The sequence below is a fragment of the Oryzias latipes genome, chromosome 14 (assembly GCF_053564925.1).
Source record: "Oryzias latipes strain Hd-rR chromosome 14, Olatipes_Hd-rR_3.1".
NCBI classification, from domain to species: domain Eukaryota; kingdom Metazoa; phylum Chordata; class Actinopteri; order Beloniformes; family Adrianichthyidae; genus Oryzias; species Oryzias latipes.
The window spans coordinates 732,625-876,803 of record NC_136250.1 but is presented as its reverse complement, the minus strand read 5'-3'; the positions used below and the strand labels follow the sequence as shown (position 1 = coordinate 876,803).

The 144,179-nt window shown below is 41.0% G+C and overlaps 3 protein-coding genes and 1 long non-coding RNA gene across 10 annotated transcripts; all 4 read left to right on the top strand.

Annotated features, from left to right (window-relative positions):
* Positions 1-1,857: 1,857 nt before the first annotated feature.
* vps11 (VPS11 core subunit of CORVET and HOPS complexes) lies at positions 1,858-48,852 on the top strand. Of its 4 annotated transcripts, none has more exon segments than NM_001104819.1 (16): positions 1,858-2,068; positions 2,220-2,368; positions 2,712-2,847; positions 9,164-9,324; positions 9,468-9,715; positions 15,036-15,237; positions 21,159-21,310; positions 21,466-21,652; positions 22,475-22,618; positions 25,515-25,703; positions 25,795-25,956; positions 26,290-26,423; positions 28,435-28,637; positions 30,157-30,328; positions 44,862-45,084; positions 48,297-48,852. In NM_001104819.1, coding segments are annotated over 16 exon segments (2,769 nt in total). In that variant the 5' UTR covers positions 1,858-1,926; the 3' UTR covers positions 48,462-48,852.
* Positions 48,853-64,257: 15,405 nt separating this feature from the next.
* hyou1 (hypoxia up-regulated 1) lies at positions 64,258-99,983 on the top strand. 3 transcript variants are annotated; one of them, XM_004084519.5, is made up of 25 exons: positions 64,270-64,508; positions 64,680-64,747; positions 65,164-65,239; positions 65,426-65,519; positions 65,614-65,692; positions 65,835-65,989; positions 66,491-66,567; positions 66,670-66,851; positions 67,625-67,740; positions 68,923-69,109; positions 69,486-69,620; positions 75,639-75,721; positions 75,805-75,937; positions 76,165-76,349; positions 77,080-77,218; positions 81,521-81,578; positions 81,834-81,910; positions 82,004-82,162; positions 82,267-82,421; positions 82,522-82,609; positions 84,268-84,524; positions 84,603-84,687; positions 94,273-94,531; positions 96,480-96,587; positions 97,669-99,983. In XM_004084519.5, the coding sequence occupies exons 3-25, from the start codon at positions 65,170-65,172 to the stop codon at positions 97,716-97,718; spliced, it is 2,931 nt and encodes a 976-aa protein (XP_004084567.1). In that variant the 5' UTR covers positions 64,270-64,508; positions 64,680-64,747; positions 65,164-65,169; the 3' UTR covers positions 97,719-99,983. The 3 variants fall into 3 exon arrangements, with proteins under 3 accessions (XP_011491078.1, XP_004084567.1, XP_011491077.1); XM_011492775.4 differs by having other exon boundaries at positions 64,343-64,583; XM_011492776.4 differs by lacking the exon at positions 64,680-64,747 and having other exon boundaries at positions 64,258-64,508.
* A 6,257-nt stretch (positions 99,984-106,240) lies between these two features.
* On the top strand, positions 106,241-116,636 carry LOC110013552 (uncharacterized). Its single transcript, XR_013647563.1, has 3 exons — positions 106,241-112,239; positions 112,539-114,730; positions 115,685-116,636. It is a non-coding gene; the product is annotated as an uncharacterized LOC110013552 (long non-coding RNA).
* A 5,163-nt stretch (positions 116,637-121,799) lies between these two features.
* Positions 121,800-130,748, top strand: crtam (cytotoxic and regulatory T cell molecule). Of its 2 annotated transcripts, none has more exons than XM_011492772.4 (11): positions 121,800-121,953; positions 123,070-123,210; positions 123,308-123,460; positions 123,581-123,700; positions 124,095-124,250; positions 125,815-126,015; positions 128,179-128,241; positions 129,512-129,571; positions 129,684-129,821; positions 129,964-130,065; positions 130,329-130,748. In XM_011492772.4, the coding sequence occupies exons 1-11, from the start codon at positions 121,908-121,910 to the stop codon at positions 130,493-130,495; spliced, it is 1,347 nt and encodes a 448-aa protein (XP_011491074.1). In that variant the 5' UTR covers positions 121,800-121,907; the 3' UTR covers positions 130,496-130,748. The 2 variants fall into 2 exon arrangements, with proteins under 2 accessions (XP_011491074.1, XP_078787163.1); XM_078931037.1 differs by having other exon boundaries at positions 121,802-121,953; positions 129,979-130,065.
* Positions 130,749-144,179: the final 13,431 nt, after the last annotated feature.

The following is a 144,179-nucleotide window of genomic DNA, read 5'->3' as shown; positions in this document are numbered from 1 at the left end:
CCTGACTGGGTGGTTCATTTTTCCGGCACAATTACATGAACCCCAATGAGGCTTCGTGGGGCTTCTATTCCCATCCCTACATCACAAGATGTACAACGAGGGAAGGATCAAATAAATGCATTACTTACGGGCTGAGCCTGATCCCGTTCGGTGGACCTCTTCGCCATGTTTTCCGCCCCCGTACTTTCAACTGCTGTGCTGAACAGCTCCCTCGTCAGTTTGAAAGTGAGGAGAAAGTCAAAGGGGGCATTCGATTGGCTAAAAGCGAACCCGCCTGCTTTGCTAATGAGTTTGATTGACCTCATCACCGCACCTTTTTTTCTTTTTCTAGTTTTTTTTTTTTTTGTTGAAAGTTCAGCATGTGGTGCGTGATTAAACTATAATAAACACATTAAACACGTTCATCTTTGCTGATAATTTACTCTTTCTGCTAGTCCTGTGTTCAGACTTTACTTCTTTCTTTCAGACTGTTCTCTCCTTCTCTCCCACCGCGCCTGTCACTCTCTCTCGTCGCTGCACGTGGCACGCGGCTCCCTTTACACACGGGCGCGCACTTTCAGAAGCACACATCCTCATTCTACAACAGAAGTTTTCTGTCGTGAGGAAATACAACAAATTTACTGCGTTCTAATTATTAATTTCCATTGTATTCATTTCTGTTACAAGCTGTGTGCGTTCTTAAGTGCGCGACACGGCCGCCCGCCGGAGGATTTTGTGTTGGGGGGGTTCATTTCTGTTCTCAGTCACTCTGTAACACCCAACATGAGCGCGCACTGTTAGATTTCGATGAATATCACTACATGTTTTGTTTGGGAACTATTTTGTGCAGCGCAACGTTACGTGTCTGTATAAATAAAGGCGGCAATATATAATATTTTGAGAAGATGTCTGTACCAGAGAGCACAGGTGAAGGCTCACATGCAGCTAGAGAGCGGTCCACTCCAGAAGACTCAATACGCACCCAGAACACAAGTGTGCGCGCTCCCTCCTCCCAGTCCTACACACGACCCAGCGCGCTCACACAGTCACAGTCAATCTACAACACCTATATAGTTAGTTCATTAGTTAGATAGGTAGTAGTTAGTTGTTACTGTTATTTGTTAATAAAGAATACTACGTTGTAGTATTTATTTATTATTGATGCGGCCACCGGGGGATTTTGTGTGGGTTGTTTTTTTTTTGGGAGGGGGGGGGGGGCTGCGGTTAACCGCGAGACCGCGCCCCCTGGTGGTTCATCACCGCGGTGATAAAAAAAATCCGACACGTCACAGCTCTACCCGCGAGAGCATAAAGGTTTTTAATTTCTTAAAATAAAAATTGTTGTGTATTTATTCATATTTAGGGGGAATTGGACTTGAAATTTCGGATTGAGCAACTAAACAGTAGGACTTGTTATATGGACACTGTCCATATAACCTAACCTGACAGAATCAAATGTAAAAGGATTTATGCTAAAGTAACAAGCAAACATATGTTTCTATGCAACTGTAATTGTCACTTTAAAAAGTTATAATAAATAAATAATGAGTTATTTAACATTAAGGAGTAGTTACATTTATTTTTCATTACATTTAGTTACATGTAGAAGTTATATCTGGCCCTTTGCGGACAGCCACTATGCTGATGTGGCCCTCGATTAAAATAAGTTTGACACCCCTGCACTAAAGCCACTAAAGTGAAAGCATCGTGTCATGTGGACACCGACGACCTCACCAATATGGGGTCGCGCTCCGCCACTTTTAGCCAGGCTTCCCAAGGGGCGAGTCTCCTCTAGCGATCTAACTTATTGGTTTGGAAACCCCGGTGCCGGCACTCCCTACCTGTAGATGGCGATGGTGTCAATCAAAAGAGAGACCCAAAATCCAGAAAAGAAGAAGAAGAAGAAACGTCACATGACAAGGTGCTGCTGAGGCTTAAGCTAACGTGATGGCAGCGTTCTTACAGTGGCGGAAATTTGTGTTCTTTGATAAGGAAGCTGTGTCAGATCCCCTTGACAATGGCAAAAAGTTTGTTCTTCCTAAAGGAATATCAGCAAGTGACTCCGGCCGCGGTCTTCTCGTTCTTGGAGATATCCTTTTGACTGAGCTAACAGACTTCTTACTTCCGGTGACAGAAAACGACCTAACCAAACTAGCTCTGTCTTCATACGGAGGACATGGACACTCTGTTCGTGTGTGTGATTTCATTGATAGATTTGATTGCGCTTAACCGTGAATCACATATGGAAGGCAGAATCTGGCTGGTGACCCGATCACTGCAGCTGACGTCATTTCAGGCCTACAAGCTGCGCGTGACGCACCTGTACCAGCTGAAGCAACACAGCATCCTCGTGTCAGTGGGTTTGGACGAGCACGGAATAAACCCACTCGTAAGGATGACCTATGCGTCTAAACTGTTTTATTAAATCCAGTTTATCTAGACACCAGTATTTGAAACCCAACACTGCTTAATAAACACGGGAGACTCTTCATAAACAGTAAAATTGGGTGAACATGTTGACATTTTCAAATTTAGTCATTTATCTAAAACCTTAAATTGCTTTATTTACTTTACATTTGGAAAAAAACTGCAAATGTCCCTAAAATAGTTTTACATCTGTCTGTCTGTTTGTCTGTCCGAAAAGGTAAAAAGGTTTAAGCTTTGCTGCTAGGTTCCGTGTCTGGGATGTCCGGTCTGAGACCGGGTTCAGTGAGATCTGTTCTTGTTCCTAGGTTAAGGTCTGGAACCTGGACAAGAGAGACAGTGGAAATCCGCTCTGCACCAGGATTTTTCCTGCAAATCTTGGCACCAAACCAACAGAAGTGTCCTGTCTCAGTATACATGAAAACCTTAACTTCATGGCTATTGGTAAGGCCTTAATAAATAAGCATCTTTTCACCCCTTAAATCCAGGAACAGTATATTTAACATGGTACAAAAAATAGGAACCAAACAGAAAAGTGAATTTATTTAATCAGTTCAAAAAGAACAAACTTTTTTGCATTGATTAATAACACAGACTGATACATTTAATTAGTGTCTTTTTACTTAACTTTATTATATATTCCTGTTTTTTGATTAGCCAACAAACTGCTAAGCTGCAAGAAGTGAGATTTAGAAACCAGACTAAAGACGATGGATAAAAGCTGAGGGTTCATTTCAGGACAACAGTGTAACTATAGTAATTGATGTATAGTAGGGGTCTAACGATACACGTAGTTGAACCGAACCGTTTCGGTTTGGTTCACTTCTGTACCGTTTGGGTACGTTTTTTCTTTCTTTTTTCCCGCATAAGCATTGTAACGACCCAACTGCTTTGTCACTCCTAGCGGGGAAACGAGAGCTGAGCTGCTACCTAACTAGCTGCGTTGACTGTCCTTGCCTCATACTTCACACGCCCTCAGTCTTAGAGAGAGAGTAGACAGAGAAACAGATTACTCTATCTCCTTTCTGACATTTAAACTCATTTATTAAGAACTCACACAAACAGCTTAACAACATGAGCCTCACTTCTCTTCATAGCTCTCCAGGTTATGGTAAAGAATTCAACACACAAGTTTTCACACTTCCCATGAGTCTTAGTGGTTATAGGCTGGTTATAGGCTAACCCCCAGGTCACCACTGTATTAACTTTGCGCCGAGGCGGAAGTAATGTTAGCCATGAGTTTCCTCCGAGACTCTATTAGGTGACGAACAGTAAGAGAGATGAGGACCCCCCCCCCATCTCCTTACGCTCTCCTGTGTGGGGGGAACACTTCGGGTTTGTTGTCAGCATCCATGAAAGGAAAAGACAATTGGATAAGTCAAATGCTGTGTGTCGACATTGTTCCACAAAGATAGCGTATGCCACAGTAACACATCTGATCTGATATCGCACTAAAAACGGCATCACCGACTGAAACAATCGTGTCTACAAGAAAAAAATGAACAAGTTCAAATATTTGTTTTTCAGGTCAGTGTTAGGGATCCAAAGGTTTTGGTTCTTTTTTGGTTCCTGGCAGCTAATAGTTTTTCTTATTTTATAAAGCAGATCACCTACATAGGTCAATTTTATTTATTGTCATGTAAAAGAAATAAATACATTTTGCAAGTAATTTTTTCTGCCTTTTCTGTACCAAAATAATACTGAAAATAGATAAAAATTGTATTTAATCTCCCAAGGTAGAAATTCCTGTGTCCGGCAGCAAAACGCAAACAAACACACACAATAAATAACAATAAAATAATAGTTCATAAAACAGCAGTTCATATCAGAGAGCTTTGTTAAACAGCAGTACCGAACTAAAATGTACCGAACCGAGCCCAATGAAATTCTCAATCAAACTGAATTGAGATTTTAGTGTACCGTTACGCCCCTAATGTATAGTAGCCAGGGTATCTTTGGAGATGTTTGCAGGACATCTCTGGACTGAGATGTCTGAGGTCTTATCAGGGATCTGCAGTTTGTGGGTTACTGCCCAGACTGCTCCAAATTCCACTGGGCACCATGTTATTTTTCACTTTCCAGGTTTTCTCCAGTTCTTCATAACTACCGCTCTTTCTTTTTTGCACTGCATGGTGAAGTTTTGGTGGCAGTGGACGGTGTGGGTGATTGAGTTTGAGAGTCTGGAAGAAAGTTTGTGTGGTTCAGTGATTCTTCTTTCATATTCTTTTTAAAGTTATTTATTGATTTGAGTGAGGTTTAACTGGTGAGTGTGGGGGATCAGCGGTTCGCCCGCCTCGCCGAGGTGGCGTCTCTGTCGCCGTCCTGGTCCCAAAGGCATGGGTTCCGCGTCCAGCCCGACCCGCAGGTCTCTTTGGAGATGATTCTCCTGGCTGTGGGGGACTTATGGCATATACTTATATAGCGCCTTTCTTCCTACAAGGACAAAGCGCTTTACAGTCACACACACATTCACTCACACATTCACACACTGGTGGCCGCTCCGCTGCCAAACACAGGCGCCCGCCTACCACCAGAGGCAAGGTGGGGTTCAGTGTCTTGCCCAAGGACACTTCGACTCATGGGCGAGCAAGGCGGGTATTGAACCTGCAATCTTACGATCATGGGTCGACCGCCCCGACCACGCGGCCGTGGTAGGTCATGCTAACATCACTTATGCCTCCCGAATGAATACAGGGATGACTGTTTTTCTGAAGGAGTAGCGCTTGTTGTCTGACTTGATTACAATTACCATCAGTGTAGGTGGGGGTTCCTGCAGGTGTCCCCGCTCGCGGAGCCGTCCACGCGGGTCATTGTTTCGGTTGTTCCCCCGTTTATCCCAGTGAAGCTCTGGAGAAGGAGCTGCAGCGCTACGGTGAGTTTGCCACAGTTTCCCAACTGTAGGTCTAGGGTGCAGAGGTGAGAAGCTGAAGCATGTGCTGTCCTTCTGCAGACAGGTGTTCATGTTTTCTGAGCTCTTCTGCTCAGACTCTTGACATGTCCTGTGATGGGTGGTGACAGGAACTGCACATTGCATTTTACTTTAGATAGAATCAGCACAGAACCTCCTTTTCAGTCTTCTTTATTTTTTATCCAAAATGATCTCTGACTCTTCTTTGGTTGATGTTTGCTTAATAAACCCCAAACCCGACAGAATATGTGGCATGGATTTTGATTTCTCTCCTTCAATGGTTTCTCCAGCCTGTGAGGGATGCCAAGAGGACAAGGATTCCTGAACTACTCCCCAAATGGGGAACTTTGAGATGCTTGAAAAAAAGTCTTTGTACTTTGTCAGTGGCAAAGTTTCTGAACTTGCACTCCCTGATGGTCATCCGTGTCGTGGTGAGCTGAATTTGTTTGCACAGGGTCTTCCCCGAGGGGCTGTTTGAGCTCCCTGTACACAGTTCCTGTTGAGAAACCTCCAGTGGAGGGTTGTGCATTGGATTGTAGCCACTAACAGATATCTGGTGCGCCTTAATCCTGGCACGGGGATGGGTTTTGTTTTGATACTGAATAGGCCTGCACAATATACCGCAAATTTATCGTTATCGTAATTTCAAGCTGTGCAATATGTATATCGCAAAAGACAGCAAATTTGCAATAAATTGTTACCTTAGATGTGGCCAAACAATCTTATGGCAGCTTGAAGTGTTTAATAGATTGAAAGAATCCCTTTCTGCATTTGACCAATCAGATGGACCCCTTCACGTTGTTAGCTAATCGGATGGCGCCCTATTATGTTGTATGTTCGCCTCCTATGTCAACAAGGATCATTTGTAGTATAATTTTTAAGCTGTTGTAATGGAATGGGAATGATATTTTTGGTTGTTTTACTAATTGTTTATTATAATATATATATTAATTAACGATATAATTTGTTTACCGCAAATTATATCGTTATCACAATATTAATCACTGATATCGCATATCGCGAGTTTTCTTCATATCGTGCAGCCCTAATACTGAAACTGTAGAACTTCTTTCTTTGCACTGTTGCCGTCTTTTTCCCCTTCTTCATTTCACTGTTTCAGGGGCTGGGGGAACTTTTTTCTTTCATTTGTTTGATTTATGGTCCAAAATATTTGGTCAAAAAAAAAGTACACGTTTTACTGAACATTTTTTCGGGGAGGCAAAGTTGGCAGTGTGGATGAAGAGGGAAAATATGAAGCACCTGAGGAGATGGGTTCAAAGATGTTCTGCTTCTTTTTACGACACCTTTGGTGGAAAGGTTGAGAGTGAAGTTTCGTTTTTACGAGCTCAGTTATTATTTTTATATGTATCGGCTGTCCAAAATGTGTCATGTTCTGTCAGCAGAGATACTTTAGTGCTTGATTTTTAAATTTGTTTCCTTGACTTGTTCTAGTTGGGATGTGGATGTTTGCTTTGTGAAATGATGATCATGTTTCATCCTGGATGATGGCTCCAACTCACACTAGTCCTCGGCTTCCTTCCCTGCAGTGATTTCCTGTTTTGCTCTTGTTTGCTGTGCTGTTATGACCCTGCTACTGAGCTTACATTTTCGCAGGTTGAGTTGCAAACAGCCAATGTGTCCTTATTGCTTCATTGTCTTGTTAAAAGTTAATAGTCTCATTAGCTGTCACGCACCTAGGTGTGTGAAAGTTGTTCTCCGCATTTGACCCCTCCCCTGGAGGAACGGTGAGCTGCACGCTCAGGAACCGTTGGTGGTTTAAACCCCAAATTCCAAACCCCTTCATGGTGAGTGTCAAACAGGGAGGCATTGGATCTCATTTTTAGAGCATTTTGTAAGACTTGGCCTGGATTTGAATTTATGAATTTCCAGTCACAGGGTGGACACTCCCCCACAAGGCCACTGACATTTTTCCAAACATTTTTCCAATCTTCTAATGTTATTGAACAGTCTTGGTGAGTCTTTGTGAATTGTAGCCTCAGTTTGCTGTTCTTAGCTGACAGGAGTGGCACCTGGTGTGGTCTTCTGGTCCATCTGCCTCCATAGTTGTAGATCAGCAGTTTCTGAAATGTGCAGACCAGCCCATCTGGCACCAACAACCATGCCCCATTCAAAGTCACTTCTGTCACCTTTCTTCCTTACTCTGATGCTCAGTTTGAACTAGGGGTGTATCATCAAGAGTCTGGTGATATAATACATGTTCCGATACACGTCCCACGATACCAAAACCCTTTTTCTTTTTAAGTATGACTTAGAAAAAAACTCTACTTGAATATTAATACACGTTTCATTGTAATAAAATCCTAACATTTACTGTCTTTTATGATCACAATGTTAAGCATTGCAACTGTATATCATATACAATTTGCTTTTACCCAAGCAAATCTATAGTGCTTTTATTTTGGTAACTTTAAATGTTTGTTCTTGAAAGGAACAGTCTGATTTCCAGAATAAAATATTTTTCAATATAAAAAAAATCGAATGAATGTGTCTTAATCAATAATGTTCTAAAAGTATGATTGAGTAAATAAAGGGCTGTTTAGTTTTAGTATTGCTTAATGTAACTTCTCCAGTACTTTTAAACGGTTCAGAAACCTGAATGGTGCTTCAAAATAAAGGGGAAAAAAACACCAATAAAGTTTGATGATGAGGCAGCGTGACAGGATGAAGGAGATCGCTTTGATGTGGCAAAGATGCTTTCTTTTCCATGACAGTCTGCTCTGCAGCTGCAGCTCCACTTTCTCACATGTGGAAGTAAACCTCGATTTCATCGCTCATCGCCACGACGTTGGCCTTTTTTCAGAGCGTTGTACACATCACTCTGATCCATCTGGTCTTTAAACTAGAATCAATTGCTGGAAGGTTCTGAGGAACCTTGGCCCGCTTCTGTGACAGCATTTTGACTGCTGCTCTGCTGCTGCTGCTCTGCTGCACTGCTGCTGCTCTGTTGCTGCACCGCTGCTGCACTGCTGCTGCTCTGCTGCTGCTCTGCTGCTGCATCGCTGCTGCACTGCTGCTGCTCTGCTGCTGCTCTGCTGCTGCACTGCTGCTGCACTGCTGCTGCTCTGCTGCTGCTCTGCTGCTGCACTGCTGCACCGCTGCTGCACTGCTGCACCGCTGCTGCACTGCTGCTGCACTGCTGCTGCACTGCTGCTGCACTGCTGCACCGCTGCTGCACCGCTGCTGCTCTGCTGCACCGCTGCTGCACTGCTGCACTGCTGCTGCTCTGCTGCTGCACTGCTGCTGCTCTGCTGCTGCACTGCTGCTGCTCTGCTGCTGCTCTGCTGCTGCTCTGCTCGTTCTGATGAGCCGCTACAAAGCACCACAATCATGATACGTGATACTGGCATTAACATGGCACAGAGTTTCTTGCTGCTTCAGACTCTCGAGCTTTGAACAGCTGTTTCAAGCTGGTTCTCACTTAGATCTTGTTATTTTGTGCATTTAAAGCTGCTCAAAGAGGCTCAGAGGGCGGTGCTGCCAACTAGCAGTCAGATGTTTAAGTGGAAAACAAGAGTCAGATGCTGAAGGACGCTCATAAATGATTAAACAAATATCGTCCTGACAGTATTCTAAATCTATAAAAATATGGCCAAATGTTATATCGCAGTATATTGCCGAATCGATTTTTCCCTACACAGTTTGAACTGCAGCAAATTGTCTCGACCATATCTATATGCCTAGATGCATTTATTTGCTGCCAACTGATTGCTGATTAAAAATGAGCAGTTGGAGAGATGTGCCTAATAAAGTTGCCAGTAAGTGTATATTTAAGTAGTTAACGGCATATTTCTCATTTGAAAATCATAACCAGTGTTGTGTTTTGTTTTTAAGGGTTTACAGATGGCAGCGTTGTTTTGACCAAAGGTGACATCACAAGAGATCGACACAGTAAGACTGTGACTCTACATGAGGGAAGTAGTCCAGTCACTGGCCTTGCCTTTCGTCAAGTGAAATCTACCCATTTATTTGTTGCTACTCTGGAGAAAGTCTATGTGAGTCAAGTTACCCCTAAAAAGTACTTTGGAGTTATGTAAACTTTATTTAAAAAAAAAAGAACTTACCTAAAATGAACTACATTGGTCCAGTTGTTTTAAGTACTTTTTTTCTAGTAAATTCTTTTCTTTATCCAACCTAGTGCTTCACCCTGTCCACGAAGGAGTATCCAAAAGTAGAGCTGGATTCTCATGGCTGTGCGCTGCGTTGCTCATCTTTGGCAGATCCATCTCAGGATTCCCAGTTTATTGTAGCTGGTGATGAATGCATTTATTTATACCAGCCAGATGGAAGAGGACCATGCTTTGCTTTTGATGGGCAGAAGCTTTTGGCTCACTGGCATCGTGGGTATTTGTTCTTAGTCATCAAAGATGTGAAGTCACCCAACAAGTAAGAAATAACTGAACTAGTTCAGTCTTTTTTTCTAATGACTATGCCTATTTCAACAAAACGACTTTTTAAATCATTACTTTTATAATGTGAACTCTACATCATCAGTGGCCATTTAAATTTTTGGAAACACCGGCTAGGTTTTCCAGTAGATACTGGCCAAACATATTTTTTACCGACCAAATTATTTCCATATTTTACAAAGAAAACTCGTAGCCGTTTTGCATTTGCCTGAAAATACACTGCTCAAAAAAGAAAGAGAACGCCATAAAAGCACATGCAGTGCAAATGAAGGCTTCTTTTAAAAATCTTTATTTTTTACATAGTTGCATGTGCTGACAACATAACTACACAAAAAATATTAATGGAAATTAAATGTGGAATCGTACTAATGACCAAAGTGGAAAAACACTACTGGCTAATCCAACTTGGATGTAATGTCTATGAAACAAGTCAAAATGAGGCTCAGTAGTGGGTGTGGCCTTCACGTGCCCGTATGACTTCCCTGCAACGTCTGGGTATACTTCTGACGAGGCGGCAGATGGTCTCATAAGAGATCTCCTCCAATACCGCGGCCAGGTGTTCCAGGTGTCCCAGATGTCCTGGATGACTTGTACTACCTGGGCCACTTGTGTGGGTTGTAGATGCCATCTCATGGTACCACTGGAGGGACAACACTGTTGCCATTCAAAACTCACCAGAAGATCAGCCAGAAACCATGAGGCCGGAGAAATTGTCTGTGGTCACCACTTGCAGAACCAGTCCTCCTGATCGCCTATAATTTCCACCTGTTGTCTAGTCCGTTTACACAAAAACATGTGAAATTGATTGTCAATGTTGCAATTTTATTGGAAAGATGTACTCCAAAAGATGGAGTACATTGTGTTCTTAGGTGTTCCCTTTTTTTTAGCAGTGTATGTTAAATGCAAACACAGAGGAAGTCACAACATAAGCTAATTTAAACATCAGATAAAAACAACTTTATCCTTTGTTTTTTTCTTTTTCTTTTAGAAGACATGTTTTCTAAGTAACTCCTTTATTTATTTTTCAATCAAAGTCTTTGCTCTCTCCTTGTGTCATTATATACCATCAAATAATTTTTAATACTTGTTTACATATACAGTTGGCCAAAAAAGTTTTAGTCTGCCATAGGCCTGCATAATATACCGCAAATTTATCGTTATCGCGACATCAAGCTGTGCAATATGCATACCGCAAAAGATGGCGAAAATCGCAATAAATGGTTACCTTGACCCTTGTGCTATCCTAGGCACTTTAACATTGGGAGTGGGGTCATCTAGACCCACTAAACAGTGCTCTGAACCTTTTTTCTTCAATGATTTGTGATCTTCACTGGTGTCCATGGATTACATGAAATCTTTCCACCTTTTTCCAGTTTCACACAAAACTTTCTTGCAAGTGAAAATATTAAATATTTGGTTTTCGATCATTTTTTATTCTGCTCTATTTTTTTTTTGTGCTTTCAAAAATGTTTTTGCGTTTTCAAAACACGTGTTTGCGTTCGGTGTCAAATCCTATCTTTGATTTTACTACTCTGAGCGCGATTTAGCGTGATAAAACTGCCACTATTGCCACTTCCAAAAAAAGTTTTCACATGCGTTGTGTGTCATCTTACTTTTTACAAATTTTTGGCAGAGGGTGGTAAAGTAAGGCTTTTTCAGCACTGTGTTTTACTGCTGTGCTAAAGAAAACCGCTTATTTGTCAAAGAAATAAAGCGCTTCATTGACGGTGTGAATCTGCAAACGTAGAGAGCAAACATCTCCAGCAGGGGCTGGCACTGCAAACAGCTCCGACCTACTTCCTTTGGCTGCCTGACTCCTGTGGCCGTGAATCGCAAGTTGGGACTCACAACCTTCTGACGCGATCAGACCTATGCGTTGTCATTTTTAGAACGCACAAAGGAAAAATAGGCTAAAGCTTTCCAAAACAAGTCCTGGTCCTCTTATGCTGGACACTTTCAAACAAAAACCTCTGTACGTGGCAGGGACCTTTGGATGGTAATGGGACAGTGGCGCTCTGCAGCTGAAACACGTGAAAATTGGCTACAACAATGAAAACAGAAAAAAGTGTTTTTCTCATGGTTGTGCAGGAGGGACTTGGTGAGGAAGGACAGTTTTATTCGGTAAAAGAAGAACCATTCAGACATTTATTCATTCACACATCAAACTTTCTGTCTTATTTATAATTTTAATAGAGAAGATGATTGCGGCATACGGTCAGGACCATAAATATTTGGACAGAGACGCATTTTTTCTAATTTAGTTTCTGTACACAGGGCTCGACATAGCCATTTGTCCGCTGGCCCGGTCCTGTTTTTCGAGCAGTACGGACCACAAGACTTTATTTTTTACTTGTCCGCTCGGGCCACTAAAATATCTAACAATTAATACATTTTTCACCTTTTACAATAAAGTATATTTTGCGAAAACGTGTAGATTTACCTCGTCTTTATAATTCACTTTTTCTGCTAGTCCTGTGTTCAGACTTCAAGGGCCACTAAAATATCTAACAATTAATACATTTTTCACCTTTTACAATAAAGTATATTTTGCGAAAACGTGTAGATTTACCTCGTCTTTATAATTCACTTTTTCTGCTAGTCCTGTGTTCAGACTTCAAGGGTTTCTATGGGAAACCTTTTATCACTCTTCTCCTCCTCTCCCGCCTGCGCGCGGCTGTCACTGCCGAGCACCACGCGGCACGCGCTCACTCAATTTTTTTTTCAAACTTTATTGAATGTAACAATTCAATACTAAACAATGTTAAACAGCAACAACGAAGGAACAAGCCAGTGGGTTATTATTACATTTTAGGCAGATATATTTAAACTGACACACATATCAGCGCGCCCCCTGGTGGTTTTTCACCGCGATGATCAAAAATCCAACACCGTCACTGAAGAGAGACTGAACCATGTCAGAGATGTGGAAGACATGGCAGGAATAGATAGGAATATGTTAGTAGTTATTAATTAGTAGTATGGACAGCAAGATATTTAATGAATGCATTGAAGATGAAACTGTATGCACTAAGCTTTAAGCTGAATGTCAAAGAATCAAAGGCAACTCAAAATACCTGAATCTCAGACTCAAATGGAGTATAAGGTCAAACTACTTAATTTTGTTTTTCTTTACAACACTGTAAGCAGTAAGTATTTATAGTTAGCTGAATGATCTCAGTAATTTCATTGTATTTAATTTTTCAATTATTTAATTTAATTAGGTAACTAAAGTAACTAAAAAGTAAATGTAACTTTGCAACAGTAACAAAAAGCAGAACCTTAAGGCAGTCAGGGCAAAAAAGTCAATAAAACTTCTTAACTATTGATTAGGAACAAATGTGAAATAGCAGTGATTAGAAGCAGCATGAAAACTTCTTAACTAGTGTTTCCTACTACACTGCAGCGCTCTCTTCAAAACATCTGAAACAGACTAGAGCAGATTTAAGTTTGATATGCTCTATTTTTAGTCATTGAAAAGTGTATAAATAAGTGCTAGATGTCACCAGAATGCACCAAATTGCACCATATTAAAATTTTCCGGGGGGGCATGCCCCCGGACCCCCCTAAAGTTGCAAGCACCTGCGGAGCGGCGGGTCTCGCTGTGCGCGGTGTCGGGCCAGTAACTTTCAAAAACTATTGGCCCTGTGGGCCAGTGCAAATTTCTGGGCTATGTCAACCCCTGGTACATTACCACAGTGAATTTTAAATAAAAGCACTCGGATGCCATTAAAGTGCAGACTTTCAGCTTTTATTCCATGGGTTGAACAAAAAGATTAGATAAAAATATGAAAAACCAAAGCATTTTTTAAACACAATCCCTTCAATTCATGGGCCCCTAAGTAATTGGAGAATTGACTTCCATGCTATTGCATGGGCAGGTGTGGGTAATTCCCTTATGTCATTATGAGTGAAGCAGATAAAATGCCTGGAGTTGATTAGAGGACTCGTGCTGCATTTGGAAGATTTTGCTGTGAACAGACAACATGCGGTGAAAGGAGCTCTCCATGCAGGTGAAAGGAGCCATCATTAAGCTGAGAAAACAGAAAATAACCATGAAACCAGAAATGGCTACAGTATTAGGAGTGGCAACATCAAAAGGAGAAAACCCAGCATCTGGTGATGTCCATGAGTTCAAGACTTCAGGCTGTCATTGCCAACAAAGGCTTTTCAACCAAATATAAGTAATGACCATTTTGTTTTCAGTTATTTCATTTGTCCAATTACTTAGGAGCCCATGAAATGAAGGGATTGGGTTTAGAAAATGCTTTAGTTTTTCACATTTTTATGCAATCTTTTTGTTCAACTCATGGAATAAAAGCTGAAAGTCTGCACTTCAATGACATCTGAGTTGTTTTATTTCAAATTCACTGTGGTAATGTACAAAAACTAAGTTGGAAAGAATGTGTCTCTGTCCAAATATTTATGGTCCTGACTGTGTGCCTGCAAATGAACAAAAGCTGAAACAAAAAAAGTGTAATCAAAGGAAAATTTAAAGCATTTCACTGGAAACAGAAAAAACAGCATAATTCGCTCCATCATAAAACCCGGTAATTAGACCTGCAGATATTTTCAGCAACTAAAGCCTAAATAACATCCATGACAAAAAAAGTTACTGCGTGAGAAATGGAAGACTGGAACTCTGGATCCATTTTTTGATTATTGGTTTAAATGAAATGTTATGACTCTGACTTTAAACTTCCCGGGCTTGCCTCGCTCATGGATTCCGCTCCGGGGAAGGAACACCCGCAGAGTGACAGCTCATCTGCTGGCACCCAAAGTCCATGAATCATGGCTCATAGCAGAAATCAGCACTCAGAGCTTCGTGATAATATTATGGGACAAAAACAATTCACAATGTCAAATTGCTCACCTACGCTCAGTCTATAACATAATCCTAAAATTGCATTGAAGTTTTGGTGAGCCGGCTCACAGCTGCGAGTCGCAACATATGAGATATCAATAAAGGAGTTATTTAACAAAAGTTTCTTCAGGAAAAAAAGCAAAAACAAACGTTAAATTTGTTTTTATTTGATGTTTCAATCATGTTGTGACTTTCTCTCTGTGGTACCAGACCAGCCCGTCTGGTACCAACAACCATGCCATGTTCAAAGCCACTTCAATCACCTTTCTTCCCTGTTCTAAATTCTTTCATTTTATGTTCAAAACTTAGTATGGTCTTTTGAGAAAAGTAGTTTGTTGATGTATCTGTTATGCCCATTTCTTGGAATTATTAATTGGCTAAATACTGATGCTGAAACGATTTCTACAAGAATTGACATCGTTTACTTTAATTCCAGAACAGGGTTTGGCGGAGGGGAGATCTCACCATCAGAGAAACAGCTTTTAACCGTCTATGACCTGGACAACAAATTCATTGCCTATAGTTTCTGTTTTGATGATGTTATTGATGTAGTGGCAGAATGGGGCTCCTTTTACATTTTAACTAGAAGTGGAACAATGTTTCTTCTACAAGAGAAGGACACACAAACCAAACTGGAGGTGAGTACTTATTAAACTACTCTGTAAATAATCAATTAACAGTTTGACTACGGGCTGATGTCGGGTTTGATTTCTCTCTTTTTTATTTTATTTTTTTTGTTCTAGTGGAAAAAAGAGTTTCGTTAGAAAACGGTAGCATTTACAGACAGAATTGCAAGGATGATGACATTTTTTATCCATGACTGTGTGTGTTGGTATGTATTTTAACTAGTGCTGTCATGTGATAATCCTTTGTGATTAATTAATTGGGACCTGTAATTAATTAACTTAATTAATCTATTTTTTATCGCAAATATTTTTAACCCAATAATTGCTGTAAAGTCTCATTTTGAGTTATTTTCATTTAAATTCATGATATTGTGGCACAGTAAAAGAGTTGGTAACACTTTATATTAGGATTTCTTAACAAGCTTTATTAACACATTAACAAGCATTATAATAGAATTTGTAGAATTTAAGACATCTATTAATACAATAAGTCTAATAAGGTTAATTAAATTACTTAGTTAACACATTTACAAGCATTATTGTTAGGATGCTCTTAAGATGCTAATGGTACATTTATTGGCATTATAGATGCCTAACAAATTTGTCAGTGTTAAAAAGCTTAAGATTTATAAACAACCTTTGTTAACAAATTATGAAGTATTATTATTGTTTGGGGTTCTAGTAAGACATTTATTAGCATTATAGATGTCTCACACCAGCCTAAGTGTTCATAAGCTTAATAAGTTTTATTGACTTACTTGACAAATTTAGACATTTTATTAATGTGTAAGATGCCAGTAAGATATTTATTAGCATTATAGACTTTTTGCAAATACCTAAAAGTGTAGCAGTTTATTAAATGTTTTGCAGTACCTCATCTAAAGTGTGGAATGCTTTTACCACAAACAACCACAAACATTGTAAAAAGAACTTTAAAACATTAAAACAGACTAAACATACAAAACTTTCTGTAAAAGAAATATAATTAATTCAGACAAATTTTCAAAAACAAACAAACATTGTGATCGGTGTCAGATGACGCTAGCATCAAGATCACCCCGTATTTGGTCACGCTTTAGATTGGTGGGGGCTGCAAAACACTCAAACTGTTAATAAGAACACTGTTAATATATTTATTAATCCCATACAAGCAATTTATAAATGGCTTGTGAATAGGATTAACAAATGCTAATAAATGTCTTTATAAGCAGCTTAATAGCACATTATTCATGCTCATTAATGTCTTATAAGTAGTTTATTAGGGAATATTTTAATGTATTTATAAACAGCTTATTTAAACTTGAAAGTCAGTTGTAAGAAATTTACAAATGGTAATTAATGTACTTATAAGCAGCTTACTAAAACATTACTGGTGCTCATTAATGTCTTATAAATAGTTTATAAATTAAGGACTGTTATTATAAAGCGTTACCAATCTTTGGTAACACTTCATATTAGGATTCCTTAACAAGCTTTGTTAATGCATTATAATAGAATTTTTAGGCCGTTAGTGAAACATTTATTAGTACAATAAGTCTACTATAAATTACAATAAAATTGGCTTTATGAAGTTTTCCTAATATAACAGATTTCCAACCTTTACTTTTACACTAACAAGTGTTGTTTTTTCAAAAAAAAATTTTTTTTGAAATGGTTTATTTCAAGCAATCAAGTAGGAATAATACACAAAAACAATCCACTCATCAGTTATACATTCATACAATAACTAATCAAATTAGTATAATTAGACATACTTATAAAAATATTGCTTGAAAGGGAGTGGAAGGAAGCGAACTTATATAATCCCACCCCTGTTCTACCGTAACCATTTTATTACATGATTTATCAATATCCGGTTCCTGGAAAGCGCATGACAAAGATGAATTATTTAAATTATTTTGTAAAAAATTACTTTTAGAAATCAACATGGCAATGAAGTATCCAAAATATATGCAGATTATGTTACTTATAAAAGTCATTGATATGATTTAAAAAAATTAACACTATATCAGTGAAATAGACATAACACTGTTTCAGGAATTTTCATAGAAAAATTTGATCAGGTATCAAAAGTTAACATGTACAAAATTATGTTTCATTAGGAAAAATTCATTAATCACCTTGTCAATTTTTTTGGAGCAAGTGAAGTAATATCATTAAAGTCAATCAATTTTGCCAATTTTCAATAATTGATTAATCATTTGTTTTATTATGTTTTTGTATTTTTATTTATTTTTTATTTTTATTTTTTTATGATAAAGTAATGCTATTTAGTAAAATAAAAAGTAAAAAAGGGTCCATATTTGTTGAAAGACCAAGGCTGGTATTCCTTCTTCTGCTGATAAACAGCCGTTCTTCTCGGTTTCAAACAAAGTTTATAGTTCTCTTAGCTGTTATGTCTGCAGACATTAGATTCAGGTCCATAAACTTCTTCAGCTGATATCAGCGGCGCCTAAGAGTTGAGGTCAAGTTGTCTGCATGTCAGATCTTTGTTGATAATCAGGTCATTTCAGACTTTTGGAGAATATGATGAATCCAGGCGTTATATTTCTTGAAATTATTTGGCTCTTTGGTTTATTACTGCATGTTGTTCAGACGTCCGTAATCAAGCACTTCTCTAAGTCCTTCATGGTCTTCACAACCAGAACCTTGGACCGGTACGGTGGACCGAGTGGTTTGATGTAAATCCTGCAGCCTTTAACCCAAGTGTTCTCAATCTGCTTCTGCTTTCTGAGTAGCCTGGCATGTTTGGCGATTTCAGCATTCCTTCTGGTCAGATGGTCGTTCAGATAAACAGCCGATCCATTGAGATTCCTCCTTTGATTCATCAGAGCTAGCTTGCGTTTTTGATTCACACACCTGATGAGGACCGTTGGTTAATCAGTCTCCTTTCTCCTGGGGAGTGGGTGGCAGGTCTCGATTGTATTGAGATCCAGGGAAATCCCTTTAGACGTGAGAAATGATTTCACTTGGAGATCCAGAGTCTCGCCACAGCTCTCCGTTTCAGAACTGCTAGCGATGTTAGCGCTATTAGCATTAGCAATGCTAGCTCCAGCTGCGTTTAGCTTTGCCCGGGGTTTGATCGGTAATCCAGTGAGAATGACATTATTCATCCTTACTTGTTGTTCCACATCGTCCAGTCTTTTCTTCAGAGTGTCGACCCGGTTATCTCATTGCTCATTTTTAACGCGGAGCCTTATGAATTCTTCCAATAGCACTGTAAGCGACGTTAGCTTAGCATTCACTTGCTCCATGAAGGGATACAGCGTAGCTTGGACATCATCAAGAGTCTTTTTAAGGTCTTCATATTCCTGGCTTTTCTAAGGGGCCATGGTCAGCTCTCTTTTTTGGAGAAAACCAACTTTTTTAGTCGTTTAAGTCGTTTTTGTCATGGTTTCAGTTTGTTGTGTCTTGTTTTTCGCTTTAGTTCTTGTTCTGTCTTGTTTGGTTCTGTTTCCTGTTTTATTTTGAAAGGTTTCCTGTCTTGTCATGTTTCTTGAGTTTTACTTCCTTTGGTCCCCATCTGCCCTGATCGTGTTCACCTGTGTCTTGTCTGCCCTGTCTGTATATAAGTCTTGTCTCTGCCTTCCTCCTGTGCTAGTCCATTAACTTCTGCTCATGTTGTTCACGTCTTCTTGTCTTGCGTCCATGGTCCATGTCCCTTGCCATGCCACAGTAAGTTTTTGTTTTAGTTTTGTCATCCTGCTCTGCAGCGCTTTTTGTTAGTTAAATAAACCCCCTTGCCCTGAACCCGTTTGCCTCCCGTCTCTGCGCCTGGGTCCTACCTGCTCTCGAGCCTACCCCTCCACCGTGACAGTTTTGAGTCGTTTGAAGATAGTTGTATAGCTGCAGAGAGCCACACACTCGCGTCCTGTGCTGTAACCCGGAACCGGAATATCTCAAACTATTAAGAAAAACCAAAACAAAACCGGAATATCTCAAACTATTAAGAAAAAACAAAACATCAGGTCTAGAATGCTTTCATTTAATGCATAAAACAGTAGGAACACTTTTCTGAGCAAATCAAAAAAATAAATACTGACAACAAAGTTCTTATCTATACCATAATACACGTCTACATAACTTATTCCACAATCTGATGCACGTATTCCATATATTTATAAGAAACGTGAAATGTAAGAAAAGATTAAAAAACAGCTCCACAAAGACATATATTTAAAATAACGGCGGTAATAAAATAGTAAAAAAAAAAAGAGTGAACAAAAGAAAATCTAATAAAGTCAAAGTCCTCTTAGCTGTCATACAGTGGGTGAAATTTGTTGTCAACATTTAACCCCTCCCCTGGAGAAGCAGTGAGCTGCTGACACAGACGTGCTCAGGAACCATTTGGTTAACATAAATATCAAAAATATTAAAATCCTGTCATTGCATGCAAATATGTGGCTCTTGATTAACTCTCTACGATAAAGCAAGGAGGGGGGAGCAAGGTGTGAGCAGCAGACGGAACAAACGGGATCAGTTTACTGCTCAAATCGAGTGGTTTTTGCTCAAATTGGGCGATTTTTGGTCAATCTAGCAACACTGCAGACAGATGACGTGCTTACATGGATTTAGTGAGTAAATTCTTGCTCTTCACTGTACACATTGAAGTTATCAGATACCCTGCAGGAATAATAAGATGGCCAAAGGAAGAGATACAGACCACAGATGTTAAAACATGAAAGCTCCCCACCATATATGGAGGGTTCCATCCCAAATCCAGCATCCTGAGACTGTATGCTAGCCGCAAGAAAGGAGGCCGAGGACTAGTGATCGTGGAAGCCACTATCCAGGATGAAACATCCAAGATGCATGAATACATCAAGCTCAAGGCCCCATCTGATGTGTGCTCAGTGAATGTCCCAGGCAATGAAGAGCAGAGGATACAGTGCTGGAGGACAGATCCTCATGGGAGGACAAACCCCTACATGGGATGTACCACCGGACCATAACTGAAGTGGCCGATATCAAGAAGTCCTACCAATGGCTAGAAAGGGCTGGCCTACAGGACAGCACTGAAGCACTCATCCTTGCAGCTCAGGAACAAGCCCTGAGCACCAGAGTGATAGAGGCTCAGATCTACCACACCAGACAAGACCCAAGGTGTAGATCTACCACACCAGACAAGACCCAAGGTGTAGATCTACCACACCAGACAATACCCAAGGTGTAGATCTACCACACCAGACAATACCCAAGGTGTAGATCTACCACGCCAAACAAGACCCAAGGTGTAGATCTACCACACCAGACAAGACCCAAGGTGTAGATCTACCACACCAGACAATACCCAAGGTGTAGATCTACCACACCAGACAAGACCCAAGGTGTAAATCTACCACATGTTGTGCAAGGAAGTGGCACTGCCACAGCCCTGCAAAATGACCTCCAGCAGGCCACAAATGTGCTCGTGTCTGCTCAAACAGAAACAGACTTAAAGAGGGTGGTATGAGCTCCCGACATCCACAGGTGTTAGTTGTCTTTACAGCTCAATATTGGGCAAGATGTTTGGTATAGAGCACAAGATAAGTAAATTCTCCAATGGCGCCCTGTTCTCTTCACATCAAACATTGTATTGATTTGATTTGTTTACTCTGTCACATTTATAAACAGCCATCATTTATTGTTCTGAAAGCATTCTATTTTCATGTTTTTTCATACATGCCTTAAACTTTTGTACAGTGCTGCACATTTTAGTGTTTAAACTATTTTGGATGTTTTTCTTTTTACAATGACTCGGCATGTTTTTTTTTTTAAATCAGCTTTTTTAGGGGTCTTTTATGTTTACATTTGCTTTTTGAATATAAAAATGATTAATTTGTTTACTTATTGGTATAGAATTGTATTTTATGAAAGTGTTTATAAACTTTGTCAACACTTATAACCAATATAAATAGAATAATGCAGCGGTTGTCACATTTTTGACTTTTAAGATGCTCTTCAAGAAGAACCTGTTTGTGATGGCTATAAACCTGGCTAAGAGCCAGCATCTGGACAGTGATGGACTGTCAGAGATTTTTCGACAGTATGGTGATCACCTGTACTTGAAGGGAGACCATGATGGCGCCATCCAGCAGTACATTCGGTAAACTGCATTAACACGTTTCCCATAGAATAAATATTTTCTATCAGATTCAAAATATGGGATTTGATTAACTTGTGTTTTTTTTAACTCAAATTGTTTCTCTGAACAATTCCAACATCACAGAAGTTACATGTTAAACATGTGTTTTTCCGTAGCACGATTGGCAAGTTGGAGCCTTCATATGTTATTAGAAAATTCTTGGATGCACAGCGGATCCACAACTTAACAGCTTACTTACAAGCCCTTCACAGGAAGTCACTGGCCAATGCAGATCACACCACATTGCTACTGAACTGTTACACCAAGCTAAAGGACAGCTCCAAGCTGGAAGAATTCATTAAGGTAAGTTGGGAACATGAATACAGAACAGGTAGTTGTGTATTGGGAAAAAAAAGAACTTTCTATGAAGATATACAAAGTCAAAGTCAACTTTATTGTCAATTCTTCACATGTGCATCACATACAATGAATCGAAAATCCGTTTCTTACTCTCTCGTGTCTGTTCAGGGGAAGAAAAATAAAAACAACAAAGTATACGTTTAAAATAAAATAAATAAGCAAAAAGAAAGAAAAAGATACAATTTACAGTATACAACATAGGCAATTTGCTATAAAAGTGCGAGTGCACTTAAGGCAGTGTCTCAAGGCAGCGGGGGGGGGGGGGGGGGGGGGGGGGGGGGGTCGTTTGAGCACTGTTCATGGGGGGATATGGGTGGTGGGTGAGGGGAGAGGGTGTTTAGCATCCTGATGGCCTGGTGCGTGAAACTGTTTCTGAGTCTAGTGGTCCGGGAGCAGAGGCTGTACCTCCTCCCTGAGGGCAGAAGGCTGAACAGGTTGTGTGCAGGGTGGTGTGCATCCTTGATTATTGTTAGTGTTTTGCGGGTGAGGCGGGTGGTGTATAAGTCCTGCAGGGAGAGGAGTGGTGTTCCAATGATTCTCCTGGCTGTGTTGACTATGCGCTGCAGGGCTTTCCTGTTGCTGTGTGTACAGCTGCCCCCCCATACAGTGATGCAGCTGGAGAGGATGCTCTCGATGGTTCCTCTGTAGAATGTGGTCATGATGGATATACTTTTACATTTGTATTATATTTTTGACCTCAGTAAAACCTTGGGTCATTTGTAAGTACTGACAATAATATTGTAGAATGTTTTGTTTTTCCAACAGAGCAGTGAAACTGAGGTGTGCTTTGATGTTGAGATTGCCATCAAGGTTCTTCGCCAGGCTGGCTACCATCGCCCTGCTGTGTACTTGGCTGAAAAGCACAAACATCACGAATGGTATATGAAAATCCAGTTGGAAGACCTCAAGGTAAAATATGTGGGCAGGTGTGCAGATCTTTGTAATGAGGTTGGCCATCATGACTACCTTTTAGATATTTTGCAGACTTCTAGAATTGATGCTAATTTTAGCTTCTCGCTGCTTGCTCTTCTTCATTTAACCTTATTCTTTAACCAATGATAAGCCTAAGACCCTCTAAAACAGGGGTCTCAAACTTGCGGCCCGCGGGCCAAGACAATAGTTTGCAGCCCCCGCCTTAACATGAACTTTTAATGTTAGTGCAGTTTTGTATGAATGACACTTTTATAGCATTGTGTGGGGAGCTGACGAACCAAACAATTACTCTTGGGGATGTGACACTGATCAGGCCTGACGCCGGAAAACCTTTAGGGCTGGAAACCTGACAGCCCCCTCCCCGGACCAGGAGGAGTTCCTTACTTTCCTTTTTAGAAAAGTGTCTATTTGTTCGTAATTTTCTAAATAGCCGGGGCTGAATTTTTTTCTGGGTCGAACGGACCCGGAGGAAGGTAAAGGTTATGATTACAGTTACGCACTGCGACGTAATAACATAATAATGGTTTTCCAAGCGCGGCTATGACTGCAGTTCACCACTCCCCCAGGGTCAACTGCGAAGAATAAATGTCACATGCCGAGATGCGTGACAACTAACAGGGCTTTAACATGAAATAGGTAAGAGCAACAACAAGATTTAGTCTAAGACACACTTAAAATACCTGTGGACAATGCAACCATAGGTGTGTTTGAGATAAACCAGCGGCTCGCCTGGATTGTTGGCAAGACCAGGCGGGGAAAGGCGGTGAGATGAAGGCGAACGCTGAGCTGCAGTGAGACTGAATGAGAACAGGAAGTTCTTAACTTTTAATTGAATTTAGAATTTTAATATGCCTCTCCCCCTGAGTATGATCTATGTTGTTATATCTTTTATAATTATTTTAATGTTTTGTAATGTACGTATGTATTTTTTATCAACAGGTATTTTAATCGATCACTTTAACTACAGAAACCTTCAGTACACATTTCCCACAATGCATTGTTTTGCAGTCATCAGGGCGGCTCGCAGCCAGCTCAGTACTAAATTTCCAGCTGTGTTTGCGTAGGTTGGCGCCTTGCTCTGACTTCTTTCTTGTGATATTTTTATGATGATTGACAAAAAAATGCGTCACACACCAGGTGATCTGTGCAGCATTGCGTCCACTTGGGTGATCTCAAACACACTTATTTTTGCATCTTGGCTGCACATATCACATGTCGCCAACATGAAGTTCCATCAGCTTTTGAGCCTTTCTGTGATCTTAGGTAGGTGTAATGTTTGTGCGATCTCCAGTGAACAGCGCCCGTTCTTTAACTGACCACAGTTTGAAGTCAACTATGAAAATATAGGAGTGGATGACCAGCTACTCTAAAATAACTTGTGACCAGGGTTTAAATGTACAAAAGTCATAAGAAAAAAATCCAAAAATGGTTAGTGAATTTTTTTTCTCCCTTACAGATTTGCGTTTTAAAGAGCAAACTTAAAAAATAAATTCTGCACAGATTCAAAATTGGAGCACATACATGCGCAAAAGCTCTTCTTCACCTTGAACTTTAAAAAGTCTAAGTACAAGTCCAGACTTCCTGACAGTCATCTTCAAGCCATACTGAGTGTATCGGCTGGTTCCTCTCAGCTCTACCAGAGGAAGCAGCCAAGTCTCCAGCAGTAAGAAGGAGGCAAGAAAAGCTGTGTTCAGAAGAACCATTGATTGAAGTTAAAGGACTGGGAAATTGGTCTTCTTTTGTGTTAATATTTACCAGTTCAGTTTAAATCTGAAAACAGTAGATATAGAAGACTGAATAAACAGAAATGTAATCACATCCAAATTTATCGAGCTAAGAAAAACTTGTATCAAAATTATAAATTGAACTGTTGACTGCTATAAATATCCTATTGCATTTATAATCATTTATTTTTAAAAGGAAATTTAAAATTATATTTAACTGCAAACACATGTATTTAGGCACTCATTAGTGGTATGTCGATGTATGGAATAACTGGTAAAACTCAAACGAATCCATTGACTCTACTAAAGGAGGAAATGGGAGCCAAAGATGTTCTAATTTGATACTTGTTAAAATATTGATAACAGAAATAATAATAATACATTAAATTAAAAGTGCATTTTAAGTCTCTAAAGGACAATGTGCTGCTTGATGGTTTTTGTGACTGCACTTGGGGACACTTTCAGTTTCCCCAATTTTTGGGACTGACTGACCTTCATTTCTTAAAGTAATGATGTCCACTCGTTTTTCTGTACTTAGCTGCTTTTTTCTTGCCATAATACAAATTGTAAGAGTCTATTCAGTAGGACAATCAGCTGTGTATCCACCTGATCTCTGCACAACACAACTGATGGTCCCAACCCCATTTATAAGGCAAGAAATCCCACCTATTAAACCTGACAGGCACACCTGAGGAGTGAAAAACATTTCAGGTGACTACCTCTAGAAGCTCATCAAGACAATGCCAAGAGTGTGCAAAGCAGTAATCAAAGCAAAAGGTGGCTACTATGAAGAACCTACAATATGACATATTTTCAGTTGTTACACACTTTTTTGTTATGGATATAATTCCACATGTTAATTCATAGTTTTGATGCCTTCAGTGTGAATCTACAAATTTCATAGCTATGAAAGAAAACTCTTTGAATGAGAACTTTTGGCCTGTGCTGTATATATATATACCGGTATATAATATTCTGTGAAAAGAAATGACATTTTTAATATTGAATATAATATCTTGACTTCAGGATTGAGTCATGTGTGAATGCAGAAATAATCTTCACATGAGCAGTAAGACTTTACAGATATAATCATATTTCTATGTTTTTTCTTTGCTTTGTTTTGTGTTTGTTTTTCTTTCAAAATCCAGAACTATCAGGAAGGTCTACATTACATTGGATGTCTGCCTTTTGAACAAGCTGAAAGCAACATGAAACGTTACGGAAAAACACTGATGCATCATGTACCTGAAGGTGCTACATTGCTCCTTAAAAATATATGTACCAACTACTATCCTACTGGAGAGGCTGTCAGCGTGGACCATTGTCAAGTTAACAAGGTCTGTTACCAGTTTTATTTCTATAAAGACATGCACCTTATTTCAAAGTATCCTTATTTGTTAATACTTGATTTTTTGTGCTTGTTTTAAGGCAAATTCTGAGGAATTTATTCCCATTTTTGCAAATAATCCCAGAGAGTTGAAAGCCTTCCTAGAGCATATGATCAAGGTGGACTCCTGTTCTCCCCAAGGTGTGTATGACACACTGCTGGAACTTCGGCTGCAGGACTGGGCACATGAAGAAGATCTTGAGGTTGGTATGCAAAGTATTATGTTGAAAAACCAGTATATAAGCATTTTCATGTAAGCATTATTATTAAGGTTAATCCCCAACCAACCAACCAATCAACCAACCAGGAAGAAGATTACATGCTGATCTAAGAACATTCCAGATGAATCAGTGCTATAAAATGTGTTTGTAAAACCACATATTTAACACAATGGAGATTATTTTTAGAACAGAGGAAGGAAAAATCTTTCACTTGTTTATAGCTTGTTTAGAATTTCAGAATTCTTTATGTTTTACCTATTATTATACATAACAACTTTAAGGCAAAGTCCTTATACATTTGTTTGTGTTTGACAGAAAAAAAAAATTCTTCAGGGGGAAGCTGTGTCCCTTCTGAAGAGTGACAACACTCTATTTGACAAGGCCCTGGTTCTTTGTCAAATGCACAACTTTAAAGAAGGCATCCTCTACCTTTACGAGAAAGGCAAACTGTAAGTTTTGACAAAGAAATTCCGAAAATGCTTAAAAGTACTTTTCATTGTCCGGTTTCTTAATTATGGCCTGTATGGGCTGCAAAGACCACATTGTTTTCACAGTGGAAGACATTTGGAAATTTGAGCCATGCTCGAAAAACGCAACATAATTTGCTGACACCTGATACCCAGTGAATATTAACTTGGGGCATAGTGAACACCCCACCACCACCACCAACAATGGCATCATAGCAGGCAAAATGGTTAAAAACACGAATGGACCAAAAATCGCTTATGGAGCCAAAAAAAAAAGAAACTTCAAAATCTATCTATGAAATCAAAACATGTTTGAAACAATATCAAACCAATTTGGAACCGAGGAGGCCCAGGCCACGGTCTTATTGTGCCGGTCCAAGGCCCCGATAAAGAACATGGTTTGGGGATAAAAAAGAGTTTTGAAATGCTTGACCGCCATTATTTTTGATCCCCACTCAGGACTTAATGGATTAGATTTATCTGCGCTTTTCCAGATGCTCAAAACGCTTAGTGTGTCCATTATTGATTCATTCTTGGTGATGTAACTACTGTTGTAGCCACAGCTGTCCTGGGGCAGACTGACAGAGGCGTGGCTGCCATTTCGTGGCTACGGCCCCTCTGACCATCACCGGGATCATCCATGCACATTCACACACCAGTGGAGCCACACTGGAGGCAAGTCTTGCCCAAGGACACAACGACAGTTTTGGCTGGTGGGAGCAGGGATCGAACCGCCAACCCTTCGATCATTGGATGACCTGCTCAACCGCCTGAGCCACTGTCGCCCCATAAGTTCCACCCATGACTTCCATAAGTTCTGCCTCTAGTTGCTTTGTTCCCCCCTTGTAATTCCTAACCAATAGTGAAGAGATTTGGTTTACAAGCTTTGGTTCGAATTAGGCAAGTCTGCTTGACTTCTTGACTGCTTGGCAGTCTAAATGTCGATCAAACACAAGGTTCAGGACTCGATCCGCAACAAATTAAGTGGACTGAGTTTACCCAGTCTGAATAGACCCTTATAGTTGACCTAGGGATTTTTATCTATTGTCTTCTAACTTCCCGATGCAAATTAGGAGAAAATGTTGCAATTAGAAGTTGTGGATTTTGAACGGCGTGCGTGTGGCAAGCTCATGTTTTTCACACATTTCTTAACAGAAAATTGTGAAAATGTAATGCATGGATCCCTGGCTCGGGTTAAATGAATTGATATAACACAGGATTTCAACATATTAGTAATGTGGGGCTGATTAGTAAATCTTCTCCATTGCTAAGGAAATCCAAAATGTTACTTTTGACATTCCTCCAAAACTCACAGACATCTGTTCGGTATCCCCAGGCGCCAACACATAAAATGGTTGCTATGGAGATACAACCAAAAGAAAAACCTTTTTTCTTTCTTTTTTCTTAAAGATCAACTTTATTCATTCATTCATCTTCTTCCGTTTTTACGGAGTCGGGGCTGCTGGAGCCTTTCCCGGCCACTTAGGGGTGGAGCCAGGACACCCTGGACAGGTCGCCAGTCTGTCGCAGTCAACTTTATTCAACCATTAAAAATTCTCAAATTCCTCCTGCACCTTTTTACATAGTGCCCCCTCAGCAACTAATTTACATTTTAAATTATAACAACAATCTTTGGTTAAATCATCTCATGAACGCAGGTTTACTGTAATCACAAGAAAAAAAGACATCTGATCCAAAAAGCAAATTTTAAAAACTGTTGTTTTTTTTTAAACAACCAATTGCCACATGCAGCTGTAGGCTTATAGAGGCATGAGGGGGGCAGGGGGGAATCAGGGAGATTTCTATGTTTGTCAGAGGACAGTAGTGCTTGGTGGCTGCTTAGCAAGGAAGGTCAGGTCAGGGTCAGGTCAGTGATTGGGAGGGTCGGGCTGCGGGGGCCAAACAATGCTGCTCGCAGCTTTAAGGAGCTGGTCGGTCTTCAAGTTTGGTTGTATTTCAGAACTGTTGGAAGTAATTTACATTTTCTTTACAGGTATCAACAAATCATGCACTATCACATGCAGAATGAGGAGTATGGCAAAGTAGTAGAAGTTTGCAAGCATTATGGAGACCAAGAAGGTTGCCTTTGGGAGCAGGCGCTTGGATACTTTGCCAAGAAGGAAGAGGACTGCAAGACTTTTATCAGTGAAGTCTTACACCACATTGATCAAAAAAACTTGATGCCTCCATTACTTGGTGAGTTAGTTTTTGTTTTAATTCCTACCAGATGAAAAGACTTCTGAGCCTTTGAGCGAAAATTTGACCCCCACCACATGCTAGAGAACTCACCAAAATTTGCATTCACCTTGTACCCAGTGAAAATGAATTTTGGGCATGGAGAACAAACCCATACCCCCCTCAAAAGGCACTGGCATTATGGCTGAGGAATTGAAAAAAATGAACTGCTTGTGTATGAATCGCTTATGGAGCCAGGGGGAAAAAAATCTACAAACAAAAACCAAAATCCAAAACACACATGTGGGGGATATCCAAAAGAAATGTTGATATTATCATGGGATGGTCGTAGCACCTATGGCTTGACGGCCATTTTGTGGAAAAATCTGAGAATTGGCGATTTTCACATTTTCCCACAAAATGGGACAAGGAATCTTTTACCTGAACGGTCGTCATGAAATTCCACTCAGGTGCTGCAGCTTGAGCCTACAAGCACCTCTGAAGTGTTGTCGACCTTTGACCTCGGGAAGAGGCCGTCATCTGGAATTGAAAAAAAAAAACATCTTTAGTACCAGCTACAAATTAGAACTTGTCATAGGAATTTTCATCTATCTCTTTTAACTTCTTGAGCATCATGGGAAAGCAAATTTCAGCCAAAATTTTTCACATGGTTCTCTGGCTCAACCTATAAGATATAACATACTATTTAACAATTGGTGATACTAAATGCGATGCTGGTATTCTTTGCTTTAAAAAGTTTTTTTTGTTGCTGTAAAAAAACAAACTTGATGCCTCTGCCTTTCAGAAAGCAAAACAAAAATGTTTGGAAGCAAATATTTATCATTTTTATTTGCTACTTGGAAAGTTTTGTTTGCAATGTTGTGGCAGATATATCACTTCATAACCTTTCATTCAAATATTTAGGAAAGTATCCTTAAACATTGGTGAATAACAACAATAAAACACACCAAAACTGCGTTTGGTCTAATTTTGTTGTGAAAGGTGTAAATATTAATGTGTTAAGAAACACTTCACGCTTATGTCGCACACCTGTATATTGGAAATAGTGTTTGTCATCTTTGTGTTTGCGTGCAGGAGAGAAGCAGTGTGTCTATTAAAAACACCCTGCAAGTACATAGAAAGCTTCTTTTATTTGATTCTGTCTGTTGTAGATTCTCATTCATCTATATTGATTCCATTATAGTAGTGGGTAAAAAAGCAGTGAAGTGGACTTGGTTTATCTTTATTATAAAACACATTTTCTTCTTTTCCAAAAGGTTTTGAAATTTCCCACTTGGTGCTGTTATTTTACATTTTTAGAAATATTGCAGTGTAGTTTCTGGTTCAGATGATCTTGAGCCGGATATCGCTGCCAAAATATTAAATCAGCTTGAATCACAAGTAAATTTTGTGAGGTAATTACAAAAAAAGTTTTATATAACTAGTCACTAAAATTGAAAAACTTTGCAGCTTTGGTTGATAACTTTTTGGTAAGAATTTCTCATTTTAACGGTTGTGTCTAACATTTTTGTCTCATCAGTTGTGCAGACACTGGCACACAACTCTACAGCCACTCTCTCAGTAATCAAGGAATACCTCATCAATAAGCTGAAGAGAGAGAGCCAGCAAATAGAGGCAGATGACAAAAAGATTTCCCAGTACCGCGAGGAAACGTCTGTCCTCCGTTCTGAGATAAAGGAGCTCAAAACAAGGTCAGTCATGTCTGGAGGTTAGGAGATGGAACACACGCAAGCCTGCAAAGATACTGTAGTGAACTCAGAAAAGCTGAGCACTAAAATGTGCCATGCTGTCATTCCAATCCAGACAAGAAACATGACAGCTTGATTATTTGTTAAGGAAACCACGAGATCTAAATTGACCACCTCACACCGCTGCCTTTAGCTCAAGACAATATTCAACCAGAGCACATTAAACCAGCTTGATCTTGATGAATCAGTTTTAGAAAGTCTTTTATTAAACTCAATGCTGTCTAAATTGCTTTTTCTCACATCAGAAAATAAGGACACTGTCTGTTTCATCACTACAACAGGACAGACTACATTACACTGTCTATACAGTGCACCAAAAAGGATTTCTAGGTAGACACCAATTGTGCAAATGAGAGAGGCCTGTCTGTAATTTTCCTCATAGGTATACCTTAACTATGCGACAAAATGAGAAGAAAAAAAGGTCCACAATGTCTAATTTTTCTTAGAGAATTTATTTGTAAATTATGATTGAAATAGGTATTTGGTCGACAACAAAAGTTCAACTCAATACTTTGCTATATATACTTTGTTGACGATGACAGCAGTCAAACGTTTTCTTTAACTCTTCACAAGGGTTTCACAAACTGTTGCTGGTATTTTGGTCCATTCCTCCATACAGATCTCCTCTAGAGCAGTGATGTTTTGGGGCTGTCGCTGGGCAACACAGACTTTCAACTCCCTCCAAAGATTTAGCTAGGCCACTCCAGGACCTTGAAATGCTTCTTATGAAGACACTCCTTCGTTACCCGGGCAACGTGTGTTTGGGATTGTTGTCATGCTAAAAGACCCAGCCAGACGTTTCATCTTTAATGCCCTTGCTGATGTAAGGAGGTTTTCACTCAGAATGTGACGCTACATGGCCCCATTCATTCTTTCCTTTACACGGATCAGTCGTCCTGGTCCCTTTCACGGCCCCAAACCATGATGTTTCCACCCCCATGCTTTACAGTAGGTCTGGTGATCTTTGGATGCAGCTCAGCATTCTTTCTCCTCCAAACACGACCAGTAGAGTTCTTAACAAAATGTTCTATTGTGATTTCATCTGATCATAGGACATTCTCCCAATCCTCTTCTGGATCATCCAAATGCTCTCTAGCAGACTTTAGACGGGCCTGCACATGTACTGGCTTTAGCAGGGGGACACGTCTGGCCCTGCAGGGTTTGAGTCCCTGGTGGTGTAGTGTCTCACTGATGGTAGCCTTTGTTACTTTGGCACCAGCTCTCTGCATGTCATTCACTAGGTCCCCCGTGTGGTTCTTGGATTTTTGCTCACCATTCTTGTGAAAATTTTGATGTCACAGGGTGAGATCTTGGGGGGAGCCCCAGATGGAGGGAGATAATCAGTGGTCTTGTATGTCTTCCATTTCCTAATATTTGCTCCCACAGTTGATTTCTTCACACTAAGCTGCTTACCTGTTGCAGATTCAGTCTTCCAGTCTGGTGCAGGTCAACAGTTTGGTTTCTGGTGTCCTTAGACAGATCTTTGGTCTTGGCCATAGTGGAGTTTGGAGTGTGACTGTTTGAGGTTGTGGACAGGTGTCTTTTATATAGATAACCAGTTCAAACAGGAGTCATTAATACAGGTGGAGGACAGAGGATCCTCTACAGAAGAAGCTACAGGTCTGTGAGAGACAGAAATCTTGCTTGTTTGTAGGAGACCAAAAACTTATTTTCAACCATTTACAACCATTTACCTCCGGTGCCTGGCGGGGGGTGGTGGGGGCTCCGTTGGTCGGGGGGTCGGGTCCGGCGCCTGGGTTGGGCGGGCTGGGGCGCTGCGTGGTCCTCTGGGCTTGGGTGTGGGGGTGCGTGGTGGGGGGGTGGGGTGGTGGTCTGGCTTGGCTTGGGGGGGTGGTCCCTTTGCCTGTGCTGGGGGGGGTTGGCGGGGGGCGCTGCTCGGGGGGGGGGCCAGCGGCGCTGGATGGGCTTCCCACCTACACCTGGGGCTGGGATCGGCCCTTCCCTGGCTCTGGGGCGGGACGGGACAGCCCTCTTGGGGCCCCCGGTCGCTCTGGGTGTCATCCGCTTTGGCTGCGGGGTCTGGGGGGTGGTGGGGTGGGGGGTCTTGTCGGCCCTGCCTTGTGGGGGGGCATTCTGGGGGAGGGGGGGGGGCTCTATTGGTACGGGGCAGGGGGGGTTGACGGGTCGGGGTCTCCACTGAGGCCATCGGCGGTTTCCCCGGCCGGTCGGCTGCCTCGGTCCCGTCGAGGCCTGACCAGAGCTCTTCCAGGGCCGGCGTTTGGGGGTGGGGGCCTGGGCTTGCTCCTGGGGGGGGCCGACGCTTTCTGGCTCCTCTCTCTCTGTGTGGGGGGGGGTGGTGCTGGGCCTGGGGTGTCGGCGCCTCCGGGGGTGGGGCCCCTGGGCTGGGTGGGCCTGGCCCCCTTGCTGGGGGGGGGGGGGGGGGGGCAGCTGTCTGACCACCGGGGGACAGTCTACCAGCTGTCCCCAACTTACCCCCTTCCTCATATAACCTCATAATAGGGTGAGGGGGTGGGGGGCTTAGCCTGCGATGAGCCTTGGGGGGGGGGGTTTACTAGGCAGTGGCCCCCCTCCCATGGTTGCCGTATGGAGTGGGCCCCCCCTCTTTCGGTTTTATTTGCACCTTAGACATGTAGGGCCCTTGGTAGGGGGGGTGCTTGGACATCACTGCCAGCAAGCAGCGGATGTCCTCCTGGCACCCTACCCGCCAATTTTAACCACACCTTAGACATTTAGGGTCCCTTGGTGGGGAGGGTGAGGGGACGTCACTGTGAGTAATCAGGAGATGTCCCCTCAGTGCCCTACCCGCCAATTTTAACTGCACCCCCCTTAGCACACACACCCCTCCCCCCTCAATATATACATTCCAACATAAACACACACACATGCACACACACACCCTCTCAAACACACATACACGCACACACATTTTGCAAGGAAGGTGGGACCTAGGACCATCTGTCCCCTGCCTCTTCCCTGGTGGGGGGTACGGGCCCCTTTGCAACGGCGGCCGTGTCCCCGGGGTGCCGGCTTCCTGTGCCCGGCGGTGCTCTCTCCGCGCGGCGGGGGGGTTCACATTACATCTGAGCCGGGAGTGTTCGTGTCCCTGGGGGGTGGGTTCTGGTCCTTGCTCCTGGGCGCTGGGCCCCGCCATATTTCCAACTGTGGCCGAGCCTGGTCGGGCCATATTTACAACACCCCTTGTGGGCCCTCTTTTTTTTCCCCGGGGTTCCCCCCCTCTTGGGCGGGGGCGGCGGGCCCCTGCCCCGCTCCTCCCTGGACCGGCCGCGGGCCGGGCGGATGGCTGCCTGGAGCGCGGAGCGGGTCTCCCTTGGGGGGTCCTGGCTCGTACCTGGGGTTGGGGCGGGGGGATGCCCGGAACTCCTGGGTGGTGGTGGGGTGCCCGTCTGGGGCTGTGGGCGTCCGTCTCCGGTGGGGCCCTGCGTTGGGTTCTCCCGGCGCGGCGGGGGGGCTGCTCTCCTGGTTGGGCTGGGGCGGCGCTCTCTCTCCCTCCGTGCTTCCCTGCTCTCTGGCTCTGGGGGCCTTGCGGCGGTCCTGCTGGCCCTGGCCTGGGTGGCGGGCTTGGTCGCCCGGGCGGCGGTTGTTCCCTGCCGGTTCCCGTGTGGCGTTGGGGGGATTCCGGCTGCCGCTGCTGCTGCGGTGGGGGTCTTGGGGTGGGGATGGCTGGGCACTCTCCCTCCTTCTTTCCACGTTCCACCATCCATTTTAGAAGAACATAAACACTCACCTGAGCACAGGTGTTAGCTCACCTTTGCACTTACAGTTTGCATGACTGAATGACTGAAATATTTCACACTAGTTGGTTTTAAGGCATAAGTATGCGTGTGAACACTATCTGTTTTGTATATATGTCGACAGGTGGACATTTTTTGCAGCTAGCAGGTGTGTTTATAACATTTGAGTGTGTGTGTGGACAGGCTCCGCCCTTATTGTACTACATTTGAACGTTACCATAATGATTAACAACCAGTAAACTTGTTGCTTTATGCTGCTTCATGGTCTTATCCCCCTTCCCCTCCTATTATCACCCCCTACCCCCCCTCTCTCTATCGTCCCTCTCTCTTCTTCCCCTCTTTCCTTTTCCGTCCGGTCCAACACCAAAGATTTTCAGACATGATTGAAATTAATAAAGTCTGGCCTCAATTACAAAAGGGGTTTATCCAGACATACCTTTGGTTTGTCTGAAGATTAATAACCCCTCTTGTTAAAGTAAAATCTGTCCAACACAAGAGGCCCTCAGCTCTCATCTGTCTGCCCAGCTGTTGGACAGGACAAGTTAAAAAAAAAAAAAAAAAAAAAAAAAAAAAAAAAAAAAAAAAAAAAAAAAAAAAAAGAAAAATCAGACAATGTGATTATCTTGATTTTTTTCTTCACATTTTGTCTCATAATTGAAGTAAACCTGTGATGGAAATTACAGGCTTCTCTTATCTTTTAAGAGTGACATTACGTGATATACGAAGCCCATTGAGACGACTGTTGTGAATTTGGGCTATACAAATAAAGTTGAATTGAATTGAATTTACACAATTGGTGACTGACTACCGTACCCAGTAAAACACTGGCATGTATTAAATTAGACATCCACTGCACTTATAAAAAAGTAAAGCACCTTTTTCACTGCAAAATTTTGATTAGGTTGGTGGTCATGTTATGTTACTTCATTGCCAAAAATTTATTGTACAATTGTTCCCAGTGGTCATTTTATTATCGTTATACAGTTTTTAGCCAAAATGTAAAAAGACGGGGTTGTTTTTAAGACATATCTTCTGCAGAGCAGCAGGAGTTCATCAGAAATTTGCCTCTGGCTTGTGCTTGACTGTTGTTGTGGAAGTTACACAATGCTGATATTTTTGAGGTGCCGTGTAGGACATTATTCAGAATTAGCATTCATAAACACGTATGAAATCACATTGAAAATATATTTAATAATTAGGTTGCGGGGATGTAGTCTCTGCCTTAGCCAGTCTATCATAGTTTAAAGTTGTTACTTTGGTCCGAATTGTTTTAGGCTGCCCATACACATCACCATAGCAACGCTTTTGACTGCCGTTGAATTTTGCGATAATCAGATAACTTCCGTTTCTACTCAAATGCCTTCCGTTTCTCTCGAAATTTTCAGTAATATGTGTGAGAGGATTTTCACATGTGTATGTGAGAGATTTTCACATGTGTATGTGAGAGATTTTCACATGTGTATGTGAGGATTTTCACATGTGTATGTGAGAGATTTTCACATGTGTCTGTGAAGATTTTCACATGTGTATGTGAGAGATTTTCACATGTGTATGTGAGAGATTTTGAGATATGTATGTGAGGATTTTCACATGTGTCTGTGAGGATTTTCACATGTGTATGTGAGAAATTTTCACATGTGTCTGTGAGGATTTTCACATGTGTATGTGAGAGATTTTCACATGTGTATGTGAGGATTTTCACGTGTCTGTGAAGATTTTCACATGTGTATGTGAGGATTTTCAAATGTGTATGTGAGAGATTTTGAGATATGTATGTGAGGATTTTCACATGTGTATGCGAGAGATTTTCACATGTGTATGTGAGGATTTTCACATGTGTATGTGAGAGATTTCCACATGTGTATGTGAGGATTTTCACATGTGTCTGTGAGGATTTTCACATGTGTATGTGAGAGATTTTGAGATATGTATGTGAGGATTTTCACATGTGTATGTGAGGATTTTCACATGTGTATGTGAGAGATTTTCACATGTGTATGTGAGAGATTTTCACATGTGTATGTGAGAGATTTTCACATGTGTATGTGAGTGATTTTCACATGTGTATGTGAGAGATTTTCACATGTGTATGTGAGGATTTCACATGTGTATGTGAGATATTTTCACATGTGTATGTGAGGATTTCACATGTGTATGTGAGAGATTTTCACATGTGTATGTGAGAGATTTTCACATGTGTATGTGAGTGATTTTCACATGTGTATGTGAGAGATTTTCACATGTGTATGTGAGGATTTCACATGTGTATGTGAGAGATTTTCACATGTGTATGTGAGAGATTTTCACATGTGTATGTGAGAGATTTTCACATGTGTATGAGGATTTTCACATGTGTCTGTGAGGATTTTCACATGTGTATGTGAGAGATTTTCACATGTGTATGTGAGAGATTTTCACATGTGTATGTGAGGATTTTCACATGTGTATGTGAAAGATTTTCACATGTGTATGTGAGAGATTTTGAGATATGTATGTGAGGATTTTCACATGTGTATGCGAGAGATTTTCACATGTGTATGTGAAGATTTTCACATGTGTCTGTGAGGATTTTCACATGTGTATGTGAGAGATTTTCACATGTGTATGTGAGAGATTTTCACATGTGTATGTGAGTGATTTTCACATGTGTATGTGAGGATTTTCACATGTGTATGTGAGAGATTTTCACATGTGTATGTGAGGATTTTCACATGTGTCTGTGAGGATTTTCACATGTGTATGTCAGAGATTTTGAGATATGTATGTGAGGATTTTCACATGTGTATGCGAGAGATTTTCACATGTGTATGTGAGAGATTTTCACGTGTATGTCAGATATTTCACGTGTATGTGAGAGATTTTGAGATGTGTATGTGAGAGATTTTCGCATGTGTATGTGAGGATTTTCACATGTGTATGTGAGAGATTTTCACATGTGTATGTGAGAGATTTTCACATGTGCATGTGAGGATTTTCACATGTGTATGTGAGAGATTTTCACATTTGTATGTGAGGATTTTCACATGTGTATGTGAGAGATTTTCACATGTGTGAGAGATTTTCACATGTGTATGTGAGGATTTCACATGTGTATGTGAGATATTTTCACATGTGTATGTGAGGATTTCACATGTGTATGTGAGAGATTTTCACATGTGTATGTGAGAGATTTTCACATGTGTATGTGAGTGATTTTCACATGTGTATGTGAGAGATTTTCACATGTGTATGTGAGGATTTCACATGTGTATGTGAGAGATTTTCACATGTGTATGTGAGAGATTTTCACATGTGTATGTGAGAGATTTTCACATGTGTATGAGGATTTTCACATGTGTCTGTGAGGATTTTCACATGTGTATGTGAGAGATTTTCACATGTGTATGTGAGAGATTTTCACATGTGTATGTGAAAGATTTTCACATGTGTATGTGAGAGATTTTGAGATATGTATGTGAGGATTTTCACATGTGTATGCGAGAGATTTTCACATGTGTATGTGAAGATTTTCACATGTGTCTGTGAGGATTTTCACATGTGTATGTGAGAGATTTTCACATGTGTATGTGAGAGATTTTCACATGTGTATGTGAGTGATTTTCACATGTGTATGTGAGGATTTTCACATGTGTATGTGAGAGATTTTCACATGTGTATGTGAGGATTTTCACATGTGTCTGTGAGGATTTTCACATGTGTATGTCAGAGATTTTGAGATATGTATGTGAGGATTTTCACATGTGTATGCGAGAGATTTTCACATGTGTATGTGAGAGATTTTCACGTGTATGTCAGATATTTCACGTGTATGTGAGAGATTTTGAGATGTGTATGTGAGAGATTTTCGCATGTGTATGTGAGGATTTTCACATGTGTATGTGAGAGATTTTCACATGTGTATGTGAGAGATTTTCACATGTGCATGTGAGGATTTTCACATGTGTATGTGAGAGATTTTCACATTTGTATGTGAGGATTTTCACATGTGTATGTGAGAGATTTTCACATGTGTGAGAGATTTTCACATGTGTATGTGAGGATTTCACATGTGTATGTGAGATATTTTCACATGTGTATGTGAGGATTTCACATGTGTATGTGAGAGATTTTCACATGTGTATGTGAGAGATTTTCACATGTGTATGTGAGTGATTTTCACATGTGTATGTGAGAGATTTTCACATGTGTATGTGAGGATTTCACATGTGTATGTGAGAGATTTTCACATGTGTATGTGAGAGATTTTCACATGTGTATGTGAGAGATTTTCACATGTGTATGAGGATTTTCACATGTGTCTGTGAGGATTTTCACATGTGTATGTGAGAGATTTTCACATGTGTATGTGAGAGATTTTCACATGTGTATGTGAAAGATTTTCACATGTGTATGTGAGAGATTTTGAGATATGTATGTGAGGATTTTCACATGTGTATGCGAGAGATTTTCACATGTGTATGTGAAGATTTTCACATGTGTCTGTGAGGATTTTCACATGTGTATGTGAGAGATTTTCACATGTGTATGTGAGAGATTTTCACATGTGTATGTGAGTGATTTTCACATGTGTATGTGAGGATTTTCACATGTGTATGTGAGAGATTTTCACATGTGTATGTGAGGATTTTCACATGTGTCTGTGAGGATTTTCACATGTGTATGTCAGAGATTTTGAGATATGTATGTGAGGATTTTCACATGTGTATGCGAGAGATTTTCACATGTGTATGTGAGAGATTTTCACGTGTATGTCAGATATTTCACGTGTATGTGAGAGATTTTGAGATGTGTATGTGAGAGATTTTCGCATGTGTATGTGAGGATTTTCACATGTGTATGTGAGAGATTTTCACATGTGTATGTGAGAGATTTTCACATGTGTATGTGAGGATTTTCACATGTGTATGTGAGAGATTTTCACATTTGTATGTGAGGATTTTCACATGTGTGTGTGAGAGATTTTCACATGTGTATGTGAGTGATTTTCACATGTGTATGTGAGAGATTTACACATGTGTATGTGAGAGATTTTGAGATATGTGTGAGGATTTTCACATGTGTATGTGAGTGATTTTCACATGTGTATGTGAGAGATTTTCACATGTGTATGTGAGGATTTTCACGTGTATGTGAGGATTTTCATATGTGTATGTCAGATATTTCACTTGTGTATGTGAGAGATTTTGAGATGTGTATGTGAGAGATTTTCACATGTGTATGTGAGAGATTTTCACATGTGTATGTGAGGATTTTCACATGTGTATGTGAGGATTTTCACATGTGTATGTGAGAGATTTTGAGATATGTATGTGAGGATTTTCACATGTGTATGTGAGCGATTTTCACATGTGTATGTGAGGATTTTCACATGTGTATGTGAGAGACTTTCACATGTGTATGTGAGAGATTTTGAGATATGTATGTGAGGATTTTCACATGTGTATGCGAGAGATTTTCACATGTGTATGTGAAGATTTTCACATGTGTCTGTGAGGATTTTCACATGTGTATGTGAGAGATTTTCACATGTGTATGTGAGAGATTTTCACATGTGTATGTGAGTGATTTTCACGTGTATGTGAGGATTTTCACATGTGTATGTGAGAGATTTTCACATGTGTATGTGAGGATTTTCACATGTGTCTGTGAGGATTTTCACATGTGTGAGAGATTTTCACATGTGTATGTGAGTGATTTTCACATGTGTATGTGAGAGATTTACACATGTGTATGTGAGAGATTTTGAGATATGTATGTGAGGATTTTCACATGTGTATGCGAGAGATTTTCACATGTGTATGTGAGAGATTTTCACGTGTATGTCAGATATTTCACATGTGTATGTGAGAGATTTTGAGATGTGTATGTGAGAGATTTTCGCATGTGTATGTGAGGATTTTCACATGTGTATGTGAGAGATTTTCACATGTGTATGTGAGAGATTTTCACATGTGTATATGAGGATTTTCACATGTGTATGTGAGAGATTTTCACATTTGTATGTGAGGATTTTCACATGTGTATGTGAGGGATTTTCACGTGTGAGAGATTTTCACATGTATATGTGAGTGATTTTCACATGTGTATGTGAGAGATTTACACATGTGTATGTGAGAGATTTTGAGATATGTGTGAGGATTTTCACATGTGTATGTGAGTGATTTTCACATGTGTATGTGAGAGATTTTCAAATGTGTATGTGAGGATTTTCACGTGTATGTGAGGATTTTCATATGTGTATGTCAGATATTTCACATGTGTATGTGAGAGATTTTGAGATGTGTATGTGATAGATTTTCACATGTGTATGTGAGAGATTTTCACATGTGTATGTGAGGATTTTCACATGTGTATGTGAGGATTTTCACATGTGTATGTGAGAGATTTTGAGATGTGTGTGAGGATTTTCACATGTGTATGTGAGCGATTTTCACATGTGTATGTGAGGATTTTCACATGTGTATGTGAGAGACTTTCACATGTGTATGTGAGAGATTTTCACATGTGTATGTGAGGATTTTCACATGTGTATGTGAGAGATTTTCACATATGTATGTGAGGATTTTCATATGTGTATGTGAGTGATTTTCACATGTGTATGTGAGAGATTTTCACATGTGTATGTGAGGATTTTCACATGTGTATGTGAGGATTTTCACATGTGTATGTCAGATATTTCACATGTGTATGTGAGAGATTTTGAGATGTGTATGTGAGAGATTTTCACATGTGTATGTGAGAGATTTTCACATGTGTATGTGAGGATTTTCACATGTGTATGTGAGGATTTTCACATGTGTATGTGAGGACTTTCACATGTGTATGTGAGGACTTTCACATGTGTATGGGAGAGATTTTCACATGTGTATGGGAGAGATTTTCACATGTGCATGTGAGGATTTTCACATGTGTATGTGAGAAATTTTGAGATATGTATGTGAGGATTTTCACGTGTATGCGAGAGATTTTCACATGTGTATGTGAGAGATTTTCACGTGTATGTCAGATATTTCACATGTGTATGTGAGAGATTTTGAGATGTGTATGTGAGAGATTTTCGTATGTATATGTGAGGATTTTCACATGTGTATTTGAGAGATTTTCACATGTGTATGTGAGTGATTTTCACATGTGTATGTGAGGATTTTCACACGTGTATGTGAGAGATTTTCACATGTGTATGTGAGGATTTTCACATGTGTCTGTGAGGATTTTCACATGTGTATGTGAGAGATTTTCACGTGTATGTCAGATATTTCACATGTGTATGTGAGAGATTTTGAGATGTGTATGTGAGAGATTTTCGCATGTGTATGTGAGGATTTTCACATGTGTATGTGAGAGATTTTCACATGTGTATTTGAGAGATTTTCACATGTGTATGTGAGTGATTTTCACATGTGTATGTGAGGATTTTCACATGTGTATGTGAGAGATTTTCACGTGTATGTGAGGATTTTCACATGTGTATGAGAGATTTTCACATTTGTATGTGAGGATTTTCACATGTGTATGTGAGAGATTTTCACATGTGTGAGAGATTTTCACATGTGTATGTGAGTGATTTTCACATGTGTATGTGAGAGATTTTCACATGTGTATGTGAGAGATTTTCACATGTGTATGTGAGGATTTTCACCTGTGTATGTGAAAGATTTTCACATGTGTATGTGAGAGATTTTCACATGTGTATGTGAGAGATTTTCACGTGTATGTGAGAGATTTTCACATGTGTATGTGAGGGATTTTCACATGTGTATGTGAGGATTTTCACATGTGTATGTGAGAGATTTTCACATGTGTATGTGAGGATTTTCACATGTGTATGTGAGAGATTTTCACATGTGTATGTGAGAGATTTTCACATGTGTATGTGAGAGATTTTCACATGTGTATGTGAGAGATTTTCACATGTGTATGTGAGAGATTTTCACATGAACTGGCGGTTCCGGGTTATACAGCAGGACGCGTGGCGTGCCTCTCTGCGAATACAACTATCTTCAAATTACTTAAAAAGTTGATTTTTCTCCAAAAAAGAGAGCTGACCATGCCCCCGAAGAAACCCCAGGAATACGAAGAGCTCAAAAAGTCTCTTGACATTATTCAAGAAACGCTGAAAAGTTTTATGGATCAAGTGTCTGCTAAGCTAACACCACTCTGGGATATGATGGAAGAGTTCCGAAGATTTCGGGCTCAAAACGAGCAGCGAGAAAACCGGGTCGAGATTCTGGAGAAAAGACTGGACGATGTGGAACAGCAAGTAAGGATGAATAATGTCATTTTCACTGGAGTACCAATCAAGTCTCGAGCGAAGCTGAATGCAGCTGGAGCTAGTACTGCTAATGTTAGCGCTAGCGTAGCTAGCAGTTCTAATACGGAGATGGGTGCAGCGTCGCTGGAACAGCAAATACATTCATTTCTCACATCTAAAGGGATTTCCCTGGATCTCAATACCATCGAGACCTGCCACCTGCTCCCCAGGAGAAAGGAGACGGATAAACCAGCGATCCTCATCAGGTTTGTGAATCATAAACACAAGCTAGCTCTGATGAATCAACGCAAAAATCTCAGAGGATCTGCTGTTTATCTGAACGACCATCTGATCAGAAGGAATGCTGAAATCTCAAAACATGCACGGCTTCTCAGGAAGCGTAAGCAGATTGAGAACACTTGGGTTAAAGGCTGCAGGATTTACGTCAAACCACTCGGTCCAGAGGACCGGGCCAAGGTTCTGGTCGTGAACACCATGAAGGACTTTGAGAAGTGCTTGATTACGGTTGTCTGAAACAACGTGGAGTAATAAATCAAAGAGCCAAATAATTTCAAGAAATATGACACCTGGAATCATCACTTTCTCTGTATGTCTGACGTCACCTGAATAACAGCAGAGTTCTGACCTGCAGACAACTTGACCTCAACTTTCACCGCAGCTGATATCAGCTGAAGAAGGATATGGACCTGAATCTAATGTCTGCAGACATAACATGGAAGAAAACTATTAACTGTTTAAACCAAAAAAATCGGCTGTTATCAGTAAAAGAAGAAATGCCAACCTTGGACAATTCGACAGTTTATGGACCCTTTTTATTTTTCCCCTACAGCATTACTTGATTATATAAAAACATAAAATAAAAATACAAAAAAAATATAAAAAGAGTAAAACAAATGATTAATCACTTTTGAAAATTGTTAAATTGGTTGACTTTTGATGATATTACTTCACTAGCTCCTAAAATTGATAAATTGATTCAAAAATCTTTCCTAATGTAGCATAATTTTGCACATGTTTTTAACTTTTGATACTTGATGAAATTTTGCTATGAAAATTCCTGTAACAGTGTTGTGTCTATTTTACTGATATAGTATTATGTTTTAAAGCATATGAATCACTTTTAAAAGTAACATAATTTGCATATATTTCAGATGCTGCATTTGCCATGTTGATTTCTAAAATAGTTATTTTTGACGTAGTACTTAAGTAATTCATCTTTAGCATGTGCTTTATTGATACCTTATGATTGTTAATTCTGTCTGATAAAACCTAGGAACCGGATATTGATAAATCATGTAATAAAATGGTTATAGTATAACGGGGTGGGATTATATAAGTTCGCTTCCTTCCACTCCCTTTCAAGCAATATTTATTAATTATGTCTAATTATCCTAAGTTTGATTAGTTACTGTATGAATGTATAACTGATGATTATATTGCTTTTGTGTATTATTTCTATTTGATTGCTTGAAATAAACCATTTCAAATCAAATCAAATCAAATGTGTATGTGAGTGATTTTCACATGTGTATGTGAGAGATTTTCACATGTGTATGTGAGGATTTTCACATGTGTATGTGAGGATTTTCACATGTGTATGTGAGAGATTTTGAGATGTGTATGTGAGAGATTTTCACATGTGTATGTGAGGATTTTCACATGTGTATGTGAGGATTTTCACATGTGTATGTGAGAGATTTTCACATGTGTATGTGAGAGATTTTCACATGTGTATGTGAGAGATTTTCACATGTGTATGTCAGAGATTTTCACATGTGTATGTCAGAGATTTTCACATGTGTATGTCAGAGATTTTCACATGTGTATGTGAGGATTTTCACATGTGTATGTGAGAGATTTCACTAGTGTGTGTGTGAGATTTCATACGTGTTTATGAATGCTAATTCTGAATAATGTCCTACATGGCACCTCATAATATCCCATCATCCCTTTGTTTAGACTCTCCCGCTAGCTTACAGCCCCTCACTACCCCAAGCTAACATTAGTGTAGCAACAAAATGGCGAACTATATTGGGGCTTTGCAGCCATACAGTTTAGAGCCAAATACCAGCTAAGATGGGGAAAACAAATACGTACATGGATCCATTTGTCTTCAAGTGGAAGATCAGAATGCAGCAGAGCAGAGAGATTTTTGGCCTGCCTGTGGCAGTTGCTGCTTCACAAATCTGAGCTTTTTACAAACCGTAGGTTTTTATCTGCTCCTGATCCATCACAATTTGATCAAAGAAATACTCGGAAACACAGTTTTAATCTTAAATTATTTTATTTATGTCTTCCATCGGGAAAGAAATGCTACAAGAACGTGTTACAAAGACCATTTTCATTTTGGATTGGATGTTTAAGCAAAAGATGCACATTCAATTTGAATCAAATGGGTATAAGCAGGTTCTTTTAATACAGAGTGCATAAACTACTACATTTTAAGAAATTCATATAAATGTTTCCACAGTGCAAAGATATTCCAGAAGACCAAGTGCAACATGTGCAACAGCCCTTTGGAGCTACCTTCTGTTCATTTCCTGTGCAGTCACTCTTTTCACCAACATTGCTTTGAGAGCTATGCAGAGAGTGAGGCAGAATGTCCAACCTGCACTCCAGAGAACCGAAAAGTCATGGACATGTTGCGTTCTCAGGACCAGAAGCGTGATCTTCATGACCACTTCAACCGACAGGTAAAACCTAAATTATTGAGCCAGCCTATCATTATTAGCTCTATCTTTGTTCATATACAGTGGTTGAGAAAATAGTTGGTACCCCTCAGTTAAAGAAAGAAAGTCCACAATGCTCACTGAAATGACTTGAAACGTTCAAAAGTAACAATAAATTAAACTTTATTGAAAATTAAATCATCAAAATCAGTCATTACTTTTGAGTTTTTGATAAACAGAATTATTTAAAAAAACAAACTAATGAAATAGGGCTGGACAAAAATGATGAGCAAACTGCTCCAGTTGTCTCAGGTTTGACGGGTGTCTTCTCCAAATGGCATGTTTCAGCTCCTTCCACTGATGTTCAATGGGATTCAGATCTGGGCTCATAGAAGGCCACTTCAGAATAGTCCAACGCTTTTCTCTGAGCCATTCTTGGGGATTTTTGGCTGTGTGTTTTGGATCTTTGTCCTGTTGGAAGACCCATGACCTGCGACTGAGACCAAGCTTTCTGACACTAGGCAGCACATTTCTACCTAGAATGTCTTGATAATCTGGAGATTTCATCTTAACTTGCACAACTTCAAGACCCCCTGTGGCAGATGCAGCAAAGCAGCCCCAAAACAGAACTGAGCCCCCTCCATGTTTCACAGTAGGGACAGTGTTCTTTTGGTTGGATGCTTCATTTTTGAGTTTACGAACAGTGAGCTGATGTGCCTTACCAAAAAGCTCCAGTTTTGTCTCATCCGTCCAAAGGACATTTTCCCAGAAGCTTTGTGGCTTGTCAACATGCATTTTTGCAAATTCCAGTCTGGCTTTTTCGTGATTTCCATTCAACAGTGGCGTCCTCCTTGGCTTTTTCATGATCTCCATTCAACAGTGGTGTCCTCCTTGGCTTTTTCATGATTTCCATTCAACAGTGGTGTCCTCCTTGGCTTTTTCATGATTTCCATTCAACAGTGGTGTCCTCCTTGGCTTTTTCATGATTTCCATTCAACAGTGGTGTCCTCCTTGGCTTTTTCATGATTTCCATTCAACAGTGGTGTCCTCCTTGGCTTTTTCATGATTTCCATTCAACAGTGGTGTCCTCCTTGGCTTTTTTCTGATTTCCTTTCAACAGTGGTGTCCTCCTTGGTCGTCTCCCATGAAGTCCACTCTGGCTCAAACAACGAGGAATGGTGCGATCTGACACTGATGTACCTTGATCTAGGAGTTCACCTTTAATGTCTTTGGAGGTTGTTCTGGGCTCTTTGGATACAGTTCCAACTATCCGTCTCATCAGTTTGTCATCAATTTTCCTCTTCCATCGTCCAGGGAGGTTGGCTACTGTCCCGTGGGTCTTAAACTTCTGAATATGTGCCACTGTGGTCACAGGAACTCCAACCTGCTTAGAGATGGTTTTATAGCCTTTAGCTTTACCATGTTTGTCTATAATTGTGTTTCTAATATCCTGGGACAATTCTCTCCTTGGCTTTCTGTTGTCCATGTTCAGGGTGGTCCATACCTTTCCACCAAACAGCAATGTGACTATTTGTCTCCCTTTAAATAGGCAGACTGACTGATTATGGGTTTGAAAACAGCTGTGATATCAATCAAAGGACATACCTGAGTTCATCATGACCCCCTGGACAATTAGTTCTCAGTTTTATGGAGGTACCATCATTTATGTCCAGCCCTATTTCATTGTTGTTGTTTTTTAAATAATTCTGTTAATCAACAACTCAAAAGTAATGGCTGAATTTGATGATTTAAATTTCAATACATTTTAATTTATTGTTACTTTTGAACGTTTCAAGTCATTTCAGTGAGCATCGTGGACTTTCTTTAACTGAGGGGGATCAACTATTTTGTCTACCACTGTAGATAACAAGAAGGCTACAGATAACAAGGAGCCTTTACTCTCACGTCTGTTGTTTAAGATGATCGTCACACTTGCTTTGAAATCCAACTTCTCATCTGTGCACCTGGCATAAACCACTACACTCGCTGTCTTATGAGAACCCCCCTTTTACCCACATAATGGTATGAGTCTTGGCCTAATGTGGCATCCAAAAAAACAGTCTTGCTGTTTTCAGTGTGAACAGGAATGGGCTTTTTCCATTTGTTCAAAGCATTAATAATAATAATAATAAATAATAATAGGGCGGCGGTTCGATCACCACTCCCTCCAGCCATCTGTCGTTGTGTCCTTGGGCAAGACACTTCACCCTCGGTGACTCCAGTGTGGCTCCACTGGCGTGTGCATTTGTATGATTGTCCCGGTGATGGTCAGAGGCGCAAACTGGCAGCCACGCCTCTGTCAGTCTGCCCCAGGACAGCTGTGGCTACAACAGTAGTTACATCACCAAGAATGAATGAATAATGGACACACTGTAAGCGCTTTGAGTGACTTGAAAAGCGCAGATAAATCCAATCCATTATTATTTATTTATTTATTCGTTTATTTATTATTCATTTATTTAACAGGGACAGTGCACATTAAAAGCATGGCTGCAATGTGCCAGAATTAGCCCAAAGGCTATTTTTCATCTGTAGTCCCCAGACAGGTGTTAAAATTATTATTATTATTATTATTATTATTATTGTCTTCATTATTATTATTAATAATAATAATTTATTAATAATAATAATAATAAATAATATTTTAATATTATTATTATTAATAATAATAATGAATTTTATTTATATGGCGCCTTTCTAGACACCCAAAGTCGCCTTACAGATAGAAAATAATACAATACAATTAAAAGAAAGACACATTAGATAAAAACAAACAAAACAATAGAATCATAAAATGGATTAGGGTGGGTATGCTTGTCTGAAGAGGTGGGTTTTCAGATTTTTAGTGAACTACGGGAGTGAGGCAGTGAATAAAACAATTTTACTATAAATTTCAAGATTAATCTGAAACTTTGGCATTGTGGTTAAATAATTACCAACGTTAACAATACTTATTGGCATTTTATTAATCTACAGGATAAGATAAGGCTTTATTGATCCCAGTGGGGTTGTGTTTGTCCCAAACCATTTTAGTACTACTTTGGTTGTTTCATTGCATACAATGAGACAACAAAATGTCTGTTCAGAAAAAGTAAAAATAAGTATCAGATTTTTTCAATATTTATAAGGAAGCCCAGTTGTCTAGTGTATAATTGTTAAGCTTTGAGATGTTGTTTTCTTTGATCACATAACTGATATGTAAACTAATTTGTTTTTTTTTTTTTTTTTTTTTTTAGTTGCGCATCTCTAATGACGGTTTCTCAGTCGTCGCAGACTATTTTGGTCGAGGAGTGTTTAACAAGCTGACTCTGGTCACTGACCCCCCTGGTAGCAAGACTGTTGGAAGTCTAGAAGTTGACCTGCAGAGAGATCTTCTCATCCATACCAAGAAAAATAATTAGAAATCTCCATTTATGAGATTGTTCATGTCGGAAGCTGAAGTTTTCCTGTCCTATTCAGGAAGTGTCTAATGTATTTTACCCCAAAGATGCCATTTAATATCATGTCAAATGCTGAAGCTTCTTTTGGTGCTTTTGGTGGACATTTTTGCTCAACTGTGTTGAACTTGATAGTGTTAATTACTAGACATTATGACAGTTGTGTGTTTTATAACCCCACTAAATCACAGTAAAAAAAACAAAAAAAAAACAGGTAAGAGCCATGCTTATTTTTTGGTTTCCTTTAAATGGGGATTATAAAAGAAAAAAATGTATTGTTGTCTGCCATCTTTAAGGAAGAATAATAACGTATCATTCCGTGTAAAATAAAAAATGAAGAGTTGGCATTGGTATATTGTTTCCTTACACACACTTTCTTTTACTTGCCTCGGAGCAGTTGGTATAGTAATTGAACAAATAAAATGTGCCTATCTTCATGGCTTTATGCACTTGAAATAATACCCATTTCAAGGCTGCTACACTTTGCCACACATACAATGAGTGATACACAGCAATTAGTTTTACGTACTAAGCATAGTTTGGGTAGTCCATTTTGAACAGGAGCACAGCAGAATACAACTAAATGTACGAGCATTAAGAAAAAAAACAACCATAACATTAAAATCTATGCAGTTATTAGAAATGTAATTTTGTCAACATCAAGAAATACAAATGTGTGGGTGATTGATGGCACAATTTTACATTCCAACAACCATTTATGCTCCACACTCTAACATAAAGCAGTTTGTCTTTGTGCGTGTGACTCTGTGACGGGATTCAAAAAATCCCAGGGATCTTCTGGTGGACATTCTGTCAACAGTGTTTTGTTCAGGATACACCCACATAAGTGAGAACCTTCTCCGGAGGTCCTACCCACACCTCCTGCTCTATTAACACAAGGTGCTAATCAGCACACAATAGCAAATGACTGTCATTATAGATGGCAACCTTCAAGATGGAAGATGAAAAAAGGGGACTCAAATTAAATAAAGAGATGAAAAATGCCCAAGGAGAAAAGCCAGGATAAAATAAACTTTCCTCTGGTGGTTTAGCCTTATTTGCATCTCAGTGAGCACGGGCACACCACAGGGGTGCATCCTGAGCCCACTGCTGTTCAGTCTGCTCACGCATGACTGTGCAGCTCGATACAACACCAACCAAATTGTCAAATTTGCAGACGACTCAACAGTGATCGGTCTCATAAACGACAATAACGAGTCTGCTTACAGAATGGAGGTGGAGCAGCTAGCACTGTGGTGTACATCCCATAACCTCCAGATCAACGTGGACAAAACTAAAGAAATGGTAATTCAATTCAATTTTATTTGTATAGCCCAAATTCACAACAACAGTCGTCTCAATGAGCTTCGTATCGGTAATTGAAAAAGTAAAACAAAATCAATAGGATCATAAATACATAGAATTCAATAGGAAAATACTGAAATTAACAAACTGACTAAGCTATACTGGCATCCCTGCCCTTAGACCCCCCTTCGCGGTAAGGAAAAACTCCTAAAAAAACGGATTCCGGAATAAACAAAGAAACCTTAGTGGTGTCCACATGAAGGAGGGATCCTCCCCAGGACGGACAGGCGATTTACCAGAACTCATAGAGAAGAAATAATTTATCTAAATCTACAACTACATATTTAAAGTCCAGCAGACGAGCTTCTTCCAGCCGTGGTTGGGGGGACAGTCAGGGGCGCGAGTCGAGCCGGAGACAGGAACCACAGCCAGGTGTAGGAGGAGGAGCAGAGATGAGGCACACAGCCAGGAACAGGAGCACAGATGAGACAACTGGAGTCTGGAAGCACTCCCACTCCCCAGGAAGGGAGAGGGAAAGAGGGACAATACATGAATCGCACTGCACCAAACAGAGGCATGGAGAACTAAATGATGAATAATAATCAAGAATAGAGGAGAGAAGGAGGGTAGAAGTAGATGAGAAAAGAGGACAGAACCCCAGAGCACCATAGTTACCCCAGCTTCAACTTCTAGCAGCCTACTAAAAACAAAGTGTTGTTGTTATTAAGTTTAATGTAAAGGAGCCGGTTTAGCTCGTGCTGGTTTGAGGCGCCTTCCATCCGTGAAACCAGAGTTCAACTCCGGGCTGCTCCCTGTTCCCTTCTCTACTTCTGTGCCGGTCCCAAGCCCGGTTGCTTTGAGAGGGTTGCGTCAGGAAGGGCATCCAGCGTAAAACATTGCCAGGTTTACCATGCGACTCGTTAACTGTGGCGACCCCTGATGGGAAAAGCCGAAAAAGCAACAACATTAAGTTTAATTTAAACACATTAACATGAAGTTAAGTAATCTCAGAATACTAACTAGTCTGACAATAATCCTGTCAAAAGAGGAATGTTTTCAGTCTAATTTTGAATGTAAAAACTGAGTCGGCCTCTCTTCCATGAGCTGGGAGTTTATTCCATAAAACAGGGTCTTGGTGGCTAAACCCTCTACCTCCAACCATACTTTTACAAATTCTGCATTTTGTGAGTGAAGTGTTCTGTTTGGATGGTAAGGGACAATGAGGTCCCTTAATATAGGACGGGGCGATTATAGGTTAACAGGAGGATCTTGAACTTGATTCCAGGATCAACTGGGATCCAATGGAGCGAAACTAACACAGGAGTGATGTGTTCTCTTCTGCTAGTTCCTGCTCCATTCTGAACAAGCTGGAGACTTCTTAAGGAATTCTTAGGACACGCTGCTAACAAGGAGTTACAGTAATCCAGCCTCGACGTAACAAATGCATGGATGAGTTTTTCAGCATCACTCTTAGAAAGTATATTTCTGATCTTAGCTATATTTCGCAGGTGAAAAAAGGCAGTTCTACACGCCTAAGATATGTGAGCCTTAAATGATAAATCTTGGTCAAATAAAACCCCAAGGTTTCTAACTGTGGAATTGGGGGCTATACTTATACCATCCAGGGAGACTATCTGAGCAGACAGAGCATCTCTGAGGTTTTTAGGACCAAGTATGATGACCTCTGTTTTTTCTGGGTTCAAGAGGAGGTAATTAATTGTCATCCAGGTCTTGATGTCTCTGATGTAGGCGTTCAGTTTCACTGTATTGTCATTCTGGTCAGGTTTCATGGATAAATACAACTGCGTATCGTCGGCATAACAATGAAAATTAATGCTGTGTTTCCTGACTATGTTTCCTAGGGGTAGCATATAAAGCGTAAACAGGATCGGTCCCAAGACTGAGCCCTGTGGGACTCCATAGTTAACTTGAGTGCACTGAGAGGAATGGCCATTTACATTAACGAACTGATACCTATCGGACAGATAGGATTTCAACCACTGGAGGGCAGATCCTCTGATCCCTATGTCATGCTCTAATCTATGGAGTAAAATACCGTGGTCGATAGTGTCAAAGGCTGCACTGAGGTCCAACAGGACCAGAATAGAAAGTAGTCCCTTTTCAGAGGCCAACAACAAGTCAATAGAGACTCTAACTAGTGCAGTTTCCGTACTGTGGTGAGGTCTAAACCCCGACTGAAAGTCGTCAAAGTGGCTGTTGTCCTGTAGGTGGCAGTAAAGCTGCTTAACTACAACTCTTTCTAGGATTTTAGAAATAAAGGGGAGGTTTGATATTGGTCTATAGTTGGCCAACATGCTAGGATCCAAACTGGGCTTTTTCAGAAGAGGTTTAACAACTGCATATTTAAAAGACTGTGGCACGTAACCCGTTTCCAGAGAGGTATTTATCATTGTTAATATGGAATCATTAATTAGGGGGAATGTTTCTTTAAAAAGTCTAGTGGGAATTGGGTCTAACAGATAGGTTGAGGATTTGGAGGACGTAATAATAGATGCTATTTCTGCTTGATCCACAATAGTGAAGCAGTCTAATGTTACAGAGGTTTCTATGGAGGCCTCCACTTCTACCGCTTCAGCCTGCCATGGTCTGATAGTAGGAATAACTTGATTTAACTTATGTCTAATATTTGAGATTTTACTATCTACGCAGAGCTTTTTTATAATTTAATAGGCTATGTTTCCAGGTATTCAGAGACTGCTCTGAACCGGAGCGGCGCCATTCTCTTTCCAACTTACGGGTTTCATGTTTAAGAGAACGAGTTTCAGCGTTAAACCACGGTGCTACTCGGTTATTTCTGACGAACTTAGGTTTCAGGGGGGCAACAACATCGAGTGTACTCCTGAGGGCTTGTAAGGCATCATTAACAAAGTGGTCATTTATACTAGGACTGGTACTATGGGAGCTGGACTCAGAGTATTTTCTCAGAATGTTACTAAGTATTGGCTGAACTGTGTGTTTAAACTCAGACACAGAACAGTCAGTTAAGGTTCTTCTAAGCTGTTTCTTATTCACTGGGGCAGAAGGATGTTCCAGTGTAAACTGGGTTAGTGTAACCTTAACCCTTAAAAATGATGGGGTTAAGAGGAAGGACACTCAGCTGGCTGATCTCTATACCATGGGTTAGAACAAGGTCCAGGGTGTGCTTATGACAGTGAGTGGGTTCATTCACACTTTGGGTGAAACCAACATCATCTAATAAAGCTGCAAAAGCCTTTCCTAGACAGTCACTGGGCTCATCAACATGAATATGAAAATCCCCTATTATTATAGTTTGATCAGAATCTAAGACAATAGTCGATAGGAAGTCAGAAAACTCAGTTAAAAATTCTGAGTATGGGTGGGGGGGGGTGGGGGGGAATAAATGATTATGAATAAAACAGGTTTTCGAGTCTTCCTGTCTGGGTGATTTATAGACAATCTGATGCTTTCAAATGAATTATAATCATTTGTAATTTTAGGGCTGAGAAGTAAGCTAGACTGTGATATTACTGCCAAACCACCCCCCTTCCCCGAGATCCTGGATTTCTGATAGTTATTGGTGTGGGGGGGGGGGCTCAATGAACACACTGAGTTGCATAGACGCACCATTTGGCGCGCTGAGAGGAGATGGAAGAAGGATAGGCTTCACATTTCTTTGGAGATTTTAAAAAACTGTTAAACTGAGTATCGGGCGGCTGTCAAAAGGGCCAAGGCTCAGTATATTCCAAATTGAATGTCGGAAAATATTAGCAAGCCACAAACTCTTTTTAACTTCCTGAACTCTCTTTTAAACCCCTATGATTCATCATCTTTTACTCCTCCTTCTTCAATCTGTGAAAAGATTTTCTAGATATTTTATTGATAAAGTAAGTGCTGCCAGGCTTTTACCTTTGTCCTGCATCCCCAATTCGGCTATTTTATCTGCATCCTCTGCTGTGTTAGACCATTTTGAGCCTGTGACTATCTCAGAAATTTCTGAAATAGTTCAGCACCTGAGACCTTACTGTCCATGGGGACAGTGTTCCTCCCAGGTTGCTGAAGGAAGTTTTTAGTGCTATTGGTCCCTGGGTAGGGAATTTTATTAACATTTCTCTTTTAGGTTGTGTTCCAGGTGCCTTAAAACATGCTGTGGTACAACCACATCTTAAAAAGAGCAGCTTGGACCCTTCTGTTTTGTCTGTTTGATCACGAGCGGGAGCAGTCTCCAGAGTTCTAACTGTCTTTCATCTTCCAGCAACTCCAGCTTGCAGTTTCTGAATGCTGCACAACTGACTCTCATTTGCCAAATCAATCACAGCATACTTAAGCTCTGCACTGAGTTAAGATCAGTGCTAAATATTTTTTGTGCCAGTCTGCCTTCCTTACAGAGTGATATACTTGGACCTGATCTTCTGTCTCCTTATCCTGTTTCTGACTCTATTTGCCTACCGCCTGCCCGACTCTCGCCTGGATCCTGATTACCCCGTCTCTCCTCTGATGATCTTATGCCTGTTTCTGACTCCTGCCTGCCTGACTCTGATTTAGCTTTGTGGACTTTTAGCTGAGCTAATAAACCTGCTGTATTTGGATCCAGCCGTCTACCTGTTCTTGAGACAGTGCATCAGTACCAAGCCAGGTTTCAGTTAAAAAACATCAATTCAATTGGGAATTTCTATACTTAACATTGAAGAAATTTGGATTTAATGAAAAATCAATTAAGTGTATAGGTAGTCTATTTTACAAACCTACTGGTAGAATTAAAGTCAATGGGTCCCTTACAAATAGATTTAGGCTAGGAAGGGGAACTAGACAGGGCTGTTGGCTTAGCCCTGTACTCTATGCCCTTTATATCGAACCACTTGCCCAAATGGTGAGACAAGGCAGTCAGATAGCAGGAATAGACATCAGCGGACAGGTACATACCATTTGCCATTTTGCAGATGATGTTATGGTATATTCACTGTATCCAGTCAAGTCATTTGGTAATTTGATGAAGATTTTGGATAGATTTGGTCAATACTCCGAATATAAAATAAATATAAATAAACTCAGATACTCCTGTTTAATTGCGTTGCAAATCAAGGAATGGAAAATAAAACGGGACGCCAAAACACTTGTGAACCTGAGTGTGAATATACCTAAAGACCCAGCAAAACTGTATCAAGATAACACGGAACATATAAATGTCAATTTCAGGAAAGACATTGAAAAATGGTCCACAACTATGCTAGGATTGAGTGAAAGAATAAATGTTCTAAAAATGAGTATACTGCCACGCCTCCTTTACTTGTTTTTAGCTCTACCAGTTAACATCGGGACAGCTGTTGTTGTGAATTTGGGCTATACAAATAAAATTGAATTGAATTGAATTGAATTGAACATCCCACAATCCCTCCTCCAAAAATAAGATAAACTTATATGTAAGGGTTAATGGCTGACGAAGTGTGCATTGACACAAAATTAAGGTTGCTTCCGCAAAGTGCGTTGATGCTGATAATGCACTCTTCGTCAACCATTAACCCACTAATAGCATGGTCACTTATAAAATAGATAAAAAATCAACCAGTGTTTAGTCCTTTATTCTTGGTATTTGTACGGTTTGAATTGCTTTTTTCACAAAGAGCGTACTATTTGTTACGTGGTGTGGTGCGTTTTCACGTTACCGCTGCAGTTAAGGTCCAGCGATACAAAGCGATATATATATGCTGATGGTCACGATGGGTTAAATAAAGAATCAGTTCAGAGAGAAAGTTCACCTCTTACTGCTTGTTTTTGTCTAGATGATGAAGCTAAAGTTTGTTTTAAAGAAGCCAGTGCAGTGATACATAACATTTCAGCTATGTGACTGACAATTCTATTTTTGGGATGCAGTTATCCCTGTGGTATATTATTTTTTAATGCACACCCAGCAGTCAATCAGAATCAAGTATTCACCGGGACCATGGTATAACAAGTTTATATAGGAAGGAAAACAGCCAAGAATACACTACCATACTTAACAGCTTTACACAAGGGGGTAGAGCCGTAGCTAATCTAAAAGTATACTTAAGAGCTGCCCAAATGCATTGCTCAGTATACTGGTGCAACACAGAGCATGTTGTGTATGTGGAAAGATATAGAACTCTTTATACTCAAATTCCCGATTCAAACATGTCTGGGGGAAAGTGAGATCCCAACCACTGTTAAAGTGCATATAGAGCTAAATCCAAAAACATTAAATACTCTTGAGAAATTGTATTCTGTTGTAAAACAACTAACATTGGGTAAAGAACTTGGGTTGCTGAAATGGATAGCATTAGACGACACATTTAGACCTGCACAAATCAACCACAGATTCAAACAATGGGTTGAAATTAAAGAATTTCAGGAATTTAGAGAGACATATGATCTAATAAGCCAAGAACCGTTCAGATATATGCAAACGCAGGACTACTACGAAAAGCAAATCAAAATATAGTAACACAAAATACACCCGATAACTAAGATATTTGAACAGGCTTACAGTGAAATAATTACCAAGATTCTTCATCCATCCATTCATCTTCCTCCGCTTATCCGGGACCGGGTTGCGGGGGCAGCAGTCTAAGCAGAGATACCCAGACTTCTCTCGCCCCAGCCCCTCCCTCCAGCTCCTCTGGGGGGACCCCGTGTCGTTCCCTGGCCAGCCGAGAGATGTAGTCTCTCCAGCGTGTCCTGGGTCTTCCCCGGGGCCTCCGCCCAGTGGGACATGCCCGGAACACCTCTCCAGGGAGGCGTCCAGGAGGCATCTGGACTAGATGCCCGAGCCACCTCAACTGGGTCCTTTCGATGTGGAAGGAGAAGTGGTTCTACTCCGAGCTCTCCATGGGTTACCGAGCTTTTCATCCCTATCTCTAAGGGAGCGCCCCGCCACCCTATGGAGGAAGCTCATTTCAGCCGTTTGTATTCGGGACCTCGTTCTTTCGGTCATGACCCGTAGCTCATGACCATAGGTGAGCATTGGAATGAAGATCGACCGGTAAATTGAGAGCTTCCCTTTTCGGCTCAGCTCTCTCTTCACTATGACAGACCGATTCAGCGACCGCATAACTACGGACGCCGCTCCGATCCGCCTGTCAATCTCACGCTCCGGTCTTCCCTCACTCGTGAACAAGACCCCAAGATATTTAAACTCCTCCACCTGGGGCAGGGACACTCCACCCACCGAGATATGGCAAACTACCTTTCTCCAGTCGAAAAATCCCAAGATTCTATCAATTTTATATAAGCACCTTATGGAATCAAAACAGAAGTCAATTCTATATGTCAGCGAAAAGCGGAGAAAAGGATTTCAGAGAGAAAATCACAGAGGAGATGTGGTATGATATGTGGAAAGTTCACCAAACCACTACGCATGGAAAAACCAAATTAAATATTTTATAACAGTCCAAGTCAAAGGCAAACTACCGTAATTTCCGGACTATAAGCTGCTACTTTTTTCCTGCGCTTACAGCCCTGTGGCTTATTCAGCGACGCGGCTAATTTATGGATTTAATTGGCGGCCGCCATGTACGTACTTTCGATTTCAGTGAATGGTTTGAATTCTCTATCTAACACCAAGCACAAGGCATTTATTTTTCAACACACCTCTTAGCAGCCAAACAGCATGAACTTGACTTCAGGTCTTAGACACTTCAGTCATGGTTCAACAAAACGAAACACGCAAGCCCGGCCGCATCCCAGAATCCTTTGGTGCCATTAGACCCAACGTGCACATGATCGCCATTACAGTATGATGCAGCTTTCAAGTTAAAAGCAATCGTTAAAAGCAGCGTAAAAAATCCACCATCACCAACGGGTTTGGAAAAGCCGGTCAGCTGCGTGACGGAGAGAACACTGCATGCTCCAGAGTGAACTTACCTCTGAGTCATAGTGACTCGGCTGGCTGCACGTAAATATGTGGGAATAACATCAGCCTTTATTTTGTCGGGACACGACTGGAAACACAAATCGACGTGATCGTTTTTACGGTTTCTAAGGACTGAGCGGAATTTTGCTTTGAAAAGCTCACAGCCTCCGTGTGAGCTGGAGACATGTTCTCCTGCTGCTCTTATAGAGCTGCGGGGCCGATGGCAGTCTGATGGCTCCCACACTTAACAACGCATCCACCCCTCATACACAAATCGTACAGTATTAAGTCCGATTGCTTTGCACAGACACGATTTGCTCCGTCCACCGGCGCAATGGGGACGGAGTGCTCCTCCTTGAAGCCGCCCTGGCCAGAGGTGTCGGAGTAGATAGGAAGGGGAGACAAGGGCTACGTTCACACTGCAGGGCTTAATGCTCAATTCGGATTTTTTGAAAAAATCTGATTTGTTTGCTAGACCGTTCACATTTCCAAATAAATCCGAACTTTTGTGATCTCCAGTGTGACCGTGACACGACCCAAACGAGACCCGCATGCGCAGAAGCCAGAAGAATACAGTGAACAACAGTGAACGATGTCACTTGTTGTTTGCGGAGCAAACGTTAACAATGGATGTCAACAGTGTTGTCAAAAGCGGAGCTCTTTTTGTAATATTAAATTTATTTTCACGAAGAAGCAGCACAATTACAATCTTCTCATTTTAAGAAGGTAATGGAGTCGGGATCGTATGTACCCACTGTTATCGAAAGGAAATGTGCATGTGTTGGGTCCGCGCGCCCGCGTGTGTGTGTGTGTGTGTGCAAGCGTGTGCCGCGATAGAGAATAGGGGGGGGCAGTGTGGCGCGCATTCATGTTGTGTGTGAGGACGGTAATAAAAGAAGGTTTCCCCCAGAATAAATGCTATTGACTCTTTATTAACCCGTTCTGGAGAATCTAAGGATCAGAACAGAGAGGAGGAGGAGGATCGCCTCGGGTCCCCCGCGCTTCTGAGCACGGTCGGAAAGGGGAGAAAGAAAAAAAAGTTATAGCGGTAAAGGTTCAACACCACGCTCGGCCATTTATCTGGAAATTTTTTCAAAAACCGCCCAGTTGCGATAAGAGCCCTGGAGTTTGGCCTGAAAAGAGCGATCACCCCAAATATTAATCCAATCAGTGACCTCCCTTCGCTTCCACTGACTGGTCTCAGCAGCATCGTCCACCATGGTTGATGTTTACGTTCTCGTTCCCGCCTACTTCAACACAAAATGATGATGTTTGTTGCGTGTCGATGACGTACGGTTCGGAATCAAGTCGCCTGGCCGGTCAGACGGCGGTCGCAATTGAAAAGAACGGCTACAATTCGGAATCAGGACGGCAAACCCACGGGGCCTGGGTCGCAATTGAAAAGATCGGATATGTGTCATTCAGACTGTCATGAAAAGATCGGAATTGGGCCGCTTAGGGGGAAAAAATTCGGAATTGGGTCGTTTCAGCCTGCAGTGTGAACGTAGCCAAGGAGCGCGCGGGGCGAGCGCGGAGCGCAGAGGCGTCCGCGGAGCGCAGAGGCGTCCGCGGAGCGCAGAGGCTTCTGACTTCTGACGCACGCGCCGCACTGAGGCGCGCGTATCGCTCTGAGGCGCGCACTTTTCAGTCGCCGCTGCTTTATTTTACCGGTGTGTTTTTTTAACCAGTCCTGTTACTCCCATAACGCTGCCGCGACACAAGCGGAAGGAGAGCTTTTCCCGTTCACCCCTCCATGCACTGCTGATACTTGCTCATTCTTAAACACGTACAACAGTGTGGCGAGCCGGGCGTTGGCCCCGCCTTCAGCCCCTAAGACTCATGGGAAATGGGGAATCGCGGATGTAAATTTCCTCATCATAACTGAGGGATGTAATGTTGATTATATGGTTACTGTTTGTAATTTTATGTATGACACCTAGATTGTCAATAAGTAAAAAAAAAAATGAAATAAAAACACCATAACTGAGGAACTTGTGAACAGAATAGAGGTCCGTGCTGTTTGACAGATGTTGACATACTTAAATACATGAGCCTGAAGCAAAGCTGATTCCACCCTCAGTGTGCTAATGAATCACACTCACTCTGGGATTCAGGACGTGATCTGTCAGGATGACAATGTCGGCCTGTACTCTGACACGACTGGTGTATGTATAAAAGTAATTAAACACGTGAAGATGGGTGGGTGCAGCTTGTAATCGGGTGCGCTTTGTAGTCCGGAATTAACGGTAATCAAAACTCAGCAACTCTGCAGGAGAATTTGTATGAACAAGGATTCAAACCAAACACATATTTTTGGAAATGTGAGAAAATAAAGCTCTTCTGGGACACCATCCACTCATTTATATCTGAAACGCTTAGGTAAAAGATACCGCCAACTTGTCTTGTGAAGTATCTTGGCTACTTAGAAGGAACTGTACATAAAATGGACAAAAAATTAGTAAAACCTCTTCCTTTGGCAGCAGGGAAAGCCATAACTAAGAACTAGCTGTAGGCTGAAGCACCAACACACAAACAATGGATGTATATTGTGGAAGAAATCCAAACAATGGAGAAATTTACCTACAAACTAAAACTGAAGGAAGAACATTTTTTGAAAGACTGAGAAAAATGGTTTATGTACCCAACAATAAATGATTATTGTGACTCCACACCAGGCATTCGCAGACACAAATGGTTCTCTTAACGGGTTTATTTGGTCTTTCCAATTCCACAGTGAAAACTGTATGCCGGGATGGGAGTTAGGCTACGTTCACACTGCAGGCTGAAACTACCCAATTCCGATTTTTTTGCCCCTATGCGACCTGTATCTGATCTTTACATGACAGTCTGAACGATGCAGATCTGATCTTTTTTAAATGCGACTCAGGCCACTAGGGTATGTGGTCCTGAATCCGATTCGTATCCGATGTTTTAAAATGCGACCTCCATCTGAACATGTATCCGACCCGTACGTCTTCGATGCGCTACAAAAGTCATAATTCTGCGTTTAAGTAGGCGGGAACGAGAACATAAACATCACCCATGGCGGACAATGCTGCTGAGACCAGTCAGTGGACGGGAAGCGAGGTCACCGATTGGATTCATATTTGGGGTGACAGCTCTATTCAGGCCAAACTCCAGGACTCTTATTGAAACCGGGCAGTTTTTGAAAAAAATTCCAGCTAAATGGCAGAGCGTGGTGTTGAACCTATTAGGGATGACTTTCTTTTTTTCGCTTTCAGACCGTGGTCAGAAGCACGGAGGACCAAAGGCGGATCCTCCTCCGGGGTTCACGTCCCCGTTCTGACCCTCAGATTCTCCAGAATTCTCCAGAGCGGGTTAATAAAGAGTCCATAGCATTTATTCTGGGGGAAACTTCCTTTTATTACCGTTCTCTTTCCTCCCTAACACACAACATGAATGTGCGCCCACACTGCCCCCCTCATTCTCTACCGCTGCACCTGCTCTTCTCCTCTCCCTTACACACACACACGCGCGGCGGCAGCACATACACATCCCCATTCCACAACAGTGGGTATATTCTGGATCCAATGCCTTCTTAAAATGAGAAAATTGTTATTGTGCTGCCTCCATTGTGAAAATAAATTGTCCCCAAATGTTTGAGATCATGGGTTTTATTGTTCATTGAACAGTTTGGGATCATGGCATATCGTTCCTAAAATGAAACAAAAATACATTGTAATTTGTGAGGGAAAAACAAACATCTTCTTAAAAGGGTAAGCATTCAAACACATGACCAGGGGGGGTATTCCAGAAGGCATTCCAGAAGGCTGAAATCCGCCTGAACTTGCTTACTCTGGGTATGTCCGTTCCAAAAGACCGGATATGAGTTAGCGTACTTACGCTCGACTTAGTAACCCTGGGTTAATACGCGTGCACGGCAAGTACATGAAGACATTCTCAATGGATCGCTGATATCCCGAGTCAACATGGAAACGCATGGAGAAAAAAAAGAGAGCGCTATACTTCAGTGAGACGGAGTCTGAGATTTTAATGGCGCATGAAGATTATACGTCCATCAAAAAAGTAATATGGCTGCATCATCAGCAAAAGAAAGAGTTTCTGCTTGGAGAGAAATAACAAAGTAAACGCAGAAGTTTCTATCTCATTTCCATTTTCACTGTGATGCATATATATATGTATATATATAAATATGTGTATATATATATATATATATATATATATATATATAACTTATCCAACTTAAATGAATTACTTCAATTGGTAACAAGTAGTTGAGTTAAATTTATTCAACCTAATTTCTTTTGTCTATCCAACTTAATAAGTGGTTTTACAACTCAAATTTACATATTTATCTAACTAAATGTCATATCGAGCCAGTTTAGCTTGTGCTGGTTTGCGGCGCCTTCCGCCCGTGAAACCAGGGTTCGACTCCGGGCTGCTCCCTGTTCCCTTCTTTACCTCTGCCGGTTCCAAGCCCGGTTTGAGAAGGTTGCGTCAGGAAGGGCATCCGGCGTAAAACATTGCCAAATTTACCATGCGACTTGTTCGCTGTGGCGACCCCTGATGGGAGAAGCCGAAAGTGGAAGATCTAACTAAATGTCATATTACTCCAATTCAGTTAAATGTTTTCCATATTAATTTATTGTACTACTTGAACTCTTGTAGGCTGCAGATTTTCTCATTTTTATAACATTAAGATAAATGATTCAGTGTGGATGAATAATATGCATTTAATTATCATGACTCACAGTAACTGCAGTTTTTATCCACAGACACTGTTGCACTAGGGGTGCTAAATAACGTCATTATCCTCTCCCTCCCTCTCACTCATGGTGCAGAAAGAATTAAATACAACAGGGTAAAATAACTCAGCAAAACACAGTAAAACAGCAACAACTAAACATAATTAGACAAAACCTACACTTGTACACAAATCCGTCCAGATATGCAAAGGGAATGGTTTCCCACAATTCCTTGCGGTGCGGATCTAACAGCAGCACCAAAGTTACACCTACTTAATTTAATTAATTTGAATGAAAGCAAAATAACTGTCTGATAACTGATGTGTAATTTTTTTAGTTGACTGAACTCCCAAAAAACTATTTACCATATTTTCACGACTATAAGGCGCACTTAAAAGTCATAAATTTTCTTCCGCCAGCAGGGAAAATACTGTATCTTAACTTTTATGTGAGGAATATCGCCTGAGTGAGACCCTTTCTCTCTAGAGCCAGTGCTGAAATCTTAATTCATGCTTTTATTACATCAAGATTAGATTACTGTAATGCCCTCCTTTCTGGGGTAAAGAAAACCACTCTTAATGGCCTGCAGCTAGTCCAGAACTCTGCTGCACGCCTTTTAACGAGAACCAGGAAGAGGGAGCACATTACACCAATCTTGGAATAACTGCACTGGCTCCCTGTCAGCTTCAGGATGATTGATTTTAAGATTATTTAAATAGTTTACAAGAGAGTTTGTGGTAGTGGTTCTTCTTTTATATCAGATTTCCTTTTAACTTATGAACCACCTAGAGCCCTTAGATCCTCAGGCGCGGGCCTGCTAAAGGTCCCTAAGGTCAGGACAAAGAACCACGGCGAGGCCTTATTTAGATACTACGGACCTCCTCTGTGGAACAGCCTACCTGAGGATGTGAGGGCCTCATCTACTGTCCAGGTTTTTAAAAAGAAATTAAAGACCTATCTATTTAATTCAGCTTTTAATTAGATCTCCTATGGGGGATCTAAAATTTTTACTGTTATATTTTATGATATTTTACTACATTTTTGTTTAATGTGGTTTTTTTATTATTATTATTGTTATTATTTTCTTAACATCTTACCTTATTATTTTTACATTTCAGGTGTTTTAGACTTTTTATGCATCAACTTATTTAAATTTTTTATATTTTAGCTGTTTTTATATTTTAACTTTTCTATTTATCACTTTCACATTTTAGACGGTTTACAAGTGTTTTCTCCCCCTTGGCTGGGGTATTTGTGTCTATGCTTCACCTCTCTGAAAACAAACTAACCTTCAACTAAACCTGCTCCAGACCAGGTTATGTTCAGAGCATGAGTTGCTATGGCAACTTGACATACTCTGAAACATACTTCCATTTTTGGAGCTGAAAGCTGAGGTTATCCGCTTCCTGGGCCTCAAACTTACAGTGGTAACTAGCATAACCTGCTTTCTGGAAAATATCCCCCTGAAGGCTTCTGAGTAAACAAACAACATGCACAGAAACCAGGCTCTGTGGCATTTCTTGACATGACTGAGCGTTTGGCCCAATCTGAGCACGTGCTTCAATTGGATTTAAAGACAGAACGTTTACTGGCGTGGACCAATTACGTGGCGGTGCGTGGAACAGAATGGGTGGGTCCATGATTCCTCAATCAAAGCAACAGAATGTATCTGACGGAAGTCGTCATCTGTACCTTTCACTACAAAAGCATGACGTATTTCTTGTCAGGCCAGATAGTTGTGTTTTTGTAATAAACACACAACAAACTAACTGCAAACATTATTTTACACACTGGCTGAACATTTGTCATGCCGTTTTGTCCTTTTATGTGAATAGTAAAACCCAGATTTGGGACTGGTCTTGTAAACTCGACTGTTCAGACCGGAAGCTGAACTATCCGGAAGGTGACTTGACAGCAGGTCTCCCGGCTCTGCGCGTGTGTAGGACCAATGAGATGACGCCGCGTTCCTGGCCTGCATGCTGAGAGCGGGCCGGCAATAAGGACAACCAAAACCACCGACTGTGACGCTGGAGGAGCTCGGAATCCTGGTGGACCCGGAAAAAAAGCCTTTGGCGCGACGCCTACAGCCTCCAGACGTTCCTTTCCCGTTTGACTTGCTCCGGTCACAGAAAGGTGAGTTTGGACACATCCGTTTTTGAGAAGCTCGAGCTAACGGGTTCCGTCAGGAGAAACAGTTTATCAACTTCGGTATCTATCGTCGTTTATTTCGGAGTGACTGTAGTGCCTTTCAGAAGGAAACATGTTGTTCAGCGGGTAAAGTTCTGTATGTTTGTGTTCCGTCAGTTTGGATTTCTAAAAGCGAGAAGTCGACTCATTGAAAGAAGAACAACGTGTGGTTCCGATACAGAAAGGTGAGCCTCGTGCTGCGAACCTTCCCGTCCCCTTCGCGTCATCGGCCATCCCGGAAGTCTGCAAGCACGCGCCCACCCCTCAAAAACCTGTAGACTTTCTGTGCAGAATGAATTTAACGTTTGAGGCCACAGTACAGCATGTGTGATGTCTCGGCTCGGAACGGCTCAGCTTTGTACAAACATGCTCCATGACAGCTTTCAGCTTCGAGTAAACATTAATTGGACAAATCTGTTAAGATCTTCCAGTGATTTATTATCAGGTCATGATGATGATCTGTGACAGACCAGCATCAAGGCACTGTAGTGACATCTCCAGATGAAAGCTCTGAAGTGTGTTTAAGGGGAAAATAGAGCAGCATCTGTAAATCTGGTTGGTTGTTTCATGCTTGTTGATGTTTTGACCATTTTGTCTCCAGCTCATCATGGCAGCTGGGAGTCTGGCTGTGGTTGCTCTCTCCTGCCTCTTTCTGGCATCCCTGCCGTCATACTCAGGTAAGGACAGGCAAATGTTAGAACTACAATAACCACCCAAAGCTCTGATTGGGGATGGCACATGTTCTTATTGGCTTGCATTAGGACAAACCAATCTGCTGGTTTTATTTCTACATCATAAATTGAGCTGCAGATATTCCACTGTTCTCTCCCAGCCCTGTCATTGCCTGTGTCATGTTTTCATAGTGTCTGTGGCGGTCATGTCAGTCGACTTGGGCAGTGAGTGGATAAAAGTTGCAATTGTCAAACCTGGTGTGCCTATGGAAATAGTTCTTAATAAGTAAGTGTGAGGGTTTATTTTACTCAAGCAGGTCTGGTGTACTCTGGTCTAAATCATGGCATCATTTTCCTTTGTTTTATTTTATTTATTTAAGGGAGTCGAGGAGGAAAACCCCTACTGCTGTGTGCCTGAAGGAAAATGAGAGACTTTTTGGTGACAGTGCTTTGGGCATGGTATGACCTGAAGATCTTTTTGTTCATGTCTTGGTCCACATCTTGCTCTGTTGATTTCAATGAACGTTTTAATTTGAATGTCCAATGCATCATATTCCTGCAAGCTTCTTATGCACCCAATACATTGTGTTAAATATTTCAGTCAGTGAAGAACCCCAAAACAGTTTATAGACATCTTCAAAGCTTGCTGGGTAAAAAGCACAGCAACCTTAATGTGGCGCTCTACCAGAAACGCTTTCCTGAGCACCAGCTGCTGGAAGACCCAGTAAGAGGCACCGTGCTCTTTGAAAGTTCAGAGTAAGTCTCTTTATGTTTTCCTGAACTCAAATTGTTGTCTTTTATTGTGTGTTCATTCCATTCAAAAACAATCTTTGGATCGCTTACTTAGCATTTTGAGTTTGAGTTAACCGGGGGGGCAAATTATGACCCAGGGCCATATAAGAGTGGCCCTGAAGGGCAAATCACATAAACTAATCACTGGACACAAAAGCATTTTAAAGACAAACAAGAATTTCATCTTAGGAAATACAAAACTCTGAAACATTTCGGAAAACAAAACAAATTTCCAGAAATCAAAATGAAGTAAACGATGAGAAACCAGAAGAGGGATTTACTGGGGGACATCGCTGATTGGATGATGATATCCTTAATAACTTTTAAGAAATGGACAGATGTTTTCATCCATGCAGATGTTGAACAAAAATGGTGCATTAGTTTCTAATACTAATAATCACTCTCAAGGGATTCATAAAATATGTTTGTGATAACTTCTACATTTTGAATGGATTGATTTGACAGAGCAAAATGGTTTACTCCTGAGGAGCTACTCGGAATGGTGCTCAATTATTCACGGGGCCTTGCTCAGGACTTCGCAGGTCAGTTTGGAACAGAAGGAAGAAACATTATTTTACAGTCTGTGTGGATACAATGTGGATGTTTGTTTTTTTCATTTTCCTAATTAATCTCAAAATATACAGAACAGCAAATTAAGGATGCAGTGATCACCGTCCCAGCTTTCTTCAATCAGGCAGAACGCAGAGCTGTTCTGCATGCGGCTGAAATGGCAGGCCTGAAGGTCCTTCAACTTATCAATGACAACACAGCTGTAGCCTTGAACTACGGGGTTTTCAGGAGAAAAGATTTGGACAGCACAGTTAAGGTAACCTTTCTAAAATTTCAAACAAAAATGATAAAAATGTCTCTGTGAATCAACATTTACTAGCTACAGATCACTCGATAAGTGGTCAGTTTGAGGTCTAAATAAGGGGTGAATATAATTTCAATAAATATATTCAAATTACTTGTAAAAAAATAACAATATTCAATTGCAATAATAAACTCCTGCCACTCTGCAGAAATTATGTCCTAGAAATCGATAGTTTAAAAAAATGTTTGCCTAAAAATTGTAAAATCGTAATTAAGATCACTCAGAACGCTTTTACTACAAATTGAAAGATTTAGGGTCTTTTAAGATGTACTTTGGCTGTATGTTTTAACAGATTGGTCTGGCATGTCTTATGTTTTCCTACCTGTATTTCCAGAACATACTTTCTTCTTTTTTCCCCCAATTTCATTGTTGAACATATTTGTTTGGCTAATAGTGTTTATCTGTATTTGATTGTATTTTTTATCTCTATTTCCCATTTTATACATTTTCAGAGGCTTATTATTAATACAACTTCAGACAGGGGGGCCCATCTATTAGTGCTTCCCAACCCTGGTCCTCAGGGGACACTGTCCCGCATTTGTTCAATTCTACCTTGCTCAACCACATCTGCCTTTGACTGCTTTTGTCAAGCTTCTGGTGAGCTGAATCAGATGTGGACGAGCAGGGCAACATGGAAAGCATGCAGGACACCGTGCCCCCAGGACCAGGCTTGGGGAAAAACGCTAATCTACCAAATGTTAACAGTCTAAAATGATCTGTTTCAGAATGTCATCTTTTATGATATGGGGGCCAGCAGCACCACGGCCACAGTAGTCACTTATCAGATGGTCAAAACAAAGGAGTTTGGGACGCAGCCACAGCTACAGATCCGAGGTGTTGGGTGAGTTTGTTGATTAAGAAAATGTTTCCCCTCTAAAGCATAAAAACATTGTTTGTTGAAAAATTCCTCTAGGTTATTAGATGGTAAAAATGTGTGTGGTGTAAAGGTTTGCATCATGTCCAATGGTGTTTAAAGTGGGATATATGTAAAGAAAAGATAAAGTAGATGATCTTCAGTAGCCGCGGTTACATGGGCAGAATATCTTGATCGGATCAATGGTCGGGTTAAAATTCACCCGTGCACATGGGATCAGAAAACCTTTTTCCTATTAGAACAAACGCTCCCATGGCTCACACTTTCGGTCGGAATGAATCATCTGGGCATGCGCAGTAGTGTTAAAAAGGACTGAGCGACATTTATTTCTGCTTCCCCAAACTCGCTGCGTGAGCTGGCGGCTCTCCTGAGTCCTGGAGCCGCTAACCCCGAGCGGCGGGACGGTTCGCAGTCTGAATTCTCCCACACATAACAAAAAAAAAAAAAAAAACATGCACACCGAACAAGCCTCCTCCTCCCCTCAGACACGAAGTTATTAATCCACCTCCTCTGCTCACTCGGATGCCAGTGGACCGAGTGAGCGTCGGGGGGTACGAAGCGTTCCTGCCCCGCATCTCCCTCGTGAGGGGTGAAAGAGAGGGGAGAGCCAGCGGGGCGAGAGTTTGATTCTCAAAAACTATTTCTACAATGCCCGCCAAAAAGCATTAATCTATACTTTCATTCAAAGACATTTGTTTCAATGATGCAGCATATAGAAACTGAGGGCAGTTTTGCCTCTTTTTAAATGTTTTTAAAATGACCTGATTCAAACAGTTTGAACTTTTCCTTGAACATCTGTAGGTTTTAATGTAGGTAGTTCAGTTTCAGTAAGTTTTTAGAGTATGGTGCAGTGGGTCCAAATACTCGGGTTCTTTAAATATAGTTCTTGCTCCTTTTAACAAATACTTTTGTGTACTTTTAGTGCAAGAAAATTACAGGATTGCAACACAGCTTTTTACTGAGTAAAATTGTGGGCTAAATCAAACAAAAGGACTCATGGTTATCCCTCAGTCTTTATTTAGCCATAGTGTATATGGGCACACTTAAAATCCCTCAAGTTTAATAAAAAGAACTGTCACCTTATAACCCAGTGTGCTTCATTGAACAATTGTGCTTGTGTTTAAACTGCTGCTTGTGTTATGGTTGTAGGTTTGATCGAGGGTTGGGGGGCTTTGAGATGGATCTTCGACTTCGAGATCATTTGGCAAAACTTTTTAATGAGCAAAAGAAGAGCAAGAAAGATGTGCGAGAAAACCATCGAGCTATGGCTAAACTATTAAAAGAAGCCCAGAGGCTTAAAACCGTTTTGAGTGCAAATATGGAGTTTATGGCCCAGGTAAGCTGATCCCTTTGCCTCATTTTGATCAGTTATCTAGAATCTGCAACACATTTAATGAGATTATTCACTAACATAACCAAGTATTTAAAAACGGTCTGCAAGAACAGGATTAAATGTCATTAAAAAATCCCCAAATTTCATTGGTACTTTTGTCTTTTTTGATAGGTTTTTTAATAAACCTGAATAGTGGTTCTCAAATGTTGTTGCCACAAATTTCATGGCGATCTCATTTTTCTATACTTAACTTACTGCACCTTCCTGCAGATTTGACAAATATTTGACCTAATAATGTCTTCTGTCATTCTTAAGAGACTTTGATACAAGAATATTAATGGTTTGCTGACCCCCCCCCCCCCACACCCTTATTCTGCAGGTGGAAGGTTTGATGGATGACATAGACTTCAAATCTAAGGTAACCAGAGCTGAGTTTGAAGAGCTTTGTTCAGATCTCTTTGAAAGAGTTCCTCGCCCTCTACACGATGCTCTGGAAACTGCAGACTTGAAGCTGGTGAGTACTTTTCAACCCCGATTACTGCCAACCAGTTCATGGTTTCACAAAGGCCAAGTAAGCTAGAAGATCCTATGTGGCTATATAGTAAAGAAGAATCGTTTGTCAGTCTTTTTACAACATTGCATATTGTACAGTGGTGTTTCACACACGTTTTATATGTGACTGTGTAACCCAGATTTGTCACAGGTTTTTTCAAGCAGGGCCAGATTTGTCAATTTGAACACAATTGAGGGATGGTTTTAAGCCAGACATTTCTTTTCTCTCAATAAATGCCAATTAACATTTTTAGTTTCTTATACATAAACTGAATGACAGAGTGCCAAAATCACTGATACAAACGCCTATTGTGCCCTCTAGTGGTTGTTAGCACGAAACAACCACTTCAGGGCAAGCGGTTCTTGGTGGGAAAATAACAAATGAGTTTTTAATGGGTTTTTTATTACAAGTTGACTTTGAGGATAAGTCACACCCCTGACCAAAATAAGAACGGCAAAACGGGAATCCACCATTCAAACAATTTTATTCGCAACACCTGTGTAACAATGGACCACTGGTTGCTGATTTATATGCAGAGTGGGCTTAGTGTTTGCCATACCTGTCGCACTAAACCCATATTTTGAGTAGTCTCCTGGATTTTGTCAAACAGCCTTTTTTCTGTGAAGTTGAAGGTTCTTTTCTGTCTCTTCACTGGCTTTTTTTCTGCCAAAAGAAACTTTCCAAACAAGTTAGTTTTTAATTAACTTTGCTAGCTTGAGTTTTTAATTTGGCGGTCAGAGGCAATCTCTTTGATTTGGGAACTGGATGTGTTTTCTATGGAGTGATATTTCTGCCACCACGTTGCAAACAAAACTTTCTATGTTGCAAATGAAAATGTTTTAATATTTGCTTTTCAATTATTTTTTATTTTGCTTTCATTTATTTTCATTTTGCTTTCAAAAACTATTTTTGTGTTTGCAAAACATGTTTTTGCGTGCATTGACAAATTATGCTTTTTTTTCCTATCTTTGATTTTGCTACTCTGAGCGCGACGGCGTGATAAAACTGCCACTAGAGCCACAAGCAAAAGTTTTCGCATGCGTTGTGTGTCATCTCACTTTTTACCTCTTTGATTTTGCTGAGTTAAGTTTCAGTTTGACGTGACAAAGCTGCCAACATACAGCTGCTGATTGGTCCAGATCCAAACCAATCAGGTGTCTCTGTCTCATATTGACGGTGCTTGGAGGCAGACCTGGACTCTGGACTTTGTGTCGGATCTGTTCGTACGGGATTCTGCCCTTTTCAACCATTCTAGCCTGCTTTTCTCATACCCGTATTTTCACGACTATAAGGCGCACTTAAGTCATAAATTTTCTTCCGCCAGCAGGGGGCGCCCTATGAGCCGGTGCGCCTATTGTGTAGTTGTGGGTCGTAGAAGAAGATGGAGTGAGGGAGGGAGAGAGACGTAAAGGCCAAGTGGAACCTAACTGCAGTGCAACTATCTACATTTTAAAGCCTTCTATGCTCCTTCTACCTCATAACCCTCAAACATTTCAGTACAGGAGGAGTGAGCAGAGAAGCAGCTGGCCCACTGCTTTAAACTGCTGCTTTCGCTAGCGCAAAGGAGAAATGCAGAGACAGACTGGCGCAGTTCTGTGTGTGTGTGTCTGTGTGTGTGCTGAACAGAGCAGGTTTTCTCCAGCGCATATGAAGAAAGGAGACCCGCAAGTCTGTCTGTGTGTCTCTGTATGTGTGTGTGCTGGAAGCAGCTCCGTTTTCTAGCATATAGAAAGGAAGAAAGGAGGAGACGGCACACGCAGCGTCTGTGTGTGTGCTGTGTGTTTAGCGCTTGTACGGAGGAAGGGTGCGCTGCAAGTGAGCGACCATTCAGTTTGTGATCAGTTAGGGAGAACAGTAACAAGATAAAAATGTTTCCTCTAAAAAAATCAGAGACTGGATGTTTTATTAACCCATTCTAGAAGCGCTGAGGGTCTGAACTGGGCGTTAACGTGCGCGCGCCTTAACACCCGGTGCGCCTTTTCTATGTGTCAAAGACGGAAAAATCCTCCGTGACTGAGACCGCGCCCTAACATCCGGTGTGTCCTATGGTCGTGAAAATACTGTAATTAAACCCAGAAGGAGCAGCAAAGCGGCTAAAGTAAAACCAGCTGTAAAGTTTTGTATTTATTTATTTATATCAGTGTAGTGACCAGCGTGTTTAAGGCTATGTTCACAGTGCAGGCTGAAACGACCCAATTCCGATTTTTATTTTATTTTAATTTATTTATTTATTTCCCCCTATGCGACCTGTATCTGATCTTTTCATGACAGTCTGAACGACACAGATCCGATCTTTTCAAGTGCGACCCAGGCCTCTTGGGTATGTGGTCCTGAATCCGATACGTATCCGATCTTTTGAAATGCGACCTCCGTCTGACCGGCCAGGCCACATGAATCCGACCACTACGTCATCGATACGCTACAAACGTCATCATTCTGCGTTGAAGTAGGTTGGAACGAAAACGTAAACATCAACCATGGCGGACAATGCTGCTGAGACCAGTCAGTGGAAGGGAAGTGAGGTCACCGATTGGATTCATGTTTAGGGTGACAGCTCTATTCAGGCCAAACTCCAGGGCTCTTATTGCAACCGGGCGGTTTTTGAAAAAATCTCCAGCGAAATGGTCGAGCGTGGTGTTTTTTCCGGCCGTGGTCAGAAGCGCGGGGGAACCAAGGCGGATCCTCCTCCGGGGTTCACTTCCCCGTTCGGACCCTTAGAGTCTCCAGTTAATAAAGAGTCAATAGCCTTTATTCTGGGGGAAACCTTCTTTTATTACCGTTCTCCTTCCTCCGTGACACACAACATGAATGTGCCCCCACTGCCCCCCTAATTCCCTACCTCGCTGCCCGCGCTCTCTCCTCTCTGTTACACACACACACACACAGGCACACGCATGGCCCCAGCACATTCACATCCCCATTCCACAACAGTGGTTACAGACGATCCTGGCTCTTATGACTTCTTAAAATGAGAAAATTGTTATTGTGCTGGCTCCTTCGTGAAAATAAGTGTATTAAAGCAGAAAGAGCTCTGCTGTTGACAACACTGTTGTTGACATCCACTACTAACGTTAGCTACGTCCACAAACGAGTGACGTCGTTCCCCGTTGATTTCTTTTCTGCGCATGCGTGTCACTTCTGGGTCATTTCACGGTCACACAAGAGATCACAAAAATTTGCATTTAATTGGAAGTGTGAACGGCCTTGCAAAAAAAATCTGATTTTTTTTTTTCTCCTTTAAAAAATCGGAATTGAGCATTAAGCCCTGCAGTGTGAACGTAGCCTAAAATGTCTGCAGCAGAAAAAAAATGTCCGAGCTCCGACTCCGTCCAGCCGGAAGTTAAACCTTTTAAAGATTTGTATTGGAACTACTGTTTTATTTTAATCAATAATTGTTGAAATATTAAGAGAAATAGTATTTTTTTATGGCAAATTTTTTTTAACTTTGGACAAAACGCTCACAAGTTCTAAAACATCAGATTTACATCAAATTTAAAAATGATTGTTCTGCTAAATACATTGAGGTTCCTTTGTTGAGCCATCATTCTTTTGCTTATTATACCTGTTCATCTAATCCCAAACACGTGTGCAGCATTAACTATTATGTTCTTTAAATCTTTTATCGTTTTGTTTTAACAAACAGATCTTAAAGAAAATCAAACTTTTTACTAATTCACATATCTCACACACACGCCTGTTGATTTAATGTCAGTAGATAAACTTTAGTTTATTAACAGTTTCAGGAGATCCTCAGCCATAAATTCACAAATCTAAGTAAAAATTAATCAATGCTAAAAAAGAGTATGAATTATTTTTAAAATGATAAAAAAAAATGAAAACGTCTTCATCCAAGAGACAACATTGAGGGTAAAAAAAGCTGGTTCGGTTTCTGAGCCACGGAAGCAGACACCGTGTTAGATAAATACGGCGATTTGATTGGTTAATCTGGACCAATCAGCAGCTGTTTGATGGCAGCTTTGTCATGTCAAACTGAAACTTAACTCAGCAAAATCAAAGAGGTAAAAAGTGAGATGACACACAACGCATGTGAAAACTTTTTTTGGCAGTGGCAATAGTGGCAGTTTTATCACGCTAAATCGTGCTCAGAGTAGCAAAATCAAAGATAGGAAAAAAGGGAGATTAGACACCGAACGCGAAAACGTGTGTTTTGCAAACGCAAAAAACATTATTGAAAGCAAAAAAAAAAAAAAGTTTTTTTGAAAAGCAAATATGTAATATTTACATTTGCAATTTAGAAAGTTTTGTGGAATTTAGTGGCAGAAATATCACTCCATACTTTTCAACCCGTGACTGAGGAGCATGACTTGACATGCGCCAAGGAAAAGTTGAATTTGGAGTGGTTTTCCAAAAATAAAATTTTATTTCAGAATCACATTACCTGTAATCTGAGACCAAAAACTAATAAGTTCCACAACCTCATATGACACAATCATAGCAGACTGTTTATCTCATAATTTCACAGTAATTCTTTCTCTTACATATTTATTTATTTATTCCTTTCATGGAGCATCATTGTCCAACTAATACTCTGTTTTCATCCTGTATTTGTAGAATGTAGTCATTTTTATTGCATTTCTGAATCTATGAAATCATTGGAAAATAGAATATTATGTTGTTAGCCTTCAAGATCTTACTGTAAAAAAATGTTTGCTGATTCTCTGAGTCATTTAACATACTCTTAACACTTAACATACCTCATACATCAAATTGACCCAGGAACATCATCTCTGTTCCTCACATATGAACATAACAGGAGGGTTATTTCAATTTAGTTCTAATATGAGTCGCTGCAGAGTATAAGTCGCACCCCTTGCCAAACTATAAAAAAAAAGGGCGACTTATAGTCCGGAAAATACGGTAGTTAATTCTAGGTTTCTTTTTTTCTCTGTGGCTCAGTATCAACTGTCCCAGTCTGGCGGTAGGGGACCACTGACCTAGAGTGTTAAAATTAGTGGCCTGTGATTCTCTATCCCTACCCCATACCCTGTGGGGGGTAACCAGGCCCTCGGCGACGGTGGTTCTGTGCCTTAGGTATTGGCATCCTGGCCCTGGCGGTCCTCTCTTCTTGTGAGGAGTGGGAATTCCTGAGATCTCAGGCTAGACCATGAGCTCAACATTACTTTCTAGCCTGGACGTGTTCGTGTCCTTGAGGTGCTGGTTCTGGTCTTTGCCTCCATGTGCTTGGCCTCTTTAAAATACCCAACAACAGGGGAGCCATGTTTACCACGGTCGTCAGGGACTTCGTTTCTCTTGGGCGAGAGGGATTATCCCCTGCCTTGCTCTCTGCTGCACTTTCCGCATGGGGTCGGGTCTCTCGTGGGGGCTTATGGTCTTTTATATTTATCAATGTGCTTGATCACTTATCACTTCTTATAACTTCCATCTACTTATTTTGCTGACGACAACACTTTTTCATGAATGCGATAATTCAGAACATATGAAAGGGGTGATCCAAGCAGAGCGGCAAATAGTGAAAAAATGGTTTGATGTAATAAATGATAACTAAACTGTAAATAAAAGCATAAATCATGATATGATTACTGTAATTTCCGGACTATAGAGCGCACCCATTATATTAGGGTATGGAAACTCCTGCTGCTTCATTACAGCGGTGATCAAAAATCCCACACCGTCACAGCTCTATTCTAAACAGTGCCTGTGACACGGCAGCAATATGGTAGTAACAGCACTAACGGGGCTGGTTAAGAAAAAAAAAACATACCGGTAAATGTCACTGAGAGCAGCAGTAACATATAGGCACGCGCGCCTCTGCATGGCACGCACTGAAACCCATGGAAGTCTTCTTCCTTCCTCCTCCATGATGAGGGTCTGTTCGTGCTATTCATTCACAAAGCAGGAATTTACATTAAACTTGGATAGATGAGTGGGCATACCCATGGTCTTTTTGCCTATATGTTAATGATTTTGTGTGTAAGACGTTTTTTTGTCTACCAACAGGATGATATTGAGCTGGTAATTTTGGTGGGCGGTTCTACTCGTGTCCCCAAAGTTCAGGAGGTTCTGCTGAAAGCTACAGAAAAGTAAGTGAAAATCAAAGAGTTGGCCAAGTCTTTTAAAAGATTTGATGAACTACATTGTTTGTGGTTTGTGTCTTTGAATACAGAGAAGAGTTGGGGAAAAACATCAACGCGGATGAGGCAGCAGCAATGGGAGCTGTGTACCAAGCAGCCGTACTCAGCAAGGCTTTTAAAGTTAAACCATTTTTAATTCGGGATGCTGCTCTTTTTCCTATTCAGGTTTGTGCACCGCTGGCACCTGACATTACTTCAGTCTTCAAGGAAGAGATGTGCATTTAATCAAAACAGTTGTTGTTACTCTTGTGGCATTACCCTATAATGCTGACCTGTAGGTGCTGATGTTTGCACCATTTGGCGTGTCCAAGATTTATTTATAAAAGGAGATGGCTCCCCATCATCTTTACTTGGTTAAATTTAGCAGAAGGGCTTTTCTTTTATTCTGGTAGGTGGAATTCACTCGTGAGGTGGAGGAGGAAGGGATTAAAACCCTGAAGCAAAACAAACGGATTCTGTTCCAGAGGATGGCGCCCTACCCACAGCGGAAAGTCATAACGTTCAATCGTTACCAAAGTGACTTTGCATTTAACATCAACTATGGAGACATGAGCTTTTTGACTCCAAATGAACTCAGGTAACTGCGCATTTCACTTCTAACTGGTTAAGAATTTATCTTGTAAAGTAGGTTTATGAACCCTCATAAAGAAATTGTAGATAATGTTGGAAAAAATGGAGGGTATTCAGTGAAAGTATTACCATTTAAACTTTCAAGGTTTTCCTGTTATATTAAAATTAGAATGTCACTGTAGAAGAATCCATCTATCTTTAAAGGGCCTAAATCATGCTATTCTTAAGCCTTTCAGAGTAAACTATATCCATATAAATTATAATATATTACCTTTGGCACACTTGATGAAATATTAGTCTTTTTTGCAGTTCATTTTCCTTGTAGGCACCGCCCATTTAATGGAGTCAACCTAGAGCCAGCCTTGGCAGCTGGTCTGGGTTTCTCCCACATAACAAACGACATCCAAACTTTTGCAAAGATTGAGGTCTATATTGTGAATATAAAATGAAGCGTTTTGCCGATCACCGCCAGCAGGTGTAACACTCTTGCTGCAAGGGCCTGTTCCCTACTTTTCTGTCACAAAATGAGAACCCACTCGTTTTTGTGGATTGGAAGGGGCTGGTGCTCAGAGCAGGTTTTTAGAGGATTGCTCAGAAATCTGTGAATGGATCTGTGAATGGATCAAAATCCATTCACAGAGTTTATAGTGAGGAATGACCATTAGAAGACACTTAAAAGTACATTTTGCATGGTAAAGGGCCCTGTAAGCTGTATTCACTGCTTGTTTTTGCTGCAGTGTTTTTGGCTCTGTGAACTTGAGCACAGTCAAGCTTTCTGGAGTGGGAAGCAGCTTCCAAAAACATGCCGATGCAGAGTCAAAAGGAATAAAGGCTCATTTCAATATGGATGAAAGTGGTGTCCTCCTTCTTGATCGGGTGAGATTTATTGATTTATTTACTCTCTGCTTTACCTTTTTTAACTTCCATGCACATACAAAGGAGGTCTCAATGTAGTCTCACCCTGCTTTTAAAAACTTGAAGACCACCTTTAGAGGCATTCTCTGAGCAGCAGTGGGTTGCTGCAGTGTGCAAACCTCAGCCAAGCACAGCGCTACGATGATCAGAGTGAAGCCTAGTGAAATATTTGACCTTTACATGCAACAAAATACTCATTTAGACAAACCCTCAAGACTCATGGGAAGTGGGTAATCTGGGTGTGAAGTTTCACACCATAACTGAGGGAGCTGTTAGCTGAAGTCAGCGCCATGCTGTTTGGCAGATGTGGGTGTGTTCAAATAAATGGGCTAAACCACTGGTTACTCCTCCCTCTCTGAGTCTACCGTGGTCTCTCAGTATTTGGGCAAAGGTAATCAGTGATGTACCAATTATACCGCCATAACATGCAGCTTGTATACAATTGCGGCTTGTGTATGTTATAAGTGGTTAATCCTCCTTAAATTGGGTGGGTGCGGCTTGTAATCGGGTGCGCTCTATAGCCCGGAAATTACGGTATATGAGATAATAGTCGTTTTGCTCGCTGGGATGTTTGGCTGTGGGATGGAAAGTTCTTCTAAAAAGGCGGGGCATGTTGAATGAGGAGTGAATTAAAGCCTCATCATGCAGAACCTCTTCGGGTCGTCTGTCAACCAGCTGTTGTATTTTTGTGAGCGGGTCGGAACCAGGCGAGCTGCTCATCCCTGGAGCAGGCAGTAAACGGGAAAGTTTCATGAAAATAATTTTAAAAAAACAAACAAAAAAACTAACGAGCTGAGTATTTAAGGTTAAAGTAAAGTTCTATGTGATTGACCTGCGTCACCGCCACGGCCCCCACCGGCGTGTCATCCCAACAATGTTCCGACCCAGGTGAAGAACTTTAAGAAAATTCAAGTTCCTGAAGAAAACTTCCTTTTTCTTCACTTGGTTGTTTTTAACGACTTTATCAAAATAATTCATATGTAATGAGGAATTAGCAAACAAAGTCTCAAATGTGGCAAGACATCCCAGAATAAACACCCAGCTTTTGCCCCAAAGTAGAGCCCTGCGCGGGACTATTTTCCGCCCGCGCCCGCTGAATTTCTGACCAATCCCGCCCGCTCCCGCAACGTATGCGTTACACTCCCGCCCGCACCCGCAATATGTATGTCCACTCCCGCCCGCACCCGCAAAACTCATTGAATTTAGTCCCGCACAGTAATAGAGATGCATTGATTTTGTATCGTCTCCCGTCCCGCAGGAAAAAAATACGTATTTTTATTGATATTATTAAAGAGATTCATGTCCCTCCTCCAGCCTCATCTTTTCATGCATTCCTCTTTTGTGTAATTTGCAACTTAATTATTAACTATATTTTCACAAATCCTGTTCGGTTAAAAGTCTGCGTGTGTGTGCGCGCGCAGACAGACGGCCTGGAGCGCGCTCTTAGTAAGAGGTAAGAGAGTAAGAGAGTAAGAGGCAGAATAACTGCTAGTTAATTACAACACATTTGGTAGTTTTGTGGTGTCTCAGTAAGTAGTTCTCTTTGAAACCCATTAAATGAGATGGGGCTAAAAAAACATTTCAGTAAAATGATGCCATCCACTGGAAACACCGGCTTTTCCAAAGACTTTTGCGGCTCCATGTTTTCATTCTTGTGGGAAACTGATCCAAATGACTCTGAGTGGTAACGGTTGCCAACCCCTGGTTTAGAGGAAACGGATTCAATAACAGTGTTGATTTGTAAAAGTTGTTTGATATGTAAAATTTCATTAAAAGCAGAATTGTTTTTTTTTTTTTTCATAGAATGCCATTTTAGCACAGAGACTACTCTGGCTTTGATTGTGTTTACAGGGAAACCGATAAGTCATTTCTTTTTATTCTGGCTTGACTCAGTGTCTTTGACATACAGTGGTGGACAAAATAGTTAGTACCCCTCAGTTAAAAGTCCACAATGCTCACTGAAATGACTTGAAACGTTCAAAAGTAACAATAAATTAAACTTTATTGAAAATTAAATCATCAAAATCAGTCATTACTTTTGATTTTTTTGATTAACAGAATTATTTAAAAAAACAAACTAATGAAATAGGGCTGGACAAAAATTATGGTACCCATAACTTAATATTTTGTTGCACAACCTTTTGAGGCAATCACTGCTATGAAACGGTTTCTGTATTTGTCAATGAGCCTTCTGCACCTGTCCACAGGTATTCTCATGAGCAAACTGCTCCAGTTGTCTCAGGTTTGACGACTGTCTTCTCCAAATGGCATGTTTCAGCTCCTTCCACTGATGTTCAATGGGATTCAGATCTGGGCTCATAGAAGGCCACTTCAGAATAGTCCAACGCTTTTCTCTGAGCCATTCTTGGGGGTTCTTGGCTGTGTGTTTTGGATCTTTGTCCTGTTGGAAGACCCATGACCTGCGACTGAGACCAAGCTTTCTGACACTAGGCAGCACATTTCTACCTAGAATGTCTTGATAATCTGTAGATTTCATCTTAACTTGCACAACTTCAAGACACCCTGTGCACCCATGCAGCAAAGCAGCCCCAAAACAGAACTGAGCCCCCTCCATGTTTCACAGTAGGGACAGTGTTCTTTTGGTTGGATGCTTCATTTTTGAGTTTACGAACAGTGAGCTGATGTGCCTTACCAAAAAGCTCCAGTTTTGTCTCATCTGTCCAAAGGACATTTTCCCAGAAGCTTTGTGGCTTGTCAACATGCATTTTTGCAAATTCCAGTCTGGCTTTTTTCTGATTTCCATTCAACAGTGGTGTCCTCCTTGGCTTTTTCATGATTTCCATTCAACAGTGGTGTCCTCCTTGGCTTTTTTCTGATTTCCTTTCAACAGCGGTGTCCTCCTTGGTCGTCTCCCATGAAGTCCACTCTGGCTCAAACAACGAGGAATGGTGCGATCTGACACTGATGTACCTTGATCTAGGAGTTCACCTTTAATGTCTTTGGAGGTTGTTCTGGGCTCTTTGGATACAGTTCCAACTATCCGTCTCATCAATTTGTCATCAATGTTCCTCTTCCATTGTCCAGGGAGGTTGGTTACTGTCCCGTGGGTCTTAAACTTCTGAATAATATGTGCCACTGTGGTCACAGGAACTCCAAGCTGCTTAGAGATGGTTTTATAGCCTTTACCTTTACCATGTTTGTCTATAATTGTGTTTCTAATGTCCTTGACAATTCTCTCCTTGGCTTTCTGGGCAATTAGTTCTCAGTCTTTTATGGAGGTACCATCATTTTTGTCCAGCCCTATTTCATTTAGTTTTTTTTTTTTAATAATTCTGTTAATCATCAACTCAAAAGTAATGGCTGAATTTGATGATTTAATTTTCATAAATTTTAATTTATTGTTACTTTTGAACCTTTCAAGTCATTTCAGTGAGCATTTTGGAATTTCTTTCTTTAACTGAGGGGTACCAACTATTTTGTCCACCACTGTACTAGTATTTTCTACAGGCCCCTGTTCAGGTTTCTTAACATGCAAAGCTGAAATATTAAATGTCCCTTTCAGAAGTTTTTCACAAATCAGAAGAAATGCCACAAATAAGTATCTTTGGGTTATTGAATCTGCATTGAGTTTGAAGTGCATCATGAGTAATGCATCATAAGTGTATGCAATTTCTATTAGCCTTATGAAGACTTCCAGATACACTTATCACACGCAGACAATCGTACATTCCATTTTTAATGACATCCCTTGAGGTGGCCAAACAAGGAACTTTGGGACATGCTCCCATTAACGTGGGCCTTGAACCAGCATCTCCTCTCTACAACCCTCCTTTGGCCTGGACATCCCATAAACCTGCACCACTTGTACAGAATAACTCCTGTAACGATGGGTGAGACATAGGCTTTAGGCATTTCATTGAGGTCAAAATTTATAGAAAGATTTGTTGAAGAGAATCGAGGAATTTTACAAAATAAAACTTGTTTCAGAATCAAATAATTGTATAAAAATCAATGCATAAACAAAATAATTTTTCTTTTCTTTGTGTCTCTGTAACAAGTGACCCATAGATCACTACCGGTCTGTAGCCTTGGGGTTGGGGACCACTGCCTTATCTTATTCACAATTAGTGGTACCAACAAATACTTTCTTGTTACCAAAATAAGGTTTAATATCTTCCTGATTTTAAAATTCTTTGCACTTGCAAGTTGTACATTTTACACCCTTTTTCACCTTTGGTGGAAGAATGATTGCAGAAACCAAACCTTAAGCATATGTTGTTGAAATGATTTTCTTATCTTCAGGTGGAGTCTGTCTTTGAAACAACTGTAGATGAGAAAGAAGAAGAATCTACTTTAACAAGTAAGTGGTAAAAGAGAAATATTGAAAATTGTTATTTCATTAATAACTGGTAAAGTTAATGGCAACTTTAAGGTAGACGTTTGGGTGACTCCACTCTTCACTTTAACAAAAAACAAAATTTCAGCTTTTTAGCTCTGTTGATGTTAGAAATTCATGGTCTGCTGGGGTAGAGCTGTATCTGTTTTGCCTACTGAATATTTTCATGTTTTATATTTAAGTACCCATTCAATGATTTGGTAATTTTCTGAATTGTAGGACTGGGGAACACAATTTCCACATTGTTTGGTGGTGGGTCATCTGACCCCACTGTAAATTTAACTGAGCCTGTCCAGGTATTTAAACAAATTTTCGTACTTTCGGAGATTAAGTGAGAAACCTTTTCACTCTGTCATGTATTTCTCTTGTGCTAATTTTCCTATCTTAAGGATGATGAGGAAACGCCTTTAGACTCTAGAAAGGACAACAAGGATGAGAGTCAGAAGGAGGAAGCTGCAAAGGACACGCAAAGTGATTTTGAGAAAAGTTCAGAGGATGAGAAACTCCAGGAAAAGGAGGAGGAATCAAATGACAAAAAAGACCCCACCGTACGAATTAAATTATACGTAACATTTATAAAATTATTTTCTGCAAATTAAACACTGGTTAATTGTGCATGCTTTGCTGTAACATTTTGTGTAATTTGGAAAAGGAGGAAAAAGATGCAGAGAAACATGGAAAAGCAGAGCCAGAGAAAAAGGCCAAACTGCAAAAAAAGAGCAAGATCTCTGAGGAAATCACTGTGGAACAGATTATTAATGACATTCTGAACCCCACTCCTGATGACTTGGCATCTTCTAAAAAGAAGTAAGATAGTGATTTCACTTAAGTATGTTTTACTGACGTAGTTTGGAATTGTGTCGACATCATAAAACATTTGTATGGTTTTTTGTTTTGTTTTTTTTAGGTTGCAGGATTTGACCAACAGGGATCTGGCTAAACAGGAACGGGAAAAGTCACTGAACAACCTGGAAGCATTTATCTTTGAGACCCAGGTAACAAAACCGTGATAGTTTTTTCCCATTGTTTTTGAGAAGTATTTGCACTCGCATCTCAAATAAGTGTAAAAATTGCCAATTGGGCATGATTGAGAATGGAGGAGTCCACCACCTGCTAGAAAAAAAACAAACACAAATGTTGAAATTTAATCTGTGATAAAATCAAAATGACCATATTTTTTGTGTGTAAAACCTGGCTTGACTATAGAGTTGGATTGGGAAATTGCTTCCTTGCGATACCAACAGCTCTGGTCTTTTTTAGGAATTTTAGTTTTTGTAGCTTCCAGGTATTTGTCATATTTGGGAACGGAATTGTGGCTTAATTTTTTTTTTTTCTATGAATTGTCAGGTTAAGTAATGTTTAAAGTAGAAAAGGCATCTGATGTCATTTGTGGACCCTTTGGAATGAATGCAAAATGCTTGATCTCTGTAGAACAAATGCATTTGATCTTAATCCCATTTTAAAACTGCATCTAGCATGTAGTTGTAACACATTTTGGTTCTTTTTACCTGAAAAAAATCAAAAAGTAGATTTATAGAAAGGAATGAAGTGCTAAATAAATTACAGTATACTGTATACAATACGGTATACATTATACAATAGAAATCTGCCTTACTGGAGTACTTTTTTTTGTTTATGTGAACCCCTAAACAGCTGTTTTTGGTTTTGAGTAATACAATGTTAAAAAGAAACAACCTTGTGCTTTAACTCTTAGATGGATCAGAAGGTGTTAGTATAGAGCAGTGGTTCCCAAACTGTGGGGTGGCATCTCAGGGGGGGCGCGTGTAATCAGGTGGGAGAAGGCTGTGAGGGGAGGAGGGGCAGAGGGGGGAATAATGTGTGGACGTCAGACCGCGGGTCCTGCGTCACTTACATTAACCGAATCCTAACTGTGACATTTAAAGACGTAGTTATTGTTGTTAACAGCGGTTTTAAAGTTGTAAAAAGAACCGTAAAGCCACCATTAACAACAATAGTTATGTCTTCAGACGGTAATGCCGCCCAGAATTCGCACCCGCAACTGGTTCGGATTGGATAACTACACCGGCCTTTCTCTGCAACTGTGATCAGATTTGTTGAAGAATGGAGGGGGGCGTGCGTGCGCGTGTGTGCGCGAGCGACGTTTTGGGTAAAAAGTAAAAACGAAAGTTAAAGAACTGAGACTATTTTTTTTTTTTTTTTGTTAACCCGCTCTGAGGGTTCTAACGGGGAAGTGAACCCCATGGTAAGATCAGCCTTCAGCCCTCGAGAAGATCTCCTCTGCATCTTCTGACCACAGTTAGAGAACACCCCCCCCCCCCCCCCCCCCGAGGTGTGCCCCACAGTTTGAAGATATGCAAAGTAAATGATCCTTTAATAAATGTATTTATTTTTTAGAAGGATCATTCACTTTGTACATGTCTTCCTTGCGATGATTCTTTCTCAAACTTTTCCCATATCTGAGAGGGGGGGGGGGGGGGGGGGGCATTTTCCTCCTCCAAAGGGGGGAACAAGAGAAAAAGTTTAACAACCACTGGTATAGAGGGATAACCTTCTCTATTGAATTGTTTTCTATTAGACAGCATGCCAAACGTGGGTAATTTAAAAATAAAAGCAATAAAAGCATACAGTTTCTTTGTTTCTTCTCTCTAAACATACCTTCTATTTTTTCTAGGATAAGTTGTACCAGGAGGATTATAGTCAGGTGGTGAGTGACCAGGAGAAGGAGCAAATCGCTGCCAAACTGACTGAGGTGTCTGAGTGGATGGATGAGGAAGGCTATGCAGCCACCACAAAGCAACTTAAAGAAAAGCTGTCCCAGCTAAAAGGTCTGTGCAAAGACATGTTTTTCAGAGTAGAGGAGCGACGCAAATGGCCAGACCGACTGGCTGCACTGGAAAGCTTGCTCAACACGTCCACTTTTTTTTTAAGGTAATTTTAAACTGGAATTAAAATGGAAAAGTATTTTAAGGTTGCCCAGTAGTTTACATTGATAACTTTTTTTTTTAGGAGTGCCAAACAAATTCCAGAAGATGACCAGATCTTCACTGAGGTTGAGCTGAATATGCTTGAAAAAGTCATCAATGAAACAACGGTAGGTTTTGTTTCCAGGGCCCATGGGTGTTTAGGGTGTGGTTTTATCATTTTTTTCTAAGTATAGCAGAATTTGGCCTTTTTAATGTGATATATTTGAAAGAGGCTCTTTATAACTAGTATTCCCTGGTCATGCAGTATTTTGTTCGCCCACCATGATTTGGGTTTCCTTTTGTTCTATCCGAATTTACTTCTGTGGTTTGTCCAAAAGTCACATGGGTTCGAGGCAGTAAACCAGGGGTGTCCAAAGTTTTTTTGGTGAGGGCCAAATACAGAAAAATGAGCAAAGGTCTGGACAAGAGTTGACATATTGACACATGATTACTGTGTATTTTTAACTCTCCTATAATGTGAAGAACATTGCTCTCAGTGGAGCAGTGATGCTGATCTATGCCACATAAAACAAGCGCAGGTCAAAATGAAACATTCACTCAGACAATGAAACCTCATTCCAACCAGGCAGTTCAGGACAGGTTTATTGAGCAGCTGAAGCCAGCAGATCTTTACATACGTAGCCGTTAGTGTGGTTGACTGGCAGAGTGCACGATTTTGTAGTTTATAAAGAGTCGAAGTCCTGTTTTCTCAGAAAAGTAGACCAAAAAAAAGGGCTTACGGGTGGGGGGTGGGGGGTGGGGGGGGCTGGCATCGCTTCGGGCACGCCCCACTATTTGAGAAACACTGCTTTAAAGAAATATTCATTTTCCCACCGTGTTTGAAATCTTCTACATTCACTTGCTATCTTGCGTTTTTTCGGTGCTGCCATCTCTGGTGACTCGTAAATATTCTTCTTTGCATTTTTTTCTTTTAGTGGAGAAGCACCTTTCTGTGACCGACTCCATCTAGTGTTGAAACTGAGAAGTGCAACAGAGTTGAGCTCAAGCGCCACGTGCGAGCCATATTCAATTATATTTTCAAAATTTGCTGCGGGCCACTAAAAACAGACCCACGGGCTGTAGTTTGGACACCCCTGCAGTGAACCCATGGTTGTCTGGGGACCACCCCAACTCGCCAAACATCTCAGGTCTCGTCCCACCAACGCCCCCCCCCCCCCCCCCCCCATTCCCACAGACACCCCCACAATCTCCCCAGGAGGGGGCTGATTGATCCCCCAGCCCGCCCCGCTATCTGTAAAACTCAAACAACCTCTCCTTTCACCCATTAGACATCATTATTCATTGTGCAAATGGAACATTTCCAGACCGTTAGAAAAGTGCTGCTATCACACCAATCCCCAAATGCCAAAGGTAACTAGTTGTATACTTCCCTCAGTATCAGATTTGCTTTTGTCATTGTCCATTGTACAATGAAATTGAAGAAAATGAAATGAACATTTTTCTTGTCCTCAGAAAAACTTGGTACGATTAACCACCAGATACTGTCGAAAAAACTCATTTCAACTTTTATGACCATTTATTAAAAGGGATGGAGTTGTACCTCATATCACGGTTCCATAGTGTTAGGGTTCAACAACCGATAATCAAACATCAGATCCAGGATCCAACCGTCCTGGTTGTGGAACAGTGGACCAGCTCTACACCCTCTTCAGGGTTCTGGAGGGTTCGTTGGAGTTTGCTCGTCCAGTCCATATGTGTTTCGTGGATTTGGAGAAGGCGTTCAACCGTGTCTCCTGTGGTATCCTGTGGGGGGTGCTCTGGGAGTATGGGGTGCAGGGAGCCTTACTGAGGGCTGTCTGGTCGCTGTATGACCGGAGCAAGAGCTTGGTTCACATAGCCGGCAGATAGTCAGACCTGTTCCCGGTGCATGTTGGACTCCGGCAGGGATGCTCTTTATCACCGGTTCTGTTCATAGTTTTTATGGACAGAATTTCTAGGTGTAGCAATGGGGCCAGAGGGTTTTGGGACCACAGGATTTCCTCTCTGCTCTTTGCAGATGACGATGTCCCGTTAGCTTCATCGAGCCGGGACCTCCAGTGTGCATTGGGAAGGTTTCTGCACGAGTGTGAAGCGGCTGGTATGAGGGTCAGCACCTCTAAATCTGAGGCCATGGTTCTCCGGAGAAAGGTAGTTTGCCATCTCTGTGCATACTGCAAATGAACAGGTGAATTGCAGTGGTAGTTGCATTTTTTTCACATGGAACACAAACACATCTAAATAGATTTTTACTAGAAGACTAGACTAGAAATAAAATTCAGAAAAAGTCTGTCTGAAAAATAAAAATTGATTAATTGGAAATCTGAGTTACTATGAAATTTTAAAATTTATTCACTATTAAATGCTCACTGTAAACATTTACATTTTAACTGAACTGAAAACTTAAGATATATTTTTCAGTACAAAGCACTTTAGGTTAATCGCATAAAAAGACTGCGATTTTTAGGGCCCGAGCACGTAGTGCAAGGACCCTATTGTATCTGTTAGGTTTATTTTTCTTATTTTTTTTCTTCTGCCCGAAGAGTCGCCTTTTTGAGGCCTTTAAGATCCCCAAAAACTCACCAAATTTTGCACACTCATCAGAAGTCGCAAAAAATTTCGTATTTTATGGGAGAGCGGCATTGGTGCACAAAAATGGCTCGATAGCGCCACCTGCAAAATTTGTTTTTGCGAGCCCCACCATATGCTTTAACGTACAAGCCTGATTTTTTTCAGGGCATGTTCATCAGATGGAAACATACAAAACATATGAATATGTTCCAAAACAAAACTCAACCTCGGTACACTCTTACAGATGTAACATAGATAATAAGATGAATTTTAAGACAATTTTATTTATCAAAAAATCTGTTTTTTTCCATCTGGACTCCAAACAAATATTTTTTATCATAACTTATTTTTCAAATATTGACACCAAACTTCACAGACGTACAGTGAGGTCAATAAGTATTTGTTCACCCTGTGATTTAGAAAGTTCTCCCACTTAGAAAACATGGAGGGGTCTAAAATTTTCATCATAGGTGCATTTCCACAGTGAGAGACAGAATCTGAAAAAACATTCAGAAATCACATTGTACAATTTTATTAAACAATTTATTTGTATATTACTGTGACAAATAAGTATTTAATCACTTGAGTTAAACAACTTTAATGTTTGGTACAGAAGCCTTTGTTAATAATTCCAGAGGTCAAACGGTTCCTGTAGTTCTTCACTAGGTTTCTACACATTGCAGCAGGGATTTTGGCCCATTCCTCCATACAGATCTTCTCTAGATCTGTCAGGGTTTAGGGCTCTCGCTGAGCAACATGGAATTTCAGCTCTTTCCAAAGATTCTCTATTGGATTTAGGTCTGGAGACTGGCTAGGCCACTCCAGGACCTTGATATACTTTTTACGGAGCCACTCCTTGGTTTTCTTGGCTGTGTGCTTCGGGTCATTGTCATTCTGAAAGACCCAGCCATGACCCATCTTCAACACTCTGACTGAGGTAAGGAGGTTTTTGCCCAATATCTCACAATACAGAGCCCCGTTCATCCTCTCCTTCAAACAGTGCAGTCGTCCTGTCCCCTGTGCAGAAAAACTCCCCCAGAGCATGATGCTTCCACCCCCGTGCTTCACTGTAGGTATGGTGTTCTTGGGATGATGCTCCTCCGTCTTCCTCTCCCAAACACGCCGAATGTAGTTAAGACCTAAAAGTTCTATTTTGGTCTCATCTGACCACAAGACTTTCTCCCATGACTCCTCTGGATCATCAAGATGGTCATTGGCAAACTTCAGACGAGCCTTGACATGGGCTGACTTCAGCAGGGGAACCTTCCGTGCGATACATGATTTTAAAACCATGACGTTTTAATGTTTTACTTATAGTAGCCTTGGAAACGGTGGTCCCAGCTCTGTTCAGGTCATTGACCAGCTCCTCCCGTGTAGTCCTGGGCTGATTCTTCCCCTTCCTTAGCATCATCGATACCCCACGAGGTGAGATCTTGCGAGGGGGCCCCAGTCCGAGGGACATTGACAGTCATCATTAGCCTCTACCATTTTCTGACAATTGCTCCAACAGTTGTTCTTTTCTCACCAAGCTGCTTGGCAATTGCCCCGTAGCCACTTCCAGCTTTGAAGGTCTACAATTTTGTCTTTTGTGTCTTTTGACAGCTCTTTGGTTTTGCCCATGTCTGTAGTTAGACTTCTGACTGATTGTGGGGGGGCACAGGTGCCTTTATGCAAGCGAACGACCTCAAACAGGTGCCACTAATTTAGAATCATGAGCAGAGTGGAGTTGGACTATTTAAAAGCAGAACAGCAGGTCTTTGCTGCTCAGAAATCCAGATAGATTTCTGATAATAATCAAGTGATTAAATACTCATTTGTCACAGTAATATACAAATAAATTGTTTAATAAAATTGTACGTGATTTCTGAATGTTTTTTCAGATTGTCTCTCACTGTGGAAATGCACCTATGATAACAATTTTAGACCCCTCCATGTTTTCTAAGTGGGAGAACTCGCTAAATCAAAGGGTGATCAAATACTTATTGACCTCACTGTATATAGCGGAACATGTTCGAATGGTCCCTGAATTTTTTCACAATTTTAAATTGAACTGGTCAATTTTAAGATTTTTTTTTTCCTCTTACATGCAAAAGCTTCACTTCAGTCAGGCCTGCTGCACGGCTCACATTTCCCGCTGCAGGGTTCCAGCTCATATGTTAAATAGCCAGTAGTGACAAACAAGGATCAGATGAGTTAAAATATGGCCACAAAAAGCCAGTTCAACACTGAAAGACTGCTTTTTCACTTTGTAATGTATTTTATATATCTTTAGTACTAATCATTGTTTTATTTTTATTAATCCAAAATGCAACTCAACACTTTTTTTTTTCTACAAATGAAACATGGATATGCTCCAAAAAAAAAAAACCCAACCTCACACCAAACATATATATATATACACATATATATCCCAACAAAAGCACAAAAAATGAACATACAAAATGTAAAACCCAAATTAGAGAATGAAATCTTAAAAATACATGTTTTTAGCAGCTTTTTTAAAAAAAATCCCCAAGTCATCACTTCTGAGGGTGTATTTGATCTTTTCATGACAGTCTGAACGACACAGATCCGATCTTTTCAAGTGCGACCCAGACCACTTGGGTATGTGGACCTGAATCCGATACGTATCCGATCTTTTGAAATGTGACCTCTGTCTGACCGGCCAGGCCACATGAATCCGACCAGTACATCATCGATACGCTACAAACATAATCAATCTGCGTTGAAGTAGGCGGGAACTAGAACGTAAACAACAACCATGGCAGACGATGCTGCTGAGACCAGTCAGTGGAAGGGAAGTGAGGTCACCGATTGGATTACTGTTTGGGGTGACGGCTCTATTCAGGCCAAACTCCATGGCTCTTATCGCAACCGGGCGGTTTTTGAAAAAAATTCCAGCTAAAAGGGAGAGCGTGGTGTTGAACCTTTCCCGCGATTAATTTTTTTCCTTTCCGACCGTGGTCAGAAGCGCGGGGGAGACCTTCTTCAGGGCCAAAGGCGGACCCTCCTGCGGGGGTTCACTTCCCCGTTTGGACCCTCAGATTCTCTAGAGTGGGTCAATTGCATTTATTCTGGGGTAAACCTTCTTTTATCACGGTCCTCCTTCCTCCATAACACACAACATGAATGCGCGCCCCCAACACACTTCCGCTGCCCCCTCTCACTCCCTCCTGCGCTGCACGCGCTCTCTCCTCTCCCTTACGCACACACACAGGTGCGGCCCCAGCACATTCACATCTCCATTCCACAACAGTGGGTACAGACGATCCTGGCTCCAATGACTTCTTAAAATGAGAAAATTGTTATTGTTCTGGCTCCTCTGTGAAAATGAATGTAATAATGCAAAAAGAGCTCTGCTATTGGCAACACTGTTGTTGACATCCACTGTTAACGTTAGCTACTTCCACAAACGAGTGACGTCGTTCACTGTTAAGGACTATTCTGCGCATGTGGGGCACTTCTGGGTTTCATGGTCACACAGGAGATCACAAAAATTCACATTTAATTGGAAATGTGAACGGCCTTGCAAAAAAAATCAATTTTTTTCAAAGAATCAGAATTGAGCATTAAGCCCTGCAGTGTGAATGTCGCTTTAGACACAGATGGAGAACCATATCAACTGGATTAGTAACAGGGTGGCATGTTTAGGTTTAATTAGGTTAAAAACTTTACATCACTAGACAACATGAAGCTGTTAATCATATTTTTGACCTAAACATACAGTTGCAATATTCAAAATAACATGAAATAAAGCATAGATAAGCACCTTCATCTCAAAACACGACCACATTAAAATCATTTTGACTATTTTTTTTAAAATGGTATAAACAAGAACAAACAAGTAGCTCAAGAACATTACTCGGTCAGCCCATTTCCATCTACGTGACATTAATAGTCTACGCCCCTCCCTTACTGTCCCCTCTGCGTCTATCCTGGTCCACAGTCTGGTCACTTCCCGTTTAGATTACTGTAATTCTCTCCTCTTTGGTCTCCCCCAAAAAACCCTCAATAAGCTCCAACTGGTCCAAAAGCCGAGCCTTCAGCTGCTCGGCTCCCAAACTCTGGAATTCCCTCCCTCCTGATCTCCGTAACATAGACTCTCTGCCTACTTTCAGATCTAAACTCAAAACCCATCTGTTCATTTCTGCCTTCCCATCCTGATTCACTTTTTATTTTAACTATTATTTTTATTGTGCTTTTAATGTCTTTTTTTAACCTTTGTTTTGTAAAGTTTCCTTGGGTTTTTTGAAAGGCGCTTTAAATAAAATGGATTAATATTATTATAGCTGATCAGCACAGACTTTCAGTCAGGACGGAGACACTACTGAATGCGACTATTACTACTACAACTACTGTTACTGAATGCGACATCTCGACGCTTCCTTTGTGTGAAGCAGGTGGTTGCAGCTACGTGAAATGGCTCGAACGGGTCGTCGCTCGTGCTCGGGCCCGCTAAATGCTACTTGTAGCTTTAATTAGAACTGATTCACCACAGAAGACTGAATACATAACAACTCTGCACTTATGTGATGGCTAATACTGAGACAGCAAAAGGGCCATATTTGCCTCAAAGAATGGTTTCATGCGCAAGATGTCCAGCAACTTAGAGGCACTTGGTCTTGTCCTCATGCGGTTCTTATTAACATTCATAACACAAGTATGTCAAGCAAAACAAGCTAAACCTTTTTGTTAAAGTGAATGTTTGCATCTGTTGAAAGCTGCCTTTATCCAGCTGGCTGTAAAAGTTGACAAGAGGGAGCTGTTGGTCTCAACTGCAACGCTCAACGTCACACTGCATCTCAATGAGCTCAGTCTGCAGGTGGTCTGGGCACACAGAGAAATTTTCCTCTCCTTTTAAAAATAATTAGACGTGTTGGATGTGTCTGTGCTTTCATCGTAGGCTAGTAAAAAAACTCAAACTCTGATCCTTTTGCCTCAAACTTTCTTTTAATATCAGATTAAGTGTCTTCAGTTCCCCAGACCACAGTGTTCCGAGCTAGGCAAACATTAGCAAGCTTCAGCTTCTCCTCAGGACAAATGTTCTCCACCATTTTCATAACGCAGTTTTGAATAAATTCCCCATTAGTAAAAGGTCTGCAGTGCTTTGCAATCATTGTTGCTCACCTTTTGATTTGACTCATGAGTTCTTGTAAAAAGAATGCTGCTGAGCTGTTAAGACACTTTCCAGTTTCTTTGTTTTCTTACCGTTCCGTCCCAGTTCGTTTTTCAAAGTTAGCATGTCTCGTCTGGTAATGGGTCTTGATAAACTTTTTAAAAACAGCCACAGTCATTAGGCATATTAGGCAGACACAGTTGTTTTGTGTATCAATAAAAAAAAGCCAATTTCCACTTGTCCTGTAAGCGGCAGCCCTAGCTTTCAGCCAAATGTTTTTTAGAAACCAATCACAATCAAGTATTCGTACACACAGTTCTTGGAAAGTGCTCTGGGCCGCAGATTGATTTTTTTATGACTGGTGAAAATTTTTAACGTGGCCCCCAGGCCAGTCTTAGGACATGGTTGACATGCATGGATCTATTTGTCTACAAGTGGATGTATCAGAATGGAGCGGAGCAGTGAGACTGTGGCCCTCATCACAGTTTCTATGTCCCAACTGGGAGCTTTTTCAGGCGGCAATTTTTTTTTGTCTGCTTCTGATTCACCACAATTTAAATAAAGACATAAAAATAAAGAAATGCTCAGAAATGCCCTTTTAATCATACATTTTTTGATGCCTTCCACCATAGAAAAAACATGCTACAAGAACATGTTAAAAACACTAAAATTGCGATTTTCCTTGGAGTGGGTCTTTAACATCCCAAGGTGCCTAATTACCGTATATTCCGGACTACAAAGCGCAACTAATTACAAGCCGCACCCACCCATTTACACGTATTTAACTACTTTTAACTGCTTTTAAACATATACAAGCCGCATCAGAGTACAAGCCGCATGTAGTAGCCAACATGGTGAACCTGAGAAGTCACGTCCTCACTCCCAGAGTAAGTGTGATGCATTAGCACACTGTGGGAGGAGTCAGCCTTGCCTCAGGCTCATGCATGTGACTATACCCACATCTGCCAAACAGCATGGACCTCTATTCTGTTCACAAGTTCCTCAGTTATGTTTTTTTTTGAGTCACTATGACTCAGAGGTAAATGAGCATGCGCTGTTCTCTCCATCACGCAGCAGAGCGGCTTTTCCAAACCTGTTGGTGATGGTGGATTTTTTCACGCTGCTCCTAACGATTGCTTTTAACTTGAAAGTTTCATCATATTGTAGCGGCGATCACGTGCACGTTGGGTCTAATGGCACCAAAGGATTCTGGGATGAGGCTGGGCATGCGTGTTTCGTTCTGTTGAACCATGACTGAAGTGTCTAAGACCTGAAGTCAAGTCCATGCTGTTTGGCTGTTTAGTGTGTTGAAAAACAAATGACTTGTACTTGGTGTTAGATGAAAAATTCAAACCATTCACTGAGTCCGAAAGTACGTACATGGCGGCCACCAATTAAATCCATAAATTAGCCGCGTCACTGAATAAGCCGCAGGGCTGTAAGCGCAGGAAAAAAGTAGCGGCTTATAGTCCAGAAATTACGGTAGTTGGAAAGGGACTTCTTAATCTGGGAACTATCCCAGATTAATATACACTAGTATCCCACAAAAGGCAGAGGTTTTGAACAACTAACTCTGGTCCGTCTGGGCCTCTAGGCAGCTTCATGCTGCAAGCGGAACATTTAAAGAAGTATTTTGTTCCTTTGAATAACATTGAATCCCAGACGGGGAAAGTGAATGGTAAATGGGTTATACTTGTCTCTTTACTTCATTCTTAGAAGGCCCAAAAGGTCTTACAATAACAACCCCATTACCCATTCACACACTAATGGCGACTCCACTGCCGCCAATTTAAAACCACCAGGAGCAATGAAGGGGTCAGTGTCTTGCCCAAGGACACTTCAACACATGGGTGGGAAAGGCTGGAACTGAACTTGTGATCTTTTGATCAGATGTTCGACTGCTTTACCTTTTGCACCATGGTCATCCCAATAAAATGATCATATAAAACATCAATAAAATAAACATTAAATACTGCATATAATCTTTCCACAAATCTGGGTTTATGTCTGCTGCTTCTGTGTGTTTCAGATATGGAAGAACAAGACAGTAGCAGCACAGGAGAAACTGTCTTTACAAGAGCCACCAATCCTGTTATCCAAGGATATCGAGGTGAAGCTTGCCCTGCTTGATCGAGAAGTGAACTACTTGCTTAACAAAGCCAAGTTTGCCAAACCAAAGGCTAAAGCCAAAGGCAAGAACTCTACGACTGAGAAAAGCAGCAAGGCTAATGGCACTGCTGAAGACTGGGAAACGGAACCAACAGGGAAAGGCTCCAACCTTAATACTGGTAGGTAAAAAACTGTCTTTACATTCATACAGGGCTGTGAAATTTGTTTTTTTCATAGTTGGGTAAAGTTATTGATTATTTTGGGCAAAACAGTTTCAACCTGTGTTATGGTCTTGTTGTGTCACACATGTTGTGCTTGTCCCAGAGCAGGTGAGTGTTAGTAAATGTCAGCATCAAAATGACTTGAAAGTCAGCACCGGCTGAGCAAAAACTCCTAAAAGCTCATCTCAGTTTCAACAAAAAATAGAATGATCGCTTTAGTTTCTGTGGCTTCTGAGAAAAACCAGGTGGAGACAACATGTACTTTTTGGAATTTGTGGTTCTCATTGCATTTGATGTAACACTAAGGCAATACAAGTTTATTTGTTAAGTTCATGTACAAAGAGTTCATTCTGATTTAGCTAACACATTAAAAGAAACACAAAAAATATAAAATAGTGATCATTAAAATGAGATTTAAAAAGATTGATTTAGAGAAGCGGTGTGGATGTACACTTTGAATGCAAACTAATCATACGCAGCTGAGAACAGGTTGGTCTTTAACCTGGATTTATTTATTTCATAACTTGTCCTGTCCAACAGCTGAGCCAGCAGATCAGAGCTGAATGCCTCTTGTGTTGGACAGATTTCACTGTTTTACAACTGGATTTAAAGAAACTGGGTGTTTCAGTTGATCTAAGGCATCTGGAATTTTGTTCCAGATCTGTGGAGCATAGAAGCTGAATGTAGCTTCTCCATGTTTGGTTTTGACTCTATGAACTGACAAAAAACCCGATATATATATATATGGAGTCAGAGCTCAGTCAAGTATTTTGGGGCTAAACCATAAAATCTTATAAACCAGTAACAGAAATTTAAATCCATCTACTGGCAGCCAGTGGAAATACCTCAGAACTACAATAAAGTGGTTTCTGAATAGGCTGCAGTTTCCTGATGGATGTTTTTGGTCATCCTGTAAAAACACTGTGCCAGTAGTCAAGCTAAAGATGAACTAGTTTCTCCAGGTTCTGCTTAGAAATCATATATTTAATCTTTTAAATATGTTTTTTATTGGTTTATTTCAAGGAATCACAGAATAATGCACAAAACAATACAATAAGCAATCATACATTCATTTAAAGATGTATCAAACTTAGAGGATAATTAGATATTAAACTGTAGGACCTTCTTGATTTTTTACAATCACGCAGCTTCTACACAGAGCCAGTGGGAAATCGTTACCATTCAATATCCAGAAACAGTTCTTAGAAAATGAAGGAGGAACAAACTGAGGGGATGTAGGAACTTCCAGATCAAATTGATAAGAACCACAAAGAAAAGTTTCTGTGTGTGGCACTAAACTTTGGAACGGGATAAGTAATGAGCTCAATGTTCAAATATTCAAGAAAAGTTATAAAGAAATCCTTATTTCAGGATATGAAGATAAGAGGAGTTGAGGATCAACAGGTGTTTGAATAATTCCAAATAAATGTGAGAACTTGATTGTGGGGAATTAATCAAAGCTCTTTTAATTACAACCAATGAGTATCACTTTTAAGTGTAACAAGATAAAGACTGACTGCCATGTGCAATTCAAATTTTTGACCTTAATTTGTTCTACCATTTGTAGCTGTTTGTGCTCAAAAATCTTTTGTAGTGGAATCGATAACTGTTCTCTCTCCCCCTCCATCTCTCTATCATGTCTAAACCAGTTTTAAGGTTTAGGGGAACATCGCTTTTTCCTACATGGCTATTTTTTTTTCTCCTTTTCCTTTTTTCCTCTTTATTTTAAAAACTTTTTTATGTTAACTGGTTATCTTTTTTAAATCTGCATTTGTTTTATGATCTGAAACAAAAGTTTGGCAACCATGCAAACAGACTTTTTTTACTTAAGCATGCAGCTCTTGTACATATATGCATGTTTGCCACACTTATTTATGGATGTATTCATGTGTGTTGTGAAAAACAGAAGGTCCAGAAAAAGTACAGCCAGAAGAGTCTCCAGCAGCAGAGGACAGCAGTATACATCCAGGATCTGACAGCCAAGCGCAGTCTTCAGATGAGGCGGGACTCACAGGTACATGCTACATTTCATGTTATGTCCTAGTCATAAGTCTCTGGTCAACGTTTAGTGCCAGCTGACATGAGACTGAGTAGCACAATACATAAAAAAAAACTTTGAAGCACACTTTGTTACATTTTTTGTTATCAGAATGAACTTTCATTTCTTAATCAGTTTGAGCTACACTAGCTCAGATGAGCAGTTGTTGCTCTTTGTTCCACCTTGGGGACATATGGCAGACAGTGCAGCACTGTTCTGTCTTTTACCTCAGGATTGATACTAACCACTGCAGACTAGAACTGCTCCACAAGAGCTAAGAAATGCTCTAACCTGTAGCCAGGATGTTCTAAATGGTGTACACTAGCCAGCCACTTTAATAGGTTCACCAACCTAGTACCAGGTTGGACCCCCTTTGCCCTAAGAACCATCTTAATCCTTGATGGCATAGATTCATAAAGGTACTGGAAACATTCCTCAGAGTTTGGTCCATGATGTTAACATGACAGCATCACACAGTTGCTGCAGATTTGTCGGCAGAATGGCCAATCTCCCATTCCACCACATCCCAAAGGTTCTCTATGGGGTTGAGATCCGGAGACTGTGGAGGTCATTTAAGTCCAATGAACTCATTGTCATGTTCAAGAAACCAGTCTGAGATGATTCCAGCTTTATGACATGGCGCCTCATCCTGCTGGAAGTAGTCATCAGAATTTGGTCATAAAGGGATGGACTTTCTGAAATTATCAGAACAGCCCATCTGGCACCAAAAACCATCCCATGTTCAAAATCCCTACAATCACCTTTCTTCCTCATTCTGAGGCTCCGTTTGAACTGCAGCAGATTGTCCTGACCATGCCTAAATGCATAAAGTTGCTGCAATGTGATTGGCTGATTACAAATATGCATGAAGGAGCAGTTGGACAGGTGTACCTAATAAAGTGGCCAGTGAGTGTATTATACCTAATCTTTTTAACCAAGTATAACCATCTGAGATTACATCAAGAAAAATGATTTCTTTTCGCAGTCAACATGATTGCCAAAGACTCTGCTTATGTTCTGTAATTGTGTTTTTTTTGTGTGTGTGCCTGGTTTACAGGTTCGACGGAAAAGACACAACCTGAAAACCACTTAGAGGATGAATTATAACAGCAGGACTGTGGATTTTTCACTATTTATTGATCGTGTGAAATGTTGAATTTCAGTCTGAGTTTGTTGGGCTCTTGTTTGTTTGCTTGTTGTTTCTTTGGTCCTGTCTGCTAAGTTGCAAACTGATGACTTGGACAAATTGTAAAGTTTCAGATCTGCCGTTGGTTTTCTGCTATGTCTTTCTCAGATTATTTTAACAAATGTGTACCACAGAAATCTAGTAAAAAATAAAGTCCTGCTTTACATGAATAATAAGTTACATAAGGTAAACAAAACCCCAAATTATGCTTCAAACAACAAAGGTTAAAAATCGCTCTTGCTGAATGGATTTAAATGTAAACAGTTACGTCATTTTAACATCAACCGTGTAATGGCTTGGTGCTCTTTCACTAGCTGAGGTTACATGTGCAGAATGTCTTTGATTAGATCCAAGATCGGATTAGAATAGAACTGTGTTCATGGGCCCTGAAAAACTTTATCTGAGTATAACAGACATTTACATACACCACACTTTCAATCGGAATAAATCCTTGGGACATGCACAAGACTGTCTAAAATACTGGAAACAGCCGTAGAAGACATGGCGAGTTCCGTTGTTAAAAAAAACAAAGCTGCGGCGTAAAGCGAGATGATCTTCTAAACATGCTCTTAATATGAAGTGCCTGTTCACTCATTTTTTTAACATGTGCGGTCAGTGCTTTATTCTTGGCCGAACGGACCCGGAAAAAGGGTTTGGATAAGGTTAATACGTGCTAACAACACTTAGCCATGGATGCACTTAAAATCCATGCGGTCAGTGCCGTAATGTGCATCTTGGCTGCACATAAATATGTGGGAACAACATCAGCCTTTATTTTGTCAGGACACGATTGGAAACACAAATTCATGTGATTTGTTTACACGGTTTCTCAGGACTGTGTGGGCCAGCATTTCAGCATTCAACAGCCGCTTCCGCCAGCTCACACCATTCCAAAGCCGCGCCTTGGAAACACGGTTCTCCTGAGTCCTGGAGCTCGCTCACACAGAGCGACACGGACGGACTGCGGTCTGAAGCCTCCTCTGGAGCGCACACTGTAACAAAGCACCCTCCCCTGCTCACAAACACGAAGCTACGAGCCCAGCTGCTCTGCTCAGAGACAGGGTTTGGTGGCGCTGGTCCTGTTCGCGCTCCAAAGCCTTCTCTGGAACGCCACATTGTCTATGCATGACGTAAAAGCCGGCGCAGTAGTAACCCAATAGGTATAAATGACCATGCACCACACTGGTGGGTTATGCAGATCAACAGTCTGCATAACCCACCTATCTCGATCGGACAGAAATCTTGATCCAAACAAGTCTGATCGGGGCAGAGTATTCCGAAGGGCGTGTTTAATATTTTTGATTACTTTTGTCCATGCAAATGCAGCTAGTGATGTGCATGATGCACACTCTTTTTTTCCCATGCCAAATGCAAAGGTCTTTGAAAGCTCAATTTAATCTAAACAGAAACTATTATTTGTGATGATATTTCAGACTTTTTTTAGATAAAAATGTTTCTCCATAATTGGAGCTTGTCAACCCCAATGCTTGCAAGTTCCACAATTCCTTTTGTTGTTAACCCTTGTGCTATCTTAGATGACCCCCCCCCTTCCATTGACGTGTTCTCCCTACCATGACAAAGGTGGATAAAGGTGGAAAGATCTCATGTAATCCATGGACACCAGTGAAGATCACAAATCATTAAAGAAAAAAGGTTCAGAGCACTGTCTAGTGGGTCTAGATGACCCCACTCCCAATGTTAAAGTGCCTAGGATAGTACAAGGGTTAAAGCAGTGACATTGACAGAACACCTCGAATCCCTTTAAAGACTGTCGTCATCTTGTAAATTGAAACAAAATCACTTCTTTCTCCTTAGGATTTTGCAGTTTTATTCTTTTTTTCTTAGGGGACATGAGTAACGCACAAACCAAAAATGTTTGAGTTTAAAAAATTTTTTGGGGGGGGGGTCTTTAAGGTTTGTGGTTCTTTTTCTTTCCCTTTGTCTCGTGTGAACCTTTTACACAACAATGCTTTTGAAATGTTGCTTTTTTGTATCTGCAGCATCAAATGACACAACATGTTTAGGAAGGACATTTAAACGTGTGAGTGTCCATACATACCCAGTTGCACCACAGTCAGGTAAATGACATATTTGGACATTTTTTTCATGCTTTCAAGCATGTAAATATAAAGCTAAATTGTGAAATTTTGACAAATTGTTTATTTGAAAATAAAAGTCTAATTCCAGTTTGGGTAATGGCCCCAGTTGGGGTTTTTTTTTTTTCTTTTCTTTAGATATTCAGAGTATCTTGCATTGAAGGAACCATTACAATATTTTACAGAAAATTCTCATCACCTAGCACTTTGGATAGTGCTAGGTACCCTTGTACCCTTCAAAGCCAGCTGATGGACTTTCCTCAAACATTTCTACAGTGGGGCTAAAGCGGGTCAAGTCGGCCACCAAATCGAACTTTATAAAAACAGGGCTTCTCATATATTGCGCAACTCGAAGCGCTTTAACATTTAAAACAAAAACACACAATATTACAATAAAAACCCAACACACACTTCCCATTCCCCTCCATTAACACAAAACCAATGACCCCACACACAATGAATACTAATAAAAGTAACTTCTAAAAGAAATGTAAGGCTTGTATTGTATTTGAGAATCCATTTATACCAGGAGCCTGCTTGGCCATAAGAACATTGCCACAGCGCCCACCCACACCGGGACAGCAACGGCGTCCACTTCACAGCCGTGAGGCTGCGATGTTAAACTCCAGCTGCCCCAGCAAGGGCAACAACTGCAGCAAGAACCACCGACCAAGCCGGCAAGCCCTGGAGGAAAAGATCCCCTCAAGAAACACTGGGGCTAAAATCATGACAAGATGCTAAAATTAAAAACAGAAGATGTAAATAAAACATAAAACTGAGAAAACTAAATGTATGAAATAAAATTAAATACTTAAAACAATATGTAGTAAAACTAATAGAATTAAAAAGCAGTTAAAATCAACTAAAAGCTAAATTAAAAAGGTGGGTCTTGAGCTTCTTCCTAAAAACCTCTACAGTCTCTGCGGCCCTGAGGTTCTCCGCCAGACTGTTCCAGAGGCGAGGACCGTGATGGCAGAATGAAGCCTCACCATAAGTTTATGTCCTCAACTTAGGGACAATTAAAGGTCCAGCCCTGGACCAACCTCAGGGTCTACGAGGGTTCATACCTTAAAGGTAGATCATTTAAATAAGAAGGTCCAAGACCATAAAAACATTTATAAACCATTAAAAGAATCTTAAAATCAATTCTAAAATGCACAGGGAGCCAACACAGCCATTTAATGATGGGTGTAATGTGTTCCCGTCCTCTGGTCCTCGTCAGAACTCATGCCGCAGAGTTCTGTAATAGAGTTTTGAGGTAAACCAGAGAGCAGGGCATTGCAATAATCTAAACGACTAAAAGTAAAAGTATGAATCAGCACCTCTTTGCTGGCAAGAGAGAGGAACAGGAGACTCTGGCAATGTCTTTAAGATGGTAGAATCCTGTCTAAATGACACTTTTAATGTGTGGGATTAAATTTAGCTCAGAGTCAAAAGTATGTCCCACACCACAGGGACACGGATACCCCCAAGCTCAGATGTGATGTGATCCCCGGCTCTTGGTTTTGCTAGAGAACACAGGGATCCTTCTCCCTGGATAGAGAGAGGGCCGCCGGGCCCAGGAACCCAGCACCCAAGGGACACACCCGCCGTTGCAGAGGGCCTAGTTTCCCCTCGCCAGAGATGGGTGGGGGAAAGAAGAACAGATGTCCCTCCTTCCTTGTGTAATGTATGTGTGTTTGCGTGTATGTTTGAGTGTATATTTTTGAGGGGTAAAAGGTGTGTGTACTAAGCGGTGCAGTAGAAATTGGCGGGCAGAGCACTTAGGGGGCATCTCTTGATTACTCACAATGATGTCCAAACACCCTCCCCACCAAGTGTTAAAAACAAGAGGGGAGGGGCCCGTTTCCAACCATGGGAGGGATACCACTGCCAAGTCGCTCCTCCCCTCGAGGGGGATGGCAGGCTGAACACCCGACCCATCACCCTTGTACTTTAAAAACCAACTCCAGATGACAACCTTTAAACTTACTTCTATGATGGAATCTACCAATATGAATGAGAGTCTTTTTAGACATATGTGAGGAAGAGGGTAAGTTGGGGACAGCTGCTAGACTGACCCCCTGGTTGGTGAAACAACCCCCCCCCCCCCCCCCCCCCCCCCAGCATTGGGCCCAGATTTCCCCAGCCCAGGGGTCCAATCCCCTGAAGGGCCGACCCCACAAAACAGAGAGGAGTCAAGAAAGTGCCACTCCTTGGAGCGAGCCCAGGCCCCCGCCCCCGGAGTGCCACCCCGGGAGAATTCTGGTCAGGTCTCGACTGGACCGAGGCATCCAAAAAACTGGGGCAACCCCTGTTTGCCTCAATGGAGACCCCAACCCGCCAATCCACTAAGGTTCTGGACCGAAAGTGGGCAACCCCCCTCAGGACAGGGCCAGCCAGCCTGCCTACATGCATCCCACAGATCCCCAGATTGCCCAGAGCAACCGTGGGCCCCAAGAGGCTTGCCCTGCCCCGTCCCAGGGCCAAAGAAGGAGTCATCCCAGCCCTTAGGTCGGGGGTCGGCAACCCGCGGCTAAAGAGCCGCATGCCCTAGTGGCTCCCTGGAGCATTTTCAAAAATGTTTGAAAATGTAAAAAGATGGGGGAGAGAAATATATTTAATGTTTAAATATGGTTTCTGTAGGAGGAAAAACATGACACAAACATTCTCAACATTTTCCAATGCTGTAAAAATGTGTAGAATAAATATTAAATTTCCACATTTCTGTCAACGAAGATTTGTGTCATAGTCTGCAACACAAGTTTCTACCAGCAGGGCGGCGGACCGCTAGGCTGGTGGCTGATGTAAATCGAACCTCCGTCAGTTCCGTGCGTTGCTTGATGAAGTTGAAAGCGAATAATCAGATCTCCTGCTACACAACACAGTCCGATGGCTGTCCAGGGGTGAGGTTTTGCGTCGCTTTGTCGTCTGTTTAGAACATGTGAAAACATTCCTGGAAAGCAAAAACCTGAACCACCTGCAACTGGAAGATACTGAGTGGCTGGAAAAGCTCCACGTTTTGGTGGAAATGACTGTGACAAACCACCTAAACGAGCTGAATGAGAGGGTGGGGCTGATGCTGTAGTATCGCGAGACTCGACGAGACCGGTGTGGCAACTCAGCTTGGCGGTGCGTAAGTGGCAGAACAAACATTTCTGTATTATATAAGTTTACCCATTTTACTCCCATATCATATTAGCTGTAAAACTAACATCTGTAAAAGTTGAAATAAGCCTTTTGACAGCCTGAAGGACCTGGAGAATTATATAGACGGCTGCTACAATACCATCGTTATGGGGAAGACCAACACCACTACTCCTTCCTCCAAACGCGTCCGACCAGAAAATTCTCCCGGAGCTGCCTCCTCTCCAGGCAGTGGAATCAGTGACGCTTTAGATTCCATCGACAAAAAGCTCTCCAGCCTTGATTGCCGCTTGAATCTGCTAGAGATCCTCCATAGAGAGTTCCAAGGCCTGCGAGAGTCTCTGGAGTCCAGCCAGCAGCAGGTGCGGGAGCTCGCAGCGGAGAATCAGGCCCTCAGAGAAACTGTCAAGACCTTGAGCAGTGACACCGCTCGACTTTCTGAGGAGAACCGCTCGATCAAAGAAACCCTCCTGGATCTTCAGTCGAGGAGCATGAGGGACAACCTGGTGATCTCTGGGATTCCAGAGGAGGCAGGAGAAGACCCGGAGGCCACGGTGAAGTCCTTCATGGAGGCCCACCTGAAGCTCCCCAAAGAGGATGTGCAGAAGATCGCGTTCCAGAGGGTGCACCGGTTCGGAGGAAGAAGGTCTGACAACCGGCTTCCGAGACCGATTGTAGCCAAGTTTGACCAATATAAGTCGTCAGCCTAATAGCATTTCTGCCTAACTCATTTTTTTGCCAAATTGAGATATTGGCCTAACTCTACTCTCCTTTCACTGCTGCACCACCCTGTATAACTGCCTTTGTTCTCAGCCAATCAGAAGGGTTCCATCATTCAAAAAACACTATCTGCTTTAGTCATCTAATTGACTTGGGCATTTTTGATGCCATATAAAAAGGTGCCCAAGTCATCTCAAATTGACTTGAGCAGTTTTGACGCTGCACAACAATTGCTGCCCCCATGAAGAACAAGACTCGTCTTAGCATAAATGAAGCATTAAATCTTATCTTTGACTTATCAGGTAAGCTTATTCGTATTTCTCAAACATTCTATACACTAAAGTCACTTATGAATTGTGTGTTTAAATTTTGATCACGTTTCTGCAACAAAGGAATAAGGACTGCAAAATACCTTTTGTGCCCCAAGACCCAAGCGAGCACAATGTATTATAAATCTAAACTGCAGATGCACAACTTCACTTGCTTCAACATGGGTAACAAAGATGGCTATTGTTACCCCTGGGAGGAGCACGAGGGTTCCCTCAGCAGCGAGGTTTTTGCCAATCTGCAGTTCAAACACTTTGAGTCAGTCTTAGAGGCCAACCCAGATATTAAAAAAGTAATGGCTGCGGCTATCAGAATTGTATGGAAGCGATTCTGTAGCATAGATAAAAAGAAAAGTCAAAACCAGAAATGCTTTTTCATTTTCAAAATGTAGCTGCATTTTGTGACTCAAAATTAAAATGAAAAAGCAATACTTCAAAATGCTTTTTCATTTCCTTCCTCAACACAGCTTATTCTGTCACTTAATTAAAGTTAAAATAAAAATAGTATTTGACATTTCATTTTCAAAATGTTATCTGCTAAATGTGTTGCATAATTCATTTAGAAATATCTAATTTGACAATTAAAATGGATTCATAGAAATGCTTTTTAATTTTCAAAATAACGCTGCATGAAATGACTCAAAATTAAAATGAAAAAGCAATATTTCAAAATGCTTTTTCATTTTATACTTCAACACAGCTTTTACTGTCACTTAATTAAAATGATAAAGAAAATGGTATTTGACATTTCATTTTCAAAAAGGTCCATGGTAAATGTGTAGCAAAATTCATTTAGAAATGTCTATGTTGAACTACGATGAATATCTTTACGTGTTCTTGTTTGGGGAACTATTTTGTTTTGCGCACAGTTACCTGTCAGTATAAATAAAGGCGGAGCCACCTGCTGCGTGTTCTTCGTGGTGACAAGGTTGATGGCTGCCGGAAAGCTGAAAGTGCCTCCAGTCTCGTTTGTATCAGTGAATACTCCAGAGAAATGTCTGAACCTGAGAGCACAGGTGGGAGCACGCGCGCGACTCGGGAGCTGTCCGCTGCAGGAGATTCAACAGTCTAATTTCACAATTAAAATGGATTAACAGAAATGCTTTTTAATTTTCAAAATGTAACTGCATCAAATGACTCAAAATTCAAATGAAAAAGCAATATTTCAAAATGCTTTTTCATTTTATACTTTATACTAAAAGCATTTCCAGAGGGGAGGCGGGATGATGACGTTACTGCTTTCTCCGAAGGAAAAAAGTTTGTCCGCGGTGCGTCAGGAGGACCGCAGAAGGCGGACATGCTGCTATGTAGTCCTGAGAAGCTGTGGAAAATCATCAGACGTTCACAACCAACACAAAGCCGTCTTCTCTGCCGCTAACACAGTCTGCTCCTGGTGTGTCTGTGTCTCTCAGCGGCCGGACACACGGAGAAAGCCACACCACAGGAATCACAGAGTGTGCCTCCCCTCTGGAAATGCTTTTTCTAACCCTTGTGCTATCTTAGATGACCCCACCCTTAGTTTGACGCGTTCTCCCTACCATGACAAAGGTGGATAAAGGTGGAAAGATTTCATGTAATCCATGGACACCAGTGAAGATCACAAATCATTGAAGAAAAAAGGTTCAGCGCACTGTCTAGTGGGCCTTGGTGACCCAACTCCCAATGGTAAAGTTCCTAAGATAGCACAATTACATGATTATTGAGACAAGGTTCCCAGGGTGGATGTGAAGATGCAAATGCAACCCCCTCTTTGCATTTTCGTTTTAATTATGACACAGAATAAGAGGTTTTAAGTATAAAATGAAAAAGCATTTTGAAATGTTGCTTTTTCATTTTAATTTTGAGTCATGTGATGCAGCTTCATTTTGAAAATGAAAAAGCATTTCTATGAATCCATTTTAATTGTCAAATTAGACATTTCTAAATGAATTATGCTACACATTTACCAGAGAACGTCTTGAAAATGAAATGTCAAATACCATTTTCATTTTAGTTTTAATTAAGTGACAGAATAAGCTGTGTTGAGGAAGGAAAAGAAAAAGCATTTTGGTGGATTGCTTTTTCATTTTAATTTTAGTCATTTGATGCAGCTACATTTTGAAAATGAAAAAGCATTTTTGGTTTTGACTTGTCTTTTTATTTATGCTACACAATCGCTTCCATAGAATCGGTGTTGCACCATTGCAAATGCGTACCTTGATCTGGCCATGAAGCATGATGTCACAATTGAACAAAAATTTCTGGTTGCAGGGCACACACAAATGGAGTGTGACTCCATGTATGGCTGCATTGAACGCCGTATCAGGAAAGACATTTACACTCTCCACGTGATTACATCGTCATTTTTGAAACTGCACGTTTGAACCCATCCCTGTACTAGGTCATCCAGTTGTACCACAACAACTTCATGAAGTTATCTAGGGCCTACGGCACAACCATCCGGCCAGGTAGGAAACCAGGTGATCCTACAGTCCATGACCTTCGGGCTCTCCAGTACTTGGCAGATGGTACGATTCGCTATAAGTTAGCGTTTGAGTCAGACTGGGAGGGCCTGCCTCAGTGAGTGACCATCCCCAGAGAACCATTCCCCTGGGTCCCACTCTTTCCTACCCAATTGCCACTTACTCTGAGGAAATTCCAGGACTTGCAGTCAATGAAACTCGTACTACCAAGAGTGGTCCATGACTACTATAACAACCTGCATCACCAAGGCAAGTAAAACAATCTGGGTTAGGCCAGTGAAACATTGTTTCACGTTAGTTAACGTTAGGTCTTAACATTAGTTAAGATAATAGTTAAATAACCAGGTTATGTTAAGGCAAGAAACAAGTTTGATGGTTTTTACTTTATTATAAAAACTGCCTAAGTCAAATTGAGTTCCCTGCAAAATTTGCACAAGTCAGTTTTCTATGTTATGCAATAGCTATTTTGTCTGTTTTTTTATTTCAAACATCTTCACACATCTGGTGGGAGTCACCATTAACATATAAATAAAAAGTTCTTACAATTTGGTGAAAAAAAGGTGTCTTTTCTTCTTTTCCAAAAACCTGAAAAAATGAGTTAGGCAGATATGCTATTAGGCTGACGATAAGCAGAAGGAGCTGGTGAAGAGCCGTGGCCGGGAGCTGAAGGGGACACACTTAAGCGTGAATGACCAGTTTCCGGTTGAGATTCTGCGGCGCCGAACGATCCTTTTTCCTCTGAGGAAAAAACACATTGCCAACGGGTCCAGAGCCGTGGTTTCCGTGGACAAATTGTTCGTGGATGGAAAGCTCTTCCGAGACCCGGAGATCACCCCCTGGCTTTGCTGAAGATCTGACATCTGTGCTGCGCTGAAAACAGCGGCTAAACGTGTTGAATGAATGAAACCGGCTCATCCATCTCGTTGAAGCAGTTTAATTTTTCTCCCCTCTCATGTTTCTTTTGTTTTTCTTGTTATGTTTGTTTCTTTATGTTTTTTTTACCTCTTTCTTCTTTTTAGTTTCCCCCTCTCTCCCCCCCTCCTCATATGTAAATTATCCAAAGGCAACACGTCCCCCGCATACAAGCGCGCACACGGGCATGCACACGCGAAGCAGCTCACACTCGCGGACATCCCGCAAACACCTCACATAAGCCTACATAGGACACACGCAACATGCAGCGCACACAGTCAGGAAACGCTCACGCACACAAACGCACAGTTTCTTCATCGATCAGCGGGCACGCGCACACGGACCGACACACGCTCTATTTAGCCTTACAGTCTCTTGGTCAGAGCAGTTATGAACAGTCTTAACATCGTTAGCTGGAATGTGCGTGGACTTGGCTCTGGGCCAAAAAGATTGAAAGTGTTATCTCACCTGATTGATCTTAAAGCAGATGTAGCCTTACTGCAGGAGACCCACTTATGTAAACCAACTGATCAGCTCCTCTGCTGCTCACAATTTCCAGTCATATATTCTTTTAGTTATAACTCCAAGCAAAGAGGAGTTACTGTTTTGATTAATAAAAACGTTACATTTACCCATAAGGATACAGTTACTGACCCAGAAGGTAGATTTGTAATTATTAATATATCCATTCAGAATAAGGACTATTGCATAGCCAGTATCTATGGCCCGAATGTTGACGACTCTTCCTTCTTTCACAGATTCTTCACCTCACTCTTGGTTCACTCTGACTCCACAATCATTATAGGAGGAGACATCAACCTGATTCTGGATCCTGAACTTTACAGACTCAGCACAGCAGCAAACCAGCGTACATGGCGGTCTGCAAGTATTCTAAAGCAGTACATGAATGATCTGGGTCTCTGCCACGCGTGGCGCTCATGTCATCCAAACACTAAAGGGTTCACCTTTTTCTCTCCAGTTCACCACTCACACTCCCGTTTATACTATTTATTAATCAGTAAATCTCTTTTAAAAGAAATTAAAAGTTCCAAAATTCATCCGATTATTATCAGTGATCATGCACCAGTCTCTGTAAACATTTCTAGGGAAATATCCACACCCTCAGGTACAACCTGGAGGTTTAATACGTCTCTGTTAAAGGACCAGGAATTTATTGAATTCTTTAAAAAAGAGTGGGCAACCTTCTTAGAGTTCACTGTAAACCCGAACGTTCAAAGTGATTAAATATAATGAGTAACTGATACTCAAAGTTTACTAAAAAGCTCTATTAACTTAATCATATAAAGTTTGTGTAACACATTCCCTCTTTTTGAGTACATGTAACTTCCTTTCTCTTTCGGCTTTTCCCATCAGGGGTCGCCACAGCGAATCATCCTTTTCCACCTCACTCTATCATGGACATCTTCTACCCTAACATTAGCCAACTTCATGTCCTCTGTTAAGACATCCATGTATCTCCTCTTTGGCCGTCCTCTTGCCCTCCTGCCAGGCAGCTCCATCTCCAACATCCTTCTACCAATATATCCACTATCCCTCCTCTGAACATGTCCAAACCATCTCAGTCTGGCTTCTCTGACTTTGTCGCTAACACAGGCAACATGAGCCGTCCCTCTGATGTACTCGTTCCTTATCCTGTCTAACCTGGTCACTCCTAAGGAGAACCTCAACATCTTCATCTCCGCTACCTCCATCTCAGCCTCTTGTCTCTGTCTCACTGCTACCGTCTCTAACCCATAGAGCAGAGCTGGTCTCACCACTGTCTTGTACACCTTTCCTTTGAGTCTTGCTGACACTCTTCTGTCACACAACACTCCTGACACTTTCCTCCACCCGCTCCAACCTGCCTGCACTCGCCTCTTCACCTCTTTTCCACACTCCCCATCACACTGAACTGTTGACCCCAAGTACTTAAACTCCTGCACCTTCTTCACCTCAGCCCCCTGTAACCTAACGCTTCTACCTTGATCCCTCTCGTTCAGACACATGTATTCTGTCTTACTACGACTGACCTTCATGCCTCTTCTTTCCAGAGCAAACCTCAACCTCTCTAGCTGTTCCTCCACCTGCTCTCTACTCTCACTGCAAATTACTAATTAATGTCATCCGCAAACATCATTGTCCAGGGAGATTCCTGTCTTACCCCGTCTGTCAGCCTGTCCATCAGCATAGCAAACAAAAAAGGACTCAAAGCTGATCCTTGGTGTAGTCCCACCTCCACCTTGAACTCCTCTGTCTGACCTACAGCACATCTCACCACCGTCATACTTCTCTCATACATGTCCTGAACTACTCTGACATACTTCTCTGCCACTCCAGACGACCTCATACAGTACCACAGCTCCTCCCTTGGCACCCTGTCATACGCCTTCTCTAAATCTACGAACACACAATGCAGCTCCTTCTGACCATCTCTGTACTTTTCCATCAACATTCTCAAAGCAAAAATGGCATCAGTGGTGCTCTTACGGGGCATGGAACCATACTGCTGCTCACAGATCTCCACCTTCTTCCTAAGCCTGGCTTCCACTACTCTTTCCCACAGCTTCATTGTGTGGCTCATCAACTTTATTCCTCTATAGTTGCTGCAGTTCTGCGTGTCACCCTTGTTCTTAAAGATCGGAACCAGAACGCTTCTCCTCCATTCCTCAGGCATCTTCTCACTCTCTAAAATCCTATTGAACAACCTCGTTAGAAATTCCACTGCTGTCTCTCCTAAGCACTTCCATACCTCCACAGGTACGTCATCAGGACCAACGGCCTTTCCGCTCTTCATCCTTTTCAGAGCCTTCCTAACATCATCCTTTCCAATCTCTGCTTCTTCCTGCTCCACAACAACCACATCTTCCTCCCTTCTTTCCCTGTCATTTTCCTCGTTCATCAGCTCCTCAAAATATTCCTTCCATCTTTTCTGTACACTCTCCTGGGTTGTTAGCACCTTTCCATCTCTGTCCTTTATCACTCTTACCTGTTGCACGTCCTTCCCATCTCTGTCTCTCTGTCTGGCTAGCCTGTACAAGTCCTTCTCTCCTTCCTTTGTGTCTAACCTGTCATATAGCTCATCGTAAGCTTTCTGTTTGGCCTTTGCCACCTCTCTCTTCACTCTACGCTGCGCTTCCTTGTACTCCTGTCTACCTTCCTCAGTCCTTTCTACATCCCACTTCCTTTTAGCCAACCTCTTCCTCCGGACGCATTCCTGTACTTCCTCATTCCACCACCAAGTCTCTTTACCGTCTTTCCTCTTTCCAGATGACACACCTAGCACCTTCCTACCTGTTTCCCTGATAATCTCTGCTGTAGTTTCCCAGTCATCTGGAAGCTCATCCTGACCACCCAGGACCTGTCTCAACTACTGCCTAAATTCCTCACAAGTTTCTTCATTCTGTAGCTTCCACCACTTGGTCTTCTTTTCTGTTTTCCCTCTCTTTTTCTTCCTGAATTCCAGAGTCATCTTACACACCACCATGCGGTGCTGTCTGGCTACACTCTCTCCTAACACCACTTTGCAGTCATTAACCTCTCTCAAATGACCTCGTCTACATAGGATGTAGTCCACCTGAGTACTCCTACCTCCACTTCTGTATGTCACTCTATGTTCCTCTCTTTTCTGGAAGTAAGTGTTGACTACAGCCATTTCCATCCTCTTCGCAAAGTCCACCACCATCTGTCCCTCCAGATTCCTTTCCTTCACACCAAACCTGCCCATCACCTCCTCATCACCTCTATTGCCCTCACCGACATGCCCATTAAAGTCTGCTCCAATAGCAACTCTCTCTCCTCTGGGGATACTCTCTATGACCTCATCCAACTCACTCCAGAATCTCTCCTTCACTTCTAACTCACAGCCAACCTGTGGCGCATACCCACTGACTACATTCACCATCACCCCTTCAATTTCTAACTTTAGGCTCATCATCCTGTCTGAGACTCTTTTCACCTCTAGAACACTGTTTACAAACTCCCCCTTCAGAATCACTCCTACCCCGTTGTCTAAAGTGTTGTGGATGATTCGCAAGGTTATTTTGGCAATTTTTACGCCGGATGCCCTTCCTGACGCAACCCTCTCTATTTATCCGGGCTTGGGACCGGCACAGAGGCAACTGGCTTGCAACCCCTGTGGCTAGATTATTTTGAGTACATGTAACTAATCTTTTTTTAATTAAAAATAAAATATGTTTAGGTTAAGTAAGTTAAACTTAAAAAATAATTTTTGTATAATTTATAGAATTAAGTAATCGTGTTCTGAAATTTCTTATTTATGTTGTTTCAAATAGGTCGATTAAAGAATTTGTTGCCCCGCATACATATATTTTGCCCTCAAGTGTTTGTCATTATTTTTTTTCTAAATAAATAAATAAATTAATGAATAGTTATAGAAAAATAGAAAAAGAAAACACAAAAAGTTGAAGTCTAAATGTTATTTCATATTATTGTTATTGTTTTTGAAGAAAAAAGAAAAAAGAACTTGGTAAACCCAATTTTGTTTGGTTTTCATAGGTTTTCTTTTATTTTGAAAAGGTACGCAGTCTCTGGCAGACATGATCCATGTGACCGTCAACAGCCAATCGGGTTGTTGCAGATTTGAGAGCTTTGATGTACGTTAGCGGTGCGTCTATTGAGCAAGTTTCCCAAACGAGGGTGAAGACGTGACGAGAGATTGTTGTAGTTCAAAATATTTTCAGTATTTATTCACCTTAACACAGCGGTGGAGTTAGTTTTTCCTTTTCAACCTGTCTTGCCTGGAAGAAGAAAAAGAGGAAACAATTTACCGAACGGGACTTGGTGAGTGAGTGTTATTTTATTTTCATTCATCTGATATTTAACAATGTATAATTTACATGTCTTGAAATGGCAGACTTTGGCATGGAATTTTTGTTGTTTTATGTCATATCAAGTTCGTAGAAGTTTTGGCGCGTTAAGTGTAGGCTTCGCCCGGACATTCCACCCCCCATTACGTGCTGCGTAGCTTCAAATAGTTAGGCAAAACAAATAGAAAGAAACAACCTTATTTTTTATTATTTGTACGGATTATGTGTTAATTTAACGCGCTTATTTGAGTGTATTTTGTGTTTGGATGATAGGCCATCAAGGTTGGACCGAAGAAAACTGTTTCTTTTCCGAGATCCCCGTGTGCAGGAAGAAACAAGATGGCGACCGAACTCTGAACCTGTTAAGTTGTCTGAAGGACCAAGCGCCCTCTGCTGGACATTGGACAACCCTTTTCTATTCAGAACTGGTAGGAACTTGCAGCCCTGCGAACGGCAGAGCACTCCTTGACAATATTGAACAGTCAAACTTGAACTCACGAACACTTCTTAGCTGAAGTCATGAGAAAAGAGATGTAGTTGTAATTTTTTTGTGTTGGTTCATTCAGTCTTTTGCTGAATCACCTTGAGTTTAGGGCTGTGACGATAACTGATCACCGCACTTTTTTTTTTTTTTTTTGAAAGTTCAGCATATCGTGCGTTTTTGGAACTATAATAAACACATTAAACACATTCATCTTTGCTGATAATTTCCTTTTTCTGCTATTCCTGTATTCAGACTTTACTTCTTTCCTTCAGGCCATTCTCTCCTTCTCTCCCACCGAGCCTGTCACTCTGTCGTCGGCGAGCACTCTGCTCAGTGGCTCCCTTTAGACACACAGGCACGCCCTTTCAGAAGCACACATCCCCATTCTAAAACCGAAGTTTCCGTCCCGCGAGGAAATGCGACAAATTTACTGCGTTATAATTATTAATTTTGATTGTATTCATTTCCGTTATAAGCTGTGTGCGTTCTTAAGTGCGCGACACGGCCGCCCGCCGGAGGATTTTGTGTTAGGGGCGGCTTATTACTGTTCTCCTTCACTCTGTAACACCAAACACGAAGGTTAGATTTCGATTACTATCACTACATGTTTTGTTTGGGAACTATTTTGTGCGGCGCAAAGTTACGTGTCTGTATGAATAAAGGCCTCCTGCCCCGTGTTCTTCATGGGTGTCAGGCTTCATGGCCAGCGGGAAGGTGACAAAGTGTCTGCAGTCTGTTTATTACTGGGCAATATATCATTTTCTGAAAAGATGTCTGTACCAGAGAGCACAGGTGAAGGTTCACGTACAGCTAGAGAGCTGTCCGCTGCAGAGGAATCAACACGCGCATCCTCCTACACACAGCGCTGACCCACACAGTCACAGTCAATCTACAACACCTATATAGGCTATATAGTTAGTTCATGAGCTAGATAGGTAGCAGTTAGTTGTTATTGTTATTTGCTAATAAAGAAAATACGTTGTATTTATCCGCCGGGAGATTTTTGTGTTTTTTTTTTTTTTTTTTGGGGGGGGGGGGGGGGGGAGCTGCGGTTAACCGCGACACAGCGTCCCCTGGTGGTGGTTATCAAAAATCCGACACCGTCACAGCTCTACTTGAGTTATATTTTTCATTCATGGTAATACTGTAACATATTGTGCAATCTGAGTTATTTTGTTGATCAAAGCAATGACCTGCCCTTGATTCAGAAGATGATGGAAACAACATTTCCTCCGCGCAGACAAACCATAGTGATGTCCTGTCCACCGGTTATTGAGCTCCTGGACCTGTGGCCTGCTCTGAAAATAGAGTCGGAGGTAATCTGGATCAGCTCCCTTATTAAAATGAAAATTATTACTCTTACTCATTTGGCATCCATGTGCTGCATTATAAATTTGTTTGAGATTGTTTTATTTTTAATTGAGCTCTCTTGTTGCATTTTCTTTCTCCTGCTGTTATTTTTATTCAGGTGTATGCAGAGTTTCAGCGGATTACAAATCAGAACCTGCCCAACACTTTTTATGCTGAACTTGACGGTCATCTTCCTCAACTTATGACCATATTCAGACAAAAGGCATCAAAAACTGGGGAGACTGCAGATTCTCTGGCAGAAATTTTAAAAAATCACGATAAACAGGCACATCAATTATTTGACATCTCGAGTTTATCCAAGTAGTGATGATTTTTTTACTGTTTTGTTTTAGTTTTTTTTTCTTATTTTTGGCAATTGGCTTTTTTTTCTACCCCTAGTATTGCATTTTGTCCATTTTATATTTGCCTTATGTCTGATTGCATGAATATGTATATGAAGTGTGTTTTTTCTTATTTTAAATCATCTATGGATTGACTTCTGCATCTGTACCTTTTTGTTTTTTAATCTAAATAGGAAATCCATGACATTCACACCAAGCGCACTACTGTTCTTCACGCCCTGCCTGTTTATCTGCACGAGGATGTCTCTGGAGTTTTTAAAACTTGCACAGTAAGTTTCTTTAAGTAACAAATAGATACTACTGTTTATTATGTGAATAGTTGATCAAAATGCTATCATTTTGTTTAGTCTATCTATAGTTTCCATAAATGGTCTGCTTTCTTTGGTGTCACTACAAATTAACTGAATTGGCATATTGTTTCTTGTGATAAGATCTTCAGTAAGACAAACTCGAACCGTATTAGTGTGTTACATCCCTCTTCAGGGAGGAGGGAGAGAATATGTAACATAAAGGAAACTATGATAACCGGAGGGGGTTAAAGTTTGGCCACACAGCCGTTTATTTGGGTAACATAAAAATTAAAGGAAACTAACCAACAAAACACCAAAGGTGGAATAGATGATGATATAACTTAAGCTCTCAGGCTTTATAGCAGGACAACCATGACAGAAATGCAAAACACAAAACTAATCAAAACACAAACAAGGTCCACAGGAGTAAACGTAACAAAAAAACTAAGGGGGAAACCAGAGGCGTTCACAAGCTAAGGCCAGGCAGACAGCAGGGGCAGGCGGAAGAAACAATCTCCTCTCAGGTATTCAGCCGCCTTCGTAGCAGAGGATTCTTGGAGCTTTTAAAGCTTCCCTCCCAGCCAGGTGATTGGAAGCGGCCTCAGCTCTGCAGTGGGGTGGGAGTGGGGGGTGGAGTCAGCAGCTGTACAGGAGAAGGACTTCTGCAGGAGCTACAACTCAGACATACACATACCCGCACAAAACAAGCGGACACAACCAGGGGTCGTAACATAGTTTATCAGCTTAATATGTTTATTTCACTGTTAGATTCTGTGGTAAATTGATTGATTTGTGTTTAGAGCAGGTGTTTTCTGTTAATCACTGTAGAGGTATTGGATTTTTACAGGATTCTCTTAAATTAGGATATACTGTATTTTCTTTTTATTTGATTATGATTGGCTTCTCTCTTCTTCTTTATTTAAATTAATTCAGGTCGAGTTTGATGAGCCGGAGCTTGATGGTGTCGCAGTGGGGCTTCTTACTGTCATCAAAGACCATGACTCAAGTCCAGTGCACTACGAGCCTGTCAAAATCTCTGTTGTGATGGAAAGTGATGAAGTGGTCAGCCTCCCCAGATTCAGTGATGCCTTCGTGGTAATGTTTGGACTCATCTATGCAATGCACCTCAAATATCCCAAACCACTGACCAACACGTTTGAATTCACTCAAAAGATTTTACTTGGTCTAGAAGCTGGTAAACTACCACCCAGGTTGCAGACCCTTAAAAATGATTTGATGATACTTGTGTAAAACTAAGTTGAAATAAGAAAGAAATATTGCACCACACTGCATTTTAATGCAAAAGGAACGCAGATGTTTGGCTTGTTTTTAGGTTTCTTTTAATATTTTTTTGTTACACAATTGTGGGTTTTGGTGCCGTTTGAATGTGGCGAATGTAAAACAGTTATGTTGAAGAAAAGTACTCAGTTACATTATTGGTGTAATTTCTTCATTATTTTGGATTCTTTATTTTTCTGATCACCTGATGTGTGAGAAGCGTAGAAAGTAGCCAGTAACTAGTATTGATACTAAATTCAGGGAAGCTGGAGGGTTTCATCTTTAAAATGTCGCAATACAAAAAATGAAGGTGGTAAAGTATGTTCTTCTTGTACTACAATTTCAATATATATAAAAACATTTATTTTATTTTTTATTGATTTAAAATTTATCAAAGTGTATGATTTTTTGTTTTTACCATTGCACAGAAGGGAGTGAGCCAATAAGTTAGACAGATCTTTATGACATTGTGCTGTATTTAAGTTACTGTTACTCATTTTTTTTTAGGCAATCATACAAAATTTAAGTTTTGAATTTTGTGGTTTTGAGTTTACTGACTCAAAAAATTTAATTATCCCTGTACTTGATGGTAACTAATAAAATTAAGTCCTGTACAAATAAAATTGTGGTGTTGTGTAATTATTTTTTTTAAGTTATGCATACTTATTCCTGTCGCTTGAAAACTCAAAATTAGTGAGTCATAGTGACTGATGACAATTAAGTTGTCTTAACAAGACAATGTAAGTCATATTTACTGTAAATTTTTGATTTCCAACAAATTAACACTTCTAATTTAACTGTTATCAAAAAATACAAGTATCACATAATTAAATCTTTTAAGTTATTGAAAACTTTGACTTTTAAGTTAATTAACTTAAAAATAATTGTGGCAAATGATTGCCTAAAAATTTTTAAGTAGGGGCAACTTATTCGGGTTTACAGTGTTTAACAATACTCCCGATATTTCACAATGTCTTCTTTGGGAAACAGCAAAAGCAGTCATGAGAGGGAAAATCATCTCTTATTCAACGCACAAAAAACGCAAAGAGAAAGCAGATTTATTAGAATTAGAAAATAAAATCAAAACCCTGGAGACTGCTTATGCTGCTTCTGCACAGGAACACATTCTTGGAGATCTGAAAAATTTAAAGCTGCAGTTAAATGACATCATCAATAAACGAACACAATTTTAAATACAAAGGCTACGACTTGAAAATTTTGAAAACTCTAATAAATCTGGCAAATTTCTGGCTAATCAGCTTAAAATTAATAGAGAAAAATCAACAATCACTTCTATTATGGGCCAAATAGGAAATGTCACTCACGACCCGGTCAACATAATCCTTCTAAAACCAGACAAAGATCCCACTAGCCCTTCAAGCTATCGCCCTATTTCTCTAATCAATGCAGATCTAAAAATTATCTGCAAAGCACTAGCACAGAGAATAGAAAAAAATCACTCCTCACATAATTCACTTCGACCAAACTGGATTCATCAAAGGCAGACACTCGGATGATAATGTCCGTAGACTAGTTAATATAATAGACTTTGCCACCATTGAAAACCAGGAAATGACGGTAATATCGCTGGATGCTGAAAAAGCCTTTGACAGAGTAAATTGGAAGTTCCTTATTGCCGCCCTCCATAAGTTTGGTTTTGGAGAAGCATTCATCAATTGGATCAAAATAGTATACCACAACCCCAATGCATCAGTTAGAACTAATAAACAGACTTCCAACAGGTTTTTTCTTGGAAGAGGAACCAGACAGGGTTGCCCACTCTCTCCTTCTCTTTTTGCTATATTTATTGAGCCTCTAGCTGCAGCAATTAGACAAAATGAGAGCATTAAAGGAATTAAAACCAACACAGCCATCATAAAATTAGTCTCTATGCAGATGACATATTACTGTTTTTAAGTAATTTACATTCTGTAAATGAAACAGCAACCATCATTGAAAATATCCTCCATATCAGACTATTCCATTAATTGGAATAAGTCTGTTTTATTACCACTCAATAGGAATGCGGAACAAAAACCCACAATACCAGTCAAATCAGGAAATATAAAATATCTAGGTATAATTTTTCCCCCAAACTATCAGAACTGGTGCAGCTAAACCACACCCCATTACTGAAAAACATACAGGACGATCTAACACGCTGGACCAACCTGCTTCTGTCCCTTATGGGCAAGGTAGCCACGGTAAAAATGAAAATCTTACCTAAAGTTAATTATCTCTTCTCAATGATTCCCACACAACCGCCACTAAAATGGTTCAAAACATTAGACTCATCCATATCAAGCTTTTTATGGAACAATAAACCTGCAAGAATTAGTCTAAAAACTTTAAAATCTGCAAAAAGCTGTGGAGGATTAGAACTACCTAACTTCCACAAGTACTTTCTTGCAAATAGATTGCAATACATCTTAAAATGGTTAAAAAATAATCCAGAAACCAACTCATGGTTAGACTTGGAACAGGTGTTATGTGGAAAGATCAACCTTTCAGGTCTACCGTTCATTAGCCAAACAGTTAAAAAACAGGATTGTTTTCAAAGTATTAATATAAACACCACTTTAACAGCCTGGTGGGAATTTCTCAAAATATCAAAATCATCAATTCAACCCTGCAAAATGACACCCATCTGGAACAACCCAGACATCCTTATAAACAAAAAAATGATACACTTCCCAGCTTGGCAAGCAGGGGTTATAAAACAACTAGAGCACATAATTATTTATAGAAGATTCATAACTCCCCAGGAACTTCAAGACAAACATGGAATAAATAACTTCTTGGAATATCAGCAACTTAAATCTATTATTACTAAAAAGTATAAATTTAAAGACGACGATTTAAAGCTACCAGATGTAGTTACCACTCTGATTAATTTCTCAATGAATAAAACTCTCTCCAAAATATACAAACTTTTATGTAATTTAAATAATAATATTTCTCTTCCAATAACAAAATGTGATGCAGATTTGAGCATCAGCACAGATGAAAGCTTCTGGTCAGAACTCTGTCTAAACACCTTTAAACTGACAAAAAGTCCAAATCTGCAGCTAATCCATTTCAAAACTCTTCACAGAATTTATTACACTGGACAGAGGATGTTCAAGATGGGTTTCAGTAACTCAGACATTTGCGAGCACTGTGACAGTAATCTACCCGACAGTTACATGCATGCACTGTGGTTCTGCACGCCTGTCCAGGCTCTCTGGCAGCAGGTATGTGCCGATCTATCAGTCTGGCTTAAGGTTTCAATCACGGCTTCACCGTCACTTTGTGTGCTTGGTGACATGAGTGCCATCGATGTAGAAAGAGGATTACTATCTATCATTTTCATAACTGTTTGCATTGCTAAAACAAAGATTTTAATAAATTGGAAAAACAAGAAAAATATAATTATAAGTCAACACTGAAATCTGCTGCTTGATCATATCAGCTTGGAAAAAATGTCAGCCAAAAGTTCAAGTAACTTTGAAAGAATTCAGTCTCTCTGGTCTCCCATAGCTAACTCCATGACTTAGAGGGTGGGGGGCCTGGTCGTCGCTGCTCCTTGCCCTTCTGCCGTGGTTCGGGGTGGGGTTCGGGGCCTCCGGTGCCTGGCAGGGGGTGGTGGGGGCTCCGTTGGTCGGTGGTCGGGTCCGGTGCCTGGGGCGCTGCGTGGTCCTCTGGGCTTGGGTGTGCGTGGTGGTGGTGGTGGGGGGGGGGGTGGAGTGGTGGTCTGGCTTGGCTTGGGGGGGTGGTCCCTTTGCCTTTGCTGGGGGGGGTTGGCGGGGGGCCCTGCTCGGGAGGGGGGGGGGGGGGGGCTGTCCCTCTACACCTGGGGCTGGGATCAGCCCTTCCCTGGCTCTGGGACGGGACGGGACAACCCTCTTGGGACCCCCGGTCGCTCTGGGTGTCATCCGCTTCGGCTGCAGGGTCTTGGGTGGGGGGCTTGTCGGCCCTGTCCTGTGGGGTGGCGTTCTGGCGGGGAGGGAGAGCCCACTATTGGTACAAGACATGGGGGGTTGACGGGTCGGGGTCTCCGCTGAGGCAATCGTCGGTTGCCCCGGCCGGTTGGGTGCCTCGGTCCCGTCCGGGCCTGACCAGAGCTCTTCTAGGGCCGGCGTTTGGGGGTGGGGGCCTGGACTTGCTCCGAGGGGGGGGGGGCGACGCTTTCTGGCTCCTCTCTCTCTGTGTGGGGTGGGTGGTGCTGGGCCTGGGGTGTCGGCGCCTCCGGGGGTGGGGCCCCTGGGCTGGGTGGACGTGGCCCCTATGCTGGGGGATAGCTGTTTGACCACCGGGGAGAGGGGGTGAGGGGTTTAGCCTGCGCCTTGGGGGGGGGGCTACTTGGCAGTGGCCCCCCTCCTATGGTTGCCGTATGGAGTGGGCTCTTTTGGTTTTATTTGCACCTTAGACCGCTCTACTGACACCAAACCCCAGAAAGAAGACTCCACTGAAAATAATCTGATTTTGAGTCGCCAAAAGGTTCAGAATCTGTTTGTTTTTTAAACCTATAATCCGGAAATAGAGCTTCACAAAAGGCTCCACATATTTCATCTTCAAGCTAGGCTCCGATAAACGGAAAACTTTGGCGTTTTCTCCTTGTTAATTTATGACTTTTTTTCTCGTAAATTAACGAGTTTTTATCTCCTAAATTTACAAGATAAAATCTCGTAACTTTACTTTTTGTTTTTTTGGTGGCCCTAAAACTCCGTCATAAGATTAAAATCCAGAATGTGTAATTCTATTTAATTATTAATCTTGTAATTTAATATTTTTCCCTCTCCTCTGAGTATGTTATACATTAAAATGACAGATAGCAATTTCTATTTTTTTGGTGGCCCTAAAACTCCGTCATAAGATTAAAATCCAGAATGTGTAATTCTATTTAATTATTAATCTTGTAATTTAATATTTTTCCCTCTCCTCTGAGTATGTTATACATTAAAATGACAGATAGCAATTTCTATTTCCAAGGTTAATTTAACAATTATAAACAAAATAAAATTAATTAAAAAGAATTTTCAGGTTAGGGTAAAATCAATCGCATGTTACACCCCCAGCCCCCTCCAAAGCGTCTGTAAACAGGCCTGCCATGCGTGTCCCATTGCTTTAAAGGTGTTTGGGTGCTGGCGACTCCTGAATGTTTTAATGGAAGTGGGGGGGTTGCTTCTGATGGGAAGCTAGGGAGAGAACGGGTCAGTTTTGTTTCCTTAGAACATATCAAAGTTGTAAGTAAATGCTGTACTGCTAGATGGGTTTAGTCAGGCATGTTTGTCAGATGTAATTCATAAAAGCTATTTTTAAAATTATTAATTCCTTTGTTTGACATTACTATTTAAAAAGATTGCTTCTTACTGATTTTATTTCTGTATTTTTACTATTTCACTTTGTTCTCTAGAAAAGCAAGACTGTACATGAAAGCAACTTCAAAGAGGGCACTTCAGGATTTTTTTGGGACAAAGCTAGCTGTCCAGTTCAAAGCTAAGTCACCTTTCAACGAGGACATTCTGTGCATTATGTACACTTTCATTCTGTTCACCTTATTTTTCATTGCCTGAAGCAAAGAGAAACCTGTAGTCTGAAGCATCATTCATGGTTTTTCATCGATCTTTCTTCTTAGCTGATTTTATATTCTGTAAAGCAGTTTGTGTTACAAATGTATAAAAGGGATTTATAAAAGTGTTTGATTTGATTTGATTTATAACTTCTGATCTTCACTCTTTTTTGATGTTTAAGGTGTCAGATGAGCGTAGATGGAACGGAGGAACAGGAAGTGTTGGAAACCACAGATCTGTGATGTCATGGAATGCCCCCCACTCTGGTTCAAGTACATAAAATGTTGAGGAAACAGCAGAGTAAAGTGTGATCGTCAGTAACAGAAATGGAAGTCATACTACACTTGAGTGTCTTCTTGCTGCTTGTAAAGGGTGAGTCTTGAAATACTCTGACATTTATTGTGTCAGCATGGAGAGAACAATGGCAACGATGGTAAAGGCATTAATGAATTATTGTTTGTAATGTAAAATTACATAGAAGTTCTTTGTATTTCCTAGCACAGAACCTCTTTGTGTAGTGAAAGGAAAACTTTTGTTTTTACATACATCTGAAAAAAGGCTTTAAACTTGAAAAAAAAAGAATGCATGCGGAATGCAGGTGGAAATAGTGAGATCAACTATATACACAGGATCAATTTATCTAAGTAATAATTTAGTTATTTCAAAAAAACATTAAAAGCAAACATATTTCAGCATGTAAGGACTAGTTTTGAATAAATGAATATTTAGGAAGTTCAGGAAACTTTATGTGTATGTATTGTGACATTTTAGTCTCATGTAATATTTTCTTTGTATTTCTTCTGGGATCAACCAGTTCATTCAAAGTAATCAGTCCATGTTTGTACATGGAGAAGTTTCAGTGGAGCTCCACTTAACCTTAAATGCCACGCAGCCATAATATGAATGTTATTACCAGCAAAAACTGTATGTCCTGTTGGTATGGTTTTCTTGCTGTGAGGGAATATGTCTATAATTGCACATGAAAATTGTATTGTGCATACTAGCAAAAACTCAAAAATACTCCTCAAATATAAATGTATCTTCAGTGACCAAAACTCAATAAGGATGGACGCTGCACCAGTGTGAATTTCTCCTCACCAATCTGATTTTCAATTAGTTTGACACATTTAACTCCACCAAAAAAAAGACTCAAACCCCCATCAACATACAGCCTACAGCAAACCTGAAGTTAGCTCAGTCTCTCTTTTGTACTACTTTCTCTTTAGACAGCAAGAGTAACCACATGACTTCCTGTTAAAAGGGGAAATTTTAAAACATGGGGGCGGAGGCTGTGTCTTTTATAGTCAGGGTGCAAATATTTACCACCTCTGCTCACAGTCACACCAACATGAAGCCAGTAATGGTAAAGATGAGTCAGTTTGTGAAAAACATTGTTTCAACAAATTGTGTCCTTGTTCAAGTCCAATTGATGGCCCATTTCAACGTGTAGTTATATGAAGTATGAGAACTGACTGTTTTTTGTATCAGTTTCAGCTGCTGCATTGGACCATGTGACAGTGGTGGAGGGCCACACAGTAACCTTGAACTGCAATATGAATAGTCCTCTAAAGAGGCATGTGGAATGGAAGAATCCAGATGGATATGTTATTTTCTTTAATCATATCCAAGGTGCTCTTGCAATTTAGTAAATGAGGATTATAAATAAATGTTAAAACTTGAGAATAAGAATAATTTTCTTTTATTAATCATATGTTCTTGTTTTTAGCATTAAAGGACAAGAGATATTCCATCAACAGGCTGTCTGAGTCAGAATTCTCCATCAGTATTTCCAATGTCAATTTTAAAGACGGAGGCACCTACACGTGCGCATACTACAACCCCAACACAACTGAGATGAAAGTGGAGCTGACAGTGTTAGGTGGGAAGAACTATCACCAAGCATCCTCCACAAACGCTGCAACAACTTACTTTAACTCTGCTATGCACTCATTTAGAAAAAACATCGTGATATAAAACTTGTTTTGGCATTCATTTATAGGTCTTCCCAGAATGACACGCATAAAGCACAAAGGAACGACTTTGGTTAAATGCAGTGCTAAGGCAAACCATCATCCACCACAGATCCTTTGGAGTTTTGACTCTGGTCCTGAATTTAGGGGTAAGCTTGGTAAAAAGTGGCAATATTTACATTTTTTTAAAAAGAAGTACAGGTAAGCAAAAAGTAAAACAATAAACTTTTAATACTTCTTTAAGAATAATTTTTGTAATTAATCATTACTCTTATATTACTCGCCATTATATGTAGACATTTCAGGTGTTTGGAATATACAGTAAAAGCTCTGCAGCTGAATCTTGGAAAACATGCAAACCATACTTTAAGAGTCTCTCGTGTCTTATTAAAACATCTAAGTTTTTATTAAAAGCTGTTTCAACTACAAAACTGCAAGGTTGGTTGTGTCATGTTTGCTTTCCTGATGCAGAAAAAAATCTCTTTGAGAGCAGGTAACGTTATTCTTTATTAATTTATATTTGTTTTGTATTTTGTTCTACAGTTTATGAACAGGTTCGACAAAGAGATAAAATGTATGAATCCATTGCATTTCTGCAAATGTTGCCTGTAATGAGAAGAATCAAGGTGAAATGCCGCAGTCAACATCCAGCGGGGCACTCGCAGCTTTTGATGGACTTTGTCAAGATTAGACAAAACAGTGAGTACAATTCCTTTCATCTTAACCTGTTTTGCATCATGGATTTTTTGCTGACGAGTCAAAATTTTACCAGCTGAGAGTTTTATCTCACCTGATTTTGGACTTGTGAAGCATAGACAATGTGGTTGTGTCATCAGTGCAATTAATGTTAGTTGACAGGAGCAGCTGAATGGCTCAGTTGGCTGCATAAAAAAAACAGGGTTCAATTCACAAGCAGCGTGATAAGCTTCATCAAGTGTGGGTCCTACACCACCCTAATGGTGGTCCACCCAGGATAAAATACAGCGTCCACCTTAACCCTTGTGCTATCCTAGGCACTTTAACATTGGGAGTTGGGTTATCTAGACCCACTACAGCAGGGGTGTCAAACTCATTTTGGTTCGGGGGCCACATTCAGCCCGTCTGATCTCAAGTGGGCTGGACCACTAGCATAAAAGTAAAATAACAGCTTTGTTTTAGTTTTTTTACTCAGTTGGAAAAAATGACTCAACCAACATAGTAGCCTAATCACTTGGAGCCAATGGATCTCAAATAAAATGAGTTTCACTTAAAAATAAGTTGGTCTATTCAATTTTATACAGATTGAAAATTTTACATCTGACACTGTGAAACTTTTCTTTATGGTAAATCTCATAGTGGTGCTGAATGTTATATTCTTTGAACACTGGGACCTGTTGATGACATACCAAGCATGCAGGTTTTGCATTCAGCTCTGTGAACAAATTAAACTCTGTCCATTTTTCCTGGAAAGCTCAGCAATCCACTTCTTTTTGACGACATTTTGGTCATTAGGGTGTCACTACTGGTCATCCTTAAAGCAACATTGGTACAGTGGTAAGACTCATAGAGAACCAAAGTGTATCTTATCCAGACGCAGAGCTGTTAGAGTTCGCTTTTGCCATGTGCAGTCATGCTGTTTCACCTGTTTTGTGTTTCCTTTGCTCCCCCTAGTGGCGGAATTGCGCATTTCAGTTATTTCTTAAAAAAAAAAATCATAACTCGCCACAGGAATGGACTAGAAACTTGCTTTCTTTTTTAATAACTTTATGATTTTTACTCTTCGTGTGTGGGCCGGACTAAACCACCTGGCCGGGCCGTATGTTTGACACCCCTGCACTAGACAGTGCTCTGAACCTTTTTTCTTCAATGATTTGTGATCTTCACTGGTGTCCATGGTTTCCATGAAATCTTTCCACCTTTATCCACCTTTGTCATGGTAGGGAGAACACGCCAATGTAAGGGTGGGGTCATCTAAGATAGCACAAGGGTTAACAATCTCTGCCAAACCACCAGTGTTAAAATCGGTGAAAGCTGATTCCATGTGGTTACCGCTGAAAGGATATACCAGGACACACGGTCGCAGTCAACAAGAGTTTGCTAGTATGCAACTTGCATTTTTTTCTTGTGTTTCCTTTGAAATATTTCTAACAAAAACAGAACAGTTTTCAAATGTTTTTTTTATCAAACAGATTTTTATCTGATATATAGATAAAACATTATCATGACTGCATACATGGATTGATTAGTTGTGGCTTCTGATAAAGTTATTATTTTTCTGACACAGCAAAAACAACAATTCCTATTGGTCCATCCAAACCTCCATTTATGAGGACAACAGCAGCTCAGGACAAGAACAAGATGTCATCTGTGCCCAAAGATCTTTTACATCAGCGGGTCTCTCATTGGACAGTAGCGAGTAGGAACTTGCTTAGCAGACTCCCCCCAAGCCCTGGCACATCTGTAGTCCCTCCTCTCAGTTCTACTAGTAAGAACCATTGTTTCTCTCACTTTTTGTGTTAATTTTTGATGGTTTATGGTGTTGAGTTTGTAAGCACAAACTTTAACATCTTGATTTTTAAAAAAGAACTTTGATGATGCTAGCATCAATCCCTAACCTTTAAAAATAAACTGGTGCAATCTACACACTTGTAAAAGGATTGTAGAGCTTTTAAAAAATCTGTGGGTCTGAGGTATGCAAAGTACTGGGACAACGGAAAGTGACCACCATGACCGAGTTTCATGTAAAACTCGGTCATGGTGGTCACTTTCCTCAAGTCAGGGAAAGGAAACGTAAGATTAAGATAAGTTTAAGAGCTTACTTTAATTTTAGTCTGTCAGAAAAAGACTCTTGATCCATTCAGATTTCACATATTACCACTAGGGCTGGGCAATATGGAATTTGTTATCAAAATTAAGTTTTTTTCATATCAGGCGATAACAATATATGTATCATGATAAACACCAAATAACTATAATTGTCAATTTTAAAGATTCTGTTGCTCATAAGAGAAATGTGTAATCATCAGCAGGTTGTTTAGATTTAAATATTTATTTCCTAAAATACTTTAAACATAACAGATAAACTAAAGGAACACGATTAATCAAAAGCTTTCAAGTTTCAAAAGAGAACACAAACAAAACAAAACGCTAAAGTGCTTGATCAGTTCACTTTAAATACAAAACATTAATTGTACAAAATTCTAATGTTTTCAAGTTTTACACCGGCTCTGTAACACTGCAAAGACTCTGCTAAAACCCAGTGGATTCAGTTCAGTTATAATATTTTTAAAATACCGTTTAGGAATTAGTTTTGTTGTATTTATCCGCCACGTCTTAAAGTCTGGTCCGTGAAAATACTGTCAGACTTTAAACCGGTCCGTGTTTCCATTTAGTCGACAGACGGAACAGCTTGTTAGCATAGCATCATAGCATTAGCGTCAACATTCAAGCGCCAATTAACACTTTTTATCCATCTGTCTGTTGCTGCTGTAAGTGAAGCAGCCTTATCCTCCACTTCTGACTGGAAATTTACGAGATAAAGTCTTGTACATTTACGAGGAAAAAAAGTCATAGATTAACAAGAAAAAAACACCAAAGTTTTCCGTTTATCGGCGCTTAGCTTAAAGATGAAATATGTGGAGCCTTTTGTGAAGCTTTATTTTTGGATAGGTTTAAAAAACAAAGAGATTCTGAACTTTTTGGCGACTCAAAATCAGATTATTTTCACTGGAGTCGGCTTTCCGGGGTTCGGTCTCGGTAAAGCGGAGTTTCATCTGTAAAATGAGAAGCTCAGAGGTGTAGAGGACCGCTGCAGCCTTTATTCTCCTTTTCATTCACAAATCCTGAAGTTCATCTGTCACCTTACGTCATGAAACTGTCATCCGAACACAAATGCGGAAGTAAACAGTGTTACATATGCCCCCTCCTCCAGATGAAATGTCCCGTTTCAACCATAAAACAATAAAGAGGAATGAAAATAGTCTGTTATCAATAAACAATCAGCTTACCTGTTCCATTGAGGTTAGTCTGTATGCTCTGCTGATGCTGCGCGGCGTTCACTTGCTGCTCTGTATGTTAACTTCGACTTTTGGTCGAGGCCCATGATAGTAAGATTGCAGGTTCGATTCCCGCCTTGCACCCATGAGTTGATGTGTCCTTGGGCAAGACACTGAACCCCACCTTGCCTCTGGTGGGAGGTTGGCGCCAGTGTTTGGCAGCAGAGCCCCCATCAGTGTGTGAATGTGTGTGTGAATGTGTATTAACATGGCTACGTTTTTTTCAAATGTTTACTCGCCATGTGGCGACCAACCCTCTAACCTTTACTCGCAAATGTGGAGGAAATGCTCGCAACTGCCGAATGTTCAATTGTGGACCTTTTAAATTAAAAGTCTATCGCGATTGACTCATTCTTCTATCAAGAAAAATTAGTATGGATACATTTAACTGTGATTTTTATTGCCCAGCCCTAATTGCCACACATTTCCATTCAAAAGTTTGTAATTTAATAGTGAGTTTATTATAAACAATTTAACTTTGTCAAGCCTCTAAAATAGCATTTACGCTTCTCTCTTCTTTGCTTAATTTCATATTTACTTAACTTATAAACATGTTTTGTATTAATCAATTCCTCTAAATATCTTGCACATAGCTCTTTTGCCAGAATCCTCTACGATCAGCAACAATGACCTTAGTGAGGCAACAAACTTGACTGGTAAGTAATCCAATAAAACATATTTATGTATACTGAAAACTTTTGACACATTTTGATGAGAGGCCGCCTGAGAGATAATTCAAACTTCATACTCACAGATACCGTCATACTCTCACACACATACCACTATAGTCTTACTCACACAACAGTATACTCTCATATGCACAATCATACTCACATACAAACACTACTATACGCTCATACAGAGGGTAGTGTTTGAGCTGCAAATCAAATTCATACATACGCACAACTATTCTTTGTTACAAATACAATTATTTTTTACTTACAAATTATATTAAACTCTTACGGATATTCAATAGTTTTCTAAAAAGTGCTAGGAAGGTGTTTAAAAGACTATAACTGTCTTAATAAAACATAATGATTGTGCATTTGATGGTATATATGTGAGGGAATAGTACTATATGTGGTTGACGCGGAGTCTAGCTGGAGCTGGCGCTCCCTGATGCACCTGCTCTAAAAATCTGCTGCATTTCTTGCTCAACTGCCTCATTAGAAAAAGCCCCTGTGGATGGCGACTGTCGACTTTGTTCCATCATTTCGGACATTGTAGAGGCAACAGTTGTGGTGTTTAGGATGTTATTTAGCAATCCTATAGCCTCACTAAGACGGTCCCGTATGTCCGTTTTAATCAAAATAACTTCAGTTTCAATCAAACTCTCTTACATGTGCAATTATTCTTCTTCTCATACCATATCATGTTGTTTTGCATTCAAATTTATTTTGTCACTTCCGTATTACATAAGTATGTTTGTATGTGCAAAATGATACTGTGGAACATGTCAAAGTATTGAAGTCTCTGTGAGCATGTATGAATGTAAATACAAGAAGATATGACTGTGCTTATAAGACAGTATATAAATACTTGTGAGAGAGTACACCAATATTTATATAAGAGTATGATTAGGCGAGCAAGAGAGTATGGAAGTATATGAGAGAGAGTATACTGTTGTGTGAGTAAGACTGTAGTGGTATGTGTGTGAGAGTATGATGGTATCTGTGAGTATGAAGTTTGAATTATCTCTCAGGTGGCCTCTCATACATTTTGGTCTTTTTGGTCCATTATAAGATAAACACAGAGAGACAAGGAGTTCCTCACACTCACATCTCTATAGAGTTAGAGATAAGTTATCAAATGTATTGAATCATTCAGGCTTTTTCCTAAGATTAAATTGGAGCAGCAGTAAGTACAACATCTTTGTACCCCAACCTAACCCTTTGTGTTCTCTGCAAATGACTAATGGTGGCACAGCTATATCTGCTGTTTCTGAGGACATCATCCCATCTAACAGCACAGACAGAAACACAACAGGTAAAGAAAGGCCTCTATTGACCACTGAAATGCAAACAGTTTAGCTCTTTTGTAAATTTTACAGATGAAGAGCAGCTTCTAAATAATTATATGTCACTATGTCTATTTACAGGAAGCTTTATGAAAAAAGAAAGGCAAAGAAATTCTATACTATTGGTTCTCTTGGTTACCTGTCTGATCTTTGGCCTGAGTGTTGTAGTAGTTTTTTTTGCTCTCAAGTTGAGGAGAGCCCATTTTGCCTGGAGGCGAGGTAAGAGTCTACACTCTCACTGTTGCGTTGAAAAAAAATACAAATATTATTCGTTCATAATTATGTGTGCTTTGCATGAAAACTGCTGCAATTAATAGAAAATGTGAGAATGTTTGGTGTATTTTTAAAAAAAATATCACAGTTTTTGTTGTTACAGAGAATGAAGACTCTAATCCATCAGAGGAGAGCAGCAAGTCAAAATCCACCCAGGAAGACAAGAACCTTCAAGGACAAAGACAGAAAGGTATTCAAATTTCTAATAATTTCTACTTTTTTTCTCACAGAAAATCATATTTTTTAAATGACAAATTTAATGAATATACATGTTTAAATATATGAACTCTTGTTGGATAGATGCCCATTTGTATAGGAACATTAAAAAAAACACTTGTCATTCTTTGGAATAGAACAGCTTTTGTTATAAGATATCTTTCAGATCTTCCAGTGTTTTGTCTGGTTAGTTATTAAATTACAGAAAGTGAAATGCTTTTTCTCTCTGTGCCTCAGGACACCTCATTACGGCTTTCACACAGTATGTTGCTGAGAAACCAACAAATACAACTTCAGTTCCAAGTACAAGTGCAATAACATCACAGAAAACTACAGAAAAGGATCCGTCTCAAAGCCAAACTGTAATGGCACCCAAAGGCATCGTAAAAGAGACTTGTCTTTAACTGGAGCCTGCACCAAGCATTTTTATTAGTGACGGCCTCTTTTGTCTAGTGTTTACATGTGAGCTATAACTAATCCATTTAGTATTATTATGCACACCTTTTAAAAAAATTGGATAGCTTTGTTACCAAGCTGCTTTGGTTGATGAACTTGTTCAAGTTACTGGAAGTTGTTTCCTCCATGTTCCATGTGGTAACACGACGACTGTTTATATGAACAGATTATAATGACTAATAAAGACATTTCTTTGCTGCACTCTTGTGTAAAATTAAGATAAACCAGCAATCTGTCCAGCATGTAGTTCCTTCACCTGCAACTCAAGACAGATTAAACGCGGACCAGTAACATAAAAGCAAAAAACAGCTTTGTTTTATAGTTTTTTTACTCAGTTGGAGAAATGTCTTGACAAACATAGTTGTCTAATCATTTATTATTACACTTTCATTCACAGAGGCAAATGGATCTAAAATAAAATGCATTTCACTGTAACCCTTGTGCTATCCTAGGCACTTTAACATTGGGAGTTGGGTCATCTAGACCCACTAGACAGTGCTCTGAACCTTTTTTCTTCAATGATTTGTGATCTTCACTGGTGTCAATGGATTACATGAAATCTTTCCACCTTTATCCACCTTTGTCATGGTAGGAAGAACACGTCAATGGAAGGGGGGGGGGTCATCTAAGATACCACAAGGGTTAAAAAAATATTGGTCTCCTAAATTTTATACAGACTGAATATTTTACGTCTGACACTGAAGCAATCCCAATAATAAACTCAAGAGGGGCTACTGAAAAAAACGAAACACCTGCCTAAACTGTAAATGTGCAAATCAATGAAAGATTAAACTAAATTAAACTGCAAACATTTGTGAACATAAGAATTTGGAGTCAAAATGCGAAGAAGAATTTCCCCATTGTGAGATAAATAAGGTATCAATTTTTATTATTAAAACGTCCAGGTTTCTGCCTGAATTTTGTGGCATCACTTGCCTTCTTCCTGACCTTTATCCCTTGTGCTATATTATGGGATCAACATGACCCCATAGTCATCTTGACCCCATTCTCTACTGTAACACCAGCGACCTTCATGGCTTTGTTCAATTCAAATCAATTCAATTTAGAAACTTTATTGTCGCTCAAGGGGCGAGATGCTGTAGTATCGCGAGACCCAGCGAGACGAGTGTGGTGACGGCGCGTAAGCATAACAAACATTTTCGATCTTGTTTCATTTTTCCGCCATATTAAAATATTTCCTGCAAACTAACATAACCTGTTAAGAGTATTAACCTTCTGTCAGCCTGGAGGACCTGGAGAATTTCATTGACGAGTGTTTTAATACCTGCAACATGGTGAAGCCCAGAACCGCCACCACCACCCCCTCCACCAAGCGTGAACGGCCTGAGGACTCTCCCGGGGCTGTGTCCTCTCCAGGCAGCGGAGTGAGCGATATCCTGGATTCGATTGACAAAAAGCTCTCCAGCTTTGATTGCCGCCTCAATTTGCTGGAGATCCTCCATAGAGAATTTCAAGGTTTGCGGGAGTCTCTGGAATTCAGCCAGCAGCAGGTGCGGGAGCTCGCAGCGGAGAACCAGGCCCTCAGAGAGACCGTCAAGATCCTGGGCAATGACACCGCCCGTCTCTCCGAGGAGAACCGATCCATAAAGGAAACCCTCCTGGATCTTCAGTCGAGGAGCATGAGGGACAATCTAGTGGTCGCGGGGGTTCCAGAGGAGGCAGGAGAAGATCCCGAGGCCACCGTGAGGTCCTTTTTAGAGGTCCACCTGAAGCTCCCCAAGGAGGAGGTGCAGAAGATCTCTTTCCACAGGGTTCACCGCCTCGGAGGAAGAAGGTCCGACCACCAGCGCCCGTGTCCTATTGTGGCTAAATTCGAACATTTCAAACAGAAGGAGTTGGTGAAGGGCCGAGGCCGAGAACTGAAAGGCACGCATTACAGCGTTAATGACCAGTTCCCGGCAGAAATCCTCCGTAGAAGGAAGATCCTGTTCCCGCTGAGGAGGAAGCATCTTGCTGCTGGTTCGAGAGCGATTGTGGCCGTTGACAAACTTTACGTGGACGGCCGGCTGTTCCGGGACCCGGAGATCACCCCCTGGCTGTGCTGAAGGCTTTCAGACCCGCGCTGAGAACATCTGCGCTGCCCAGAAGAAACCCGCTAAACTAACTTCAATGAACGGAAAACTGGATCATCAATAATCCACACCTCGATCTCAGGAAAACAGTCTTTTTTTTCTTCGTCACCTCAGTCCCACTCATGTTTCTATTGTTGTTTTGTTGTTGTTTTCGTTTTCCCTTCCATCTCTTTTTTCTTTCCTTTACTCTCCCCCCCCTCTCCCCCCTCATCATATGTAAATCACCTGGAAGCAACTCATCCTCGGTAAGTATTCATTTATGCACGGACTCACTCTCAGTTCACTCTGACTCCACAATCATTATAGGAGGAGACGTCTACCTTGTTTTGGACCCTGAACTTGACAGACTCAGCACAGCAGCAAATCAGCGTACATGGCGGTCTGCAAGTATTCTAAAGCAGTACATGAATGATCTGGGTCTCTGCGACGCATGGCGCTCATGTCACCCAAACACTAAGGGGTTCACCTTTTTCTCTCCAGTTCACCACTCACACTCCCGTTTAGACTATTTATTAATCAGTAACTCTCTTTTAAAAAATATTCAAAGCTCCAATATCCATCCAATTATTATCAGTGATCATGCACCAGTCTCTGTAAACATTTCTAGGGAAAAATCCACGCCCTCTGGTACAACCTGGAGGTTTAATACGTCTCTGTTAAAAGACCAGGAATTTCTTGAATTCTTTAAAAAAGAGTGGGCAACCTTCTTAGACTTCAACAATACTCCAGACATCCCACCGTGCATTTTTTGGGAAACAGCAAAGGCAGTCATGAGAGGGAAAATCATTTCTTATTCAACGCACAAAAAACGCAAAGAGAAAGCAGATTTATTAGAATTAGAAAATAAAATCAAAACCCTGGAGACTGCTTATGCTGCTTCTGCACAGGAACACATTCTGGGAGATCTGAAAAATTTAAAGCTGCAGTTAAATGACATCATTAATAAACGAACACAATTTCAAATACAAAGGCTTTGACTTGAAAGATTTGAAAACTCTAATAAATCTGGCAAATTTCTGGCTAATCAGCTTAAAATTAATAGAGAAAAATCATCAATCACCTCTATTACTGACCAAACAGGAAATGTCACTCATGACCCGGTCAAGATTAATAACGCATTTGAAAACTTTTATAAAAACTTGTACACACCGCAGATCAATCCGTCAGGGCAAAGTATTGACTCATTTCTTAATAATGTAAACCTACCCAGGCTAAATGAGGATCAAATCACAAACTTAGATTCTCCGCTCTCGCTGTCTGAACTTCATGAAGCTCTGTTACTTATGCCCAATGGTAAAGCACCAGGGCCTGACGGCTTTCCTGCTGAGTTTTATAATGAATTCTGGGAACAACTGGCACCAACATTTTATAAAACCGTCACATCTATTAATGAGAGCCAATCAATGCCACCTAACATGAACTCAGCCAACATAATTCTTCTTCTAAAACCAGACAAAGATCCCACTAGCCCTTCAAGCTATCGCCCTATTTCTCTAATCAATGCAGATGTAAAAATTATCTGCAAAGCACTAGCACAGAGAATAGAAAAAAATCACTCCTCACATAATTCACTTCGACCAAACTGGATTCATCAAAGGCAGACACTCGGATGATAATGTCCGTAGACTAGTTAATATAATAGACTTTGCCACCATTGAAAACCAGGAAATGACGGTACTATCGCTGGATGCTGAAAAAGCCTTTGACAGAGTAAATTGGAAGTTCCTTATTGCCGCCCTCCATAAGTTTGGTTTTGGAGAAGCATTCATCAATTGGATCAAAATATTATATCACAACCCCAATGCATCAGTTAGAACTAATAACACAGACTTCAAACAGGTTTTTTCTTGGAAGAGGAACCAGACAGGGCTGCCCACTCTCTCCTTCTCTTTTTGCTATATTCATTGAGCCTTTAGCTGCAGCAATAAGACAGAATGAGAGCATTATAGGAATAAAAACCAAACACGGCCATCATAAAATTAGTCTTTATGCGGATGACATATTACTGTTTTTAAGGAATTTACATTCTGTAAATGAAACAGCAATGATCAAAGATGAATTCTCCTCCATATCAGACTAGAGCCCTGCGCGGGACTATTTTCTTCATCCCGCTCCCGCCCGCGCCCGCTGAATTTTTGACCAATCCCGCCCGCTCCCGCAACGTATGCGTTACACTCCCGCCCGCTCCCGCAATATGTATGTCCACTCCCGCCCGCACCCGCAAAACTCAGAGAATTTAGTCCCGCACAGTAATAGAGATGCATTGATTTTGTATCGTCCCCCGTCCCGCAGGAAAAAAACATGTTTTTTTATTGATATTATTAAAGAGATTCATGTCCTCCTCAGCCTCATCTTTTGATGCTTTCCTCCTGTGTAATGTGCAACTTAAATATTAAATATATTTTCACAAATCCTGTTCGGTTAAAAGTGTCCGTGTGTGCGCGCGCAGACAGACGGCCTGAAGCGCGCTCTTAGTAAGAGGCGGGGCGGGGCGCACCCCCAACATCAGGTTACATGACAGAGGCCATTGGGCATCTCTACCTGGTGCCTTCACGGAGCTTCAGTACATAAGAATCAAACAGCTTCACAGCCTAACGTAGTCCGCTAATATATTTTCATGAGATATTCATGCCAGCACTGATCCCGCGGGGTTTATTTTTTGCCGCCCGCTCCCGCCCGCAGCACAATCCAAACCGCCCAATCCCGCGAGATTTGGGTTGGGTCCCGCGGGACCCGGCGGGACCCGATCCCAATGCAGCCCTCTATATCAGACTAGTCCATTAATTGAAATAAGTCTGTTTTATTACCACTCAACAGGAATATGGAACAAAGACTCACAATTCCAGTTAAAACAGGAAATATCAAATATCTGGGTATCTAATTTTCCCCCAAACTATCGGAACTGGTGCAGCTAAACCACACCCCATTACTGAAGAGCATACAGGACGATCTAACACGCTGGACCAACCTGCCTCTGTCCCTTATGGGAAAGGTAGCCACGGTTAAAATGAAAATCTTACCCAAGGTTAATTATCTCTTCTCAATGATTCCCACACAACCGCCATTAAAATGGTTCAAAACATTAGACTCATCCATATCAAGCTTTCTATGGAACAATAAACCTGCAAGAATTAGTCTAAAAACTTTAAAATCTGCAAAAAGCTGTGGAGGATTAGAATCACCTAACTTCCACAAATACTTTCTTGCAAATAGATTACAATACATCTTAAAATGGCTAAAAAATAATCCAGAAACCAACTCATGGTTAGACTTGGAACAGGCGTTATGTGGAAAGATCAACCTGTCACAGCTACCATTTATTAGCCAAACAGTTAAAAAACAGGATTGTTTCAAAAGCATTAATATAAATGCCACTTTAATAGCCTGGTGGGAAATTTCTCAAAATATCAAAATCATCAATTCAACCGTGCAAAATGACACCCATCTGGAACAACCCGGACATCCTTATTGACAAAAAAATTATTCACTTCCCAGCTTGGCAAGCAGGGGGCAAAAAACAACTAGAGCATGTAATTATTGATATAAGATTCATAACTCCCCAGGAACTTCAAGACAAACATGGAATAAATAACTTCTTGGAATATCAGCAACTTAAATCAAGTATTACTAAAAAGTATAAATTTAAAGACGACGATTTAAAGCTACCAGATGTAGTTACCACTCTGATTAATTTTTCAATGAATAGAACTCTCTCCAAAATATACAAACTTTTATGTAATTTAGATAACAATATTGCCCTTCCAACAAAAAAATGGGATGCAGATTTGAGCATCAGCACAGATGAAAGCTTCTGGTCAGAACTCTGTCTAAACACCTTTAAACTGACAAAAAGTCCAAATCTGCAGCTAATCCATCTCAAAACTCTTCACAGAATTTACTACACTGGACAGAGGATGTTCAAGATGGGTCTCAGTAACTCAGACATTTGCGAACACTGTGATAATAATCTACCCGACAGCTACATGCACGCACTGTGGTTCTGCACTCCTGTCCAGGCTCTCTGGCAGCAGGTATGTGCCGATTTATCAGTCTGGCTTAAGGTTTCAATCACGGCCTCACGGTCACTTTGTGTGCTCGGTGACATGAGTGCCATCGATATAGAAGAAGGATTAGCATCTATCATTTTCATAACTCTTTGTATTGCCAAAAAAACTATTTTAATAAATTGGAAAAACAAGAAAAATATAAACATAAGTCAACACAGAAATCTGCTGTTTGATCATATCAGCTTGGAAAAAATGTCAGCCCAAAGCTCAAGTAACTTTGAAAGAATTCAGTCTCTCTGGTCTCCTGTGGTTAACACCATGGCTTAGGGGGTGGGGGGCTTGGTCGTCGCTGCTCCTTGCCCTTCTGCCGTGGTTTGGGGTGGGGGTCGGGGCTTCCGGTGCCTGGCGGGGGCGGTGGGGGTCCGTTGGTCGGGGAGTCGGGTCCGGTGCCTGGGTGGGGCGGGCTGGGGCGCTGCGTGGTCCTCTGGGCTTGGGTGTGGGGGTGCGTGGTGGGGGGGTGGGGTGGTGGTCTGGCTTGGCTTGGGGGGGTGGTCCCTTTGCCTGTGCTGGGGGGGTTGGCGCGGGGCCCTGCTCGGGGGGGGGGGGGGCCCAGCGGCGCCGGATGGGCTGCCCATCTGCACCTGGGGCTGGGATCGGCCCTTCCCTGGATCTGGGACGGGACGGGACAACCCTCTCGGGGCCCCCGGTCGCTCTGGGTGTCATCCGCTTCGGCTGCGGGGTCTGGGGTGGGGTTGGGTGGGGGGCTTGTCGGCCCTGTCCTGTGGGGGGGCGTTCTGGGGGGGAGGGGGGGCCCATTATTGGTACGGGTCGGGGGGGCTAACGGGTCGGGGTCTCCGCTGAGGCAATCAGTGGTTGCCTCGGCCGGTTGGCCTCCTCGGTCCCGTCAGGGCCTGACCAGAGCTCCTCTAGGGCCGGCGTCTGGGGGTGGGGGCCTGGGCTTGCTCCGGGGGGGGCGGCGCTTTCTGGCTCCTCTCTCTCTGTGTGGGGTGGGTGGTGCCCCTGGGCTGGGTGGCCCTGGCCCCTTTGCTGGGGGACGGCTGGGGGACGGCTGTTTGACCACCGGGGGACAGTCTACCAGCTGTCCCCAACTTACCCCCTTCCTCATATAACGTCATATTAGGGTGAGGGGGACCATAGAGGGTCTAGCCTGCGATGCGCCTTGGGGGGGGGCTACTTTGCAGTGCCCCCCCCTCTTATGGTTGCCGTATGGAGTGGGCCCCCCCTCTTTCGGTTTTAGTGGCACCTTAGACATGTAGGGTCCTTGGTAGGGGGGGTACTTGGACATCACTGCAAGCAAGCAGCAGATGTCCTCCTGGCACCCTACCCGCCAATTTTAACTGCACCTTAGACATTTAGGGCCCCTTGGTGGGGAGGGTGAGGGGACATCACTGTGAGTAATCAGGAGATGTCCCCTTAGTGCTCTACTCGACAATTTTAACTGCACCCCCCTTAGTACACAAACACCCCTCCCCCTTCAATATATACATTCCAACATAAACACACACACATGCACACAAACACCCTCTCAAACACACATACACACACACACATTTTACAAGGAAGGTGGGACCTGGGTCCATCTGTCCCCTACCTCTTCCCTGGTGGGGGGTGCGGGCCCCTTGGCGATGGCGGCCATGTCCCTTGGGTGCCGGCTCCCTGGGCCCGGCGGTGCTCTCTCCGCACGGTGGGGGGGGGTTCATATTACACCTGAGCCGGGGGTGTTCGTGTCCCTGGGGGGTGGGTCCTGGTCCTTGCCTCTGAGCGCTGGGCCCCGCCAAACTTCTAACATGGCCGAGCCTGGTCGGGCCATATTTATAACACCCCTTGTGGGCCACCCTTTTTTCCCCGGGGTTCCCCCCTCCTGGGCGGGGGCGGCGGGCCCCTGCCTTGATCCTACCTGGACCAACCGTGGGCCGGGTGGGTGGCTGCCTGGAGTGCGGAGCGGGTCTCCCTTGGGGGGTCCTGGCTCGTACCTGGGGTTGGGGCGGGGGGATGCCCGGAACTCCTGGGTGGTGGTGGGGTGTTCGTCTGGGGCTGTGGGCGTCCTTCTCCGGTGGGGCCCTGCGTTGGGCTCTTCCGGTGCGGCGGGGGGGTGCTTTCCTGGCTGGGCTGGGGCGGCGCTCTCTTTCCCTCCGCACCTCCCTGCTCTCTGGCTCTGGGGGCCTCGCGGCGGTCCTGCTGGCCCTGGCCCCACAAGACAGTGTGCTGATCCTTTTTTCTTCAAAGATTTGTGATCTTCACTGGTTTCCATGGATTACATTAAATCCTCTCCACCTTTATCCACCTTTGTCGTGGTAGGGAGAACACGTCAATGGTCATCTTGACCCCATAGGATAGCACAAGGGTTAAAAACATCAACAGCGGATTATGCCCTCACATCCTCAGGTAGGCTGTTCCACAGACGAGGCCCGTAGTATCTAAATGAATCTTAAAATCAATCCTGAAGCTGACAGGGAGCCAGTGCAGTTATTCCAAGATTGGTGTAATGTGCTCCCTCTTCCTGGTTCTCGTTAAAAGTTGTGCAGCAGAGTTCTGGGGTAGCTGCAGGCCATTAAGAGTGGTTTTCTTTACCCCAGAAAGGAGGGCATTACAGTAATCTAATCTTGATGTAATAAAAGCATAAATTAAGATTTCAGCACTGGCTCTAGGGAGAAAGGGTCTCACTCGGGCGATATTCCACAGATGGTAAAATACAGTTATAGTTACTTGGTTCACATGTTGGTCAAAGCTAAGATCTGCATCTAGAATCACACAGAGGTTCCTTACTCTATCACATATGGTCATAAATTTGGTTGACATAAAAATGGATCTCATCTCTCTCAGCTTCAGAACCGATTACCAAGACTTTAGTTTTGTCTTGGTTGAACTGCAACATCTACATTTTAATATCTAAAATACAATTTCAAAGGCTATCCATGGGTCCAGTGTCGTCAGGAGACACAGCTACATACATAAAGATTACATAAAGATACGTAAAGATTAAAAAGTGTGAGGTAGGATTTAAACCAATTAAAAGTTGTCCCAGTAATTCCAACCATGTTGTGAAGTCTGTGTAACCCTTGTGCTCTCCTAGGCACTTTAACATTGGGAGTTGGGTCATCTAGACCCACTAGACAGTGGTCTGAACCTTTTTTCTTCAATGATTTGTGATCTTCACTGGTGTCCATGGATTACATGAAATCTTTCCACCTTTATCCACCTTTGTTATGGTAGGGAGAACACGTCAATGCAAGCGTGGGGTCTATGGAGTCCTATACTGTTCATAATTAAATAAATAAATATTTAATTAAATAAATAAATATGACCTCATGCAAATACACAATAAACCAATAAATCTCTCATAAATATATAAAAAGATCATGAAATTGTGAAAAACCTGCACACAGATTTTAAATTAGCCATTATATTATTCAATATATTTCATTTTGCTTTAAAAACCGGTTCATTATTTTAAAACAACATTTTAAAATATTCATTTTTAATCATGTTGAATATTATTATAATTCTGTCTTTTTTCAGAACCTTGGATTTCAAAATCAATAATTTCCAAAGTAGCTTTGTCTTTCATGTTGCTGTTTTTCACAATGGCATATTTATTTCATGAAGACCTTTTTCAGGAGAATGGGTCTGTCTGTCAATCAAACTGGACAAGGCGGAGACACTTTTGTGATTGGCTACTCCTTTACTCAGACATGAGCAGCAGCACCCTAACTACATCGATCGAAGATGTTTCAGCAAACGTGACGGCGCAATGCACACCACTGGGGGGGAGTATGCACCTCAACACATCCACAGTGTTACCATAAATTGGGCAGTTTTGGTTCTAAATTTGCAGATAAAAGTGGCTTTGGGCGAGTGTGCATAATTCGGGTGATTTTGTGGTCGGTTCGGCAATTTTCATCTTCTCATGAACATTTAGTAGTGGCCTAAGTTAGGCTGGGTGGCTGTTGGAGTTCCACTAAGCTTCTATGAACAAGAGTTCCATGAACGCAACATGCCGCGTGTGGGAGGGGCTATCAGCTAATGTTTTTAGCCTGATAGCCACATGGAGCGGTTGCTTGTGCTTATCTCAGTAACAATGCATGGATGCACAATGCACATGGAGAGTGTTAAGATGTCAGAAACGTCATCGCAGGAAAGGTTCAACATTTTCCCTGAGAGGGAAAAATAAAACCAGAGGACCTGATTATAATCATTGTCTCAATGAAAATAGAAAAATATCATAAGGTTCAGGAGGCACGAGCAGGCTTGTCCCGCTTTGCGCAGCTGCCTGGACTGTCGGTCCGCCAGCTCACCTCCTGCGAGCCGACATCAGACACGATGTGAGCTATGAGCGAATGGCGTAAGAATGAGGAGTGTTTCAACGGGGGACTCAAACTACAAAAACAGAGTGGTCCATGTTTGCATCTTTTGCAGCAGACAGATTTTTTGTCTCTATTTGATCTTTAATGTCAGCAAAGCCGCGCAGATATCGCTGAAACATGTAATCTCTCTGACTGGCACACCGCTGAGCGGGTATCGAGGAATCTGAGTCGATTTCCATGGATGAGCCAATGAACGTTTAGATCCCGCCCACTTTCACTGATTGACAGATGGACTCATTCTCCTGATAAAGCTCTTCATGAAATAAATAAGTTATTCTGAAAAACATCAACATGAAATAAAAACAAAGCTACTTTGGAAAATATTGATTTTGAAATACGAGCTTCTGAAAAAAGACAGAATTATAATAATATTCAACATGATTAAAAATGAATATTTTAAAATGCTGTTTTAAAATAATGAACAGGTTTTTAAAGAAAAATGAAATATATTGAATAATATAATGGCTAATTTAAAATCTGTGTGCAGGTTTTTCACAATTTCATGATCTTTTTATATATTTATGAGAGATTTATTGGTTTATTGTGTATTTGCATGAGGTCATATTTATTTATTTAATTAAATATTTATTTATTTAATTATGAACAGTATAGGACTCCATAGGGGTCATCTAAGATAGCACAAGGGTTAAAAGGATAAAGTGGTCCATTGTGTCAAAGGCTGCACTCAGGTCCAGTAAGACTAAAACAGATACTCTCTTCATGTCAGCATTGGACCTGAGATCATTCGAGACCCTTACAAGTGCCATCTCTGTTGAGTGGTGAGGTCTAAAACCAGATGGAAACTTTTCTAAAATTGTATTTTTATTAATAAAAACACTCAGTTGGGTTACAACAAGCTTTTCTAAAAAATTACTTAAAAATGACAGGTTGTATACCAGCCGGTAGTTATTTAAATTGGACACATCTAAACCACTCTTCTTCAGAATGGGTCTCACCATAGCAGTCTTTATGGATGCAGGGAAGACTCCAGTCTGAAGAAAGCAGTTCAAGATATTTAGTAATTCTTCCTCACATGATGTGAAAACTGACTTAAAAAGTGAGGTTGTGATGGGATCAAGAGAACAAGTTTTTGTTTTCATTTGGGAAATCACTTGTCGGAGTGCTGCAGCATCAATCAAGACAAAACTATTGATTGTTCTCTCACTGATAGGAGGACAGGCAATGAAAAGGTCAACAGGGGGTTGTTGATCCCTCCCCTCTAAGATAGATGATCTAATGTCATCTTAGTGGTAAAGTGGACTGCAAACTCCTCACAGGTTTTACTGCTAAAAGTGGATGGCGGGCCAGAGTTTGGGCTTATTATTTTGTCAATTGTGGCAAAGAGGATTTTTGGCTTTGACTGATTTTCTGCGATGAACTTTGAGAAAAAGTCTTGCCTTGCCTTTTTAACGGAGTTATTATAATGTATTAGTGTGTTTCTAAAAATTTGGTGATGTATCGTGAGTTTTGTTTTCCGCCAATGCCGTTCTGCCCTTCTTGTCAGTCTTTTAATTTTTTATTTTATTTTGAAATTATGTATTTCAAGTAATCAAATAATACACAAAAACAATACAATCATCAGTTATACATTCATACAACGACGAAATAAACTTAGGATAATTAGACATATTAATAAGTATTGCTTGAAAGGGAGTGGAAGGAAGCAAATTTATATAATCCCACCCCTGTTCTACCGTAACCATTTTATTACATGATTTATCAATATCCGGTTCTTAGCTTTTATCAGACGGAATTAAGAATCCTGAAATATCAATAAAGCACATGACAAAGATGAATTACTTAAATAATGTAAAAAATAACTTAGAAAACATGGCAAATGCAGATCCAAAATATATGCAGATCATGTTACTTATAAAAATCTTTGATATGATTAAAAATACTATATCAGTAAAATAGACATAACACTGTTTCAGAAATTTTCATAGCAAAATTTGATCAAGTATCAAAAGTTAAAAATATGTGCAAAATTATGTTACATTAGGAAAAAATTTTGAATCAATTTATCAATTTTTGGAGCAAGTGAAGTAATATCATTAAAAGTCAATCAATTTAACAATTTTCAATAATTGATTAATCATTTGTATTTTTTGGTATTTTTTATAATAAAGTGATGCTGTGAAGTAAGATTAAAAAAAAAAAAAAAGGGTCCATGATCTCTCGAATGACCAAGGTTGGCATTTCTTCTTCTGCTGATTAACAGCCGTTCGTCTAGGTTTAAACAGATTTTATAGTTCTCTTCGTTGTTATGTCTGCAGACATTAGATTAAGGTCCATATCCGTCTTCAGCTGATATCAGCGGCGCTGAAAGTTGAGGTCAAGTTGTCTGCAGGTCAGAACTTTGCTGAGAATCAGGGTCACTTCAGATTTTTGGAGAAAGCAATGAATCCAGGCGTCATATTTCTTAAAATTATTTGGCTCTTTGATTTATTACTGCGTGTTGGGTCTGGGAGCCTCCACCTCCCTTAAGTCTTCTGGTCCTCAGAAGACTGAATCTTGTGTTGTGCATGTCTTTTAAACTGGTTTATTTTTAATTGGTTTTAACGTTTTGTAATAAAACAATTTTAATCTTGATACGTCTCCTGCCTGTTTGTGTGCATCTGCCAAGAGAAAAATAAATTTCCTCTGGACCACAATTGGCGTTGTCGGTTGTCGGGTAGTAGTTAAAGACATTCCCGGTGGAGGACCTTTACAGGCGCCGGGCGTTTTGGGGATGAACATCATCCAGCGCTGTTACCAAGAGCTCTTTGCCCAGTATGGCAGTGCTCTGTTTGGACAATCTGAGGTGTCCACAGCCCCAGGTGTAATTTTTGGGTCCCTGAAACAGTGCCAGCAAGCTCAAGCTACGGTAACCCCCAGTGCATTTATTGTAAGGACACGTGGTCGAAAGGCTCGTTGGATTTCTGGTGGTGTCCTGGCTATCATTGCTGTCACTTGTTCAGAGCAATGTGCTGGTTCAGCAGTGTTGCACACTTGGCAGAGACGTGTGGTTTTTAAAGTTAAATTATTTTGTGTTTGTGTCTTTGGTCACACGCAGACCGAACCTTTTAGTTCTGTTTTAACTATTTTTTTAAGAAGCAGCAGCTGGTTCCGCACAGAAGTGAGGAAGGTGATTTGTGCCAGGTAACT

Coding starts and splice junctions, on each gene's coding strand:
- vps11 (XM_078930296.1), top strand. CDS start 1,927: ATGGCAGCGTTCTTACAGTGGCGGAAATTTGTGTTCTTTGATAAGGAA. Junction 2,073..2,223: donor CTTCTCGTTCTTGGAGATAT/CCTTTTGACTGA, acceptor TGAATCACATAT/GGAAGGCAGAATCTGGCTGG. Junction 2,369..2,711: donor AGCACGGAATAAACCCACTC/GTAAGGATGACC, acceptor TCTTGTTCCTAG/GTTAAGGTCTGGAACCTGGA.
- hyou1 (XM_011492776.4), top strand. CDS start 65,170: ATGGCAGCTGGGAGTCTGGCTGTGGTTGCTCTCTCCTGCCTCTTTCTG. Junction 84,525..84,602: donor ACGTCCACTTTTTTTTTAAG/GTAATTTTAAAC, acceptor TTTTTTTTTTAG/GAGTGCCAAACAAATTCCAG. Junction 84,688..94,272: donor AAGTCATCAATGAAACAACG/GTAGGTTTTGTT, acceptor TGTGTGTTTCAG/ATATGGAAGAACAAGACAGT.
- crtam (XM_011492772.4), top strand. CDS start 121,908: ATGGAAGTCATACTACACTTGAGTGTCTTCTTGCTGCTTGTAAAGG. Junction 123,211..123,307: donor TTTCTTTAATCATATCCAAG/GTGCTCTTGCAA, acceptor TCTTGTTTTTAG/CATTAAAGGACAAGAGATAT. Junction 124,251..125,814: donor TGTCAAGATTAGACAAAACA/GTGAGTACAATT, acceptor TTTCTGACACAG/CAAAAACAACAATTCCTATT.